Source organism: Equus przewalskii, chromosome 10, assembly GCF_037783145.1.
Source record: "Equus przewalskii isolate Varuska chromosome 10, EquPr2, whole genome shotgun sequence".
Taxonomy (NCBI): Eukaryota; Metazoa; Chordata; class Mammalia; order Perissodactyla; family Equidae; genus Equus; species Equus przewalskii.
In genome coordinates, this window is record NC_091840.1 from 10,858,116 (window position 1) to 11,002,294 (window position 144,179).

General features: G+C 38.0%; 3 protein-coding genes across 17 annotated transcripts; 1 reads left to right on the forward strand and 2 right to left on the reverse strand.

Moving 5' to 3' along the window:
• Window positions 1-8,216: 8,216 nt before the first annotated feature.
• On the reverse strand, window positions 8,217-19,414 carry KCNJ2 (potassium inwardly rectifying channel subfamily J member 2). 2 transcript variants are annotated; one of them, XM_070560121.1, is made up of 2 exons: window positions 19,218-19,414; window positions 8,217-13,408 (listed from the first exon to the last, which is right to left on the reverse strand). In XM_070560121.1, exon 2 carries the CDS (start codon window positions 13,188-13,190, stop codon window positions 11,907-11,909), a length of 1,284 nt encoding a protein of 427 aa, XP_070416222.1. In that variant the 5' UTR covers window positions 13,191-13,408; window positions 19,218-19,414; the 3' UTR covers window positions 8,217-11,906. The 2 variants fall into 2 exon arrangements, with proteins under 2 accessions (XP_070416222.1, XP_008520547.1); XM_008522325.2 differs by lacking the exon at window positions 19,218-19,414 and adding an exon at window positions 18,372-18,620.
• Window positions 17,486-72,935, forward strand: LOC103552375 (uncharacterized). Its single transcript, XM_070561223.1, has 6 exons — window positions 17,486-17,504; window positions 17,803-17,961; window positions 18,491-19,426; window positions 31,440-31,493; window positions 55,602-55,744; window positions 67,458-72,935. The coding sequence occupies exons 1-3, from the start codon at window positions 17,486-17,488 to the stop codon at window positions 19,144-19,146; spliced, it is 834 nt and encodes a 277-aa protein (XP_070417324.1). The 3' UTR covers window positions 19,147-19,426; window positions 31,440-31,493; window positions 55,602-55,744; window positions 67,458-72,935.
• Window positions 42,909-94,763, reverse strand: KCNJ16 (potassium inwardly rectifying channel subfamily J member 16). Of its 14 annotated transcripts, none has more exons than XM_070560124.1 (4): window positions 94,517-94,680; window positions 66,406-66,478; window positions 50,143-50,293; window positions 42,909-49,642 (listed from the first exon to the last, which is right to left on the reverse strand). In XM_070560124.1, the coding sequence occupies exon 4, from the start codon at window positions 49,546-49,548 to the stop codon at window positions 48,289-48,291; it is 1,260 nt and encodes a 419-aa protein (XP_070416225.1). In that variant the 5' UTR covers window positions 49,549-49,642; window positions 50,143-50,293; window positions 66,406-66,478; window positions 94,517-94,680; the 3' UTR covers window positions 42,909-48,288. The 14 variants fall into 14 exon arrangements, with proteins under 14 accessions (XP_070416225.1, XP_070416226.1, XP_070416232.1 ...); XM_070560125.1 differs by having other exon boundaries at window positions 66,406-66,475; window positions 94,517-94,620; XM_070560131.1 differs by having other exon boundaries at window positions 50,173-50,293; window positions 94,517-94,584.
• Between the last annotated feature and the right edge of the window lie 49,416 nt (window positions 94,764-144,179).

Genomic DNA, 144,179 nt, shown 5'->3' on the forward strand with positions numbered 1-144,179 from the left:
CAAAAATTGGCCTTTATGTTTTAAAGAAAATAATTTATTACATATTTTCTCATCACAGTTCAATAAAATTAGAAGTTAAAAACAAAAGGAAAGAGATATCCTCCACCCACAAAAACAAAACAATACAAAAAATAAACAAATATTCACCTGTGCATTTAAAAAGATTCTTTTTTATAACCTTGGGTTGTGATAAACTACTTAGATTTAAAAAAAAAAAAAAACACATGAGGATGATACATATCCAAAAACCTATGGATTGGGGCAAAAATGGTACTCAGATGGTATTTTATAGACTAATGCATTTATCATAAAACAAAGAAAAAAACAATGGGAAAAATGAACCATATGCTAAACTCAACAATCTTGACTAAGACCTTAAAAAGCAATATATTTTCACTGCAAAAAATGTGGAAATTGTAAATAAATTATAAAAGAAAAAAATGAGAATCACCCACAATCCTACCATTACTATTATTTCCTTTCCTGTTACCTTAACACATATAATGGAAAATAAATAATTCAAACTGAATTCCCAAAATTTGTGATGTTTGTACTGTTTCTGGGCTGAATTTCCTCTTTGATCTTACCAAATCACAAGCAAGATGTTAAAAATGAGGAGTCTGGAAGCCATCATGGAGTGCATTTAGTTTAATGCATGTATGTGCAAGTGGTACACGTGTGTGTGTGTGTGTGTGTGTGTGTACATGCATTAGGGTGAGGTGATGGGCAAAACGAGCCTCCTCATCATGCTTTGTCAAGAATACAGCTTTCTTTTTAAAAGAGTTTGTCAAAGGAAAATAAATGGTTCCTCTTAGCAGATTTTCCAGAAAGGTTTCAGTGACATGAAAATTTTGTGATTTGGCATGCAAAATGAAGTGATGAAAACAGTGAGGGAAAGAATATCTGTGAGCAAGTGATAGGGAAAGAATCACTTGGCCTCCAATGAGGGGACATGACCTTGGACACTGAGGTTAGGATAGAAAGTTTTCTTATACAACCAACCCTGAGAGAAGCATCACCAATCTTCTGTGAAAGAGCAAGGACACTTCCAGTTTGGCTAGAAGTTCTGAGAAGAGCCAACCTCTTGCACTTAGAAAGCAGTTGTCGTGTTTTTGGTCAATGAAGACTTTTGGTTCAGTAGAAGGCATCTGGGGCTCCTAATGTATTTCTTGTTTGGGCATTGACCTTACTAGAAGGTACACCAGAAAACTACACTTTTCTGTTGGAAAGAACGAGAACAAGAAATCACCAGCGTGTCCTAACAAGCTGTGAAATCCTATCCCTCTTGCCCCCTGAATAGAGTCCACTGCTCCAAGATAAAGGAAATCCACTCTGTAATCTGATAGGTTTGTTACCGAGCGTTTTGCCAAGAATAACACCTTCCTTTCACGTAGTGCCAGGCGCATAAACTCCAACCTTATAAACTCCAGTACAAAAAACAAAGCAAAAAAAAAAAAAAAATTCTTGGTATTTAATTCATATAGTATAACATGACAGGTAATGCTGTGGATTTTCTCAGCAAGGGCAGAGAAGAGTGTCCTTACATCTCTCACACAGACACTATTGGAGGTCTTTTGGCTTGATTGCTAAGGTCAGAGCACAAAGATAGAAATCTAAAATTAGCCTACTGTAATTGTTGTTCTCATGCTCCCTCACTCCACTGCAAGCTCTTTGAAAAGACCATCACCCATCATAGTTCTAGGTGCTTGATGCTTGGTGAATGATTCCAAGATGAGGAGAGTCCTTTTTCTTTTTCTTTTTGTTGGATAGACTTCAATGTTTTGACTTTGGAGTAAAGGCTATCTTTATCAGAAAATGAAAAATTGCTCCTACAAGTATAAAACTAATCTATATAGTACTTTATAATTTAGAAAGCACTTTTACGAAAATTATCTCCATTTAAATTTCACAAAATTTGGTTTTTATTTCTTATTTTTCCAGTGAGCAAACCAAGGCTCAAAAGTCTCAGGTAAAAATGGGAAAGGCAGCTTTTTTGCAGACATCTCTCTGAAGAAGATGACTCAGGTTACAAATGATATTTCACTGAGTGAGGTTAATTACATCTTATACAAAAGTAAAAAGATAGGGGAGAAATCAAATCTGTTGCGTAAAACTTATAGGAGTTCCTTTGAGAACTTCTTAGAATTGCAGATTTCTTTAGGGAAAATATATATACTAAATTATATATATGAGTTGTATATACGTAATTTTTTAAAAGTTCTGCTACCAAAAATTTCACAGAAAGAATGTCAGTGAGCCAGGGAGCTCAGGGAGCGGAACTTGATTAGCACGCATTGAGCGCTTACAAGTCCCCAAGATCTTGAAAATTAGCAAGTAAGATTTTCCTCTAAGGGTTAGAGGGTAAAATCAAGACAGGATGCATCAAAGCAGAGATATGTAGAACCTGCAAAAGATAGGATGGACTCTCTAGAAAAGGAGAGCTGGCAGCATGCAGGTAAAAAATATGGCTGGTTCAGTTAGCGCCATTTGTAAAACTAGATTGGCCATGTTGTTTAAATGCCTACTGAAACCAGCTACATGCTTGCAAAATAAACAAACAAAACAGAACTGAAGAACTTCCTTCAATATTTAAGGCTGGAAACTTTTACTTTAATGAATCTAGAATTCCTAGACCTTTGTACCTATAGGCACGTAACAGCCCCTCAGAGGAGATTCCTCAAACACAGCTTTAAATATCTGCTTGGCTCTGAGTTCAGAAGGATTGTTTCTGGGGGCTTTTTTGCTGTTGTTTTTTGTTTTTGTTTTCCCACGTCAATCCACAAGAACTCAACTCCTCTTTGAGTTTTTCCAAAATAATTTAAAAGTCCTTTATCGAGCAATGTTGGCTTTACAGAAAATTTTATATGGGAGAATGAGGAGGAGTTCCTAGTACACGCTCTACAGGAAACACTATCTAATTGATCTTGCAGGTCATGTTTCTATGGGGATTTCCTTCTCTTACCAACCCCCACTAGTAGTGCCCAGCCAGATTTACTCTTTACCTCCTGAAACCCATTAAGATGCTAAGCAAAACAAATGACCATGTGGTTAACAAGATCCTCCCTGTTAGAAATGGTTAGCTTTATAACCGCACAGATTTCTCCTTATTTTACATAATAACTATGCCACTAAGATAGACAGAATAGTATCCTCCTATGAGTGGTTGTGACATACCTCTAGGTACAAAGGTCTGGGAATTCTAGATGCATTAAAGGAAAAATTCCCAACCTCAGGCAGTCAACGAATTTCTTCACTTCCATTTCTTTGCAAGCATGTAGCTGGTTTCAGTAGGCATTTAAAGAACATGGCCAGTCTAGTTTCACAAATGGCACTAAGTGAACCAGCCACATTTTTTCACCTGCTGGCTGCCAGCTCTCCAAAAGGGGAAAATCTTTTCATATTTTATTCATATAAAGGACTTATTTTCCCTGCAGAAGGTCTTAGTGTAGGGCCCTCACACAATATAAAATGGTGAGAGTATTATGCACAGCCCTCCAAATCAAAAGAACAGACAAGGCACAGACAACAAATAGGATCGTATTCTTGCTCATCAGACACACCTTGTACCTTTGCATTTTCCCTTTTAAGTAAATTCTATATTGCACACAACTTCATGCAAATCACTAGCAGGAAATAGCAACCTAACGACTTTTCAAATCATGCCAACCTGCAGGTCCAGGATTGCCTGTTTCTCTAAAGCATACTAGAAAGAAGAGGTAACTTTTTTTTCCACAAAATTTAATCCATCAGCCCATCAGGTGTAAAGAACCAGGGCAGAGTCTAAATTCTGAACCCAGAGAATCCCAAGTGAATATTGCAATAGACCCACCATGGAGATACCCGTATCTCCCTCCCCCACCTCTCCATTGTGAAAGGAGCTGTTTATTGCAAGTAGCAACAGGATTTAAAAAAAAAAAAAAAGAATTTTGTTAGCCTTCTCCACTAATTGCTTTTTTTGGCATGCTCCTGTCCACTTCTTTTTATTATCCTACAAAATGTTCATAAACCTATACAATGTTTTAGACTAGTGAATGCCTGCAGACAGAGCAATTTCAGTAGGCCCTGCTGAGCCCAGATGGCCCAATATGAACAGACACTGGAAATGGACCTTGTTTTAAAAGACTCCACATTCAGATGTTGAGGATGAGCCTGGGAAAGGTAGAAATTCAGAAGAAAGCCTCACTCCCTTATCTTGGCAAATCTGGGCCTCACTTCAATTAAACCTTAAATGAAGACTTCTGCTTGAACACTAGTCCAAATGTTTCAAAATAGAAGGGAGAAGCAAGCTGTACACTGAGGCAAAAGTACATACTGTATTTATAATCGAACATGCTTTTTATATAATTACATCCTTGTGCACGTTTTATTTTTGGTTCTTGAATAAAGTCACTCAGATGAAATTAAAGAGTATGCAGGAGAAGGTGCTTCGATGCTTCTTTCAGTTGCTATGGCAACTCTGGGGCATCTTATTCAGCTGTCTCATTGACTGAGTGTACCCAAGTGATACAAACTGCAACTTTTAGCTGATCCTGGAAAAGGCAGAGAAGACTGCTTGATTGATCTCATGGCCACCAAAAGAGCTTATGACAGGACAGAAGAAAACCTCCAAAATGTGGACTGGACTCTCCCTCATTTTTGTATGAATGGTTGCCATCAGAAAGTGCTTTTGCCAAGAGTGTTTTTTTAGGGATGTGTACACACTTGGCCCTGAAATTGCCCTATTGGTAAATTAACTGTTTTTATGGGTCTGTATCTAAGTGCCTAATGTAGCTATTTACATATTTTAAAGGAAACTCGTATATACTGTTTAGTGAAACATTTTCTTTGCAGGATCAACTAAAAAGTTGCTTAACTGGGACTTTAGGAGTAGAAATATATTAGCAAAAATTTGAAAAACCAAAGCCAAATGAAACTATACAGTGTGAGACTTAATTCATTTGTTTGTTAAACAGTAGTGAACCCAGATACTCACCCAAAGGATGTCTTTTGGCTCATGTGTCAGGACTGGGGAGGTGCTGAGGCAAAGTTGATTTCACAAACCTCACCTAAGCAGTCTGGGGTCAGAGTAGTCATTTAGCATGAAGAAGTGAAGGAACAGAGTCCATGGGAGCAAAGTTTTTACAAAATCATCATAAAGGATTCCTAATAAGGTATTGCAAAAATATTTGAATCCATGGTGATATGCCTGAAAAAATATTTAGTCAAGTAAAAATTTCTGTCTATGGAGGGCTAGGACTGTATCTTTGCACTGTGGCCTGATACACCATAAGTATTAAATAGTTGGTAGTTATTATTATACACAAATTTTTTATATCTAACACTCAGTTACTTTTCTCAGTTGTAAGACAAAATTAATATACAACTGTAGCACCCATTTTCCAAACCGTGATCCATTGGAGACAAAGTCCACGTAGAAGAATTTGAATAACCAGCACCATGTAATAATTCCTCAATAAATTTTTTGCCAAATTGAATAGAATTTTCTAGAAGTCAAACTCCTTAACAGCGTCAATCTCTCAGAATATAAGCTCAAACCTGACATAAAAAAGATCTCTGAAAATGAATACCGTCACCACAAAACCCCTACATTCAGGCGAAGTCTTTTGTGTCTCACATGCACCTTTCTGGCCTGCTTGGCATTCTGATATTAGTCATAAAGTCCTTATAATAGATTATCTGATTTCGTCAACAAAGTGGATCAGAAGCAAAAACCTAAAGGATGCTAGGAGACTTCTGACAGTGGACAAAACAGCAGCTGATGGTTTAAGAGACAAATGTTTAAAAGCACATCCCACCAGGAAGAGATGCATCTATTCGCTTGTGTCACACAAGGAAACGTGAAATAATACAAATCACTTCTTGAATGAGGCAGAGAATTGTATAGGATTTTAGAAAACTGTTCCTACAAAATAATGAATGCCCTCGAGGCAACAAATTTCAGTTATTGGAGAGAACCATTTATGTGTAATTATTCATCATTATTATTCTAACTAGTTAGGAACACTCGTGCTGAATGCGCCTCACCTTTCTTAAACTGCCCCCCTTCCACATTCTTCTTAACTGTCTCTCTCCTCTCTTCCCCCAAGCTTTCTGCTTCTCTAGCTTCCAACGTAGATGACTGACTCATCACAGTTTGCCTAGAACTTTCTCAGTTTTAGTATCGCAAGTCCTGCAGCCTGGGAAATCCCTCTGTCCTGGTTGGTCACCTTACTCCAGAACCAGGTACTACAATAGTCTTATTGTACTCGTGCCTTGCAGGTATTACCTTGTAATTATGTATATATATTTTCTAAATGTCATTATAACAACCCTGATATATTGACTCAAATCATCAGATCGCTAGAATCCTTGATCTGAACCACTTTGAAAAAAAGGCTCTGGGGTCTTGAAATATGCTAACCATCGACTTGGTTCTTCACTTAAGGTGCATAGAGCTAGTCTTCATTTATTTATTTGTTGGTTTATTTAAAAATTTGAGAAAGTAAATCTGATTGATTTAATCAGTTTTGCTAGCTCTAAAATGGAAATTTCTAGAGGTAAATTTATTTTCTTCTTTGCAAGTATTTTCTGGGGAGCTGATGCTTAAGAAGGCTAGAGTTTATTCGACTGTCACTGGAAAGGGCTAAGCAGAAGGTCTTTGAAATTCCACTTCTGCCTTTTCTTTTTGCATATATATTTAATAAAAATTTTTTAAGAAGTAGAGGTGAGGCCCATATAGCATTCAGTGCACTGCCTGGAGTTACCAGTATATTTCTTGCGTAATAGGAACAGTCACCAAGAGGATCCTGTAACACCTTTGGCTGCCTACAGTGGGAAGCAAGCAGAAGTGTATGCTGTCGTAGGGTGCCTGCAGTTTGGTTAGTAACAGACTTTTTGGTTTTGCCTCAAGATAAGACTAAGCAATTCCTAGTTAACTGAAATTAATCTGAAGTTTGAAATCTACCCAAATCCCATAACCAACGCTTAAAATTGTAATTAGTCTACCCTTGTGAGTTGTTCTCTCTCTCCAAGAACTAGACAAGGAAATGTGGAGCAGGTTATGAAGGAGGCAAGAATCCTGTGCTCCTGTATTCTGCCTGGAGAAAAAGAATGCGTTTTCGTCACCGAGAAGAGTAAAAACCGAGAAGCAGAAAGATCTTAGATTAAATGGTGACACTTTTATCAACAATGTCTCCAAATGGAAAGCATAGAGGAGTGATAAAAAGCACAGCCCCGTGCTGAATGGCCTCAGTTTAAATCTCAGCTCTAATACTCACCAGCTGTGCGCTTGCACAAGGTGCTCAACCTCTCTGGGCAACATAATAAGTGCCATATGGGTGTTTATTAAAGAAAAAATATTAAGGAGCAACCTGGATTTCAGAATGCAGATTTTCTCAGTATTTCCAATCGTGAAAAACAGTTAAGTCATTCCAAATTTGCCAGAGGAAGTGGCATTTTCTCTGAGACTGCATATCCTTGGTAACTTTGCGCCCTGAAACAACATATATCTTAGTGGATTAAACTAGGTCTGGAAGCAGATAAAATCCAAATTCCAATACCATCTCGGGGATTCATTAGCTTGAAAATCCAGCCTGTTTCTTCATCTATGACAGAGGCCAATAAATGACAGGCCACAGGCCAAATCTGGCCTACTACCTGTAGTTATAAGTAAAATTTTGATGAAACACAGCCACATAATTTGTTTTCATATTATCTGTGATTGCTTTCACATTATAAGGGCAGAGTTAAAGACTATTCTGCAAGGCCAAAAATATTTATTATTTGGCTCTTTATGGAAGGCATTTACCAACTCCTGATCTATAATATGAGAATAATGATATCCTGATTTGTTTTCTGGGAATGAGATAAGATAATATATAAGGCAGAACTCTACACATAGTCTAGGCTCAATGCAGAGTAACTATTATCATTAAACAGAGAATCAAAATCTCAACTTTATAATATTATTTGTTAGTCTTGTTTGTTTACTTGTTTTTTTGGTCTTTTCTATCTTTTCTCTACCTAGGCCACTCTGTCCAAAAACAAAATATGAGCTTGACTTCCTCTAACTTGGATTAAACTAATCTAAGCACCCCTCCCCACCCCCCATAGCTGTCTGTTTAGGCAATTTCTATGGCTCTATTCATTCAAACTATCAGGGTTTATACCATATTGTTTGGAAACATTTGCTTTATATCTCAACGATTCTACAGGAAGCCCAAAGATTCTTGCACCAATTTCTTCTCAATTTTTTATTTTTTATTTAGAAATAATAAAATAAGACATAATATATAAAAATATGTACAATCCATGGTTTGTGCAGTACAATAGGAAGACTTTAGATACAAAAAGACGGCAAACGGGAAAATAATAACTATCATGATTGTCAAAAGCCGGGATTGTTCAACTCGTCCAGAGCCCAGAGCTGAAACCCAACAGAACTAGAAAAGAGATTCTAGTTGGGAGTGGGGAGGTGACGGTGCAACACTTGTTTTTTTTTTTCACTTTAACAGTATAGACACAGAGTGAAAAAGAACTCACTCTACTTCTCAGAACAAGCTTTTTACCTTTACTGAGTGGCTTATAATGAAATACGAACTGACATTTGTTATTTGAAAGGGTAACATGATTTGGGGGACAGAGCTCATCGGAACAAACATCAAGGTTTGGGATGGGAGTTTATAGAGAAGAAAGGAAGTGAAGGGAAGAAATAATGCATTAATAGAATAAAAACAAAGTAAAACAAACTTTCTCCAGGAATTTGGAAATGACTACAGTGCTATGGTGACATCCTTAGAATGTCTGATTCAAGTATACTCTTAGAGGGATAGAAAACTATTCCTTTCTCAATAATCAAAATAGAATTCACTTTGTCTACCTCTTGTTTAAAAATAGCATAACCAAGAATCTATGCCTCCTCCCAAAAATATAATGCCCATCTAGATATGGGCAAAAATTCTTTAAAAGGGAATAATTCCTAAGTAAATTCAGAAGGGGTTTGCTTGCAATAGAGAAGCAACACGTATCTGGAATAGACCCCAGATATTCACGATGAGTCTCTTCAGTCTGCATTCTAATGACGTGTACACTAATTAAGGAGACCCAGTCAACAAGGACAAACGTTTTGAAGGTAAAATGCAGCAAAAAATGTTGTGCATTACCTGTGTCTTGGCTCTTGACAAAGAAAAATTGCCATTTAAAGCTTGTAACTGTTAAAATACTAATAACTAGAAAAAGCTTTCAAATGATCAGTCCATGCTGAAATAAATAACAGAAGAACATAGCAATACGAACCTTATAAGGCTGGTAAATATTTGCTAAAACCATGCTAACCGGTAGCATATAGGTACTAGCTCTCAGAATTGCTGCACTGAAATTATACTTTCTATGGCAATTTTTTTCCTTTACAGACATCTATTTACATTTGGCTTTAAATATGAAAATATCTGATAAACTTTATAAAATGTACACTTTAAAAACATAGCTTCTGCAAAATTTTCTTGAAAAAAAAAAAACAAACCTGTGCACCAGAAATGTTAGATTTTTTTTTCTCTTTTTCAGAAAGAAGTTGAAAGATTTCCCTCCCTCATTCTTGCCCCCGTACCCACCCCCTCTCAAATATCTCAAGTCATTTGAAATGGCAGCACTGTGTGTTTGGGAGGAGCCTTCTCTCTGGTCACCCCCATTCTCCACCGTATCTTCATTTAATTTACTTATCACTGAATACTCTTTGGTTTGATTATTTTCCTTTGCAAAATATTGAAATAGCAGCAGCTGAAGCCCTCGATACCCTCTCACTGTCAACGGCCAAATGGTTGCCTCTTCTATAAATTCTCTTGTCTACTCAATCCCAATCCCTCCAACTCTCTACTCAACTTCCTAAACCTGCCTTTAAATTTGGATTTAACATAGCATCCACACATTTGACATCTCTATCTTGGATTCAATGAAAATAACACCATAGCTTTCAAACCCATTGACTTTGAAGGCTGAGAACAGCAGAAACTGTCATATTATTGCAGGCACCTCATTCAGATATGGCTGTTCGAAACCAGAGACCATCACAAACATCAAGTTACAAAACACAGGATTCTAGAACAAGCTGTTTTTTAATGGCATACAGGGATATAATACCATAAGAGAGTTGATTTTGAGACTCCAATTCAAAAGTCAGCAACACGAGAATTCACCAATAAAGAACTTTAAACCAAAAAAAGAGTTTCGCTATTGAGCCAGGCCGGAAAAAAAATAAAAAGTTTCTAGCAAGTCAGGCAGCCAGGCAGGAGAGGCTTCTGGAAAACAACATGTCCTTAGTAACCTGCCTTAGGGCTCCACAGGCGACAAGGATCAGCTCAGATTCAATCAGGAGTGTGGATTCATAAGAGGAAATAATGCTTTTAGGCCATTATCTCCCTTACTTGTGACTGTGTTATATGTTTTATGGCTCTTGTTGACCCTAAAATACTGAGACATTTTCGTTCCTACCCTCTACCATCAAAGAAAGCAACCTTCCTCTCCCTGCTGAATACTTGAGCTGACGTGCTAGATCAAAGTGTCTTGTCCTCATCTCACTGCCTCTTCATTTTGGCATCGGCAGCAAATACAGACACTGTAGGACTCACTCCAGACAGACTGATTGGAAGAACCAGCCTAGAGGCCAGGTGTGGCATCTTTTGAAGGCAATGTCAGGTTAGAAATGTCCTGACAGTCAGGGCAAGGAATTCAGCCGCAAGGGTTTAAACCTATTTGTCTTTCATGTTGGATGGCTCAGTTTTGAGGATGCCAATAACTTCAACCTAGGTCTTGTCTTATGGAATAAATTTTGGAATGTGCAAAAAGGGAAAACCCAGAAAAGTCTAAGAGCACATACCATCTCTCACCTTCTGTGTTAGCCTGGCTGGCACTACCTCACAGGAAAGAAAAGATGTTGATATTGTGTTATGTGTGTGTGTGACTTTTACTTTCCCTTTCCTCTTCCTCCTGTAATACGAAAGTTACATGAAAGAACACAATTTAAAAAGCACTACACTTACTAGACTCTGTGTATGATGTTCTATTTTCTGAATAAGGTGCAAAAGGAGAGGGCAGTTCAAGGTCTTGCTGAGGTTCAAAGTTATTGTCTCTTATTTCAAGGCAGCCGGAGGGCTTTCTTTCCTTTTTAGTATAAGCTCCACTGTGCAAAAATGTGCATTATCTTTGGTATTTATTTTAGGTAGTCTAACTTAAAATTTGAGATAACCCATTAACATCATGGAGGGAAAAAAAAACAACAAACCAACCCAGAGGCTACCATTTGGCTAGTGTTACATAATGCCCTTATGTAACCAAAGAGAAAGAGAGAGAGAGAGAAAATCAATTCTAGCAAACAAATTACTGGCCTCAAAAAATCAGGCTCTCGTTTTTGGCAGCTAATAGCCAAATACTTGCCACTTTGAAGCGCATGTCATGAGCTTTCAATAAAGTTCAACACTGACTTTTAAATTACACGAAACAAAAACTACACTGCAACAAAAAGACAATTTGTGTTCATGTAGTTAGCAGCTTTTCAAAAATTAAGGCAGAGTCTTGCCTTTGTTATGCCATTAAAAACATTCTTGTTCCCTAAAGAGAAGCATTCTGGATAAGTCAAACACCCAACCAAGGCTTGCCTGCAAGTTCAAGTTTTGTAAAAACACAAAACAAAACATAAAAACCCCATAACTTATTCTACAACACGTATGTGCCATCAGGTCATGGGGAAGCATGTTAAGTGCTTTACATGAATCTTCGAGCTTACAGTCTTTCTTTGAAACCACTGTGTTAGCCTCAGTCCCTTGTGGCCACTTGCCTTGACCCACCTCTTCGCCAGTACCGTCGTCTGAATAACTGGGGCCTTTGACCAACAGACTGTGTTTTAAAGTAAATATTCCAGAGAAGGAATCAGTCAGTCATATCTCCGATTCTCGCCGTAAGGGCCTGGGCTCTAGAGGTACACTTGCCTGGTTGTGAAGGTCTATGTCAGGGGGTGTGTCCGTACTAGTGCTTTCTGGAACTCCATTTTCACTGTCATCTTCCTCTTTGCTTGTGAGAGCAACTTCATTTTCATAGCAAAATGAATTAGCATTTGAGAGAATATATTTCTTTTCTGCTAAGTCTCTGGCGCTACAAAGGGGAGTGTTGGGTACTTCATAAGTCTTGTGGAACCTTGAATAGTCCACTTTGTAGTAATGCTTCTCTTCAAAGAGTACAGGCTCATAGCGGTGGCCCCAGAGGATTTCATTTGCCAGATATGAGCTACGGCACTGTGTGGTCATGGCGGTGGCTTCCACCATGCCTTCCAGTATCACAACAATTTCAAAGTCTGCATTGTCAATGTCCTGTTTACTCAAATCATATAAAGGACTGTCTTCATCTATTTCATGGACTATAGTGATTGGGGATACCAGAAATATACGGTCAATTCCACTGTCAAACCCGACATTGATATCTATTTGATCCAGGGGGATGTACTCCCCTTCAGAAGTAATTCTGGATTTGAGGAGCTGTGCGCGAACATGAGCTTCCACCAAGTGGCTTTTCCGAAGATTGCCCACTCGCCACATCAAACAGAGCTTGCCATCTCTCATGGCGATCACAGCATTGTGACTGAAGACAAGAGTCTCATTTCTCTTCTTTGGCTTTGCCATCTTTGCCATGACTGCACCAATGATAAAGGCATCAATGATGCAGCCCACGATTGACTGGAATACCACCATGAAAACAGCAATTGGGCATTCGTCCGTGACACACCTGAAGCCATAGCCTATGGTTGTCTGGGTCTCAATGGAGAAAAGGAAGGCGGCCGTGAAGCTGTTAACCTCAGACACACAAGCTTTGCTCTCTTTAGATGCATCCAGATCCCCATGGAGCAGAGCTATCAACCAAAACACACAGCCAAAAAACAGCCATGAGAGAATGAAAGCCAGGCAGAAGATGACCAGCATCCACCGCCAGCGAATGTCCACACATGTGGTAAAGATGTCTGCGAGGTACCGTTGTCCTTTCTCACCCACGTTAATGAACTGAACATTACAGTGGCCGTCTTTCTTCACAAAGCGACTCCTGCACTGTTGTCGAGTGTGGACTTTACTCTTGCCGTTCCCAAAGCCATTTGCAACCGCCATGGTGGCCAACTTCATGCCGTCTTCTTCCGAAGAGACAATGCTATAGCGGTTGGTTCGCACACTGCCCATCGCTTCTGCTGTGGACGCCAGTGCTTCTGCTTTGGAAAACAGTCTGAGTTTTTGCAAAACCCTTTGGAGAAACAGTTTTGAATGTTCAGTGAAGACACACACATGCAAAAAATGTAAGGAGAGATGGAGGTCTCCAGGAGCCTTGAGGTTCTACCAAGGTCTGTCTACTGACATGCAGAGTTACCTTAGCAACTCAGCTGACATCCAGAGAACATGTCCTGCAAAAAAAGAGAGATCATTTATTACAAAAGAAGTCATTATTAACGGGTTCTACTCTCTAAGCAACATTTGCTAGCAAGACACAGAGTCAGATATAGATAAAAATACTCAGCATTGAATTACAGGACTTTAATTTCTTTGTACTCTAAAAAATATTTTTTATTTTATTTAAAAGCATAAAGTCATTAAACTTAGAAGAGTTAGTTTTTTGTGTCAGTCTTTCAACCAAAAGTTCAGGTCATTTTTCTCTTATTTTTGGCCAGCCGTCTAGAAGATCCTATTTTAACAATTTACTTCTCCTCTCTTAGCCTCTTCTTTTGCCTTCTCTACTTTCTAGGGTCCCAAATTATTAAGCAGAAGAAAGACTTTCTAAGTCCAAGATTTGTCACGAAGCTTTAAGAACTCAGACATTTCTAGAGAACATTTCATATGAAAGCAGAATATTAATATTAATTGAGTTCCAGGTGCATTATGGGAGACTCTTAGAGCCCTTGATGACATGGTTGAAATCGGAAGGAACAGACTATTTTGTTTAAATGATAAAACTGAGTAGACAGCCCTTATAATCATCTGAAATGGATCCCAGTTTCTGGAAACTGTTTGGGCTTGCTCCATCACTTCGCACACTTTAAAGCAGGCGCTATGCAGAAATGCCTGATAACATCTCTGTTAGTGCAAATGATTCTGACTTGAAGATGCAGGTTAGCTCTGGGGGAAAGAGAGATTCTGTTGCCTAGCAATAAGAGTCCTGAAATTCCCTGGAGATGGGACTGCCATGTGTAATGAAAGGCTAGGAAGCAAGCACCTTTGTGCCAAAGGACCAGGTCTTTATCGGATTGAGATAAGGCAGGAACTCATTTCACGCGGGTCCAATCCTGTGTTTTCCCAAACAGAAACAACTTTGTAAGAATAGATCATAAATGTCAGTCAGCTTACTTTCACTTTGAGGGCTGCTGTTTGCTATATGCTCCCATGGAGAAGGCACACACCTTTACCTAATGTGAACAAATAGTAGTTTTCAGTTTTCTCCTCATGCCTCATTCTCCCCTGGATAAAAACCACCTATTTACTTTAATTTTCCATCTTCGTTCCAAAGAAACTATTTTTTCCTTGACCAAAAGAAAGTCTAAGGTGTTTTCTTTACCAAGTATAAACTAATGAACTAATATAGCATAGAACTAAAAAGTAAAAGTGATTCTCTCCTTTTCAAAGAACCCACTCTACCTCCTGTAATACGGGGGGACAATGAAAAACAGATGGAAAGGATCAGAAATTTGTTGAAGCCCTGATAACGAGACTCCACTTTTCCTTTCTCCCCTGAAACCACATTAAGATGAAGCAGTTAACAGAATCGATTTCAGCCCAGCCAAATACAAACAAATAAAGCAAATCATCAACCCTGTTCTGTGCACCCCCTTAAACAGAGGCAAGGTGCACTGTCTTTGAAAATGCCTTGTTAAAGTCTTTTTCACTTCTCCTTCTTTATCCAAGTTATTATGCAAGAATGTGCCCCAACACATTTTTCCTGAGATTAGTCATCTGTGAAAATTGCAATGTGTGTTACATTTTGGCAGCTTTTGACACCTAAGTGATGCCCGATTTCAAAGTGCCTTTGAATTACTTTATAAAAAGAAGTTACTGTGCCTTCCCAGTCTTCCACCTGCTTCAATGTTTTGTCTGCTTCCCTATGAAGTTTGTACTTGGACAAAAGAAACAAGACTCCTGTTCCTCAGGGTTCTAGATCCTGGACATGGAAAGAATTTTTTTAACAGTGATTTCAGCTTATTTGGCTCATATGAAATTGCCAAACATTTCTACACAAAAACAAAGATAATAATATAACATCTAATGCCAGTATACTTTCCAAAAAAGGGGAGAAACGAGCCTCATTTCAATAATGCTTGCATCCTTGAGTTCTGATTGACTTCAGAATCTTATATTATAAGCTGACACCAAGAAATTCCCTTTTCATGATTCAAAACAATCCTTGCATCTGAGTTACCATTAGGGACCATGTGTAGACAGTCTCAAATTTCTTTTGACTTATGTCTGCACTCTTTCCAGATTAAAGCATAACAACCATATGAAATCTAAAGACTGAATTACGACCTTCCAAAAATCTTGACCCCAGGACATTAGTCTGAATTCCACAAAACACACAATACCAGCTTCCTACGAATAGCTTTCCACATTTAGAACCTTGAAAATAGCCTGTATTGAGCGACTATTATCGTCTTATTTCCATTGCTAATGACAGAATCTGTTCCACATGCGGAGCATCATTTAGATATTTTACCATTTCTGCCTGGAAAGGGGAAAAAACAGCTTTTTGGCAAAATGGAAACTTTTGTCACTTCAAATAGATACGTTCCAAAACAGATTTATGTGTGTATATGTATGCACACACATTATGTATATTCAGACTTTTGTGGAGCTGATTTACATAGCAAAAATCTAGAACATGACACAGTTTGATAGGGTAATGGTCTCAATATTTCACCACAAAAAATGCTCTCCCTATCAACCTGCCTACACGCCCGAGTGGCTTTATGCATACAGAAAACTTCCTTGCCTGCTCTTTTCTCATTGAAAATCACCAATTCATGAGCATCTGGGAAAAACTTTCCTTAGGAATAGGGCTTTCGTGCAATTTTATTTTAGGCATATATTCATAATAATTCTCTGAGAAACATTTGATTAAGTGTAGATGAGAACAGTACGCGACCTGACTCCTTCATGGCTACTACTCAGGAGAATTGGTATCTGATTTGATGAACAATGCGTAAATTCTCCTTTCAGCCAAAATATCTAAGGGCCTGATGTAAATTTAATAGACACAAATAATCATTTTACCCAGGCCACAACCAATGAGGTAGAAAGTATTTCTGGGAAATGGAGAGGCTACATGTGGTGCTGTTCATGTTAAGACTATTTATAGGCTGAGCCAAAATTAAGCATAAGCGATGGAAAAAAATAGTCCAGTGTTTCAATCTTAGGTAGATGTTAAAGGAGAGAGAGCTATGGATAAATACAAGGTCAAGGAGATAACATGGTATTAATGAGTGACTGAAAATCAATTTTATCATATAGGAAATATTTCCAATATGGATTATAAAAACCAGAAAAATGTAATTATGAAGAATAAATGAAAATAGATGCCTCAATATATGCTCATGATGTGCAGTGAATAAGAAAGTTTCTAACTAAGGATAGGAAATAAGGATAGTAAGAGAAAGTGTACTGGGCTGACACAGAGGTCTGCTAATGAGTGTTTAGAGCGGCTATTCCCCAGCTGACGCCATATAGAGCAGCCTGAGTGTGCTCTGGGCACATGTTGCTATGTGCGCACAACTGCTAGCAGGCAACCTCTTAGAAGCTTAGTAAACAGAAGGGAGGGGGAGGGGAGAAGGGGGGGCATAAATAGATACCCATTTATCTATGTGAGCACCATAACATTTATACTCAACAGCGCATGTAGCATCCCTGAGCACTTGCAAAGGCTGAAAAATACACATATTTGGTGAACAAAAATATACACTAAAAATCACAAAGGTGAAATAATCCATCTGTTCAGGAAAAGATGTGGTCAATCTTTCAGGCTACTCAAAAGTCATACAAGGACGCTATAGCTGACCAGGGATTCCACAACGGGAGAGGCTGAAGGAAGGAGAAATACTGTGTGTTCTTAAAAGGAAAAGCCAAATTCGCAAGAGTTTAGAAGAAATATTCCTACGGATACTAATAACATAAGACAGTGCCACCAAAACATGAGGGGGAGGGGCTGAAAGCAAAATGAAATGACCTTGACCCCAACTCTCACCCCTCCCATCATCCTTGAAGTAACATCTCTATCTCCTGAGCATGGAGATTTTTCTGGATAATGGCAAATATAAATAAAATCCTTGGGGTGGGGGTGGAAGTGATCAGGAAAAAACTAAATGCACAGGTCATATTCAGCAGATATGCAAAGGTTAATGAGAGGAAATCTGACAGCCTATTGATTATTAATGTAAAAGGAAAACAAGAGGCAAAAGGCAATATGCGTTCTTTGCATACCCAAAACACGTTTTCAAATAATGCGTTATTTCCTAACAGGTAAATTCTGAGTTTATGAAAATCCCCAGGATTCACAGCCGTATCCTAGTTACCATCTTACTGATCCGCTTACCCAGACACAGACATTAAACTGCCCATTTCCTATCTCTATTTTTTTTCAGTTGTCATGATGAGTCCACGTTATGATGCAATCTTTTTTCAGAACCAAGTCGTTTTGACCACTGTGCTTCCCTGAAACCACGCTGTCTCCAACTTAAGTATTAATACTATTATTTCTAAGACTAACAAGTTGCTTAGGGGAGAGTGACATATGATGTGAAAGTTTTGCGATCTTCAGGCTCAAATCCAACTCGGGCTCCCGCTCTCTTCCCCAGCAACGCAACTTTGAGACGCTCGCTCTGTTTGGAACGCGAAGCTGCGCTTGAAGCAATGACAAAGGAAAGGGAAAAAAAAGAAGCCGAGGATCAACTAGCGCTGAGTCCCAAGGTTTGCCAAGGTTTGAGACCAGCGTTCTAGACGCGTGCCCCTCCTCGTTCCGCCCCCCCTTAGAGCGAGAACCGAATGCAGGCTCTCTCGCCCTTGTCTCCAAACTCAGTATCTCGCTACAGCTGGTGCATTGGAAGTTATGAGCACAAACAGATGCTGCAGAGAAATCTGTTTCTATTGCTCAACTGTTCCAAGCATGTCTCAGTATTTTTAGCTCTTGGGGATGTTCTGGTGCGCACACAAACTCTATAGGCATGATCTGGGACTCCGGAGCGTGAGTGAGTGCTACAACAGCGTGACAGCTGGGCACCTCTGGAGCAGCGGGAGAGGGTAGGGTCGGGGACGGCAGCCCGAGTCCATTCCCTAGGACACACAGGCAGCGAGAGAGAAGGAGGGAAGAAAACACACAGCAGCCCTTACCTGTTGCTGGCGCAGGAGCATGGGGACATGGAGTGGAAGTGGGGGGTACAGAGGCATGTAAGATCCAGTAGTTTGTAAAAGCGAGTGAGCCCAAGCAAACCAGAATTCTTAAGACCCAGCTTGCCGGCGCCGGGGAAGGCGGCGCGCTGGCCAGGACTCTAGTGCGCTCTGCAATATCCTGGGCTCTTTTGAGGCAGTCCACGAGATACCGGCCAGCCTGGCTCCACCCCCGGCCGCTGCCAGCCAATCGCAGGGCGCCTGGCCTCGCAGCCGGCCCCGGGAACGCCGGCGGGGAGGGGAGGATGCTACGGGCCGCCTGCGAGGAGAACCTGCCGCCGCTTCCTCCCCCTCCGCCCTCCAAGCCCGGTCGGGGAGTCCGGCCCCAGCTGGGGAGGAGGAAGCTGCGCCCCAGCTGGGACAGCAGCAGGTGGGAAGCTCCGCAGCCGGGCTTTTGCGGCCGCCTAATTGCAGCCTGGCCTTGGGCAAAGCTTCCTACTCCGCTCGGAGCCCCACACTTCCCTTTCTCTCTCCTCGGTGGCGGCTGTCCTATGCGTGCTCCTCGAAGGGCCTGCGAGGTGCCAATGCCGGGGCGAAACGTTTACAGCCGGGGAGGATTGCATTTCAGCCCGGGCGCGTCTCCCTTTCCCCTCCTTCCCACCCAGAGCTCACGTCCCCCGAATCCCCCGCAGAACCTGCGGTGGCGCGAAGGAGCCGCGAATTAAATGGGGAAAGGGACCGGGACCGGGACCGGCGCGCGGAACCCAGCTGGATTTAGAGGCACACCAGTGTTGCAACTGCACAGCCGCTTGGCTCTTTTCTTCTCCCGACTGTTCGTGAATTACTTACAAAGCGCCTAGACTTCTCTGAACGGTGAACGACTCCTTCCCTCTCGCATTGTCCGCCCTCAATCTCTTTCTCCACCACCGCCCGGCACGCTCTGCTGATCTAAAATCAGAGCAATTACAGAGTAGTGAATTCTCTGGAACAGCAACTCCTACAGCCACTCAGCTCTGCCCTCGCATCAGCGCCTCCCAGCCCTCATTCCCAGCAACCAGGCAAGAGCATGCAGACCCTTTAAAAACCCATGTCGAGTTCAGTGTTAACCCGGTCTGGATCCTGGAACGTTACAGGATTTGTTTGTGTGTGAGTGTGTGTAAATTGAAGAGTAAGTGCACAGGTCTCTGAGAACTTTGGTGTCATAATGAAGCTTTGCTGTTAGAGGACATAATATCTTTAGGAGTCTTTTCCTTACACCGAATTCGAAATCCCTGAGTGTGTGTTGAATGTTTATTTTCTCAAGCGACCAAATGCGCCTTTCGTGCAGTTTATTTAAACCTCTAAAAGACCTCCTAGAGTTGCCAAACTACTTCAACAAACTAGCTTGTACTCTGAGCGGCACAGCCTGAGTGTGTTTTTGTGCGTAGGAGAGGTGAAACCGACAATTCAAGGAAGGGTCTGCGCCGGTGCACCCTGGTGCCCACCTCCTAGCCTCATACCCACACATGGCCCCTAGGAGGTGCTGGTGAAATATGCTGAGGTTTTGCAGATACGTACTTCGTCCTCCGTTAGCAAGTGTGCCTCTTTCCCTAGCACTGAGCAAGATACTGAAATTACAAGCGTGTGGAATAGGTTGTGGACGACGTGTGACTGCTCTGATAGCCAAACGCATTGCTGTTTCATTCCGTTTGTTGAAATTACACAGTACTTCAAGCCCTGTAACCGGTTGTCTTGCCTTTTAAAGGCCCGTGCGTGGGAACAATGCCTCACACAAGGGAGGTCTACGTTAACATTTGTTAAGTCATGTATTGTTTATAAACAGCTTGAATTAACTCAGCAACATAGGGGGATGTATAGGAACCCAGGCTGTAACCCAAAGCTCAAAGAACCTGGAGATAGACAGACTAACGCTATACAGCCAAAGGACAGACGATGAGTAACAGCTCGCTCCACTGCTTCTGAAATGTGTTTCCTCATGGATTTCTGCTAAGAAACAGGCAGGAGAGGTCTAAATAATCCCTTACAACATATTAAGCCTAATTGGAAGGGGGCTATTAATCATTTATATATGTTCTTTTCTTTATTATGATTCAGTCTGTGCACTAGTAGATGGCTAAGAATTTTCCAAACCTTGTAAACTCAGAGAGGCAACACTTTTATTTCCAGGTAACGAGTCTTTTGGAGATCTGTCACTCAGAAAGAGATGCCATTTTTCTGAAATTTGGATTGGAATTGTTTTACTTTACTATTCGACTCCAAATAAACTGAATACAGAAAGTTTCATATGATAGGAAAATCTTTAAAGAAAAGAATACAAAGTTACAAGATTATGATTGGTTGTATAAATTTAGTTCTGGGAGGGGGCAAATAAATATATGTTTGCTAATCTTTACCATCAATATCACTCTCACCTCCCATATGCAGCAAGGCTTATTTCTTCAAGTAGAAAGTTAGAGAAAAACTGATTATTTTAATAAGCAGCTTCCCAATCTGAATAGAATTTTTATGTTAATTATTTAGCTAATAAGGAAACATGAATGGTTATATTTTGTAGGTAACTGAAACTTTGTAAATGCATGATAGCATTGATTAACTCCACTGCTTCATCTTATAAAGAGTAAATATAAATGTGCATTTTAACCAGTAAGTGACTTTTCACTGTGTTGCCCCTTAGGAAAATTCTAGTGTTCCGAAGCATTCAGTGCTTGGGTAAATACGCTTTTTGGAGCCCTGAGTGATACAGAGTTCTCTAGTCAGAGTCTGTCTTTTTTGGCTGAATCAGTCCTTATTTAGCAAAAATCCCCATGAATTTTGGACACAAATGCAGTTGGGTGTTGGGATCCATCTGTGGATTAAATTTTTCCAAGGAAATGACAATTATGGTCTTACTGATTCCCTCCACAGCAACCACCTATAGTATTAGAGCCAAATATTAGTCATATTCCAGATCTGCAGTCAGATTATGAATGCTCTTATGACGCAGAAGGTGATTGTTCCACTAGGAGCACAAATCTTTCCCTTGCGCTTATATGAAGATGTCCAGCAATTAGATATCTTTTCAGACTTCCATTAACCATGCATGCAGTCCAATTTCACAATGATAAGAGAGAACTCCTGTCATTTGCATCTACTAGGTATTAAGAACCACTTACTAATCTTCACAGTAATAATTAATAGTAATAAGTAATAAATAAATGTCAGATTAACTTGAAATGAAGACAGGGTGGTTTTGCAATCTGCTGCTATGAGGACAAGTCATCTACTAGGGTATTTTAAGGCACTGAATGTAATCTTACCTATTGGAAAACAGCTTTGGCAATTTCACTTACAGCATTGATAAGATGTAATCTTCATATTAAATTCAATAAATGTGTTTGTTGAGCAGCTACTTTGTACTTTAGCTATGTGCTAGGTGATATAGGAGACGTAAGAGCCCTGGGAGAAACAGTTCCTTCCCTCTAAGAACTCACAATCTAATTGAGAAGACAACTATGCACCAGTTAAATCTGATGACAAAATACAGTATGAAGCAGCCTAGGATTAAGGGCTAAAATGGATTCAGCAAAAATTTTTTTAAAAATTCTGGAGAGTTTCTGAGAAGTGGAATGAAATGGAGTAGGATTTATGAGGAAGTCTTTAGGATGGCTACTATATGTAGTTGTGTTGAGGAAGCTGAGAGCCTATGAGCAAACGGGATTGCCTCCTCATTCAGTTTATGTCCTGAAATGCCTATTATGCCCTCAGATCTTTCTATATACATGTAACTTTGTGTATAAATGACATGTTGCTTCTAAGAATGGCATGTTCTTGCTGCATGCTGCTGCCTACACAGACGTTATTTCCTCTAAAGCAACGGAATTTATTCCACAAGGCTTTATTTGCCATTTGTTAACACTAATAACACAGCAATGATGTTTTAATTGTCTGTCATACCGGGAATGCAGCATATCACATAATGGCTTTTCTAAATAACAGATTTGTTTGGGTGAAAATTATTTTCTCTGATATATTGTATGCATCCTCAAACTCTCTGATTGTCCCTATGGCACTCTACATATTTCTAGTATAGCATATTTGATTCCTCTCATGCAATTACGATTTTTTTCCCTATGTTTGTTTCCACTGACCAATAGTGAGCTTTTTGAAATTCATTACCATGTCTTTTTTATCTTTATATCTTCATTGCCTCGCACGTGGTCTAGTAAATAAGTTGGTCTCAATAAATGTCAGTTGAACGATGAAATGAGTGAAAGTAACAGTAATTTTGAGTATAACATGACTTCTGAATAATGACTCAGTATCATTGTAATAATCATAAGCTATGTCATTTTTACCTGAGATGGAATTGGCCTACTAGGGTCCAGTAAGATCACTGTCCTCTACATTAAATGACCCTAGACTAAGTGTATTTGAGTCTCTTGATTGTTTTTCCTCCTTTATCATCAATGACAGGCTTCATTTCTCATTTTTGCTTCTGCTAACGTGCCTTGAATCTAGACTGTCACCATGCTCTATCTAATTTGTTGATTCTAATCTGCACTGGGCTCAGAAATTATGTAACCAAGGTTGTTAAAAAATATATGTAAAGTAAAAGCAAATATGATCTAAAGGGCTTAAAGTGAAGGTACATATATATATATTTTTAAAGATTTTATTTTTTTTCCTTTTTCTCCCCAAAGCCCCCCGGTACATAGTTGTATATTCTTAGTTGTGGGTCCTTCTACTTGTGGCATGTGGGACACCGCCTCAGCGTGGTTCAATGAGCGGTGCCATGTCCGCGCCCAGGATTTGAATTAACGAAACACTGGGCCGCCTGCAGCGGAGCATGAGAACTTAACCACTCGGCCACGAGGCCGGCCCCCAAATGTATATTTTTGAAATAGATTGAGCAGATGCTAAATTTGGAGTTACCTTGTGTCGGTCAGTTTCCTTTTTGAGTAAAATGTTTCAGAATATGGACTTATGACATTTATTTTAGCTTCTCAGAGCACTTAAACGCTTTAGTCCTTGTATTTGCTGTGTTATGAATAGTTGAGGAAGACCTCTAGGTAAGTGAGGTACCTGTGTGTTTGCAAATATGCATATGTCGCTACATTTATGACAACAAAATTATATATTCATTTATTGAGAAATCATTTGAGTGCTTACTGTGTCTATTAACATGATCTTTATTTTTCCATCAAATATGTTAAGATGAACAGCAGTAAGTGGGATTGTTCTTTAGGAAGCTCACACTTCCAGAGCAGCCAAGTTATTATTTAGTCACTTACTCTTCTGTCGTGCTCGGGAAGACTTCGTTTATCTCATGTGGGTGAGACAATTACACTCTGAAAATCTCATATTCATCTTAGGGCCAGACCCTCCGTTACTATGGTTCTTCACACAGTGATGACAATGGTCCCTAATGTCCCAATGGCACATTAGCTCTCTTAAAGGTAATGAGCCTACAGCCTCAGTTCATCCTCTGTTGACATGCATGGCAGTTCCTTAGGCCAAGTAGCCTGCTGTAAGATGCATGCAACTTGGCTTTGTTCAGAACTAACAACAACAGAAAGATAACTTCAGACAGCCAAGGTTACTCGCTATTGTCAACATTTAGGGAATATGCCACAAACTACAAAGAAAATGCAAAACATATTTTGAGTAATGTCAACAATATTGTAATGATACTTTTGAAAGAAAGGGTATATACCTGAATATCTAGCTGTGGGGATATGGACCTTAACAGTTTGTGCATGTGGTTTTCAAAGTGTATGAGTATATTTAAGTCTTTTTTTTTTTGGTCAAAACAATACTTGCCCATTGTGGAAAATGTACAAGATAAACATTAAAAATAGAGAAGAATGTAGGAAAACATAGAAAATAAAATAAATCCATATTCCCACCATTATGAATACTTTGGTGTATCTCTTTCCCTTTTTCCTATATTTTTGTTTCTATTTTTATATCTTTATGTATATATTTTTTATAATTTTGAGACCAATTTTGTGATTTTTTTGATACATATGTATCATACCTTTTAGAATTATGTAGCATTTGTCATTCAATTAAAAATCATTTGAAAGCATATATTTTGTTTGCATATATTTTATGAACCATACTTTAATTAATCATCACCTATCCTTATTCCTTTATATTCATTTTTGTTTTATACTCATAGGAGGATGCATTAACTGTCCTTGTAGATTAATGTTTACATTAATCTTCATCTCTTACTATTTTCTTAGAATAGGTTTCCAAATGTGGAATTACTAGGTCAAAGGGTATGATCTCTTGAAACTTTTTTTTTTAATTGCAGTTCTTTCAAGTAAAATCCCAATGCATTGAATTCCAAGGATGTTCTAAATTATTTGACCTTTACACTGGTTACACGTGGCACAGTGGGGAGAGCCTGGGCTTTGGGTCAGCCTGATCGTGTTTGCAAGATTGATCAAACTAGCTAGTGAAAGAGTGTTATAGGGATTAGAAATAATATATATAAAATGCCTGACACACTGATCACTTAGATAATGGGAGTTATTTACGTTACCACTGCTGCTACTACTACTAATGAGTAAAATGATACGATTAATAAATAAAGTAACTTAGTTGAGGGAATAAGATATTTTTAAAGAGATATTTCTATGTGATGTCTTTAAATAACATAGCAATCTAGTGCGGTGCCTAAGTGCTAAAATCATAAATGAAGAGGTAAATATCCAAGGAGTTTGGGAACACAGTGTAGCTATATCTGGAAATATAGGTGGCCTTAGACAAAGGTTGGAAAGTAAATTTTCCAATTGATGGTCAGCATTTGAATAAATTGCTGAATAAAGGGATATTAGGGTTGAACGTTAAATTGGGGCCAGATTTTAGACCCTTAAGACAAGCATGAGGAGTTGACACTTTATTCTTTAGACAGGGAGGGATTTACAGATGAGTGAGTAGAAGAATAAGAGATGTAAGCAGGTCTGTTGGAACGTTAATCTAACTGTCATTTCTTTATCCATTGCCTCTGGCTGTGGCTGTACCATGTGATCTTTTCTTCTGTTTTATTCTTCCTGTGATTTCCAAAATCCCAATTTTAATTTGTAAGAAAATAGAGATATAGAAATTATGTTCCAAGAAAGCTCCTCATGTGAGTGGAAGCTGTACATATGGATTCTAAGCCTGCTGATTTCAAATCTAGTGTTTCTCCCTCCATTTTCTGCAGAATATAACTTTTCATAGCATCTCTGTGCAGACAAATCTAGAAATCATAGAATGTGACCTATATTTTTCACACTTACTAATTCCTCCCAAATTATTTGTACCCTGACTATAGTATATAAAGTGTGGCTTTTTACTCCTTATGCAAGAGCTAATTCCAAATATTTGGCTCAATTTTTGTGCTTCTCTGTGGGAGAGTTTCTTCCTTTTTAAAAATAAATTTAATCAGTATCTGAGGATTTCAATGAATCTTTTCCTCCTTCATTGACGAGTTTGCATTCTGCAGGCATATATCCTCAATTGATATTTATCCAGGCTTTCGATAAATTTATGTTTTAATATTCAAAGCCCTTGTATATAAGTTACAAATAAAACTTGTATTACAACCATGCAAAAATAAAATGCTGCACCCTACTGCCACCAATGACATTAATGACTAATGATAGAACAAATAACATTAATATCATTAAATGATTATTAAAAGAAAACCCAAGTTATGTCATTACTCATTTCATAGGTGCTTATGTAGATAGTTTAATGTACTAAGTAGGATGAAATTCAGACATTTCTTCTCCTGCATTTGGATTTGAACTACATCCAGTATGTTTCAAATGTTAAAGAAATTCAAATGAATTATCACTGTGAACAAGTGTTTTAGAAAATTGCTTCTGTGGTTAGCAATAGAGAAACTCTAAACTTATAACACAGACTTAAATTCTGTTGCCAGTGTTTCAGCTTCTGATCTTCATATCAGCAAAGAGGGTCTCATTTCAAAACTTGTATTTATACCAAAATCTATTCTTTTATATGGTTTGCATAACTGAGTCACCAAGTTTTGGCAGGGCAGGAACTGACATTATAAATAATGCTTTTTTGTAACCTGACTGTCATTTCCCTGCAGGTAAACTGGAGTACGTGAAGACTCATACTGTACCTGTTAAGTCAACTTGGGGGAAAAAATGAATTAGGAGAGCCAGTTTTCCTGTTTACTGAGATTAAACCTCTTACGCGTGTTAACACATGCAATAGTGCTTTCAAAAACAAATCCTTGAAAAATAATGATATATTTCCCTCTTGGGCAAAGTCAAACCCTAAAGCCATTGCTCTTAATGTCTCTTATTTTTATATAAAAATGTTGTGCCTCAGTACACGATTAAATGAAGGAAGGAATGTACTTAATAAATTAGTCGGCAGAAAGCAAATTCAAAGTATGTATAAATATGCAGACACACATACACACACACAGAGTTATATCTGTTGACCTAATAATGATGACACATCTGAAAACCTCATAAGAGGTTGAAGATGGCTAAATTTTGATTTGTAGTTACTTAGTTCTACAGAAGAGCTATAGCCAGCTTTGAGACTCCATTTCTCAGTAACTGGCATTCATGATTCTGATTTTATGGTGTTCAGAGTTCAGTTATATTTTACAACTTGCAATTTAAAAAAATCATCTACTCACCCATTTCACACATATTTCTTATGCATTTAAATATGAAAAATTCAAAGTAGGTAGTGGCAACTCTCTCAGTATTTTCCAAAAATAGAGTAATCTATCAAGATCCAAGGCTAAATAGCTTCAATAGTTCCAGAGAACACTAGCTAAGTACACATCACATAAGCAGTTCTCTTAGAGTAGCAGACAATTAAAATGTTATTTTTATTTCCTTGTAGAGTTTCTCTGAACATCTACCTGACCAAAGCATCATTTAGCACAAAAGACTTAGTCACCAATGCCATATCCATAGTTTCAAAATCCAGACAGAATAATGGAAATTTATGCGTCTCCTTAATCCAGGGCTCAAAATGAATCAGTGCCCTTCCCTAAGTGAATTAAGCACAGAAATCAGTTCCCTCCTCTCTACGTTCTGTCTTCTTTCCTCATGCACTGCTTGCCTTGGTTCATTTTTCTTCTCCATGGTCCACATATTGTTTCAAATCCTACAAAAAGGGGATTGGAACCCAAACATAGCCAGTGATCCAGGCAGAGTGCTCAGAACTATATGACTACCATAAGCATTTGGTTCATCTCTAGAAATGTAGCTCAGGATCTGCTTGATTCCAGCTCCACAGGCTCCATTGAAAAGCATAACCTCTCAAAGCCACATGTGGGAAAAGCACCAAGCACACTTAATAATAAAAAACTAACCCATACCCTGCAGGTGAGACAATCCAGTCAGCACAAAAAAAAAAAAAAAAAAAAAAAAAAATTGAAATTATTTCTCCATAAGTGAAAGCATTCTCTGTGAATTGACTTACAGGCCATGACATAAAACCAAAGAAAAGGAGGAAAGAATAGAAAAAAAGAAAGAACTCTAGGCACCCACAGATGTTCTGTTCTTTCTCTTGTCTCCTGAAACCTCTTCGGAGTCTCCATCGGAAGGCAGCCTGATCTGCAGCCCATTGCAAGCAACATGGGACCTGGAGATCTCTCTTACAAACGGTTTCACCCCTAACTCCACTGAAGACCCCCTCAGACCAAGAAAAATTTTTCTCACGAGAGAGTTTGAGAGAGTCTATGAATTCATGCTCGAAGTGAATTTCATAATTTCCTCTCTGTGCCAATCCCAGGGTATTTATTTCTCTTACGTAATTTCCAGGGAGTCCGTTCCATGACCCCACTTCTATTCTGTTGGTCTACTGAGGGACCTTACCGTCAAACAGTTACCCTTGGTGAGAACATACCCGAGGACTGATATATGACTGCAAAGGAACTTAACAATTCCTGGAAGGAAAAGGGTTAAGAGCCAGTAAAAACAGCATAAATTTACACATGACCTAGTATGATTGTACTTTTATTCTCTTCCTTGCAAGGAACAACAACAATGGCAACCTCCAAAACTTACACTTCTGGTCTCAAAAGCCTTCTCCCGAAAGGAGATATTTTCACCCACTAAAGATGATCTCAACAACTTTCTGGTTAGAAAGGATCTCTAGACAGAGACATGAACTTGCTGGCGAGTTTTCTTTCAAAAGAACCTAAAAGGTTCATTACATCATGGAAAAATCATCTCAACTATTGGGCTGAAGGGAGCAGCTTGTGTGAATGGTTTGTGATGGCTTGATTCTGGCTGACAAGTTCTAGAATTATAACTGCTTTGTCCCAATCCTAACTTGCTAGGAAGGGAGATGGCTTGAATAGCCAGAGGACTTGGCTTCAAAAAGAATTATGAGCAGATAAAAGCCACTGCAGTGGTTTAAGCAAAAAAAAGAACTGGCCCTGAGGAGAAATAGAGAACATGCTTTTCTTTTCCTTTATAGATGGGATCAAATGCTCCAAAGAGTGAATGAGACAGATGCCTCAGTCCTCTGTCCTAACCCTGCAGTGGAGGCTTCCCTAGATGAGCAAGGTAGCTCATTGCAAACTGAGCTCTCAGGAGGGGAATCACATGGCCCAGTAGAAAGCAGACAGAGCTGGGCTGCAGCCACTGAGAGGTAGGAGACCCTTTCTCCAACTCAGATTCCTTAACAGCCCAATAGTCCTCTTTTCCCTTTCTCCTCGAGGAATTTTCCATCAGTTGAGAGCAAGGACATCAGTTATCATACTGATGGGGGACATTGTACTTTCACCCTTGGCCACGGATGCATCTGGGTGGCTGTGTATTTGCCTGCAAAGCCTACTAATGCTAGAGTGGCGTGCAGCAGCTGGCCCGGCCATGTCCTGCCAATGTCGCTCTGTTCTCTTCCTTCTTTCTCCTCCTTCTTCCTGCTATCTACACGCAAATTCCTCAAGGAGAATCTCTATGATGCTTCCTGGCAACAGAGCTCAAATATCTAGATTAGCAGACATCTAGAAGAGCTGGTCTTGGGAACTTTTGAATACTAATGATCGTATTAGAAGTACTGATGAAGAGTGGAATTAAAATGGAAAAGGTAGCAACTCAGGAAAACATAAAAACAATATTTAGAGATAGCATGGTTAGGAGATTTTTCTTTAGAAATCTATTCTTCAAAGAACTCAGTCCTTTATGTGGAGTAACTTTCCTGGCACCAGATGTGGCCAAGTCTGAAGTGAGTTCTCCCAAACAGATCCCTTCTTTTGTTCATGAAAAACAATAGAGGATTGAGCGTTTTTGATGGAAAAGTGTCTGCACGAGAAAATTACCCAGAACAGAGATATATGCTGCATGGGTGAACATCCTTATAAGACTTACAGACTTATAAGACTTATAGAAAATAAAACCTTTTTCTGAAAACTGGGCCTTTCTGATATTTTAAATCAAGGTCATTATATTTTCCATGATCCTGCAGCTGGGGTCTGCAAACTACAGCCCCCAGGCCAAATGTGGCTCACCATATAGAAAGTCCATAAGCTAAGAATGTTTTCACATTTTTAAATGGTATTGAAAAAAAAATTTAAGAAATAGTAATATTGTGACACTGAATAGTTTATAAAATTTTATAAAATTCAAATTTCTATATTCGTAAGTAATGCTTTATTAGCACACAGCCATGCTCATTTACTTACAGGTTGTCTCTGACTGTTTTTGGAAGAGTTGAGTGGTTGAGACAGAGACCATGTGTGGCCCACAAAACCTAAAATATTTACTAGCTGGCCCTTTACAGAAAAAGTTTGCTTACCACTGGCCCAGAATAACGCTATGGAGCATAAGGCCGAATTGAGTAAGAAGGGTGTGAATGCTATGGCTCATCTCTGATTCTAGTCAGCTGAATAAATTTAATTGTAGGATTTATTTAACTGTTGGTGCCTCCTTGTTAAAGTGGAGATAAAATGCTCATAGATTTATTTTAGGATTAACTCCATAGTGCTTATAAAATATGTATTTAAACAATATTTTCTGTTCAAACTAATTATAGTTGACATATTTTGATCAAATTCACCTACATGTTAAAATTAAGTGGCTTCCAAGTGGGTTCATAAAATAGAATTAAGGTTACTATTCATATCTATCCTTAAAAATCAAGGAATGTCGAAACATTCTATGGAGATTGATTTTTGAAAATCTATAGCTAGGCTGTTTCAAGCTTGCTTGTTTCAAGATCCCCATAGAGGGATCTGAGAGTCTGTTGAACTCTCAGGCAAGTATTTCACTTTGGGTTGCTTCAACTCAACAAATCTTGAGTTTGATCTCATTAGCGATCGTTAAATGTTGCCTTTAAGAGTGTTTAGTGATTGGAAGACAACAGAGAAAACAACAAATAATTGAATAGATTGGAGTTTTTTGCAACAAAAAAATTATTTCTTGAAAAATGTTTAAGAATTTCTTTTAATTTTGAATGCAGACTATATCATATAATGCCATTTCTTTGAGAAAAAAATGTATCTGTTTATATCAACTTCTGTATCTGCACCTCCTTCTGTAATTGTCTTCAGTGCTAGGATTAGGGTGTGGTAAGTAAAGCACTGAGCACCTCAAGTGTGAACTTTAAGAGGCACTCAAAACCCTCCAGTAATCAAGATAAGTAATAGTTCAATGCACTATTTTTTTAAATAATAAATAATGCAAAATAACCCATAATAAACAAAATATGTCATCGTGGTATGTGTGTGTGTGTGTGTGTGTGTGTGTGTCTGTATCTTGTGTAGAAACATCTGGAGGTAGGTACTCCACAGAAGTTATGGTGGTGGCCCCATGGCATTTTTGATGGATCTGGCTCTCATGTCTCAGCTCTAGTATCATATATATATTATATAACCTCATATATATATATATAATATAATATATAACTTAAAAACAATGACCTAGTTAGTGTGATTATAATTTATTTTTATTTTCTTATGTTTGTTTTTTGGCATTTTCTTATTTTTCTCTAAATATCTATTTCATAATATAAAGAACAAAACCTAATACACTATATAACTTTAAGACTACAAAGAAGATATTCCTTTTTTATTAAAAGTTTGTCTTCTTTATTAAGGCCAAGATGCAATTATGATCTTTCATTTGCTGAGGTGGCTACAAAGAACACTGGGTAAGTGCTCTTCCAGTGCACGTAGACTTTGCAATCTTGTTTCTCTATTCATTAGAGGAAAAAAATATTTTATCTGTCTAGAAACACAACTAAATCATTCATATAATAGCTTGTTCTTCAGCTGTTAAATGAGTGAATGCAGAAATAGTTCTAAATCAACATAAGTTCACTGGTGGAAGAGGCTAAGGGAAATTCCCTCACTGGGTTTAATTAGAAAAAACAAAAAGTAGAAAGCACATTTTCACCATAATTCAGTGTGCAGTTTTTACCACGGTGCCCATAGAGGGCAAATCCTGGTAAATTTCCTCTAGAAACCAAAGTAGAAAATCATCAAAGATTTGTTCCTGCTAGAAATTTCTAAGAATTACTAGAAGTTTGGTCTTTTCTCCTTGAGCCCCGTTAGATGTGCCTATAAACCTAATTTAATCCTATTCTGTAAGAGTTAAGTTGTCTGTTTGTTTTAATATCAAAATTTCAGTATTACACAAATGGAGCTCTTAGACCTGCTCATTTGAATATTCTTTTTTTTTTTAAAGATTGGCACCTGAGCTAACAACTGTTGCCAATCTTCTTTTTTTTTCCTGCTTTTTCTCCCCAAATCCCCCAGTACATAGTTGTATATCTTAGCTGTGGGTCCTTCTAGTTGTGGCATGTGGGATGCCACCTCAACATGGCCTAACGAGCCGTGCCATGTCTGAGCTCAGGATCCAAACCCTGGGCCGCCAAAGCAGAGCACACAGACTTAACCACTCGGCCACGGGGCCGGCCCCGTTGAATACTTTCTTTAAGAGGAAGAGAATTGAGAGCACATCCCATCGTTAACTCTCTCTTGCCCCTGGTTTGTCGTTGCGTTATTATACTATGAAACGCTAAACCCACAGACAGACCCTGTAAATCAGATTCTAACGTGAAAATATTGATTTTCAGTGAGCTTATTACTGATAGATTTGTCACCTGACATTAATTTTTTCTTAACACAATTAGGTGGTAGCATAATGGTTGTGCTTCCAGAGAGAACAGTTAGCCACTCAAATCACGTGACATACGTGGGTAGAAATTTCAGAATTGCCTCTGGGAGTCAAGTAAAGAGAACTACAACAGAGAGGGAAAAATCAAATACGAACATGGATGGGATTTAAACAGTAATAAATTATTACATTTCATGAGAAATTGTAGGAAGAAAATTCATCAAACACTAAAAAGAAATAAAGCCAGCCCATTCGTTTCAATGGAATTTTGAATGTCAGAGTCTACTCTAATGACATGGAAATGATGATATTAATTACCTCAAACAATATAGGATTCTCCCAAGTCCTTTATGTTTAGCATTACAAATTTTATTTTAGAAACAGATTTTAGTGATCTTTGGAGCTAAATATTCATCATAAATCCATGGACAAATCAATTCTCTTCTCTTGTCCTGTTTTTTATTCTGCAAACATAGAAGAGAGAGTTGAACAAGATCTCCCTTAAGATTCTTTCCAGATTTATTTTTCTGTGATCTCTTTGGCCAAACTAAAATGGCAGGTTTACCTTATGCTTTATTGACCCTCTTGACAATTTGATCTACTAGAAATAAAATTGTTAGAATCAATTTTCAAAACTCCTGCATGAATGTAAGTCCTTTGACAGTCATATAATTTAAATGATTATGATATGAACACAGTTAAATATGAATTATTTCCTTAGTGCTCCATGACCTGAGTGGTTTCAGTTGTATGACATGACTATATGTCTTTTCTGTTTGTTTTTGCACAGTTACTTTAATCTGATGATCTCTGAAGGTTGATATAAGGGTATTGTTACCAGTATTGCCATTATTATCATCATTATCATTTTAGTTTTCAGTTCAGAGGATGCTGAGCTAAAGACAACTACTTTCTTTCTTCATGGCCAACACTGCATATGAGTCTAAAAACAAAGATGTTCTGTCTTTTCAACATAATGTTTTTTCAGGATTGTGGATTTCCTTTATACAGGCTTCTGGAGAAACTAAGTAAACATCCAGCAGCTATCATTGAAAATAATCAAAAAATAAGATAGTGCATTTGATACTTTCAAGAGTGTTTCCTTTGTAAATATTTGTTAATAAGCATACAAACAAGTTTTCTAAGCTCTCTCTTGTTTATCTGTTATGATAGTCAATAAAAATCAACGATTTACTGTAGGTATCTGATAAAGAGCAACTTTACTATAAATTAAATGTAAACACATCTCTCATTCAAATATTACAATTGAATTTACAATGACAACCACGAAATATACATTAAATTAGAGTTTTGTTTATATCATAAATCATAATATGCTATATATCATATATGTGAATACTTTTAAGAATGTACATTGACTATTTTTTATTAAACAATACAGTAATGCATGCCCGAGTATACACCCAAACACAGCTTTACAAATACTTAATTTCTATACTGAAAAACCCATTAGCACACTTGAATCCATCAGTCACACTTGAATCCATGTCTCTCTCTCTTTACACTTTCAGTAAGTGAACTTCTCTAGTTTTTATGTTATGATAGATTGATTGAAAATAGCCCTATTGGATTTTAGCATTAATTAACTGGATACATTGTAACAAAAAATTTTAAAGGCATGAAAAGCAAATTTAAAAATAAAATTTAAAAAGACTTTCTTCTAAAAGGATCGAAGACTATATCCCAAACCAAAGCAGCACCAAATCCATTAAGGTCTGTCCCCTCTTCCTCCCAAAAAAGTGGAAACACAAAGGATCCATTGGGGAGGAAATCATAGCAGGGGAGGGTATATAGATGAGATGGGACTAGCTTTAACCAGTCCAGTTTTGATATTATACACAGATTGACATTATACACAAATGTGTAAGAATAAAAATCAAATCTATGGATGGGAAAAAATAAGTTAAACTATCATGAGAACAAACAACTGTTTGATTGAAATTTTTGTTTCTCAGTTGATTGCGATTTAGCTCCAGCATCAACCCACAGTAGCCAAGTGGCCACTGTTCCAGAACAATGTCAGTTTAAAACAGATTCATGGTTCTTTTGCTCATGCACTCAGCACTTAGTAGCCCTTTTATTATGCTTTCATATGATATACTAAAAAGCTTATGAAACAGTATCTAGACCCATGGCCTAGGAGAGAGTCCCGACAAACTTGACACATTTCCCTCAACGCTTGGTTGTATTGTATGACCAAATAGAGAAAACGATGGAAATCCGTCACGTTGTGAAGAGTCATAGGTTTTTTCTCTTTGGCCTACTTATGTAGTAAGATGTTCTTGAGCCAAAATGGTGATCTGGTCATTTATTTCTAGATTCTCACAATTAATGTTTCAAGAGCAGATTAAATTAGTTATCTCTTTTTATTGAATTGTGTGTGCATGTGCTGCTCACAAAAATGAAATGTGTTCATTTGAAAAGCCGAATTTTTGTTAGCTGGTAAATTCCTGGGAACTAAACTTTATGACAAATGTTATAGATGAAGAAAGACACACAGCCATGCTGGCAGCTGTTACTTTAAATGTAGGATCACAAACTTCAAAGGGGACTTTGGGACTGCCTGGCCATCCTGTTATAATTCTCTAGTTCATTCACACTCCTGGTCTCTGAGATGAGTCTGCGAATCTTTTCTATCTTCACTCGAACCTCTAATATCCTTCACTCTCATCTGATGCCTTTGCTTCTCATTACACTGAAAAAATGGAAGCAGAGAGAAGAAAACCTCTTCAACTTTCAGTCACCTCCATCCCAACATGAAATCCACCTCGCCATCTCTACCTACTGTAAATGCTGTTTTCCCTCCCAGGTCTGTGGCTATGTCATCCCTCCCTCCACTCATAGACTAGATGCCATCCCTTCTCTTCTATTCAAGGACTCTACTTCTTTAATTATCCCCTCTCTCCTACATCGTCTATTTTTTCCTCTCTATGGGATCATTCCCATCTGTTCATAAACATGTTGAACTACCTCCCACTAACAAAAGAAAGAAAAATACAAAGAAAGAAATAAAAAAAGGAAAACTTCCCTTGACCCTATATCTCCCTCCAGCTATTACTTCATTTATCTTCTCCCCTTTGTATCAAAATTTTTCAAAAATTATCCTTACTTTCTCACCTGTTCTTCTCCATTGAATCTCCTTGAGTCAGGCATTGACCTTGGGCACCCTTTCCAAAGTCTCTGATGCTGAGTCCCAGGGTCAATCTCTTCTCTCATGTGTGATCTGTAAGCAGCATCCAGTGGTCAGTCACTTTGTGGGTCACTTTTCTTACTCGGCTGTTAAGCAACCACTCTTCTCTCATACCTCACTGACTGTGCCTTCTTATCTTCCTCTAATGAGTTTCCTGTTTGTCTCAACCTCCTGATGTTGCAGTGCCCATGGTTCCCCTATCTACATTCAGTTCCTGGGAGATCTTGTGCAAGCCTATACTTTTAAATACATATCTATGCAGAGGGCTTCCAAATTTACATCCCCAGGTCTGATCTTCTCCCACAACTCCAAACTCACATATACAACTTCTTACTGTTTGTTCCCACTTGGTATCTAATAAGTATTTAAAACACACCCTGGCCAAAATCTAACTCCTAATTTTTGCTACTCCTCCAGACTCTCAAAATTGTTTCTTCTTTAGGGCCTTTGCACAGGCTTGGTATCTACATGGCTTACTTTCCTATTCTAGGTTTCTGAGTAAATATTACCTCAACTGAGAGGCCTTCCTGACCACCTACCTAAAATGGCACCCATCACTTTCTGCATGGGTATATGCCTTTGTTTTTCATACCACTTAACTGTTCCTGGCATTAACTTATGTATTTGTTTCTTTATTTTCTGTATCTCCTATTAGATCATAAGTTCCAAGAGGGCAAGATCCTTTTTCTGTTTAATTCATCACTGCCTTCACAATGTCTATGAATGACCAGACGCAAGGTAGATGCTCAATACATGAATGCATGAATTAAGTAATTTTAGAAAAATTGAGTGCTGTGACTGAAAATTCATTTCACTGACTGCCTTAATTCTAATCCTGGAAAATAAATAGATAGATAGAAAGATAGATAGATAGATAGATAGATAGATAGATAGATAGATAGATAAGGAAGGAAGAAAGGAAAGCAGGAAGGAAGGAGCGAGGGAGGGAGGGAGGGAGGGAGGGAAGGGGGGAAGGAAGGAAGAAAGGAAGGAGGAAGGGAGGGAATGGAGGGAGGAAGGAAGGAAGAAAGGAAGTGAGGAAGGAAGGAAGAGTAGTGAAAAATTAAAACCATGGTTTAGAATGAGAATTATTGTTCATTGCAACAATCTCTGGGTAAGGATGTACAAGTAGAAGATATTGATTCATGGATAGGTTCTGCTACTTATGTGAATTTAGGGAAGATGTTTTCTGATTCGTAGCATTTCATTGATAAAGTGGTTAGAAGAGGTATGTGGGAGATTTTTCTGTTTTGAAATTCTGTGAACTATTTCTCTAACTTATGGCGACATCGTACCTCTAAATGAGGCAGTATTGGAACATCTCATGAGGACAGGGATTTTGAATATTCAGAATGGGTACTTTCTTTAGACAATAAAAATAAAGACAAACACCATGTATTGGCCATTAACTCTGTGCTCAGTATTGTCTTAAGTACTTTTACATGCAATGTGTCATTTAATTGTCACAATAATTTTGTGATGTGAGTGCTTTCACCCTCATTTAACAAATAAGGAAACAGGCTTAGCAGCTTGGGTAGTTCGCCCAAACGCACACCACTAGCAATCCACAGAGCTAGGATTCAAGTGTAGATCAGTCGAACTCCTAGATTTCTGTCTAAATTAAATTAGAGAGTGTAACAAAGCAAAACACAGAGAAACAGAGAAAGAGACAGAGAGACTAAGAGATAGAGAATGAGAACAAGAGACAGAAAGATAAAGAAATTGGTAGATATAAAGACAAACAAAAAGAGACCAAGAAACAGACTGACTTAAGACCAATACTAGGTGCTGGCCCTTTGGCCGAGTGGTTGAGTTCATGCGCTCTGCATTGGCGGCCCAGGGTTTCGCCGGTTTAGATCCTGGGCACAGATCTAGCACCGTTCATGAAGCCATGCTGAGGCGGCATCCCACATAGCACCACCAAAAGGACCTACAACTAGAATATACAACTATGTACTGGGAGGCTTTGGGGAGAAAAAGGAAAAAAAAAAAAACAATACTAGTATGGCAATACATCTATGAGAATTTATTAAATTCTCTCTTCCTTGTTCTCTACACACATACATTACTTATGATGAGAGAATTGTTGGAACTTCAGTTTTTCCTAATACTTTCCTCCTTGATAAAAACCATAGCCTTGATCAAACAAGCAATGATAATATAAAACAGTGGCCATTAAATTTCTGAATTTGTTACAAGATATATTATTTAGTCTCTAGCAGCCAGTACTCCATGGAAAGATGGCCAATCCTATCTTTCTCTGCTCTTCACATCTGGAAGCTGACATAAGTGGAGTTTAGAAAACAAAAAAATCCTTTAGATAAATATCACAAACTCTTTGAAATTTATAAAAATTATGAGATTATAATACACATATTTACAAAGCAAATCTTTACTCATGTTATTAAAATTGTGTTCATTATGCTGTTTTTATATATGCATTGATGTGATTATTCTAACACAATATTGGTAATTGATACGTAAATTCTGGCTGCTTTTTCGTACTATAAATAGATTGCTGAATTATTTATTAGATTCTCAATGGAAACAATCCAGACTTCTATGTCTATATTTGTAGATCGAGAATGGTAACCTAAATGAACTCCAATTTCATCTTCTAAATATATAATCCACGTTGAGGTGGCAGAGGGAAAATTTAGTATGTGAAATCCATACTTAGATCAATTCCATTTGTTGCTTTTCAGTGTATGCTATTTTCTGACTTGAGTGGTGCCCATCATATTTTGTTTATAGGCAATATTGGCAACATGCTTCCCAAGTTCTTCTTCCAAATAATATCCCATAGCAGTTGGGTAAGGGGTGGGGGGGTTGGGGGGGATAAAAACTTAATGGATTTACTTCATGGGAAAAACATGTGTTCTTTTGTGACCACAAGGTGGCACAATGGTGACCAATAATACTCAACCTCCTAATAGAATTGCAATTACCAGAGGCTTTTACATAATTGCTATTATTAATACTCTTATTATTATCGTTGTGATATTTCAAAACACCAACACATCACCTTAGGCTTTGGTGAAAAGATACAGTGCTTTTATTCATGTTTTTGTCTTCTTTTGTCTGCCTACAAAATCATTACTATTTTGCTTTCCCCTGGTGCCCAATTCCAGAAAGGACAATTAGGTGTGCAGATGCTTCATTTCATTTATCATCCAAAGCTTTCAAATAAAGAGTAATAACTTAGACAATAAGTTATATTTCTGGAGAAGGATAAACAAACTTTATACTGCTTGATGGATCTGACATTGCTCTCAATTAAAAGTTTGAGTCATAAGAAGAAAAGAAGTCATTCTGGAAACTGGTTTTACAGTAAGGTGCAGATTTGTTATTTACAAGTTGCTATTTCTTAGATGTTGGGAAGAACACCCAGAGTATTCCAATGTGATCTTCATTTATTTTATGATTGTTTGGTATTGAGGTTAGTCATCTCTCCTCATGCTCAGGGAACTAGGAGACCACTGGTGTCTGGGAATCTAGGTGCTGCAACCATAGTCAGTTATACTTATCGGGAGGATATGAAAGAGCAGCCACTTTTTCCCAAATTGTAATGAAACACAGGCTGGCCAGCTACAGTTGTTCATGTCATTCACTGCACAAGTTACCAATCTGAAGATGCACCTCTTAATAATAACACAAAGGATTGGTAGCACCCTTGACTGAGCGCTTTTCCCCAACTCCCATAGATTAAGCATTCTGGCATTTCACAAAATTTAATAGCGTATTTGACGCCCTCTGTTAGTTTGTCATAAATTTAGATTGCCCTTATCAGAATCTCAGTGCTCTACTTTAGTTACTACATTTTTTCTGCCACTACTTGCTTCCTGCCATTGTAATTGCAAAAGCAATATTTCATTTTTGTAAAAACTCAGACGTGTTGACTTTAAGTGCCTTAAATTTTGCTGTTTAAAATAGGTCCAATTTTAGAAAAGGACAGTAACATTAGATCTGAAAACTAAAGCCACCAAATACTATTATTGTAACTGAATTGTCGATTTATTATCATGGGAAGTATAAAATGTACATCACAGTCAGTTGTACATGACAGAAGGATTTAAAAAGAAGCAGAAAGTAGCGTGAAATTAGAACTTCCCTGTTAAATTCAGACAGCACAGCAAGCATGAGAACAGGAAAGATTGCAGTAAATTATATATGCTAATAAAAAAAAACATAAAAAGCCAACAAAGAACAAAAAAAGAATCAGGGCTAGGAGTCAAGTGAGGCAAAATCATCACATTTTTGGCTGCAGGGAATCATGAAGTAATTTAAAGCAACACTCATGCCATAAGTGTTTGGAAACTGTCAACCAGAGAGGGTAAGTAAGTCCCCCAAATCCCACAGCTCATTCGTGGCAGTGCTAGGACTAAAATCAATTCCTCTTGGGAGCAGGACGAGAATACGTTCAGCAAACTGACCTCCGACATCAAGACAAAAGCCTGATATTTAGAAAGAAACAATTTTGTGATAATTAGTAGATCACTGTTATCCTACAACTAATAATGCTTTTGCTGTCAAATTCCTTTGAAATATGCTACTATTACTGATATATATGAAGGAAAACAGGAAATATTAGTTTATTGAGCAACTCCTATATGCCAGATAGTTATGTGTATATGTGTGTGTATACATGCGTGTGTGTGTGAGTATCCTGATGTACTCTTCGCAATTAGCCCACAAGGTAAACACTATTATTTCCATTTATATTCATGAAGAAACTGAGGCTCAGGGACAATTAGGAAATTGCCCAAGTTCACACAGCTTGCAAGGGGACACGTGGAATTTGAACCCACTTCTGTCTGACTAGGTCCGTGATCCTCCTACCATCATATGTCATACATCAGAGAAAAAGAAGAATTTTTATTCCTCCATCCCAGACAAGGTCAACAACACACTTCTTTTCTGGCACTTGCAGTGTGGCTCTGAGTCTTCTGGGTGGTTTGCAGGTCCTCGGGGCCCAGCAGCACACCACAGGCCAGCAAGTTGTTCCAGGTTCAATCAGCAGCAGCTTGTTTGGGTGGTATTGGGTCATTTTTGGGCCATGAGCCTGTTCCTCCCAGGACCCCTTTAATTTGCTGGAACGTGTTGAGAAATTTGAATATTATGCAAAGTATTGTGATATAAAGTACTTAAATGCTTTTTGAAACAGCTTAAATGTGATGCCCAGTAGGTAGTTTTCACAGCGGGGAGTATCCTGTATGATATGGAGTCTGACTTTTCCTTGGTTTGGTACTATTCACTAAACCTTCTGTGTATCTGAGTAGAACAATATTTTTGTTCTCAAAGCACCATTTTACTGAATCCTGATGCCTCACACAACGGAGAGGAAATTGTGTTTACATAATCCAAAGTGGTTTTGGTAAGACAGTACACAAATCATTTACATTTGGTTGGGAATAATTTATATTCCTTCTACCAAATAATCGCTGCTTTTAATTATTTTTTCTTTTTCTTTCTTTTTTGGCTTAGTCAATGTTGAAAGTTAAGGAATGTAAATTAATTGATGAAATTAATTGATGAAAAGAGATGAAGAGTTTACTGCTGGCCGTGATAATAGCTGGTGATTTATTAGCACTCATTATATGCCAAGTACTGTTCTAAGCAGTTTAAAAATATTATCTCATTTAATCCTTACAACAACTGTGAGGTGAACACTATTATTTTCCTCACTTCACAGTTGAGAAAACTGGGGCACAGAGAGATTAACTAAATTGCCCAAAGTCACACAGGAAGCAAATAGTAGAAACAGGATCCAAAGCCAGGCAGTTCGATCCTTAAGACTGTACTCTTAATCACAGCTTAAAACTGAAAGAAAAACAATAGATAAGAGAACTAGGAATTGGAAATGCCAACGAAGTTGCTCTAGGCTGCACAATAAATAAGATAAACACCTGTTGTCAGCCCATGGCTACATGACTCTCAGGTGGGGCTCCTTCCCTGTAGGTCCTTCCTCAAAAAATTTAACGGTCCATTACCAGAAGAAAAACCTCACTACTCAATGTGTTTGCTTATTCCCTAAGGCTGGCCCTGCCAGAGGACTGGATGTTCCTGCTTCCAAGGTGACAGGCTTGGCGTGGCCCTCTGTGCATTAGCATTGCCCTGAAAAGGGGAGAAACTTTTTTAAAAAATTCAATCATTTTTGTTTACATTTTGAAGGAGATTATCCTCATTCATCATTGCTCTTACCAGCTGTTTCTCACATTTCTTTTTCCTTCCCCACACTCCAACCTCTTTAAATAATTCATAACCAATTAACAGTTCAGTTCAGAAGCACTTCTAGAAAATAACAGGCTTCTATTTAACAAAGGGTCTTGAAAGGATCACTTTCCCCTTTTAATGATTACAGAATAAAAATATCTCCAGCTCGGGCAGCAATAAGGACTGCTTACTGCCTTTGGTGATTCAAAAGGGCCCTGGCCGTTGGTAGTTGGGCTTTCTTCCTCTGCTGTCCCTCCATGGCTGTGTCTCTTTGGGCAGACAACTTCTCCAAGTTGGAGGTTCTCTCATATGTAAAATGGAATCTGATTAAATGAGTCAAGGTCCTGATTAAATGAGTCAATGTCCTAAAAACCTTTGGTTCTGGAATTGGCAGCTGGCCGAGGCTATTCTGTCTTTACCCTGGTCCCGGTGGCTAGCCTCCCTTCCCCAGGCAAACTGATATCAGATAGAATCAACAGGCAGCACAATACATAATTGATTTCTAACATGTGCTTCTAATTCAAATAAAGAGCCTTTAACCACAGTTTGTAGCACATGTGACTGAAGTATTTTATGTGGAAATTTGAAGGTTTCTGATAACTTTCTGTAAAGAACTTTTCACAGGGACTAAACCTCTTGGGACTCTTTCTTTCTCAAGTTCAAGTTACTTAGCTAGTGATTAAGGATGTTTTATAGGCCCCTGTGGTAAGTGATAGCATGGAGAAAAAGCATTCTTTGGCTATGTAATTTAGCAAGACTTAATCTATCTGTTTGGGTTTTCATCCACTGGGCTTGCTGAAAACTTCAAATGAGTAACCTGTTTCTCTGCAGCCCGTGGCGGCTCCAAAGTTTCCATCGAGAGCCCGAGTTCAGTGATTACCCAGCTCAGGTTGCCTGCTTTATTCAGAAGGTGCTCACTCTGAGTCCAGCTGCTTTTTTGTGGGATGACAGATAGACTCAAGATCCAGGATTCTTTTACTTTGCAGTATTTATAAAACAGAATAAATCAACGAGACCAATGGCAAAAGGCAATAGTTCATTTATTTTATTGTAAAATTTTTCCTGCTAGGTACTCAGCAACTAAGAGTCTATTCAGCTTTGAAATATTTAGCCCTGAAGACTTAAGTCTCCAAACTCTGCACAAGAGATCTCAAACCACAGGCATGGATATTCCCGAGGAAAGGAGCATGGGATGACATGATGAGGCAAGATGCTGCTTGCCCCCAGCCAAATCTCATGACCCAACCACACAGTCTAAAAGGTTCGTGTTAAGTTGCTTTAGTAAACTAAGAACAGTGAAAGAAGAAATTGCAAATTCACTTGGACGTAAGGTTTTTCTTACTGAAGAAAAGCTCAAAGGCTATGCAGACCGGTGATGATTTCCCGGCAACATTATGATTTCACCTCTTCAGGAAAATGCCCCTGTGAGGAGGCCTTGCTTTCTCTCTGACCACCGATGGATCTGAACTGAGTCTCAGTTACTAGCTTCCATTTTCAAAGACCTCATATCTAGAAGAATCTTTGCAGAGAATTTGTCAAGTGCCTCCCTGTCCTTAATTGGTCTGTTGTGTTATCCCTACTTGCACGCTAGTGTCCAAAGCTATTCTTTCCAGAGTGTGGGTCACAATGCTCCTTTAAAGACAGAAGTGAGAGAGACAGGTCACACCAAATTTAGAACTGAGGCAGAGCCCTGTGATTTAGAGAGTACCAAGGGTGTGTAGGGGTGGTTTCTAGAAGTCCAAAGGTGAAGCTCACCTTAAAAAAACACAGGGCCTTGCAGGACATTCAGAACAGAAGAATCAATGCTTGTAATGAGTAGAATGAATAGAATATTCTAAACTGAGTAGAATTTGGAGCCCAGTCATTGAAATGGAAGTGGTCTGTAGAACCCACTTTGCACATATCCTGGCCAACTCAGAAGTAATAAAATGCAAATATTTAAAGTAAGGATCTAGGTTTCTTGGTGTACTGTTAGAGTCCACTTGAATAAATTGATGCAGTTTGTTCTCCCTGGGGTCTGAAACACAGTACAGGGCAGATCTTCCTCGATTTACGATGAGATTACACCCAGATAAACCCTCAGAAATTGAAAATAATTTAAGTTGAAAATGCACTTAACACACCTAACCAAGTGAACATCCTAGCTTAGCCTAGCTGACCTTAAACGTGCTCAGAACACTTAGATGAGCCTACAGTTGGGCAAAATCATCTAACACAAAGCCTGTTTTATAATAAAGCCTGTTTTATAATAAAGTGGTGACTATCTCGTGTAATTTATCAAATGCTGTACTGAAAGTGAAAAATAGAACTGTTGGAGGGGTACAGAGTGGTTGTAAGCATATAAGTGTTTACCCTCGTAATCACGTGGTGACTGGAAGCTGAGGCTGCCACTGCCCAGCGCCAGAGAGAGGGTCATACAGCATATCGCCAGCCCAGGAAAAGATCAAAATTCAAAATTCCAAGTTTGGTTTCTACTGAATGCATTGCTTTCGTACCATGATAAAGTTGAACCATCCTAAGTTGGGGCTGTCTGTATTAGCAGAGTTTTGCATTTTTGCCCAAGCTGTACGGTGCTGGCTTGCCTGAGTCTCCATGGATTTCAGGTCACTAGGCTTAGTCAAAGTCCCATTAAAATATAGAATGTAATTCTGCGTGAGGGAAGGAAGAAAATAAAGGGCAGCCTGACAGCACGCCTAGTCAATCCTCTTATCAAGGTCACACAGCTATCAGTGTCTCAGAGGGATTTCCAGGCCAAAAGTAATTCTTTTGTGTTTGTTTTACAATAATAGCGGCATTTCCTCAACTCCCCAGTTTCCACAGAGACCAACTCCATCAAATGTCGTGTACAAGTACAAGTAGGACCCACCTTGTCCTCACTTTTTCCTGACCAGCCTTTTTCTCCTGGATAATGCCCTCTAGATAGATTGCTCACTATGTCAGTCGGAAATCATAATTTATTTTCACTCATGCAGAAGAAGTCTGGAGACATGCAATTAAGACTTGCACTCTTTCCTACTTTTCTAGTTTTCCTTGGAAGGGGTGTCCTTGATTCTCATTCTCACAAGATGGCTGTAGGAACTTCAACTACCAAGTTTAAGGTCTGGGTAAGGAGAAGAATGAAGACAGGGAGTAAACGGATATATGATAGCTAAGGCAGCCCCAAGAGAAGAACTTTCTTTTTTTTTCCCTTGCTTTCTTTCTGGGTTTGTTTTTTTTTTTTTTTTTTTGAGGAAGATTAGCCCTGAGCTAACATCTGCTGCCAATCCTCCTCTTTTTGCTGAGGAAGACTGGCCCTGAGCTAACATCCATGCCCATCTTCCTCTACTTTATATGTGGGACGCCCACCATAGCATGGCTTGCCAAGTGGTGCCATGTCTGCATCTGGCATCTGAGCTGGCAAACCCTGGGCCGCCTAAGCGGAACATGAGCACTTAACCGCTGTGGAACTGGGCTGGTCCCAGAAGAGCTTTCTTAAAGCTCACATCCAGAGAGTTCTGCTGCCATCTCATAGGCCAGAACCACGCCACTTAAGCGCCCCCCCTCTGCCTAGCTGGTAGGGAGACTGAGAAGCATCGCCGTAATTTTCTTTTTCTCTTTTAACCTGGGCAAATTGTTGTCCCAAATGGGAATTCTTTAGTCAGGAAGAAGCAAAGAATGAGATATTTGATGACATGGTAATTAAAAATCTCTACCTTGCTGTTTTGTTGTGGGAAGAAAGTGTATCTGTATAACACACCCATTAGCACTTGATGAACTGGTGGTCCATGAAAACAGCATTCCCTTCTCTCTCCCTCACTCCTCGAGGGCCCGGTTCACAGGCTTTTTCACACCATAGAGCAGTGCCTTGATGCCTCAATCTGTTTTCCATCTAATTAAGTCCACTGAATAATTCCATCTTTAGGGAGAAAATAGATGCCACAAGAAACAAGATTTAACTTACTTCTCATCAGTAACAGAACATTTGAAACTAGAAATGTCATTTTGCACAGAGCCTTCTTGCAATGCTCACAGAAGCACTTAGTTATTAATTCAGATATAGCTGTTCTACAAGCTGTTAAAAACCCATAAAAATGGTTTGTAATTCTGCCTATGTTCTAATTCTATGAGGCGGCAATCTTATTTTTGGTGCACCGTACCTACAGCTGACCATATCTGCAAATAGAATTTATGCTACCTGGAATATAGGCATATGCACACACTTTTTGCACTATTTTAAGATCTTTATTATCAAGTAACTCATTGGCGTGTCAAGGTATGTTATAAATCTAAACAGAAAATTATAAATATTACATGGGAATGTCAATTTTACATTCTATTCTGGGCAAGAGAATTTGATGATGGAATCACATGGTACAACAGAATGTACTTACTGGGCATTGATGTCTCTATTCTGAACTGACAAAGCAAGATCACGGACAGGCAGAGTCCAGGAAGTAAAGCAAAGTGCAATGAGACTAGGTGGATGCGAAACAAGCTAACAAAAGGAAAAAATAAAGACATTTTTGTTTATTGTGGTGGTAGTTGTTTCTACGTAGTGGATTGTTGGTCTCTAATTTAGCTGAGTAATTGCTGCTACAAAATCCAAATCTATAGGGCAGGTGCAATTTAAAAAATGAGTTCTGCTTTCGTGAAGCAAGACAGAAAAAAAATATGCACTATTTAGATCTCCGATAGTAAGCTTCAGGACAGTTTTACAACTTGTGACCTGAACAAATCTCTTGTCCATAAAATAATAAGAATAAAAGATTTGTACATGTGCATTTAAAAAGGAACTTTACTGCTCATAGGCAAAAGAAAGGAAGGAAAGGAGGAAGGAAGGAAGAAGTAAAAAGAAGAAAAACTTTATATACCTCCATATTTTACTTTTATCGGTAATTGTGGACTATGTGATTCAATTTGCTTGTGTGCTTTAACGTAAATGAAAAGGGAGAAAGGGAGAGAGATTTTCCAGAAAAAACAAAAACTATATGTGCACATATATATATATTTAAATAAAGTAAACAAATAAAAAGCTGTGGCATATACATATTGCCAGCTTAGCAATAATGTAAAACAAAACAAAACAGATAATTCTGAATGTAGCTAATAACTCTTCAATTTATAATGCTTAAAGTGACTGACTCTTCACTCATAAGTGATTGGATTTGCAGTTCAAATAATCATGATTAACATCTTTTAACATGGAAATAGAGTATACAAATTTATCTCATATCCTAAAATTTAAGCAATTCTCTGGTGCTCAGCATATCCACTTAATATTGTGCATTTAAATCACCTTAATTAGATTTCACAAAATCTTCAGTTTAAATGATTGTTCCAAGTTCAATGGATGAGTTTCTTAAAATCCACAATTCAAGTCATTTATGTCTTATAAAATGACCAAGACAGGAATCATACACAACTGCTTCTGGGCGCAAATAAATACCTTTCCCCTTGCCCACCTCCCTTCCAAATAAAGGTCCCAGCCCAAGCTTCAGTCATTCAGACACATGCACAGGTTTTTTCCTAAATAGCTGAGAATGTTTATACTTCCACCTATTCCCTCACCCCATCTCTATGATCCTGTTCCTTCCTGTTGTCCTTGGAGAAGATGGGAGGTGGGCATAGGAAGCCCCCTTGTCAGAGAACCTAGAAAGGTTCTAGTCGCCTTATTTCTGCTCTTGCATGTAAAGCCATTTGTTGGAGTCAACCAGGGCATTTAAGAGAGAAATACTGCTCCGAATAATAGTGTCAACTTTTCTTCTGCCTAAAGGGTTAGAGGAAAAATAGTTTCTAGCACTCATTGATCATTATCCAGGCAAGTGGCAGTGGAAGAACTGTCTGAATTGGGGGCATTGCCTATTTCTTACAGCCACTACCTCTGCCTGCTGATACCAAGACACTATGAGCGACAAACATCGAACCAGCTTAAATATCTCAACATTACCATCTACTGAATGCATATCTTGCATATCTCAGTTAGATGACATGACACTTTTATAGGAAATCACTCATTATACCATCAATTTTGACACACTTAAAAATTTGTTATTCATGCTGCCTGCCTATCTTCCTATTTTTATTTATTCCAATACCCTACCTTTGATCCCCATTACTGAATATTACACCTCCAATTGAAGATACAAGTATATGGGACAATAAAAGAGATGAAATTTAAAATCAATTAGGTTCTTAATAGCTTTTGTAATACAAAATCTGCTAGCCAAAAAAAAAGTTCAAATGATTGGAAACTATGTAATTTTTAGATTATCTTTTATCGATTTTAACCTGCTCTTACCCCCCCATCACTATCAAACATACTATATAACATTCTTGAGAAACCCTGATTATAACTACTTGCCTTAAGGTGATTGGCTAGAGAGTTTAACGATTGAGTGGAAGCCCTTGTAATTATAATTTAGGACTACATTTGGGATTCTACAGAGATTCTATTTAAAGTCAGGAGAGCTTTCTGATAAGGTGCTTCTTTACACTCATCTGTGGCAGAGGTGGTGGTCTCCTCTGGGTTTTCACAGCTGCTGACAATGGCAACTGCACTAAATGACCTTCTTCTGACCTTGGTATCTGATGTGCTGGAGCTTCGGACTGGTGGGGCTTTCTCCATGTTGTGGAGCTGCTGGTCTTTCCAGTCCAATTGTTTGGCACTGCAAAAGGGAGCATAGACTTCAACACTTCCCTCAAACTGCAAACAGTTCACTTTGTAATACTTTCTCTTAACTTCCAAGACATCATTAAACCTATGCCCCCAGAGAATTTCTCGGGGAACATAGGAACTTCTGGATTGGTGGGATGTCCCAGTGGAATCACCAGTATAGATAAATGTCACCAAAATCTCAAAGTTATCTTTGGCCACTGCTTTTCGGTCAAGGGCATACAGAGGGCTCTCTTGGTCAATTTCATGGACAATAGTTACTGGTGTGACAAGGATGATCTGGTCATTGACTAACTTTAGGTCTTTAAATGCCATTGTCATCCGCCCTTCGCTGTCTTCTGTGTAGCGGAGAAGTTGGGCTCTAACTGTGCCTTCTACCACATGGTTTGGTCGGAAATCACCAATGCGCCACATGAGGCAAAGCTTCCCATCTCTCATGCCAATGAGTGCAAAATAGCTGAACCGAATGGTTTGTGCTCTCTTTCGAGCGGTTGCCATTTTGGCCAAGGCAGCTCCAATAATGAAGGTATTTATGATGCTGCTTAAAATGGACTGAAGAATCACCATGAGCACTGCCACAGAGCATTCTTCAGTGACACAGCGGTAACCATAACCTATGGTAGTTTGGGTCTCAAGGGAGAATAAAAACGCGCCTGTAAAAGAATGGACGTTGTCAACACAGGGTGTAATGTCCGGATCATTTAACAGATCTCCATGATGAAAGGCTATTAACCAAAAGATAGAGCCAAATATCAACCAGGAGAGAATATAAGATAAAGAAAATATCACAAACATATGGCGCCACTTGGTGTCTACAAGAGTGGTGAAAATGTCGACCACATAGCTTCCCCATTCTCCAAAAATGTGCTTGAAGTACACGTTGCAACTGCCATCTTTGTGGAGCAGGCGTCTTCTCGCTCTTCTCTTCTCAGCTATAACATGCTCTGGGGGGTAGCCTGGGTATTTGGGGTCCACATTTACAATCGGATAGCTGCTGCCGTAATAGCTCATTCTTTCCTGTACCCTTGGGGCATCCAGCTGAGTTTCGTAGTAGTAATAGTTCTAGGTGTGTTGGTGTTTGTTGGTTTAGGTTTTCAGTTAAGACCTGAAAAAAAAAAAAAAAAAAAAGAAAATTAAACACACTTTAGCTTTAGCTTTTAATTTCCAACTTTATAGCAACTTGCGAAACTTGAAGCAATTTTATGCCATCTGAAATAGCTAAGACTTCGTTTGAACGATAGACATTCAGTATTGATTACTCTAAATTATTTCAGTTTAGAATTCCACTCAGTCATTATAGGAACAAAATATGCAATTAGAGAAAATGATATTTTTATATATGCATAAGGCTTGAGTAAACACTATGATTATCCCAGATGAAGCCTCGGTACCTTTTCTGACCTGAGATAAAAAAATTTTGTCTTATTTTTGTAGACTCTTCTGGCATGAGGGCATTTAGAGAACAAAATAATCTACCATATAAAAAGACAAAGTATAATTCAGATATTCGTCCAGCAGTCTTAGAAGCTTTCTGTTTAAGTCAGATGGTTTTCCTTAGAAGAAGGCAATTAACAGTTTCGACCTTCATGTTAAAATGTAACTTACATTCTGGTTGCCGTAATAGGTAGTCCTCACCTTCCGCCGTCCTCTCTCTTCCACAGGAGATTGTTCTTCCTTGTGTGTTTCCCAGGCTAGCACAGAACTGACAGGGACGCTATTTCAGATTCAACTCCTTTATTTTAGCTCCACCTTTAGTCTCGAGAGAAAAAAAAAATCTTTCTTAAACCCAGAGGAGTTAAAACCACTCCCAGGTAAGCTTTCAATAAGGTATAAAATTGCTTCTGCCTTTGTCTCAAAACATCCATCTTTTCTTTTCTTTTTTTTGATACTGTTCACTCTTCTCCATCTCTGTTAATGGAAGCTGAAAATTTGCCAACGTTGCTAATCTTGTTTCCCTCTTAAAGGGAGCATAATACAATTGGACCTTTCTCTCTAGTTCTTCAGTGTATTCCTGATGCTTTCACAGCCATCCCTAGGCAAAATCATTTTTTTCCTTCCAAATTCAGTGTTTAAAAGATCAAAGCAGAACATACAGTTCTTATCACTTTCAGCATCTGTGGTATAGGCCAATGGATTTCCCAGCTCAAGTCTGAAAGGAAATTTTAAAAATGCATTGCTAAATAGCCTTTAGTTACTTCTACGCGAAAAAAGAAGTCACTGCAGCCCAGTTTTAATGGTTTAGCAAGTATTAAGATATGTTTTCCATGTAGTCTACCTGTGCTAGTGGGGAAAGAGTGTGTAAGGGGGAAGGGAGACCTGAGACTAGAGGATCCTGACACTCTGCGGCATAGAAAATGCAGTAGGGTAAATACTCCTGACACTGAGACTCCCCTTGAAACCAACGAGGGAAATTAATCACTAAATACTTATCCAGCACCTTCCCTGCTGCAAAAGGGCAGAAAGAGTTAATTTCCCTCCAGTCAAAAGGAATCATTTTTCTTCTTCTCCAGGGATCCGGCCTACTTTACAATAAACACTTTGTTTGGTGGACCACTGTGAGGATGGACTCTGCTTAACAGCCAAAAGATCCTGTAAGGCTTGTTTGAGCTTCTCTCTATCCATCCACCCATCCCCAGCCACTTCACCTACCCGTCCTTCAGATCTGCTTTGAGTAGTTACATCCTGTCCTTTGTCAGTACTTCAACCGTGTTTTGGGTGGACAATTGTATAATTTCAGGATATGACCGTGGCTGACAAAATGCTTACTGGAATGTTGAAGGTAAAGTATGTTCATAAATTTTGTCCACAACATATATCTTTCATTGTAGGTTCCTGTCTGATGTGTCATCAGACACTTTACAAACAGGAGAAGCCGCTCAAGAGTTCTCAGTCTCCATTCTCTCACCTGAGCCTTCGAGCCATGAGAATGGAACCACTTATGGTCAACAGCCCACATGATTTCAAATTAAAAAGCAGATTTGGAGATGGGATTATTTTCTTGTTAAATGCTTCCAACCCAGTTCCTTAAAGGGAACAGTACACATCGTGGGAGTCTGAGAATAAGAAAGCACAGTTCATAAATCAAGAGCTACTGTGTGACTCTGCTCTTTTCTGCTGCCAAAAGAAGAAAGAAAGGTTTCTATTTGAAATGGCATTTGGTTGGCATCATTTTGAACTCCAGTGGTGCCAACAACTGTTATAAACAAGACATTTTTAAAACACCTTCAACAGTACGCTAATTGGGGAATGAATTTTCAATTAATACAAGCTACAAGTGAGCAAATTTGAGGATGTGGAAAATTTATCTGTGAATAGTGTAACAATTTCAGGGATACAAGTTACAGCTGTGAGAATTTTTGCCCCAAACCCACCATGTCCTCTGCTGCGGTTCATTATTGTGATCATTCATTTCAACTTATTTAAAGAAAAGCTTTCAGATTCTGTTTAGGTCCATATACTTTGTTTATTCTTTAATTCTCCGACCAAGAAAATGATGCAATTTTCTAAAAGACGTTTGTCTTTAAGTTAAATGATAGATTATGACCAAACTAATTTTATTGTCTTATCCATTTCTGAGCCAAGAAGTTTATGGAAGCCCTTTAATCAAAATAGCTAGACAAAATAAATAGTTATTAATCTCTTGTTTCTTATATTGTGTTAATTTGAGCACTTTGCCAATTGTTTGCCATTAAATAATAGAGGATAAAACTTGTTGATTGATTGGATAGTCTATATTTAACAATCGTATTTCTCAGGATTAAGACCCAGCTTTACAAATGCCTTAATGCTTTTCTAATCATCTTGTCACCGTCTATTCCATCATGAAAAAGAATTCGCCGTGTTCCTACTTCTGTTTTTCTTTTTGCCTGCTGACCTCCTAGCTCTCTAGAAACTTATGGTGGCTACTTCCTTGGTTGCAAAATTCCTTTTCTTTACTAAAAATGGAAATTTGATCACTGTAATTACAAAATTGTGGAGTATAAAGTTCAAAAGTAAATACTAAATCAGGTAAGGTCCCCCTCCTGCACCACTTTCAAAGTCTTTTGCCGGGTGATTCATGACAAAGGCAGGAAAAGACCTGCACTTTCTTTGCCATGACAGGGAGCTCTTTTATAGACGTGGCTACGGTAAGGAGCAATGCACGGTGAGGAGGTGGATGGTTTCCTGAGAATGCCATTGAAGTTTATTACAATTTGCAAAAACGCTTAGGAAAACACCACGAGACGCCCCGATTTACTTCATCCCACAGAGACAACTGAGAAAGAAAAAATTGCTCAGCAGACCCAATACTGACAGTGACTTCTCTTAAACCTTGCTGACTGCATGAAGTTCAGACATAAAAAAGTGTTTCTTAATCAACTTTAACTAGTGAGATCTGTTTTCAGTCCTCAGTTTTCTAGATCTTTGCATGAATTCGGGGAGAAAGCTTTACCGACTTAGTAGTTGTCATTTTCAACAAAACAAATGAGCATCCTGCATATCTGTTGCCATTTCTTGATTTGCTCAAGTGCCTCAGTCAGACTCGAAAATTTTGAAACAATTCCTCTGCCATTTTACCGTATCCTCTCAAATTCAGCTATTTACCAAGCAGATTACTCTTGTAGATAGTTCTTCAAATTTAAGCTGTTCCTTAGCATGTTGAGGGTACAATACAATGGTTGTGACTTTACAATCCTGTATCACTTTGATAATAAAATTCAATCTTGTCTCTAGCACCTCCTTAATATAGATAAATTAATAGTAATAGTAATTGTCTTTGTATAATTTGAGCTGCATCATGAAAAATGGTCAAAATATCTTTGGTAAAATTCTCTTATTAATGCTCTTGGCCGTTGAGATTAACAAGAACCTTCTTTAACATGCAAATTGCTTACATGAAGTCGTCAGTGATCAAGTTACTTTCCTGGCAACTATTAGATGAGAAAAATTTTAGTGGAAACATGAGAGTTGATGGGATAAAGAGTAGAAAAGATGGCCTCAATTCTGCATGCAGGTCATTGCCTGTAAAGATTGGCTTGGGTGGAGGTCTGTGGTGTAGGAAGAGGGAGGGGGAGGGGCGGCAGGAAGGTCAGGGAGACAAAGTGTCTTCAGATGGCACTTGTTGGGGGCCTCTGCTTTCTGAGGAGGAAGGAAAGAGTGGTGTTAATGAATTAGGACAGAACCCAAACAAGGTAGGCTATTTTGCTCAAAACCTGTCCCACAACTTCTTGCCCTGGAATTATGCCTGAGCCTTATCTTGCCTGGAATCCTCATGAGACATTTAGACACACTTAAGCAGAGCTCTTCATTCAGCCATTGAACAACTGCTTCGCCCAGTGCCTGCCGGATATTGTCTGTACTTCTCCAAACACTCCCTGTCTCCTAATTTCAAACAGTTCCTCCTTTGTTGACAAATCCACAGCATTCTCACGTTTCCTTCTCAGCTGCTGTCATTTCCAGAGCAGGCCTTGCGTTGACCTACAGCTTTTGTTCCTTCTCTCTTCTATTCTGCCTCCCAACCCTACCCTCCAACCCTGGTCCAACTTCTCAGAGACCATGGGTTTTACTTCTTTCCTGATTTAACCTTACAGTTTCTCCTTCTGAGTCAATTTAAGAAAGTTTTGTGCCAGTTTATGATGGAAAGAGGTTATAATATGTTATGAGCAAATGACTAAACTGAAAGTTGGTGCTGGGAAGGAGAAGCAGAAATCCAGCATTATAACATTGCTAGTAACTTCATCTGGAAATCCTCTTTCTCGCCCACTTTTTCTTTGAGTAATATCTACAACCTCATCGTAAATTCTGCCTCACCCAAAATGATGCTGTATTTTATATAGAAGCAAAAGAAGTGTGAAGTATGAGATCATGTTTCTCCATTTTCTAGATGTCCAGATAGTACCAAAATAATATGAATTATAATACCAAATTTTCTGGCTTAAAAATCAAATTACCTAATAAAGAATAGTCTGAAATAAATTTTTTTTTTTTTTTTGGTATTATAGAGAAAGCATGCACTGGGAGGCAGACTCCAGTTCCAGCTCTGTCCTCAACACCCTGATTGGCTTGTAAAAGCAACATTTCTCTGAACCTCAGTGTCTTCTTCTGTGATATGGGGATGATACCTATGTCACCAAATTGCTGTGATGTTGGAATGAGATGATGAATAGGAATCCATCTCTCACTGTGCTGGGCTCACAGTATTTATTCAATAATCACTGCTTAAATCTGAATCCCATGAGGACTCAGTTTCCCCATCTGTAAAATATAGAAACATCTGCTTTAACCTTCTCAAAGAAATGAATAAATTATGTTAATGAGACAGAAAATAATGGTGTAGACCAAGGTTTCAGTTTATATACTCATCAAACAAGGTGTCTCTGAAGAGCTGACGTTAAAAAAGAGACTTGCATGACAGCAGGGCAGACAATATGTGGTTCCCAATAGATATTTCTATTTAAGTTCAGGGATGTCACCACTGTTTCCTACCACTAAGCCACCTTGGCCACTTCTCTGTCCTTCTACTATTTCCCCCAAACCCCAGGAACCAGGTCATTTTCCATTCTTTTTCACAACTGTTACCAAATGGGAGATGCCTTATTTCTTGTTCTTAACACACACACACACGTACACACATTCATATATACACACATACACATACTCCAACTCTGTTTAAGAATTGTATTGCTATTTACTCTGAGCAACCAACCTAAAGGAAACAAGACTGACAAGCTTGGCAAATTTAACAGGTTCAAGAAATTCACAAGGTGATTATCATGGTTATTCTTTGTCTTAAATGGTATGTACATGTTTTACTAATATGGTTCTAAAGGCTTCTCTTGTTCTTATCTTGAATATCAGTCTACCCATCCCTGTCTTGGTTGGATGCCAGCCCAAGTTGCCTAGAGTTTACCTTGAGCTGCATCTGCGTTGCTGAAGAAGTTGAATATAATGAGATTTTACGTCTTACGATCACAGTTCAATTTCTCCTTGATGTGTAAGGAAAGTATTTCCCCAGTGGCCTCTAAAATTCTCCAATGGATAATTTGTTACTAATAATTTCCATTCTTATTTTGTTTTTTATTCAGTTTTTAAATTGAGCTCCTACTGTGTGCCAGACCCACCTATTTTTAAGAATGAGTGAACAGAGTCCCACCATTGTGGAATTTGCATTTGAGAGCTGGGCATCAATAAACATGAAAACAATAAACTGAGGTCACCGCCGATGCTGGTAAGTACCAAGGAGAAAGTAAAATGAATTATGAATTGGAGAACAACGGTCGGAGCAAGGAGGGAGGGTGTCGCTTAACAGGGGTAATCAGAGAAAGTTTGGTCCAGGACCCCACATTCAAGCTGATAGCATGCTCTGCACCTCTCCTGGCTCTCGCCTTAGGTAAAAATGTTCTCAGCTCAGGCCTGCTCTCTGTCCTATTTTGTTTGTTTGTGGCACAGTCATTGTCTAGTTGTTAAGACTCTCACTATTTACAGGTGTAGTATGGCTGCTGCTTCTTTTGTTCTAAGAGAATTTGAAGGCCTGGTTCTCACAAGAACCTATCATTACAGGAACGTATCTGCATTTTATCACTGAATTCAGGTTTTCCTGATCAGATAAAAACCTGGTTTTACCTGATTTACATAACAGCCTTCTAACTCATCTGCCACTTTCATCCAGAGTGATTGTTCTAACTTGAAATGTAAATATCCCTTCTCCTGCTACCTATGGTAGCGCAGTTCAAGGGTAGGTATGTTTAGATCAAAGACTTGGATTCTAACTATGGTTCCACCACACCTTAGCTGTATGATATCAGCATCTTACAAATATCTTTAAGTTTCCTTGTATTTATTTAAAACAGGGCCAATAGTTGACTTATCTCAAAATGTTTTTGTAAGGATTAAATGATGTAATCTAAAAGAGCACAATGCCTAGCACCTTGGAAACTGTGCTTATCTATAGTCCTCCTTTAACCTTTCATTTGAATTAATTTCTCTCCCCTCCTTCTTGAAATAGCTTATAATACTAGGTCCTTATCTAGTCTAGGAGAGATGGATGTCTGAGCTGCAATCTGAAAGACGAATACAAGTTAACTAAATTAGAAGAAAGAGAAAAAGAGTTTCCCAAGTAGAAGTACAGCATTTACAAAGGCTCTGAGACTCAAAGACGCATAGGGCATGCTTTCCATAGAACTAAATTCAAAGCAAAGGGTGAGAGTAGGGGGGGGAATTGAAGCTGGAAAGAGAGATAGGGACAGAGAGTATCAGTGGCCAAGGAGGGAGAATCAAAGATTTGGGTCTTTTCCCAAGAACAGTGAAAGTGATTGGAGTATATTAACCAAGGGCACAGCGTGATACATTTTCCGTGTTAAAAAGATTACTCTGGCTGTCCAGTGAAAAATTGGTTGGAGAAATTTAAAGGCAGATGTGGGCAGGTAAACCAGGAAGGTGAGAGATGGTCAGGTGAGAGATGATGGTGGCTGGGATTAGGATGATGCAAGAGGAGGTGACAGAAGCCACCTCTCACTTGGGTGTTTCATCACCCTGCCCCTGGAGAAGGGTCACATGACTTTGGAGTGGCTATTTAGAATAGCAAGAACAAGACTTTGAATCTTAAGGAAGTGACAAGGTGCTGAATCCCATTATTCCAGGCAAAGACCAGGAGTCAAGAGGCCAGCGTTGTGATGGTGCATTTAAGCCTCCCCGGAGAAGGGCCCAAGTTGCAGCTCCTGAGAAGGCGGTCCCTGAGATAAGATTTCCATTTTGCCTTGCCTCTTGCTTCTGCTTGAAACAGGTTCTCTCTCTTCATACCTCCTTTGATGCTATAAGCTACCTGATATCTTTTCAATAATATTTTCTTTTGCTTGCGCTAACCAAAGATAGTTTTTATTGCTTGAAGCAGGGAAAATTCAGTTTAATTTACATTTTAAAAATATCTCCTATATGCGAGACTATGGTCTAATCACTCTCCTTCATTCCCATCACGTAAACTAGCAGCAGGTCCTATCGGTTCACCTTCACAGCAGATCTGAAATCCAGCCACTTTCTCCTAGTAGTCAAAACCACCATGTCTTAAGTCTTTATGGACCACAATAGCTTCCTAAGAGATCTCTTTCTGTCTTTGCTGTGCTTTAATCTACTCTTTTGAAAAATGAAATCAAAACATATCACTCCCCTCTTTCAAACCCTCCAGTGTCTTCCCATGGCAATTAGAGTAATTTGCATAATCTGTATTGTATACAGATTGTACACGTCTGTCTGCCCATCTCTGGAAGTTTTCTCCTACGAATCTGCTTCTCACTGTGCACTCTCTATCATCACTGAGTCTCCCTTTCTCAGTAACACTGGGGTCAGAAAACTATCGTCTAAGTGCCAAGTCTGGCTAACTGGTTGTTTTTGTAAATAAAGTTTAGTTGGAACACATTCAGACCATTGTTTATATATTGTCTATGGCTACTTAACTGTCAGGCTACTGCTGCAGACTTGAGTAGTTGCAACAGAGACCATGTGGTCCACGAAGCCAAAAATATTTACTATCTGGCTCATTATGGAAAAAGTTTGCTAAGCTCCGCTCTAACACAGAAGGATGTTCCTGCCCAGGGCCTTTCCACTTCCTTTTCTGCCTGTGTGGCTTCTTATCATCACTGAAGTCTCATCCTTTTTTTTTTTTTCTTTAAAGATTGGCACCTGAGCTAACATCTGTTGCCAATCTTTCCTCTTCTTCTTCTTCTTCTTCTTCCCCCCAAAGCACCCCAGTACAAAGTTATATATTCTAGTTGTAGGTCCTTCTGTTTGTGCTATGTGGGATGCCGCCTCAGCATGGCCTGATGAGCGGTACTAGGTCCCTGCCCAGAATCCAAACCGGTGAAACCCTGGGCCACCAAAGCAGAGCCCACAACTTAACCACTCAGCCACGGGGCCAGCCCCTGAAGTCTCATCTTTAATGTCACGTTTTCAGAGAGGACTCATTTGATGAGTATGTAAACTAAAATCCTCCCCACACCATTATTTTCTGTCTCATTAACGTGATTTACTCATTTCAAAACACCACTACTGATTGATTTATTTGTTTATTGGCTGGATTGTCCCATGAAATAGATTATAAGCTCCATGAGAAAAAGGTCTCCTTGTCTTATTTACCACTGTGTCTCCAGCAGGTAGAGCAATATATGTCACGTAGGCATTCACTAATTATACTTTGAAGGAACGAATTAGTAAATAATGGAACAATATAATATCCTCAAGGAGATTTCGGTCCTAATAAGAGAATCAGCATTCCTAGAACTCTAAAAACATCAGAGTTGACAGTCTTCCAAAGGTCAGCTCTCAATTCCTTCCATTTACTTTGCCTCTCCCTTGTCCTAGCTGCCAGTTTATACATAGTTACAAAAAACAGTCATATTATTTACTTTTACTTAGCAGCTTCCCTAGAACTGTGGATTTCAGTATAATAACTGCATGTAACTATGTTGCAGAACTCTCTGGAAGTCTAGAGTTGAAAAAAATTGTGCCTGGCATGAAAAAGTGTTTAATAAGATTTGTTAAACCAATGAATGAATTATTAGAGATATGGTGCTCCGAGCACAAATGCACCTTATTATACTGTCATTGTAAAGAAATATTCAAATAGAATATATACGTATTTAATTTGAACTATTCCTGGAGGTTAGTTGGCTATATGTGACAATAGTCTATGAATTTGGTGCAGCCTCTGTTCCATTAATTCCACTTGTAGCAATTTATCCTAAAGAAATTATCATGAAGGAGCACAGACGCATAATTTGTATCACTTTTGTAGTAGCAAATTTTGTCTATGGCCTAGCCATCTAATAAATGTGGGACTGTTTCACAGGGAATGATATAATTGATGTGGATCAAGGCTGCCCCAGGTAGAGAGGCCCAAGGTATCCTGGCCTACATGCTGATCTATATGACCTGATGGATTTTATGGTGTGGATTAGGGCTGCCCCAGGGAGAGAAGCCCAGGGCATCCTGGCCTACATGCTGATCTATATGACCCAATACATATCTAAAGTTATATGACCACACAATAACCAGACCCCACCTGCACTAATACCATTTAATGACTTTTTACATGATCTTTCCTTTGTCTTGTAAAGAAATAACTCACATACCTATACCTTATAAATTTAGCCCTAACCCTCCACACATTGCAGCTCTTCACTGCCCATGGGTCCTGTCCCCATGCCGGCAGTTCTAACTGCCCATGGGTCCTGTCCCCATGCCTGCACCTCCTTACTGTCCATGGGTCCTGTCCCCATGCTACTCCATGCTATTCTCTGAATAAAAGAGCACTACTGCCAGGCCTTGAGAGTCCAAGAAATCTTTCTTTCGACTTCTTGACTCACCGAGCCTGCATCACAATCATATTATTACTCATTACTTTTGATGTAGCCATTAAAAGCAATGGAATAGAAGAATGACAGGAAAAATGTAAAACATAGTGTTTGGTAGAAAAAATAAAGTAGGACTATAAAACAGCTTGTATAATATAATTTTTTCAAGTTTAAATACATTTAAACATGCAGAAAAGACAAAATGATATGCAATAAAATGTTAATTGTGGCCCTCTCTGTTTGGTATGATTACTTTTTCTCCTCCTTTTTCTTCTGTTTGCTTATTTATACTTTCTAAAATCTTACAATGAACATGCATTACTTTTGAAAAAAAGAAAAACAGGTATTTTCAGCTGGTACTTCGAAGTGTACCAATTTTGAGGCTCCATAAAGGGAAAGCAAACCAATGGCAATCTAAAAGCATTTATTAGAGCCTTTAAAAGGCAACTATAAATAGCCCAGAAAGGCAGACAGTCTTACAGACGTTTAAAGTCAGACATTGATGCTGTAATTTTTGCTGGAACAATTCACAGAAACAAATATAGTGACATTTAATTCATCTAAGTAAAACCAGATCTCATTTAAAACAAGGAAGGGGTGGGGAGAGGGAGCTGGGTCAGATTTGGCCACTGGATACCAATTGGAGAAATCATGAAAGCAGTTGGTAACAAATCAGAGATACATAAAGCAGAATTAAAATCAAACAGTCATCAAATGCAATTCTTCCCTCCCAGCACCCCCTTTTCTCCCTTCCCCATTCCAAAACATATTAAACTGCTAATACCTTCATTTCTTGGCTTGGTATACCAAAGTCTGTTTTAAGAATCTTTCTTTTATCTTAATATCTTCAATAACTTTGGAAAGAAATGTTAAAAATTGTGCTATTTTGCAACGTTACTACTTTAAGCTTTGTGTTAATAGACTTTTAAGATCCAAGGAAATGGTCCTTTGAAATGGATAAATTTGAGGAGGGCCGTTAGATATTTATGACATAGATTTTGCTAAATAGCTGGCCCTAGCCAGTTCTGAATAATTCACATTCATGAACTCTGAAACCTCGTTCAGATAACCCTATAGGCAGTATAGCAGGGCAGTGTTTTTCAAAGTGTTGTCCACTAACAAGCTGCTTCTGAAATCCTAGGGGAACATGATACACCTGCAGATCCTTGGGTTCCACCCCAATCGTTCTGATTTCCTTGCCCCCTGGTTGATTTGTATACATCCTCAAGATGGAGATCTACTACCTTAAAGTTTTAAGAATTGAGACGCTGGGTTCTGAAAGACTGAGATTGGGTTCAGATCACCAGTAAGACAAACCGTGCACTGCTGCATAATTTACTGGACCTCTTTGAGTTTCTGTTTGCCCATCTGAAAAAGGCTGGTTGTAGGATTGCTGGGAGGATTAAATGAAGCTGTGTTCCCAAACCTCCTTTCACAGTACCTGGTAATTAATAAGTGTTTAATCGCAATGCTTTTAGCTCTGACTATAGCTCATTCAAGCATAGATCCAAATGAGGAGAGAGAGAGGTTGAGAGTTATCTGCCATTTTTTTCCACCAAGCATTATTGGATTGACAATTTCCCAGACTTGCTTGAAAGTTCCCTTCTAGCAGCTAATTGCCTTGACATAACCTTCATGGAGACATGACAGAGCTGCCCAGAAGAACCACAAATATCACTAAGAATAGAAATCATTTTGTACTAGTCACCCACTTTGCTTTCTAAATGTCAGGTTACCTACTACTGTCCTTTAATATCTCCCATATAGTTTGTTTTGGGAGCTGCTTTGATTAAACCTAACCATTCATCCCCAAACAAATGTAATATAGGGAAAGCATATGTGCCCTGGCTTTTGACCTTTTATGGTATTCAAAAGAAAAGCAAGTCCTATCTCTCTGTTGCTATTTTCCCATTTTGTGAAAACTGCCTGTAAATTGTCCTCTCTGGCAATTTACAGAGAGTCTATTTATTAGTCTATTCAATCCGCTGGGATTCATTGAACTCACAGATGTGATTTGCTAGAGACCAGGAGCTCCCTGGATAGCGTCTACAACTTCTTTGACCTTTAAATGATTGAGTTTCTGTTTTAAGCTGTCAAAATGAAAACCCAGGATATCTCTATTGGGGAGGAAAATAAAGCAACTGTTATTGGCTGTTATCTCAATTCCTATTTTCCCTTGTGGATACAGATAAATTGTGAAGTCTTTAAAATACAAGACAAAAGATCTCACTAGGAAGATTCAGATAGAGAGCCTATTGAGACAATACCTTAAGCAGCGTATTGCCTATTATGCAAGATTAGCTTTCTATTAGCCTGCACCTTTTCAAGAACACTTGGCAAAAAGACATTGCCACTTACTACAGATAATAGAAGATTTAGGTACCTGACAGAAGTTAGCGCATTTGATAGATTCTTGAACTTCCATGTGTTCCCTTTTCTGCACTTTCTCCACTAGTTATACTTCTATTTCCACTAGAGTGTAGTAGAAGAAGAATGAATTGTCCTACCTCAGTTGGAAGGTGTGATTTCATCATTTATGAATGGCTAGACAATCAGAAGTGACCCAAGTTAGTAAAAGAGAATTGACACTGTCCCCAGCATGTCTTAGGCTGGAATATTCACTGTGGTGGACACCGGGGAGTTCAGTGTAGGGCAGATGGGAGCACTTTTCCCTTAAACCTCATGGTAAGATATTTAAACCTTCATTGTAATTGACTATATCATTTAGCCAAACATACCAATGCCTGTAATGAGTTGGAAAAGATCACAGAAACAGCCTCTGTGTATTCTTCAATTCAATCAACATTTAGCTATAGCCAAGGCATTGTGAGGACTATTACTGATGATTATGGGGACTATTACTGCCTTTGAGCTGTTTAATCTTGCCAAGTATATCACAGACATTCTGTGAAGAAAGCTCACTGAAAGCGAAGGCTTCTATGATAGAATAATATCAAACGTGGGCATGATGTTGTAGACCCAAAAGAAAGATGGTCAGGTTTGAGACCTTTCCCAGGACTTAAGGTGCAAAGGTGCTTCCCCAGGATTCTGCTTTTGTGGTTAATTCTTGATTTTCTATGCTACTGAAGGAAGATGGTGACACAGATAAGCCACAGAAGGGAAGTAAAGAAAAATCAATTTGTATTTGGCTTGGAATAAATCACACACTTTGGAAAGAATGCCCCATTTCTACATATTGCAGACTATTAAAATGATTTTCTGTTCCCTGAATTCAAGCTATCAGACAGGCAGGATGTAATCAAGAGGAATATTCTGGGTAGTTGAGCAAAAGGCAATTTAGGAATTTTTATTTTTATTCCTTGGGCTAATTCATCCAGCAGATAATCTGCCGATGGAAATTTGAGTGGTACTTGGCTTGAACAAATAGATTTCCCACATCCAAATCGAAATTCATTCTTAGTCAAGAATGTACACAGTGTAGCAACATGGAGAAAGATTTCCAATATGGTTTTAAAATTCAACAATTTTTAGCTACTGATTTTATTAAAAATTACTTGTAACAATTATAACTCTAGCCTGCATGGCCTCCCTTTATTTGAGGGTGATTGGAGGAAGGGTTGGGGAGGAATATTTTCTCTGGTGATAAAATTACTTTTTGCTTCAACTTAATCAAAATGCCACTTTGCACCCATGTAGAGCAGATAACATTTATGAAAAATTCATTCAACTGATGAGCCTTGGCAATACTGCAGAAATTTAAAATCTTAATGGAAAGAATATGCTATGAACTAAAATAGCTTTTGCCATTCATAGTGTTTAGGACCAGAGGGAGAAATAATGGCTTTTTAACTGAGAAACGTAAACATCATTGGTATTTGAATTGCCAAATCTCATGTAACTTTCCTGTAGGAAGACAGATTGGATGCCCTCATTGAAAAAAATTAGAAACCAATCCTCAAAGACAGATTTTCAACAATTTGTGAATATGCCCATGCCAGCTTCCATATCCACAAACATTTAAGAGAGGAGATATAATAAGCTGAGGGAATATTTGCCCTGTTAGTCATTCGTTTTTGGCTAAATGGAACTAAAACCTTGTGAAAACCAAAGAAAGATAAGACCCTGCCCCTGATCCCCAGCACCACCAACCCAGAGTTTCCACATGATTCTTGGGTTCTTGATGCCTCTATGCCTAGGAACCACAATATCTATGCCTGTGCCATCAAGCAAAGCTGGTCTCCACTTTCTCTCCCCAGCAGGGCCATTTATGACCTCTGCCATTGTCATTTGAATCAAAGAACACTATCTGTATGGAAGCAACATAGTGAGATTTGTGACCTTGCCCATCTGTGAGCATATTTCCCAGTGCCTTTCCCCAAGGAGATTTTACTATCAGTTCAATAGAACAACAGTAATCAAAATCTCAGCTACCTAAACAGTGATGGCCTGGAAGTCGAAAAGTGCCATCAAGGAGTTCAGTGTTGTGCAACCTTGAAGGTCCAGCTCATAGGCAATTTGTGATGCTAATTACGATTTCTCTATGTGATCCCAGCTTCTACTTTTAGCTACATCTGCCCCTAGTCCAGCTAGATTTCTTCTTTCACAGCCTCAGTGCTGTGTCACTCTCCTCTAATCCTAAAAACAATCTTGAAACGCAGGTTTTATTTTATCTTTTATCTTTTGCAAATTCATAAACTAAGGCTTAGAGAAATGAAGTCTTGTCACAGAGCTGCAAACTGAAAGAGCTAGGATTGCAACCCAGGTCTCTAACTAGATTATAAAAGGTGCATAAAGGTTAATGTCATGCTCTTGGATATGTATATCTTTTGTACGTAAGGCTAGAACCAGGTTTTCTAGAATTAAAGAAATTGTACACTATTCCTGTAACTCCAAACAACAGCGTTGCAGGGAATGTTTCAGCATCTGTGGTTATTTTCAAGCTTTCTTAAGATATATCCACTCACTCTGCTGATAAGATCAGCCCTTGATGTGCATACGGATATACATAAGCACAAGGGACTGTTAACCAGCAAAACCCACCTGATCGAACCATTAAGAATCTAAAGAAGTGTCAGTAAGGAAAGGGGCCAAAGGAAGCCCAGACATGGGTTGGGGGCGGGGATACTATCAATGAGAACTAATTGGGTGATGCCTTTTCTCTCTGAGAAAAATGGTTTTAATTGTGAGATTATGCTGCCAATGGGTGGGCTGGAGGGAAGGCTTGTTGCCTTTGGACGCCCTTTGGAATTAAGCCAAAGCGTTTGAACACAAAGGGAAAAACAATCGAGTGTGGATGATGTCACAAAGCATCCTGAGGAAAGCAGCAAGGATAAAGCTTCCTACTGCTTGGATCCAAAGTACACAGACTTATTTTGGCATTAATTCCTTCTGCAGCCAGAAGCTTGACTCTTCTGAAGGGATTAGTCTTAATCAAAAAGACTCAGTGTTGAAGAGGAGGGTGTGTGGGTGCGTGCGTGTGTGCAAGTCTGATTCCTGCTCTGTGAGCTGGAGAATCAACATTCCCATCTCTCCTCCACACATGCTCTCTGTTGTGTGTGAATTCATTGTAACTAGGCAAAGCCCATTTTCACTGGGGTAGACAGAAAATTGGCTTGCTCTCCCCATGGACACTCTCAAACTGTGACCAGAAATCTGCCTTCTCTTATGATAATGGAGATTTCGGTCGCTCTTCTGGCTGGGAGAGACTCCCCTTCAAGGGCTAGCCAATTCTTAGAGATAGCAAAGGAGCCAGCTTGCAGCATGCTTTTGATATATAAACGAACTAACCCAGAGCCATACCTCCTCTATCTGGCCCCTACAACCAAGGAGGCAGTATTCTTCTGCCTTACGCATCCCAGAGCCAGGTACCAAGCAACTAGGGACCACCCATATAGCCCAAAGCCCACCAAAATTAGTCAAACTAGGCCATCTTAAGCTGTTCATCTTGCTTTTCCCATGCAAACTCCAATAGATGACATGGCCTAGGACTTGCCCTTCCTCCTATTTTCCGCCTCTTTTCCACCGTGGTGTCTTTCCCATGTGGCCCTGTATGGCGTGCTGTGCCTTCTGTCTCGAGGATCTGTGAGTATAATAAACTTTGTTTTTTCCTGAGCCTTGACTCTGGCAAGGCCACACTTGACTGACCATCTCATAAAAGAATACAAAAAAACATAAGTTTCGGATGGGAAAAAAATATATTTCCATCTTCATTTTAAAAGAAACTGCACAAGGGTAAAGAATGTATTATTGCTACAGATTAGAATTTTCTAGGTGGGAAGTAGTGCATTCCACTCTGGAGAGGTATCTTACAACGTTGTAGACAGAGGACAGCCAGTATTACGAGACTTGGGAGATTGTTGCTAAGGCTGACCTAGCAGCTAGTTGTGGAATAGAGACTCACAACTTCTTGCTGTCTAACATTTGGGCCTGGGGAGCTGAGAGGCTCACCCCAATGGCTGGGAACACTGATTTGGCAAGAATATAGTAATGCCTTTCTAAGTGTCAAATCTGATATATGTGGATTAATAGGCAGTATAATGGCCAGATTCCTAAGGTCAAAGACCAAGAATTTGGGATTACTTACTGGAGTGGGGCATTTGCCGTGCTCAGAGGCAGGTTCAGCTACATTGTGGAAGGGCAGAAGTTCAGTTGAGCTGCTAGAAGACAGTATAGGGAGAAAAGAGTGACAGGGATTTAGTTAATCAGCTTACTGGTCACCTCATAAGAAGACAAGGGACAAGAAAGAAGGGAAACATAGAGCTGGGGAATTTAAGAGAAGTGAGAGCAGGCAGCATACAGATATTCAAGTAGCAAACATTCCACATCAAAGGGGTATGGCCAGAAGTAATTGGGCCCGAGATATGGTGCTGGGGTTCAGGATCTGGGCTCCAGACTAAGATAAGCATCAGATGTAATCTTCAGTCTGAAAAGAAACACTTATTAAGTGCCAGGCATTTTACATCCACGAATTTACTGAGAACCATGTACCAAGATCATCCTTGTTTTAAGAATGAAAAATTGAAACTTAACTGGTTTGGCAGATTTGCCCAGGGTCTCACAGGTGGTAAATGTTGGGAAAAAAGGACTACAAGAAATGCATCTCACTCCATAACTAAAGTTTTAATGAGTAAGAGAGCTAGCTATTGGAAGCAGAATGAGGGTGAAGGTAGGTCTTTGGACTTGATCTCAGGGAAAAAGAGGAAATCCAGTCACTAGGACTGCGGCCCAAGTTCAGAGAAGAACTAACTGCAAGAGATGCTGGCTGAGTCTCCTGACATGTGTTTTGGAGCCACCTGGGGTCTCCACAGATTGACCCATCTCAAAGTTGAGAGCAGAGGGGCCTGCACGTGGGGCCAAAATTCCTTAACTCTGGGGATTGGAGAAATTCACAGCAGGGAAATCTAGACAGCTGATTACACTAACCAGTCTCAAACACAGAATACTAGCAAAGATGAGCAGTGATAAAGGGAGGAGTGACCATGAGCTTAAAAATATATCTTTCCCAGAGAGCAAGTCAACAAACATGTTTTTTCATCCACACAGAATTTCATGTGAAAGTAATAAAAGTTTTTTTAATTGGTGATATTTCATATCTAAAGAGTAATGTTCAATTCTGGGTATCTTGCTTTTTAATAGAAATCACTATAATAGTGAAGGACTGAAGAAGGAGACAGCACCGGAAGAAGAAATGAAGGAGAAGAAAATATGCACTCATGCATTCAAAATCTTCATTAAGCACCAACTGTGTTCCCCGTACTGTGCTCTAGATGTGCTGAGGTCATTGCAACATAACCCTGCTCCAAGTAGTTCACATCCTTGAATGCAGAGAAGGGACATCTTTATTCATGCAGTAGAGAACGGGGCTCTGCTTTGTGAGCTACGGCAGGACTAAGATCTATGTATGGAATTTATAGGGAAGTAGACTTCACATCTGTATCAAGAAGAAGTTTTTCACTGTGCATATCTCCAACCATCCAGTGCAGATTGGAATAATCTACTGAGAATTTGGATGATCAACTTGAAGAACATATAGAAGAGTTTCCTGAATTCGTTAGGAGGTTGAATTAAATAACTCTGAAGTTCTCTTTTTAAACAAAGATTTAAAGGTTTTATGTTATGCTATTCTTAACTAGTAAATAGCATTTTCTCCAGTTTTATAAGATGAACAGTGGTGAAAGACTGTCCAAGAGGATTAAAAGTAAACAATGTCAGAAAGATCTCATCTTCTCATTAAAGTAAAAACACTTGAATCTTCTAATTTCTTCAAATAATTATGAGCCATCTTGTCATGCCAGTAGGAAAGATCATCCTGACTCATCTTTTGGTACAATTTGTGCACTTGTTCATGCATTGACTTTTTATCTGATCTGATCTGTTTTTATTTTTTATTTTTGTGTGTGTGCTAAAGTTAAAAAAAACTCAGGCTTGATCATGGATTTTCTTAGCAAAAAATTAGGGAAAACCCAGGATAATGACTGACAGGGAAATTTCCAAGGGCAGGAGATGCTTCTGGATCAGTTATTTTTGTGTTCCAGGTGCCCCTAAATCCCACTGTGAGGGTGGGCATTCCATCTCTTGAAAGTTAACCAAATTCAAGTTTTGATGGTGTGGGTCCCAGGAGGGCCTTATCAGCTTCTTTCCATAGCCTATCATCCCAGATATTTAGGTAATGCAAACAAAATAGTGCCTTTACCTTAAAGACAGGATGTTTGGAGTCAGACTAATTTCTGTTTGAATCTCATCTCTACCACTTACCCATGTGAATTCAGACCAGTTATTTGACCTCTTTCATCCTCATCCCTTTAAAAAGGGTGATTATGAGAATTAAATCAGATAGCACTGTAAAATAGTAGGTGTCCCATAAATGCCAGTAGTTCGCACCTGAAGCTTATCACTTGAACAAAACTGGAACTTTGCTTGGCTGATTTGAAGCAGCCACTATGACAATGAGAGATGCAGATACTTTGATTTTAAAAGATCGAAATGTGAAATGACTGATTATCTTTATTAAACTATATAGACACAAGGGAGTCCCTGGCCCTAACTCTCTTCTGGAGCCTCAGTACCCCTCATGCCAGCCCACCCCAACATATCTTCCCTGACCTCAGCTGCCTGCATTGCCGGTGTGCAGAGATAGGGCTCCTCAGAGGGGCGAGGCCCAGGGATGGAATGCGGATGTCTGAGTGAAAGTTGAATATCATTGGTCAGAAAACTATGTCAGAAGCAGGTCAGAGCTGGTATAAATTGCCAGAACTACTTTTGGTATAGCAACAGTATTCCACCTTCCTTGTTACAAAATTGCAATTGGCTTCTGTTTTCTCAAAGCTGAGAACAAGACTGTGTTCCCTGGAACTGAGCCATTTGAGATATTACTCTGACCTTAGCTATTAACCCACTATCACTCTCTATATCAGAGTTTCCTTCGTCTCTAAAACAGAGCTAATAATAATTGTCTCCATTTAGTTTGTGCTCACTATGTGCCAGGTACCATATCGAATGAGATTAAATAATATCTAAGAGATAGATAATTATTAAAGGCTTTTGAAAAGGAGGCAGAGAGAAGCTAAGTAACTCAGGAAGGTCACACAGCTAATAAGTCGCCAATTTGAGCTCTACCTTCAAGATTATGGGCTTTCAGAACCTCTGGTATATTGCCCCCCGCTCTCTCTGAATTCTCAGGATTATTTCAAGGCTCATAGGAAATGAAAGAAGAAAAAGAAGGGCTTTTAAAAAGAAAAGCTTACAATTTCCATAAATAAGACATATTTATGGTTAAACCCATGGTCGTGCATCTATACAGTCTTGGACAACCTGCATTATCTCAACCTCTACTCCTTCCACGAGTGAAATGGAAACCTGAAGGTATGGAATGGAACAGATGCTATTTACTCCGTAGCAACAGTTCAGATTGCAAATCGAAAGACAACAATAAATAAAAAATAAACATTAAAAGTTAGAAAGCCCAGTGCTTTTATACACAATCAGATTTCAGTGCTTGAGGAGTTTATTATTTATTGAAGTTACCTTTGGGCAGTTTTTTTTTTTCCTAAAGCCTCTTTACAGTATTTCTGTCTATATTTTTAGTTGTAAAGATGTAATTAATTACAAATCAATGACAGCATATTTCTTCACACAGTTTCAAATTCTTAATGCCGCTTTGTTGTCACTTTGGAACAATGGAAGAGTGACAAAGACATACAAAAAGACGGTTTTATGAATGACTATTTCCACAGGAAATTAAAGACTCATCCTTTTTCCACAGTGTCCCACGTCAATAAGTAATGTTCAGCTGGTTAAGTCATCAAGCTTTTAGTCTCTTTCTCCCTGAATGTTACTTCCCTTAACTGATCTATAAATGGCACTCACATTCTTAATCTGTTCAGTTCAGCACTCCCCAGAGATTGTATGACAAAAAAGAAAGACTATTCCCAGCCAGACCATAGAGCAATAAAGCATGACAACTGAGCCAAAGGAAGCATCATAAAGGTGCCTATTAGAAGGCGTACACACAAAAATGAATGAGCTTAAGAGAGCCAGCGAGCAATTAGTTCAGGCTTGGATTGCTTCGTAACCCACTAAATGGTCTTACCTTAGTTACAGATAATGAAGTTCTGATCAAAACCCCATGTCCTTTTCATCTTCTAAGAGCACTGTAGCTAGACATCTCAGGGTTCTTTTCTTTCTGCTCCTTCGTGCTTTCTCTAAAGCTGTCGGCACCTACCGCCATGGAGATGAGAAACTCCACAGGAGAATCTTGCTCTTCTTTGCTTTTCCGGACACATTCACCACACACAAAGGCCACTGAATTCTCAGCTTCACTCCAGTGAATCAACACTTTCTTTAACTGGTTCCCATGCCTACACGTAGGTAGTCTTGCCAATGGTGGCTTACAGAAAACAAGAATGAAGACGAAATCTCCTTCCTCCCTGCCCATCTACATCTTTGTTTTTTGATCAAACCTTTGTGAGCTTATTCAAGAACAAGAATCTCCCCAAATCATAAAGTGGCCAAAAACTGCCCCTAAACTTCCTCCTGTCCCAGAAGACTAGATTTTCTCCTGCTGACACCTCCAGGCTGCATAGCTTCCTTCAAGTGTGTTCTTCTTAAGTGTAGGTGCTCTGATTGTCACAGTAAAGATTTTTCTGTGCAAACACACACCCTGTCTATGTAACCTTACACCTAAGGCAAACAGCCTCTTGACCAGTATCATTTCATTTGGATTCCAAGGAAATGTGTGCCCCTGGAAGATCATTGACAACCTCAGTAGTGGTCCCAAGGACAAAGTTTAGATGTTTTTCTGAGAAGTTGGTTTTGTTTTGTGGCTTGCTTGTTTGCTTCTTCTAAGTTTGGGATAAAGAAGGGAATATGTTTCTTACTCAATGTCCATTTTTCATCTATAAGGAAGTCTTATAATTTGGAATAAGCTAGTCATGAAAACGTGGACATTTATAAGACATCACGTAAATGCTAGTGCCATTTACTGAAATGATAGAACTGGGAGAGAAGCAAAGACAAGGATTCCAGTGACTAAGCTCTGGGGCAACTCAGTTGGAAGTTGGGAAGATGAGGAGCATCCAATGCAGGAGACTGAGAACGAGAATTGCCTGAAGTAGTAAGAAAACCATGAGATGTGGTATGAAGTGAAGAAAGTGTGACAAGAAAAAAGGAGTGATCATCTGTGTCAGAGATTAATGATAGGTCAGGATAAGGACTAAGAACTGATTATTGAATGCGACAATGTGATGTAACTTCGATGAAAGATATCTCAGTAGAGTTTTGGAGAAAAATGTCTGATTAGATGAGAAACAAGTGGGAACAGGAAGTAGAGACAATATGCATCCCATTTGTAGGGAGTTCTGCTATCAAATGGAGTAGAAAAATGCAGTGATGGATGGGAAGAAACATGGGGGTCAAGAAAGGTTTATTTTTCAGGGAGAGAGTTTTTTGTTTTGTTTTAATATGGGTGATGTTACAATTTGTCACATAGGATATTGTCAACTTATTAATTTATTAATTAAGGAAATGTTCTACAATTACTCATGTGTCATTTCTATTAAAAACAAGTACTTTTTGGGGCCTGGCTGGTGGTGTAGTGGTTGAGTTCGTGCACTCCACTTTGGCAGCAGCCCAGGGTTTGCTGGTTCGGATCGTGGGTGCTGACCTACACATCGCTTATCGAGCCATGCTGTGGCAGGCATCCCACATACAAAGTAGAGGAGGATGGGCACAGATGTTAGCTCAGGGCCAATCTTCTTCAGCAAAAAAGAGGATTGGTGGTAGATGTTAGCTCAGGGCTAATCTTCCTCAAAAAAAATATATTTTATTTACTATCTCAGTGTTGTTAAATAGCAGTCAGAATGGGAGAATATGAGGAGAGATGCACATAGGTTGGTAGATGAGAGCCAAGGTTTCTGCGTGGCAAAAAGTCAAACAAAAAATGGAAAGCATTGGAGGAACTTACAAGGCTGAAGGAATGGGCAGAGGAACGTTAGAGAAGATTAAAGGTGTGCAAATGAAAGGTATTGGTCTTGGAGAAAAACTATACAAACTATTCTTATGAAAAGGCATAAGAAAATCAAACTGACTAATTCAGCAAGTAATTTGAAATAGGGGAAAAGAAGTCTGTCTTTTATGTGGTACACTGTAGATAGTAGGTAACAGACAAAATTGTTTATTTTAACTTGATTTTCCATACCCAATGAAAACTTTTAAGTTGTTTCCCACGGGCTCAGCCCCTGCTGAAACCACGCCTTCAGATAGACCCAAACAAACTTCACAGATGCCGTTTTTTGCTGGCCTGAGGGCTTCCTGTTATTCTAACTGCCTGGCCATCATAGGATACAGAGGAAGTGTCTGAAGTCCTCACTACTAAACAGCACGTTCCTGTCCCACTACTTATGAAAGTCTCTCCCACCACTTCTGATCCTAAAGTTATTTGAAACTTGCTAACTTATTTTCCTCTCTTTAGCCAAACTGTACTAGAGTAGATCATCCTTAAAGACGTCAAAATCTGGAATCAGAAATAAATCAGTAATAAGTTGGTTTGCCTGTACTTCCTCTGAAATTAATGATAATTATTTAACTTTAAAATTAAATAATGAGGCTTAATAAGAATTTCTGTTTGGGTCATTTTTTTGTCTAAATTTGAATGAATTATTTTTCCCGCTGGTTGTTGTACCAACTCCTAAATACACACATTACCAAGAAAAAACCCTCTGAGAATTGCTAAAACGTCTGAGTCAGGTACTGTCAGGGGAGAATTCAACTCAAAATAGAAATCCTCAGAAGGGCACTAGCAAAACAAGAAATCATTGCCTGAGAACCTCTACAATACACCCTTGAGTTGGGCCCCAGTCTCTGCTTGAGCATTTTCATTGACAAGGATCTCATTGACCCCTCACGTGCTCTGTTCCTATTTTATGATGACTCAACTCTACCAATGAGGAAGTCCTTCCTTAAACTCAGATAAAAACGTGTCACTCCATAGCTTTCACAAGACTTTCCTGTCCTCATGCTGTCCCTCTGCAAAACAAGTCTTGTACTGCTTCCAAGAGCCAGTTCTTCATACAAAAAAAGAAGGAATCTTATAGCTGCTGCTTAGTTTCTGACTCAGTCTTCACTTCTTCCATTGGAAAATCCCCAAAGCCTCTTATTATTCCGGATATGCATAGTGATTATTTAATTTGTCACTTTTGAAAATGAAAAGAGTAAAATGATAAGTCACTAAGACAACAGGCATCAACGAGGACTGCTAGGAAATTTAGTCAACTTATTTATATGCAGTGTTGTGCTGGCAAAATTTAATAATGGCCTCTCTAAGGAAAAAATGACTGACGGGTAGAGTATGCCAATTTCAGTGGTGTAAATACTCCAACCATGGCCGATTTCAAGTTACTGATCTGGTGTCTCAGAATGTAGAGTTGATAAGAGGTGTGCACATTGGCTCTTGTGGGCTGCTATGAGCCTGCTCCAGCACAGCACTGTATGATAAGCTGTGTTTTAGAATTTGTTCAATGTCCTGGCTGTCCTCTGAATGTCTCTTTCCACATGTGATATGTTTTAATCGATAATTGCTGAGGTGTTGTTTGGCCAGCCCAGGATCAGTTCAGATTCCACTCGAAATTCCACTTCAAGGGTCCAATTCCATCAAAATTCAACTTCAAAGGATCTATGAATGGAGAGGTATGCAGTCACAGAGGAAGCCTTCAACTTCTAATATTTGGGTCAGAAAAAGAAAATTTCCCTAGAGCGTCTGTACTGGAAATAAAATGGGCAAAGTTGATACATTAGGGTACATTTTCATTAAATTATTTATACCACTAAGCAACGATTATATACCACTAGGCCTTGATTAAGTCGTCATCGTTTTTCTTAATGGAACAGAAAAGAAACTGGGTTTAAAACTGCTGGCTTGTTAAGAGAGAGACTGCAAAAAATTATTTAAAGTTTTAAACGTTTCCATATAATTCAGGAAGCATTTATTAAGTCCTGATCATGCATTGAGGAAACCCTATAAATATTCAACGTAAAACTCTACTAATGAATAAACTTGTTTTCACGATTAGCCTTTTTCACTCTTGGGTAGGTTCCTACTTTCTTAAAAGCCATGGATATGTTTGTTTTTGTTCTTCAGTGAATCCATTCTGCATAGTCACTTGTGAGTCACATTTCCCCAAGGGTGTAATTTACACCCTTACTCTTTTCATACTGAATGCAACTGGTGGCGACAAACTGTGTTAGCACTGCATAAGAGTTAGCAGGACAAATAAAAATGTTGATTTGGCCTGATCACGGCATCTACAATGGGGAAAAGTAGGAGATAGAGCTGGAGTGTCAGCAGCATCTGGTAAATCAGATTAAAGAATTTTGATTATTCTAAAGCAGATTAAACGGCTTTGATCAAGGGAGTAAAACAATCTGATTAACATTTAAGAGAATGAATTCTGGCAGTGATGGTGAGAATGGATTGGCCAGACAACAGATAGGGAGGGCAGTAAGGGAGATATCGCATAACCTAGGGGAATAAAGCAAAGGGAACAGATTCAAGAGATATTTGGGAGTCGGAATCCACAACAATCAGAAATCCATCAGGGAGGGAGGAGAGAAAGGAGAAGAGGAGTTGTGTAGTGAAGGGATGGGGAAGAGTCAAGGATGATTCCGCGGAAAGGATACACCTGCACAGCTTCAATCAAGTCTACGGGTTGGGTGGCAAGGAGTTTGTGACTTTATCTCCTGGTGGTAGAGGAGACAGGACTAGAGATTTAAAGAGAATGGAAAACATTTGAAATAGTCACTGCAGGGAAATTGAAAAATATGTTATGTGGAGCTGCATTAAGGGCCTGTTCTTGGTAACATTTCCTCAAGAATCTAATTGAATACGTATATTTTGAAAGAGTGTTCCAGATACTCTGCATAGGTCTTTCCACTTCCCTGTAATGACCCGTTCCTCTAATTTCTAATGAAACCCACCAAATGAAACAAACACTTTTTGATTTAAGAATTTTAACAACGTAACTCATTCCATTCTTGGTTTCCAGATTGACCACTAAATGGACTTTATGACAAAAATAGTGAAAATCCCACAAATACTTGTTCCAAAAACATTTGTGGGAACTCACCCCCCTTTTCCCCCCAAACAAATCCCTGACATCAGCGAGGGGACAGGAGTGCAGAAGCAGGGCAGTTGACGCTGTCCTTGCATGGAACTCCGGAATTTAGGGAAGGAACAAACCCAGTGAGGTCATGTCTAGTTTGGGATTAAATGGCTAACTCTGATTCCGTGATCCTATTAAGAAAAATGCACATAAAATGCCCAAGAATTTTTCCTTTGTTTGATTCAGAAATTAAACTTGCACACGTCATGTCTGCAAAACAAGCATTTCACCGTGTCAGATGCTCTCTTTGATGGAAATAGGATGTAAAAGAGAAGAGAGAACATGCTACCTTCCTCAGCTGGCTGTGTCATGTTCCTTACCGCACCTCTGGAGTTACATATTTTAAATGTAGATTTGTCTGCACTCTAAAAAGTAAACTTTATATCCAAAAACTTTAACCAAGTCTCTAGCTATAACCTGCTCAACCAGTGGAGGCTATTGAGAGTGCTAAGATCGAAACATATTCCTGACTGTCTAATACCAAATCACCCCAGTTCTGAGAGACCTGGTTTTCAGCATAGCAGAAGGTGGACATCACCCACATTATGAAGACAATTGCCTTCATTCTCCATATGATATAATACATATATTTTCTTATAATAGTGCTTCCCTGGCACCTAATACCTAATCTGAAAAACTAGCATGTTCATCAGGGAAATGCAAATCAAAACTACACTAAGATACCGCTTTACATTTGTTAAAATGGTTATAATCACTAAGACTAAAAAAAGCAAATGTTGGAGAGGGTGTGGAGAAAAGGGAGCCCTCATACACTGCTGGTGGGAAGGCAAACTGGTTCAGCTACTATGGAAAACAGTATGGAGGTTCCTCAAAAAACTAAAATTAGAACTACCATATGACTCAGCTATCCCACTACTGGGCATCTACACAAACAACTTGAAATCAACAATCCAAAGTAATATATGTACCCCTATGTTCATTGCAGCACTATTCACAATAGCCAAGACATGGAAACAATCCAAGTACCCATCGACCGATGATTGGATAAAGACGATGTGGTATACATATACAATGGAATACTACCCAGCCAGAAAAAAGACAAAATCATCCCATTTGCAACTACTTGGATGGACCTGGAGGGAATTATGCTAAGCAAAATAAGCCAGACTAGAAAGACAGACACCATAAGATTTCACTCATATGTGGAATATAAACAAATACATGGACAAAGAAAACAGTTCAGTGGTCACCAGGGGAAGGGGGGTGGGGATGGGCACAGGGGGTGAAGGGAAGCACTTATGTGGTGACAGACAAGAAATAATGTACAACTGACATTTCACAATAATGTAAACTATTATGAATTTAATTAAAAAAAATTCTAGCATGTTACCAGCAATTTCCAAATCTTTGCTCCAAATGTTCTGTTGTCACATCAGATACAAAAAAATATTGTTCATTTAAAAATACAAGCACCTATTTTGATGTAATAACCATAGCTATTACTTATTGAATACATATGTATTACATACCAGGACTTTGGTAACCGTTTTACAGAAATTATCTGTTTTAATTATTAAGCAACCCATAAAATAAGTACTAGTGTCACTAGTAATTTTTAAATAAGAGTTGAAAATGTTGATAGACTCTCCCAAAGTTTCACCATGAATAAAATTTATTGACAGGGTTAGAACTGAAACCTCTACTATCAAAGATCACACACTTCTCAGTTAATAAAGGCAAAATAGACCTTCTCAAAGAAATAGAGCCAATTTGAACTAACCACGGGTGAATGTCCCATTTCTCCTCCGTAGTTCCACAAAGAAAACAATGAAGCACACCAGATTGTGTGCAGAAGACTCGCAAGCAGTGAGGCCTTTGCTGTGATGACTTAGAAAGAGGACTGAGTAATACATATGCCAAATTATCACAGATCAGGGCTAAGTCAAAGGAATCTTGACCCAAGTTTGAACCAATTTGAAGTTTTTTTGGCTTTCAAAGTTATTGGCACTAAATTTAATATCTAGTTGACCCCAACTGATTTTCTTAACTCCGGCAGGGCTCGTCTTGCCATTTAAAGGTTTCTATATTGAAATTACAATAAACAGCATATTGTTGGAAATAAACAAAGACCCTCCAAATGAAAACAAGCAGGAGCTATCATTCAGAATTTGCTACAACAAGGGAGTCAGCCACCATCACTTGCATTTGGCAGAGACTTAAAGGTGGGCAGAGGAGTGAGAAAATGCTACAGTGAAAAAAGAGAAGGCTTTAGGTATGGTCTGATCAGAGGCTGTTGGCATGAGGAAGCTGGAGGTGGCCTGACTAGAAGCGGGGCCTACTGTGTGACTGGTTTGGGAAGCACATTTTGCTTTCTCTGGTTGGTTCTAAGAAGCAGAGGAAAAAAATAGGGAAGTTGGAAGTTAGTGACCAGTTCTTGACAATTTGGGGCCCATTACTACAAAGATTGTGGTTTATCGTCCCTATTTTCTATAAAGGTTATGGATGAGAATTGTATTGTCATATATGGTCTTGGACATCGTTTATTTGTATGTTCAACCTCCCAACATAAGCAACACAATATGGTGGTAAATGAAATGTGGGACATCAACCTTACAAAAACATGCTTCTTGAACCTATAGCTTCCACGTTGATACTTACAAATTGAATCACTTGTGAATAAACTCCCCCCCAAATAAATTATTCACTTTCTTCTATTATATGAGCCAAATATGCATTTAATCATTCTTTTTTTTTTCTCTTTCAGGGCATCTTGGCTTTCTTAGAAATCTAATTATCTATTAGCCAATATATTAAAGCTAGATTGTTTTAATTGTAATTGAATCGTTCTGATCTCAGTGAAAACTATCATAACAAATACTCAATGATAATGGTTTTTCTGTGGGGAAATTGCATGGCCTTGCAATATAAGATCTTGAGAACAACAGCTCCTGCCACCTTTCACAACTGGTAAACCATAGCAAGTTGGATGCATCATGTTCTTGGAAACATGGCATTTTGCCCACTTTGCATTTACTTTCAAGCATGAATCTATTTTAACGACCCAAAATTATTTTAAACCTGGGGGGGTAGTGTATAATAAATTTCAGCCTTGTCAAATCTACCAATTCAAACTTGATTTAGTCATAAAAAATAAGGTAAATGTATTTTACCATTTTCCCCACCTTTTCTGCTGGCTATATTTCTCTGGCTTATTACCTCATTGGCTAATAAAGTACAGTGGATGCGTGTAGTGATTTAAATATTTTGCCAACCCATTCTTTCAATCTAGATGGTGTCTGTTTATACAATAGTTACTTTCACTAACTGTTAGCAGCTCAAGTCCTTTCAACTTCCGCAACTTTCTCAAATTCACAAATGCAACACTGACTCATCAATACTATGCAGATGTTTCAGCACGTCAATGTTTTCTTTCATGGAAAGATCCATTTGATATTCTCACCTTTCCACCTTCCACCCCCCACTGCTTGAAAATATTGCTATCGCTGCCGTGAAAATAAGGACCAAAAGACAGTCTTGGCAAAAAGGGTTGAGTCAGTTATTCCATGCAGACACTCCTTGAAGTTTACTTTTATTTTCACTTTGATTTTTTTCTGAAGCCTTAAGTAGATGCAAATGTTACTATTGTTATTTCTCTTTAGGCTAGGAAGTCTGGAAAATATAGAGGAAGCTTCAGAACACACAGTTATCTGGGGCACAAGAAAGTTATGGAAGAAAATCTGAGTCATGAGCTGTTCTGTCAATACTCAAATCCTTATTTTCTCCATGTTTATAGGATAACTATTTGTGAGAATACTTCACATCTTTTACCTTTCCTCAATCTACAGTTAATTTTTCTTTTTATTTTCCCTTTTTATTTGGCCTTTCCCTTCCTCTTTGTGAAACATCTTCTTCCATTTTGTTTATTATCAGCATTAAAGTTGCCTGTTTACTGACAGCTCATCAAATTCCAACAGTTATGGCAAATTACAAAAGAATAGTCAAGCCATGACTCTTCAAAGGGATGAAAGAGTCAAAATAATAAGTAGAAAAATAAATGCTTTCACCTAATATTAACTTACCATTCCATAATTGCCAACATAAACTAAAAACTCAATAATAGAAAGAATTATTAAGAAAAGGAAAGTGAGGTAATCTTCATTTCATTGTGTTTCTCTACTCTTTTGTGAGGAACGTCTAGGGACTCTCATTTCTTTGTCATCATCTTCTGTTATGGGTTGAATAGTTTTCTCCCCAAAAGATATTTTGAAGTCTTAACCTCTGGTACCTGTGAATGTGACCTTATTTGGAATTAGGGTCTTGGCAGATGTAATCAAGTTAAAATGAGGTCATTAGGGTAGGCCCTAATCCCATTTGACTGGTGTCATAAGAAGATGGAACATATACAGAGAGAAGAAGCCATGTGAAGATGGAGGCAGAGATGAGATCTATGCTGCTACAAGCCAAGGAATGTCTGGGGCCACCAGGAGCTGGAAGAGGCAGGGGAGGAGCCCCCCTGGAGGCTTTGGAGGAGGGAGGCCAGCCTTGATTTCAGGCTTCCAGCCTCTGGAACTGTGAGATAATATATTTCTGTTTTAAGCCACTCAGTTACGGCAGCCTTGGGAAACTAATACAACATCCATATTTGCATTTGAGAGGCTATTTTATATCTTTTAGAAATTTCTTCCTCTCTGAGCAATCTTCTACTACCTTTCAACTAAATGTATAGACTCGTAAGTAATTGATTTATTTCCAACTATAAAATCACCTGCCCGGCAGAGGTCAGGTTCTGAGTTTGTTCTTCCAAAATGCCATTCTAGATGTTAAGCTTACTCTTAGGTTGTAGCATATCACATTATCAAGAGGTGATGGAAACCTTAAAAAGTTTGCTCTTCAATTTTTCATGGTATCCACAGATCACTAGATATACATTTCCTGGGGGTAAATCTGCATATATAGTTTATTCCATAATTCTGAATATATAGGCTAACTAGAGCAAACATATATTTAGAACATGTTGTTTAAGTTATTTTGATCCTATACAGAAGCTGAGACTCATAAAACCATAAAAAATAAATTTAAAAAAAATTAAGAGCCTGCTTTGGTTCATTCAAATGTGCTTTTAAATAGATACTTCAGGATTCTGTGATTGACGGTGCAGTCCCAATTTTAGACTTTTTGGTATTGTGTAACATCTGTTTTCCTGGTCTGTGAATGAGGGTCTGCTTAAACAGTGCAAGTAACCACCCCTCCCATCTGCCCCAAATTAAAACTCTCCCCTCCCCAGACCCTCATAACACTTGACCTATTGACATTATTCATTGTGTAGTTCAATGCTCTGGAGGCTCAAATTAAATGGAAATATTACATGAGAGGGTAAAATAAGAGAGTGGTGACACTTCATGGAGTAGGAGATGAGGATGATTCGAGAGTATAGGCTACAATCAAGCAAAGCAGCCCCAAAGCAGTATCTCCCAAAGCCCCAGTTGGGTAATAGCAGGAAACTGAAGCCGTACCTCGGACATAGCAAAGAACTCAGCCTGCAACCAATAGAACAGATGAAAACAAAAGCATCAGAAGGAGCATGTGAACATGCTAAATGCACCCAATGAATTAGCAGCTCAAACTGTAAGTAGGGCTGTGTGCCTAAATTAGGTCCATAATTCAGCCCCCACAAAAAGTACTTGGCAGAATAAAGTCCAAGTGTTTTCATTGACCTCAATTACACAAATAACGCGTGCAATTTTATCCAGACAAAGTATAACAAAGATGATCTGTTTTCTCCTAGCTAAAGGTTTATGAGAAGACACACAGTGTTTCCAGGTAGACTTTTCCCCTTATCTGAGAGCTTTCAGGCCTGTAGAATTTTCTTTCAAGGGAAAAACAAAAAACCAGGAACAATTGCCCCATTCAAATACCAAATCACTGCAATCAGTCTTTCTACCACGGACTCTTTGGACAGAAGCAGAAACAGCAGGTTCTGCCTAGATTGAGTTGCCCTGTTTTACCAGCACACATACTTTGGCAGGAAAAAAAGTTGTGATTGAATCTGAGGTGGAGCCTAAAAAAATAAATGCTTAAGCAAATGATTGAACAGCTTTCTTGAGGTGCAATGAGACAGCTGGGGCTGGACAGAGGTGGAACCCACCAGTTACCTGGGCTAGATCTGCGGGCTCAAAGCAACCATGTGGCAGGGCGAGACCTGGGGTGAGAGAAGCAGTTATTGCTAGAGTTATGAAGTGTTAGCATATCACATTCTGCCTTTTTCTTGAGTCTGATGCAACTAGAGATTCTAAACAGTTAGTCAGAGCTGTGTGTTCTCTGTAAATAATGGAGTAACTAGCTTTTAATCTTTTTATCTACATATAGATTTGATAAACAGAGATATGGGAGCATTTTGGAAACATGTTACGTGCAGTTGTAAGTCTGGTTTATGGCTAAATATTTTCCCTTCTTCCTAGAGAGTTAAGCTTATTTATTAATGTGCTCTCTGGTTACAGACAACCACAATTATGGAAACCCTGTAGTTTTATACTTTATACTATAAGGTGTTTTTTTTCTCACTGTCCCCAGCAAGTCAGGAATCCCACCTTTGGGAAATATTGAAACAAATAAACAAGAAAAAGCATGGCTTTAGGTGGTTGTTTCTCTTCAAACTTCAGGAATCTGGGCATGCTGAGACAGAAATAAAAGCAGGCATCCTTCTGTTCTCTTTCCTGGTAGTTAACACTCGTATACAAATTATGCACCACTCTTAATTCGATCTAAAACCGAAAACTGAGGTGGCCAACTGATGTGGTTTAAATCCCCCACTTCTTGTTGTAGAGCATCTCCCCCCCACCACCATAAAAAAAGCCAAATAAATGAGGATAGGATGATCCCAAGCACACAGCACAGAGCCTGGCACATGGTAAGTATTTATCAAGAGTTCTTGACTTTTGTAGGTCCAGGAAGAGGGCAAACAGGGGGTTCAGAAGGAGAAATGGGCTTTCTGTGCCTGGTCATACCACCATATAGCTACCTAAGACCAACTTTCATATATTTTGGTGGACATAGGCTGAAAAACTTTTTTCATTGAGTTTTTAAATTGAATTTATAGATTTTTGAAAACTGAGGACTTTTGAACTACTGAGGCATATTTAGATAGACCAATTTTAAATAATTCAAGCCATGGTACTAAAATTGACCATTGGGCAAAGCTATTGTGACACAACTGCCAGAATCACATAAACAAACAGCAAATAAACTGGTAGTGACAAAGACAGAGGTCATGTCCCCTCTCTGATTTTTTACTAAAGTTCCCACCAGAAGAAATCACTGGGCCTACTTTGATTTCTTTTCAATGGCAGCCACTAACTACTTCAAATATAGCCAGCGTGTACCATCCAGTTTACCCACAAGTTAGAACAGTCATCTCTTCCAGCTTTAGGAATAGTGCCGCATCCAAGAAAGGTGACCACTTCACTTCTCTTCTCTTGGAGGACCAAGTTGATTGAAGGAGTTGGAATTAACCCTTGCAACAAAATTCAATCCCCTGGCAATGTCAGCATTCCTAAAGCACCTATCTACTCCGTATGAGTTTCACATTCAGTGCCCCAATCTTCATAAGAGCTCTATGGCATAGCTATCATTGACCCAACTGAAAGAGAAAATGGAACTTCTATAGTGGTAAACTGCCTTGGTCTAGACCACTGGTTTTCAAACCTTAATGTCTGTTAGAATCACCTGGTACATTGGACCCCAGGCCCAGAGTTGCTTTTATTCAGTAGGTCTGAGGTGGAGCCTGAGAATCTGCATTTTTTAGAACTTCTCAGGTGATTCTAATGCTGCTAGTGTTGGATCATACTTTGAGAACCACAAGCCTAAATCACATAAATCATAAGTGGCAGAGCCTAGATTAAAATCCAGGCCTGTATGATTCTAAAATGCAAGCCGATGCTACACTAAGAAGGCACTTGTTACCCTCTTAAGATTTCTTGACTGCAAAGATAGAAGAGGAGAGAACACACTGTAGTAGCTGGGTGGTATGTGAAAGAGGAATGGGTCTGGCGTTGAAACCCTGGAGCCTGAGTTCCCTTGTCTGCCATGCACCAGCATGTCACTTAATTTACCTGGTCCTTCTAGTGTTTCCATCACCATAATAAGAATTCTGCTGGTATTACTCTCACTACTCTCACAGAGTTGTTTTGAAGATATAATTGATGTAAAATAATTTTCTAAGCTTTGAAGTGTTACCACAAATGTTGTTTGTTATTTTCATTAGGAATCAAATCAAAAAAAGAGTAAAGATGAACAAAACAAGAAAAATAAAAATAGACCAGTAGATGGTCTGGTCTTTAGTTTAAAAGCTGACACTACGTAAAAGGAAATACCAAACACAACACAGAAGTTTATTAGAACCTTCAGGAGTTCAGCGATCTTTAAGATGAATGCACCAACAGTCTTAAGGGTAGGGCAGCTGCCAAATTTTTTCCAATATTATTTTTTTCAACTTAAAAAGTAAACATCTTATTTCTTTCTTTAACCGACATTCTTTTGATGAATGTTGAAAAATGATTAATAATAGTAAAAATTTAATGTTAACAGCTTTCTTTCTTAGAAGTGTAGTTTTCTTTCATAAAATACTGAAAATATTTTACTTTCAAAAATACAATTTTATTATGCTCATCATTGGCTTTTGTTTGATGATCTTTCTGAAAATATAAATTTGACTTCATTTGTAATACGTGGCAGAACCAGTGAAATACAGGATTTGCTATGCAATGAATGGCAAACACAGGCAATTCACATCACTGTTACTCTTAATTAAGTAACTTTAATACAAGAATGAAAACTGAAACTGCCTCGACTTTCTCCATTAAAATTCTCACTGTAAATATTGGCATATCAAGAGCAGTCATTTCTAACTAATGAAGTTAATATTCACTGGCACAACGAGGTTACTTTATGTTGGATTAATTAAGGAGAAACTTTCTACTCTAAACAAAGAAATCTGTCGAGGCCCATAGGGCTCTGCTTTTATCTACATTTTTTTTCCTCAAACGAATGGCTCATTTGATATTAGTTCAATATTTGGTATTAAAGTCAACAGACTCCTATATATCATCAGGACCATAAAAAAGAATGGCATTTTCTCCCATCAATGAGATTTGCTTTCCTTAGATTGGATATTATACTTCCTCAATGAAGTGAAATCCTTATTGATTTATGTTGTTAGAATTCTGTTTGTATTTATTAGTTCGTGATGAAAATGACAAATCCCCATGCTGGTGCAGCTGGGGTTCTGCCCATTAAATAGAGTGCAGACATCTCCTTTTCTGTTTCTGATTTGCTTGTTTTTATTCTTTAAATGCCTTGATAGAGAAAATGCAATTTAATGCTTGCCATGCAAAATAGAATACTTCAAAGAAATCAATAATCAGAGAGCAGAGAGCAGGGTTCAGGTGGTAAGATTTTATTCTACTTTATAATTTCAATGCCTGAGCATGTCTCAGGCTATCACTTTGACTTGTGTACAAAGGTTTGTTGACCGCTGGGTGTATAATCTAAATCAAGTATTAATACAATTATCATCTCTAATAATCACACCGACATGAATTTATGGGGAATTGAGTTTCTTTAGATTAATAGTTAAAGACACATATTATAGAGAAAGACTGTCCAAAATCAGCCATTTACTAGCTGTGTGACTTTACATGGTCTCTCTGTGCCCCTCTTTCCTTATCTGAAAAACGAACTTCCGTTATGAAGATGGAAGGACTAATATTTGTAAAACACTTAGAATAATGCACAGCATGTAGTTAGCACTGTGTGTTTGTAAAGAAAAATCAATTGGTACATTGAAAATATTATTTCTGCTGTGAAATGAGACATGTTTCCTTGTTATTGGTAGGTGAAATGCTTCATAAGTTTCTCCACGTAGTTTCCTATCATTCATAGAGGATTCGGCAAAAACAGCTTCTTTTCATGACTTTGGTAATGGAATATTTGGGATGTGGAAACAAACCTCTCAAAGAAACAATGAAACCATCCATCATTGTAACACTATTGTTGTGACACACAGAGAAAACACGAAGTCTTTGAAATATACAACATCTACCCAACTAGTCAGCATCATAGGAAGAGAAACTGAGGCAGAAGACTAATGTGAATGAGTTAGTTTAAAATAATCTAATAAAGAAGTAGTAGGGAAAATCTGGAGAAGATGGTGCTGATAAAGGAGTAGTTTTCATAATAAGTTCTGGCATAACAGTTTGAGGCTATTTCCTGTCTTCAATGCTTTTTTTCAAAATCAGTGGTCAAGGAATTTTGGTACTTTCTTAACACATCTCTGTTATTTTTATCACCTTAAAAGAGAGGTAAGTTATACTCTAGTGGGACAAACATCATCTCTGTGGAAAAATGGTTGGTGATTTGAGTAAGTACGTACGTGAAGGGAAGGATCTGGGTTAGCGTAGAGATTTGGTTGCTATCCATTCAGCACCACTACTCTACGAAGTGAAATAAGACCAGAGGCTCTTAGGGAATGCAAACTTATTAAAATATCTAGAATACATTTATTTTTCAGTGTTTACTTTTAAAAATAGAGGTAACCTAATGCCAAAGAACCAAAATGAGATCCTGAAAAACCATTTAAAATTTAACACTTTCAAAGCTTATTTGTGTGCATTAATCTCACTTTACGCTTGTAAAAGAGGCAAAGCAGTTCTATTGTAACACATACCAGAGTGAATCAAGATTCTCTCCCACCACATGGTTAGCTATTTGGAGGCCAGAACTATGCCTTAATCATTTGTTTTATATTCTGAACGGCAGGTGGTATATTTGGATTGTATTTATTTAGCTAAACTAGGAGTACATGCCCTAGAATTCCCTTCCCTTCATAGTTCCGGATTAGCCTGGGCCATGAGAGACATTTTGCATGACATTTTTAAGGTGGAAGGGAACAAATAGCCACATTCTTTTTACATCAGAAGGTTGGCGTAGGGCATGAGGCACTGTGGCAAGTCATGAAAATCGTTAGTGATCTGCTGGCTCATGTTGTTGGCCTGGGGCAGCAGGCGAACCCACAGTTTCTGCAGTTCCCACTGGGACGACTCCTCCTTCAGTTTCTATGGCTCCTGGGTTATATGAGGGACGGCACCAGATTCCCTTGCTGGCCACTCCCATTTTCTAAGTGACAGACATGGGCTCCATTTCATCCTGGTGGCTTTCAGCTAATCTTCACTGGTTCGCATTTGTTGTCTTCCTCCACTTCACATCCATCTGCCTTTCCCACTACCTGCCTCACAGTTTCAGGCTCCAGAACCAGATGTAGAAACAACAGCTTCACATAGATTGTGTGAGCCATTATATATGTTCAAATCTGATCAGAATATTATGATAATTATATATGTAACAGGCTCAATCATCAAGGCTTAATCAGAGAATCAGAACCACTAGGGAAATTCATATTTATTTTATATATGAGGAAAATGATGATAAAGAGTTATTTACTGTCAAATAGTAATAAGTGTATAATGATGGTAAGACAGAAGACTTCTGGGGCCGGCTCCATGGCCGAGTGGTTAAGTTCGCACGCTCCACTGTAGTGGCCCAGGGTTCGGATCCTGGGCGCGGACATGGCACCGCTCAGGCCACGTCGAGGCGGCGTCCCACATCCCACAACTACAAGGACCTGCAACTAAGATATACAACTATGTACCAGGGGGGGGTTGGGGAAAAAAAATATTGGCAACAGTTGTTAGCCTAGGTGCCAATCTTTAAAAAAAAACAGAAGACTTCTGACTTTGAGCCCAATGTTGTTTCCACTGCACTATGGTCCCTCTTTTAGTCTATCTACTCATCCCTTGGTTCATAGAGGAACTGAGTCTGTGTAGATGTACTCTTAAAACCATCTTAAGCACTCTGTCCAACTGTGAAAAGATATTCTGACCACCTACTCCATACAGAGTGGCATTAAGTTAACACTAACGTTTAACTTAATTAACCATTAACTAACCTAGCAATTTAGGACAATAAAAGACAGGGAATGGTCAGCTTCAGAAGAAAATAGAACCATGATAAGCAATTACCAAATTCTTTGAGTTAGAAATAGTTTTATTTATTGGAAAAAACTACCTTGCATCAGAACCAAAGAGTTATCTATAAAGTAGGAAAAACTCACTAATTCGCTTCTTTGATCTGTTCTCTGTTCTCCCCATTTCTTACTAAATCCTCCATTTGTAGAATCAGTCCCAGGTAATGGGAAACTAGCTCAGTTTTAGAACTATGGTCCCGAGTAATTTTGCAAAGAAGGGTGCACACTACAGGCATCCTTCCCTTGTACCTGGCTTGTACCTACTTCTTTATCTCACTTATTATCACTCTGCCTCCATCCTCACACCAAGAACCCTACATACTGGTCACAGGGAACTTCTCACATTTTCCCAAACCTGTTAAATTCTTTATAAATTAGGCTGAGATCTCTCTTTATTCAAGCTAAAACCCAAGTATTATTTACACTGTAAAGCTTCCCTCAATTCTCCAGGCACAGTTGGTTTTTCTGCCTGTGTTCTCCTTTGCTAGGCTTTGGCTTTTCCAATGGGAAGGAACTGATGGATTTATCTTTATATACCTAGTACCCAATGGAATGAGTGTTGTACACCTACTTAGAAGAAAAGAGGTTCCATTGTTCAATTCATGAAACCACAGTGTAAAAGATGACAACATTCTGTTTACTGGCAATGAGGTTACTGAATGTTAGTATTTTGATGCCTAAAATAACCAGGTTTCACAATACTGTACTAACGGAATAGCAATTATCATGGTATTACTCTGTGAACAATGAATACAGTCACATATTTTCCACACCAAAAGAAGCATGGGGACTCTGAAGAGCTAATGTCTACAAGACACAATTTTAGGCTTCTCTGCCTCGCCTCCTGTCTTTGCTCACTCTGTACTCCTGCGCTTCTGTTGCACAAGCTGCTCCAACAGATCACAATCAAATTCCATGCAGAACTGGAGAAACAGTGTCTACTCTTTACACCAGCAAAGAACGGGAATGAACTGATACAATTGTGCAGGAGAAGCATGCAAAAAATATTCTGCCTATTGCAATAGAATGCATTGAAGCATTATTCTGATTTCTACTGGTCTTAATTCCTGTAAGCGTAAAGTACCGCATAGTTATCTTCTGTTTGACTTTTTTTGAGTCTGCTTGTTTGTGATTTTGCTTTATTCAGTTTCATTTCTCTGAATATTTCTTTAGCTTTTAAACTCCTAATGCAAATGGTGTAATCTTATCTTCAGCTCAATATTGTTATCTGATACTGTTAAATAAATCTCTAGTCACAAGGAAATGAAACCGCCTTCTATTCCCACAAAGCCTAAATTTAAATATGTGTAACTCATAAGTCTTAGATAATTTGCTCAAATTAGCCATACTACTTTCTCCTAGAGTTTTATCTAACCACCCACAAGTTGACTCAATTCTGACCCAAATGAAAGGCAAGCTAAACATACAAAAGGGCAGGCTTCTTGATGTAACAATCCTGGTGTACAGCTCATAGTCTCTGATATTCTGGCAGCTTCTCAAATTTTAGCTGCAAATCCAGGGAAGGACTGTACTGGACCGCCTATAAACAGAACTCAGTAGTACATATGAGAACACTGAAAGGTCAGTTAATGACCTCATAGCTCATCGGGAATGGCTGAGTGCGTCTTCCAGTTAGTTGGGGAGAGCTAGTAAGCTCTTGTTCAGCAGACTCAATGTTTTCGCTTCTGTATAGGAGAACCTTGAAGCAGAGATCTAGTGAACAATTTTTGTGGTTCAGCCATTAAGCCAGGTGCCTGTTTTGTGAGGTTACCTTGGAATTCTTTTCCCAAATTAGAGACAGAATGTCCTGAATTACCCATTGTTTGGAATAGTCTTACTTGAGATGAGAAGAGTACATAGTTGTGAAAAGATTGGCCAAGTTTGTGGGTGAGTAGATATTTGTCTGGGGCAAAGCCAACTAACTAATCAAGTAGTAACCTAACCCAAGAATTTAGTCTCGCAAAAATCATCCTTTAATGGTGCTTCTCAAAATTTTCCATTAAAAAAATCCTGAAGAAACAGAAGAGAAATGAGCACATTATCCTTCTTCCTACCCCAAATCCTGGAGAATCTGAGATCATAACACAAAGGACTGGGCCCAAGCTCAAAATATTCCAGTCTTATGATTTTTCTTTACAATATATGCAATATACAATATATACTAGCACAATATATGATATATACAGTATAAGCTAGTTTTGAATTCTGATGTACATATATATATGTCACAATATCTACATTACAAAAATAATGATTTAAACTGCTTATCAGTTAAATTATTTAATTCCTCCTACTCTCCATCTAAATTGTTGGGTTAAACGAATTCTTCTAAAAGGTACACCATGCTTATCTTGTGGCTTCTCGTAGCTCCTGGCATGTTGCTACTACTGTGAACACAGTTATTTGGAGTCAGGACTCGTACACATGAAAAATAAACCACATGAAAACATAGGAGAGAATATATAATAGCTGTGAGATATGGCACAGAAAGTGAAGTTAAGGGAAGCGGGGACAATGCAATTAGAAGGTTGGACTGTGAGAGTCTTTTAAAATAACTTGCTTTTTGTCTCAATTAAAAGAAATCATTTTCTCTTTGACCAAATAGCATTAATCAAAAGCTGTAGCACTAAAAATGCTACATTCTATGGAATTTAAAATGTATATAACTAGTAAAGTACAGTTCTTAATTTCTTTTACAGAAACTGAAGTTTCAAACTTATAATGTTTAATAACTGTACCGCAAAATACAATCAGGGTGAAAAATGCCCTATGTTACTGTGATGGTTAATATCATGTATCAACTTGGCAAGGTTATGATGCCAGTTGTTTGGTCAGCCACCATTTTGAATGTTGTTGTGAAGATATTTGTTAGATGTGACTTACATTTACAATTTGTAAACTTTGCTAAAGCTGATGACCCTCCCTAATGTGGGTGGGCTTCATCCAATCAAAGACTGAGATTTCCCAAAGAAGAAGCAAGGAGAAGCAATTCTGCCTCAAGACCGCCACATAGAAACTCTGCCTGAATTTCCTGCCTGCTGGTCAATCCTGAAAATTTTAGACTCAAGACTGCAATATCAACTCTGACCTTAATTTTCAGGTCTACTCTACAGATTTCAGACTTACCAGCCCCACGATCATGTGAACCATTCCTTAGAATAAATCTTTCTCTATATATGTATCTCACTGGCTCTGTTTCTCTGGAGAACCTGACTAATACAATTCCTTAGAATAAATCCCTTTCTCTCTATATATATCTTATTGGTTCTGTTTCTCTGGAGAACCCTGACTAATACAGTTACTAAGCTGTAGAGGAAAGAAAACAATAATTGGAAGAGAACTGTCAGAGTGAGCTTCTGGCAAAGGAAAATCTTGTAAAAAATGTTCACAGTAAAAACAATATCTCAGTATCTAAAGGTTCTGAATACCAAAAGAACACCCAGGACCACCCCCACCATGCCATAAACTTGGCCACCGCCCTACTGTTTTCCTGAAAAAAAGAGGTTCAATTGGTTGATATGCTAATCATATCTTATGCTATCAAGGTACTAGGCCATTGAATTTCCCTTAATTATTTATAGATTTGCCTTTTCCTGTCAGTTGGAGGGCAGGGACCAGGTCTTTGTCATCTTTGTATCCAGACTTAATAAATGATTATTGACTGCATGGGAACAGGATTCACATTTAAAATGGAATATGATGAAAAATTAAAATTTGCCGTAATGAAGTAGACTTTTGGTCAGGTTTCTAGAACATGCTTTTTTCTTTTTTAAAAAAATAAGGAGGAGTAAATGAATGTTTGTTTTTAAGTTAAAAGAATAAATCTTACGGAATATAATCTAACACCGTGTAACCATTCGAAGTCTTACTACTATACTCATATATAAGTAAAATAAAATTTGGAATTGAGGTGATATTTCTGGAACATGTTAAGGTAAAAATCACACTCTTTATGCAGAATTGTTGGATAAATCTAATTTGGGGCTGTTTCTTACTCAGATGATTTACTTTTTTCAATCGTTCTTTACATCTGAGAACAGTTTCAGGTCTATTTTTGGAAGAGAGTGAATACGGAACCAAGGTAACTAGAATAAGTTGGATTTAAAAGTGAAAAGCCAGGGCCGGCCCAGTGGTGCAGTGGTAAAGTTTGCACGTTCCGCTTCAATGTCCCAGGGTTTGCCGGTTCAGATCCTGGGTGTGGATATAGCGCCACTTATCAAGCCATGCTGTGGTAGGCGTCCCACATATAAAGTGGAGGCAGATAGGCACGGATGTTAGCTCAGAGCCAGTCTTCCTCAGCAAAAAGAGGAGGATTGGCGACAGATGTTAGCTCAGGGCTAATCTTCCTCAGAACAATAAAATAAAATGAAAAATAAAAGTGAAAAGCCTCTTTAAAATGCTATATACATTTCGCATCTGAATCTTTGATTTCAGAGTAGAAAATAAACTCTGGAGTGACAGGAGGAAAAAACCTGATCCCATCTTTTTCACTTAAGAGCAACTATAAGAAAAATAAAGTCATCTACCCCTTATGTTTAAATAGTTGCAGAGGCCAGGATACACAAGGCCTGAAGAATGATGATAAAAAGAATTCTCTTCCAAGTCTGCTGAGGCTGGCCAGCTAAGAAAGCAAGAAGCAACAGTTTACTAATCTCTGCATAGGAATCCTTTGATGCAATGCATTTCAGAGTATAGATAAGCCATTTTTATCCCAAAGGGGAGCTCTCAGGCCTGGAAATTTTAACTGAAAACAACCTGTCTGAGTTGATTTCAACCTTCTGCATTTATTTTCAACAGATGCTGTGGACTAAATGTTTGTGTCCTCCTAAAATTCATCTGTTGAATCCTAACCCCCTCTGTGATGGTATTAGGAGGTGGGGTTTTGGGCAGGTGATTAGCTCATCAGGGTGGAGCTCTCATGAATGGCATGAGCTCTCTCGTCCCTGCTGCCATGTGAGGACACAGTGACAAGACATCCCTCTATGAACCAGGAAGTAGGTTTCACCAGACACTGAATGTACTGACACCCTCATCTTGGACATCCAGCTTCCAAATCTGTGAGAAACAAATGTTTGTTGTTTAAATCCCCCAGTCTGTGGTATTTTTGATACAGCAGCCTGAAAGGACTAAGACAATATGCATCTCAGTAGGGCTGCTTGTTTAGAGCCCTATTCGCTGGTTTCCAACCCTAAGAAGTTACATGACTTTCCCAAGATTTCACAGCCAGAAACTGGAAACTCTAAGCTTCATCTATAAAATGAATTTAATAGCTCCTTTCAAATTTGAGACAAAGATCCAATGAATATAGAGTTTAAGCATCCAGGACATAGTAAGCACTAAAATGCTTATTTCCCCACCCCATCATAGAAATATTTATAGTCTATGTGATGCCTGAAATAATGAAATTTTCCATCCGCTATTCCTAAAGTCAGATTTGAGGCCACTTTTCCTAGTACAAGGAAGAAACATAGAATACTCGAGGATGAATTCATAGGGGACAAAAGTTGAACAGTTTCTCCAAATGAAGAGTTTTACAAATTCAAAAAAGAAAAGGTTCCACTAAATATATGGGTGTTTTGGTACCAAACATTTACTTTAAATATCCTTTATATATCAATCATTTTCTGCAAAACTACACTTTTTGTCAATTCATAATTTTCAACTGATTTATGTCCAAGTCTTAACTTGGACTTACCACTAACATGTATAATGGAATAAAATATTTTTTTAATAACCTTGAAAACTCTTATTCTCTCGAAAGTCAAAATATACTTATTTAGGAAAATGCATCAAAATAGCATATTGAGTGCTCCTCCCACTCCAGTCTTTTCTCCCAGTTTTAAATGTTGTCATGGTCTTGTTTAGTATGAGATGATGTCTTGGATTTACCACAATTCTCATGTTCTAAAAATAAACTTAAACAGGAATTACATCTATTAGTTGCTCTATTTCTCTCCTGTCTGTCGCTTTCTCTTTCTCTGTCTCTGTCTCTCTGTCTCTCTCCCTCTTTTTCTCTCTCTGTTGATTTGAATTGAATTGAACTCTGGACCCTATGCACTTTTAAACTTCTTGTCAGCTTAATTTCAGGAAGTTTTTAAATGGTATTCTACAAAACGTTTGTGGTTTAAGCCCTAGAGAGAGGTTTGCCTACATTTTCCAAGGTAAAGTGGCAAAGATACATTAATATATATTTTTCTCCTTGAGGATCTGACTCTTGTAAGAGTAATACGCAGAAGAATTACTCCAGTCTTATTTTCCCAAAGACCTTTCAGTTCATATAACTATATGAGTATAATGCACATGATCAAAATCCATCTGGTTTGTAGAAAAGTTTTAGTTTACCACCTACATCCACCAACAAGGGAAATAATTCAACTAGATATGTGAGAGAATTCATGGTATCCAGCAAGCAAAGATCAAAAAGTCCACACTTTTCTGCATAAAAAATCAACGACAAAAGTTCTAAGATTTTAATGGACAAGAAAAAAGTTCTCTACTTCTAATTATGTTAAAATCAGTCTAGAAAAATGGATTCTTTTATTTTCTCTCATTATATACAATTTTCAGAAAAAAATAACCTGTTTTTCTTGAAGTTTTTTTTACGGGGGTTGTAAATGCATATTTCAATGCTTGAAGCTATGTATTCATAAATGGATACATACACACAAGATGTAATAATTTGCTTTTGAAAGAAATTGTGGAATAAGGTCACTTTTAGAAATCTACAGGTCTAGTGGCACATAAGATCTGTTTAATAGACTCTGCAAAGACCAATTTGAAACTACTTTTGACCAAAGCTTCAAAAGAACTCAAGGAATATAACACACTGACCCCTACTTAAAGCACTTGGATAGGAAATTAAATTATCTTAATTGCATTTAATTCAACATTGATACTTACATTGCTGGATACAGAGCATGGCTGCTCTCTAAACAAAGAGGCCAACATGAGCAAAATATAGGCTGAGTGACTTTGTAGAATAACAAAAATAGAGCGAAGCTTACCTTTATTCACTCTCCCCATAGAAGACACATGAACTAGGTGCTCACAGCTGGGTAATGGTAACATTTTTGCTTGGTTAATAATAAAGAGAAGAAAAGCTCCAGACACCAGGAATCTGGGTTAACCATTGACACTGGTTTGTTCCTACTGTTCCACCCTGGGAATCTACATAGGTAGCCCTTGGCATCTTATAAAGCAGGTGATAGCCGGTCAGCTGAGACTGAGGTTACCTCACCGCCTCTCTGCCTCTGGAGGAGGTACAGCGTGAAGGTCATTCAGGCATACCATGACTAAGTTTTCGTTCCGCCAGCAGTACAAAGAAGGAAGATTTCCTGGACCAGAAATATGCTCAACAATGCCAGTAAGTGACTCAAATATTTACAAACAGGTGTGTTGGAAGCTAATCTACAGAAATGCTCATGTCACTTTCAGACTTTCTCTGGGCAATGCAAAGAAACTCTTTTCACCAGAACTCTTTATCTACATTTTAGCGGGTGAGGATTGAGATTGCGTGACAATGAAAACTGAGACAGGACAACTGGAAACAGCTAAGCATCCATTCATTCCTTTGTTCAACATGCCTTTAATGGTTACTAATCTTGGGCAGCACAGTTCCAAAGAACCAGCATCCACAGTTGAGGCCCTGATAAATGGAAGAGAGAGATAGAGGCTGGAGGGTCCTCCCTCCCCGAACCCCAAGAATCAGAGCTTAAGACAGAGATGACAAATAAAACACAGACTGTGGTCCAGGTCCAAAATGTAAAGTCTGATTGTTCCTCTGCCCCAGCAATAGGTTCCAAGGGATTAAATGAAATGTTAAGGTGGTCGTGTGGTCAAGCTAGCTGATCAGAAGTCAGAGAATTGAATGATAAGCAAAGAGGTGATTTTATAACGGTATAGTCAAGAGAAAGGTCCAGAAAATGTGAAAAGCAGTCACAAGGAACTAAAGAAATAACAATCCTAAGCACTTCAGAACCTGGGGGAGCTGTATCCAGGAGAGCTCAAAAGGAGTATCATGCTGGCAAGGAATTAGTAGTTTTCTTTACTCTAAAGAGCATTGGTAATCGGGGGTCAAGGAGGCTGCATCCAGTTTGGTTAACTTTCCAAATTTAGGGGGGCCATTTCTGGTTCTGACCATAGTTGCTGTTTGAGGGTTGTGTGGTTTTTGTTTCCATTTTAAAAGCATGAACATTTGAAGGACAAGACTGGATTTCAGTGTTGGTGCCTTCACTTACAGGCTTTGTGACATTGGGAGCTGCTTAACCTCTCTGCACACCTATTTTCTCATCAGTAAAATGGGATAATAATAATAAATACAACAACAACACTGACCTCAGGCAGACACTTAGACACTGTTAACTGTCACTCAGGTTTTGACATTCTGATAGGAGTACATGGTTTGCGATCTGTTACACAATAACAGGTAGAAGAGTTTGAACCCTCCAAGGGAGCTATCTTTTCAATCACCCATAAATGCCAGGGAAGCAGCAGACCAAGAGGTTAACTCTTCTGCCAAGAAATTTGAAGGCTTGAGAAATGTTTCCATTTCCATGTTAATCAAGGCAATTTTCATTGTGGTTTATCCATAGTAAGACTGAGTTGGTTGTTTGAGTATTATCAATTACTCTGCTCAATTACTGGCTTGGTTGAAAGCTGAGCTCCCTTCAGTAGTGTTTCATCTGAAGGGACTTTTAAAAGAACGCAACCACCACAGTACACATAACTCCTCTGCTCTCCAAGGACAATTTCAGGAAAGGTGGCTTTGTTGAGTGTTTGGATTGATCTGAGAAGATGAGACGTCAAAACACAGCATAGAAAATACCACAGAGAAGAGCAGGACAGGAGGCAAGTTGGGGAGATTGGACGGCTTCCCAACTCCAACTGAGTCACATCATCACAGCATGGCTTCATTCCTTTGTTTGAAGTAAATTCCCAGAACATCAGACACACCCATACTCACATGTAAGTAGAAAAACACTTTCTAAAGCCAAATAAAAATGATTATCTGGATTGGCTTCTCTGTTGTGTGTCTATGCCTCCTAAATCTACCTTAACTGAAAATTAACTTTCTTGAAGTTCTGCTTTGGTGAACTGGAATCTCCTCCGAAACACAGAGAGAAACTGAGGCAAAATTGGAGGAGCATATTTGTTTTAAGATGTATCAGATAACAAGATGATGAGAGAATTCATTAAGTGAAGGTAAAAACTTTTTGATAAATAATTCTCTTTTTCAATAATCTGTACTTCCTTGCTATTCAATGACTTTAGCAATGGTCTAAAAAGAAGTTTGACTATACAAAGGGGCTCCCTGTTGTATGGAATTGAGGTATCACTACTCGAGCTCTGTCCTTCGCAAACTGTTTTTGTTTGGTCCTCCTGACTTGTGTTTCTTATGACTCGTTTTACATTTTCAAATGGTGGGGAAAAAATTAAAAGAAGAATAATATTTTGTGATGTGAAAATTATATGAAATTCAAATTTCAGTGTCCATAAATAGTTTTATTGAAACACAGCCACGCTCATTCATTCATTTACGTATTGTCCATGGCCTGTTTCACTTTACAAGAGAAGAGTTCAATGACCCTCAGAATCGCAACAGAGATCATGCAGCCCTCAAAACCTAAAATATTTAGTATCTGGCCCTCTACAGACAAATGCTTGCCAATCCTTGAGCCAGCTAAACCATACAATTGACTCTTCTCCAAAGACAGTGTTCCTCTTTTCTGATTAATGATTAACATAGTTTAACTCCAGGTCAACTGAATTTCTATAATCTAAAATCCTGTCTTTCTACATACCATCCAGTCACACCATAACATATCATGATTATGCCTCTTTGTTTTTACCCAAAGGATTTAAAAACTTATGTCCACATAAAAACCTGCACACAGATATTTATAGCAGCTTTAATTATAATTGCCAAAACTTGAAAGGAGCCAACACGTCCTTCAATAGGTGAATAAACTGTGGTACACCCAGACAATGGAATATTATTCAGCCCAAAAAAGAAATGAACTATCAAGCCATGAAAAGACATGGAGAAATCTTCAATGCATATTACTAAATGAAAGCAGCCAATCTGAAAAGGCTACATAATATGTGACTCCAACTATATGATGTTCTGAAAAAAGTAAAATTATGGAGACAGTAAAAAGATCACGTGTTGGTGGATGGGAAGGCAGAGGGAGGGAGAAATTAATAGGCAGAGTACAGAGGAGTTTTACAGCAGGGAAAATACTCTGTATGATATTACAATGATGGATATATATCATCATACATTTGTCCAAACCCATTGAACATACGGCAGGAAAAGTGAACTCTCAGGTAAACTATGGACTTTAGGTGATTACAATGTATCAACGTAGGTTCATCTTTGGTAAAAAAAAAAAAGTACCACTCTGGTGAGTGATGTTAGTAATAGAGGAGGCTATGCATATATAAGAGCAGTGGGCATGTAGGAAATCTTTGTACTTTCCCCAATTTTCTTGTAAACCTAAAACCCAAAAAAAATAAAATCTTAAAAAAGAATCTTCACTTTCCTTCAAGGTTCCTTTTACTAACTCCTTCCCTGCCTACTATAAACACCAATTCATAGTTTATTTTAAAAATAATTTTTAAAAACAATAAACTTTTTCCAGGCACCAACCCTCTCAAAGTATGTATTATGGTTCTTTGTTGAATGTCTCATTTCCTTCACCAAATTTTAAACAGTACTTGGGTCAGGGTTGACTGAACCTCAACCATCTTTGAATCTAACAAAGTGTCTACCAGAAAGCTGTAATGCAAGTGATGCTGAGGAATGAATGCTTTTCTTAATTAAGTAAGCATACCATATTTGGGAGCCAAAATACTTAATTTTTTTACTTTTCTGAACTCTTTTCTTCAGTCATTGTCTTAAGGAGCTTCCCTGGCATTCCTTGTCCAATTCTCACCTCTTAGGTCTCCAACCAAGACCCTTTTGCTGCCTAAATCCTCCACTCAACATTATGATTACTAGGTCATGCCTGGGTTTTCTCTCTTTTCATCTTCCTAGCTCCCCAAATTTTCTTTCATTGTGTCTCATTTACATTTGAAGGATTGTGTGATTTACTATGTTTCAAGTTCTCCCAAATGTATGTCATAGGAGGCCAAGGAAAAAGGGGAAAAAAAGAGTTAACCTGAATTTCCTTCCTCAAGAGAGCATCCTGCAGCATTTTTGTAAGATGATGCACAATATTCCAACAAATGATTTACATAAAAATGGTGAAATGGACTGACTGTATCATCATTTGAAAGATCTTGATACTGTTGAATCATGCTAACAGGTTAAAAGCTGCATTATCCTTTCCAGAGGGGAAAAAATGGGAAGAGTACCTTTAAAAATCTCTGTCAGATGTTAAAGTTATGCATGTTTATTATAGATAATATGAAAGTGTACAAAAAAAGGAAATAAAAATTAATCACAAACCTCAATTTCCTAAGGCAGAATTATTGCCAGTCTTTTTCCCTATTGTTTTAAGATAAAATTGAGATTCAATTATATTTACGATTTTGAATCTTGCTTTTTAACCTTTGTCAAGGAGCTCTTGTCTCAATGCAAAAGGATGCATTTACTAATCATGGAATTCCCAACATTCAGGAGATGCAAGTTGTGCAGATCTTTTGGAGCACGTGCGCTGGCTAGCTAGTCCTCCCCAATCATGCCCACATTTACTGCTATGATTTACCCTATGCTATGGGCTAGCTGAAACCATGCCTTGAGAGAGTTCATAAACTGTCAATCATGCCACAAATGTACGGAAACATTTGAAGGTGTGCCCAAACATTAGGTAAATCCTATTCCTCTGCAAGAAACAATTGTAAATTGAAAAGTTGTTACTCCCCTCATGGAAATGAGAATTGCGTCAAAGGTGACTGATTGGATCTCAAAAGATGCCCTCATTTTCAAGACTATTTGCTTTTATTAATTCTGTCTTTGTTGCCTCAAACCCCTAACTAACTTCGTTATCACATAGATTACTTCATTAGGAAATATTTGAGGGAGATTTGTTTACCTGAATAATTTCCTCAATTCTTTTTCAATTTTTCATGTGGAGGCATAATCCTTCCCTCCTCTCCTCGGCCCCTGTACTCTTTCAAAATTGCAGGAATGAATTGTAAAAAGGAAGGTCCTTGTTGCTTCACACTCTTCCAAGACATTTTTTTCTAATGCTTTCCTTCCCCCCAAATAAGAATTAAAAGTGGTTTTTCTTTTGACAGCCGGTTACTAATCCCACCTTAGCAGGAAGGAGAACAGGAAGCCAGCAAAGGAATTTTCCATTCCTATGTCTCTCTTAATTTCTTTCCACATCAGGTACTTTTCAAAATCTAGACATTTCCAGTGAGTCTGTATATCTTCTTGTTTGGTCTACCAGTCACGTGTTCTTTAACTTCTCTTGTGCCACTGAGAAAACTGACTCGGCTGGTGTTCCCACTTGGAGGAGAGAGAACTTGAGACCTTTTGAGTCTCCAAAGGGAATATAACCGAAACATGATGCCTTTGCTTATGCAAACGGGATTTTTTCCTTTTGTAAAGATAAAGTTCACACAGCTAGTCCCTCAAACCACAAATCAAAATGCCTCATGTTGTATTGAGAACTACAATTTTGACTCTTAAAATAAGTTTCTACTTAACTATCTTTTGCCTGCCAAGCTGCCTTCGTCTATTCTTTCCTTCTTCCTCCATCCCCCTCCTGCCTCCTCCCTCCCTTCTTTCCTTCTTGTCTCTCCCTCCTTACTCCCTCTCTTCCTCCCTTCCTCCCTCCCTGCTCCCTTCTTTCATTTCTTCCTTTTTCTTCTGTTTAAATACTAAAGGGCTCTGTGTTTTTCACGATGTTCCAAGTCTTCCAAAATATACATAATAAGAAGCAGAGGAAAAGGAAACAATAATCAACTTGAATTTGTTTCCTCAAGTATCAATCCAGTTTAGCATTTTCATAAGATAATGAACAATAGTTCAATGAATGATTCTTTTTTTTGAATGATGAAATTATAGTTTCCCAAACCTGGTGATTTGTATAAAATGTGAACGAAATGTGTTTATGTAAGTTGATGTCATTTCAAATGAAACAATGTAATTAAGATATCTACTGTAATATGTTAAATCCTGTATAAGTAACAAACAGCATTGCTCTAAAACTGAAGTAGCCTTTTTCTGAAACTTTCCAACAGCATATTTCTACTTTGGCAATAATAATTAAGATCTAAATAAAAGTAAGAAACATTTATTGAGTGTATACTAGTAGCAGTATACTGTTTTAGATACTTTTTATGTATTATCTCATTTATTTTTCTCATTTAATCAATTCGGAAACTGAGGCAGGCATAGATATCTTGTAATATCTGCTCGAGGCCCCCCACCCAACAAGTAATGGTCCACGGATATGAACCCAGGCAGTCTGGCTGCAAAATCAGAGCTCTTAACCAATTATTTTTGCCCAAGTACCAACCAAACAAATCTTTCCTTGGTCTGAAAAATATAGGGGCTGGCCCAGTGGCGCAGTGGTTAAGTTCACATGTTCCGCTTTGGTGTCCTGGGGTTCCCAGTTCAGATCCTGGGTGCGGACATGGCACTTCTTGGCAAGCCATGCTGTGGTAGGCGTCCCACATATAAAGTAGAGGAAGATGGGCATGGATATTAGCTCAGGGCCAGTCTTCCTGAGCAAAAAGAGGAGGATTGGCAGTAGTTAGCTCAGGTCTAATCTTCCTCAAAAAAAATAAATAAATAAAAAGTAAAAAATAAATAAATAATATATTGTCTTGATTAGATATCAACAAACAGCCCCAGAGTGAATTTCATTGGCCCCTAAATGAAAGCAAAATCAAGTTATGGTAACTATAGGTCAATGTTTGCATCTCTTGTTCCAAATAATATCAACTAATGAGGAAGCTAAAAACAACCAAATTGTAATGAAAATCTCAAAATCTGAAGTTTAGATGATGTCTTTTTTTGTGACAGACTTAAAGCTCAATGTAAAGCAAGTATATCAAGTAAATTTATTTCTTGGTGTAATATTTTGTATGATTATTTAGTATGTGTTTAAGGTGTTTGCCCAACTTAGAATGATTTCTAATTTTTAATAACCCCCCTCCCTGCCTCAAGTACTCAGGGATCCACAGTGTCCCCATGAGAGCTCAAGACTTGATGAGAGATCTGATGTGCAGACCACTGCCATCTCCTTCTTCCAGGTCCTTTCAGACCCTGACTGTAGTTCATCCCTGTTTCACATAATACATCTTAGTCCTATAATAAAGTCCTCTTTCCACCTATTTTATTTACTTGTTTAAATAAACTCAATTTCCTAGGACTTTTGGATACTCTCATAGCAAAAAATGAACACCACTAAATTACAGCAATTCCTTGAATTTTTTCACTGAATCTTACACCTGTTGTATAGTAAAGCAGGTACAGAATTAGAATTTCTGCTTTTTTTATGAAAGAGATAGAAAGGCAGGGAAGGATGGAGGGAGGAGGTAGGAAAAAGGGCAGGGCAGAAGGGAAAGAGGTAGGAAAGGATCCTCATCTTTTAGAATAAAATCTAGGCCTAGATATTTATATATTTTTTTGGAATTTAATTTCACACATGGTGCCTGAGCACCTGTCACATTCCAAGGATGTGTTGAACACCACAGTTAAAACTTGAATAAGACATGGTCCTCTGCCTGCCATTGAGGACTTATTAGCTTAGTAGGACAATACAATAAGTATAAAAAACAACAATAACTACAAAACTGCTGGATTTTAGGTAGCGTGAATGCTTAAAATAAGCATAAACCAATTGTTATGGGATCAAAGTAAAGACAATTCCACCCATTGGTGGAGATCAGCGAAAGTTTTAGGCAGGTGGTGATTTCACAATGAGCTAATGAACTTTCAAAAGGTAGAGAAGGTTATGAATGTATTCTGAGCCTAACGAAAAGCGCAAACAAAGACAGAACAGAGAAATTTTGGGGGACACAATGGTGATACAGGTTGACTGTAGTTTGGGAGCATTTGGCCTGAATCAAAGACTGAAAAAAATGTTTGGGGTCAGATCCTGGAAGAACTTCATTGTCAGATGAGAATATTGTACTTGATCTGGTAGGCAATGGAGAGCTAGGCCTCCAAAGGCCAGGTTCAGAAATGTGTATCTGCCCATATGGAGCACAAACTTGAGTGGATAAAGACAGAGTGGAGGGGTAAAAAGAAAAAAACAGAGGAATAAGTTAAAAGGAGTAAGTTATTAATGAATGTTGAAGTTAGCGGGTAGAGGAAGAATTAGGCAGATGTAAATGGAATAGAATGCCTTCATGTTTTTCAGCAGCTGATAAAACTAAGCAATAGGGGAGAAAGAGCGAAAGATAATTCTGAGTTTTCATTATCTGAGTATGTGGGAGAGATGTTTCTGAAGATGCTTCACTTCCTAAATGAGAAGAGTATTTTTCAATGACATCAACTAAGTACAAGCAGTTAATTGTAGAGGGAATATCACTGGAGAATAAGTCAGGAAACTGGATTCTACTTCTGGACTGACAACTAACCAGAGGGATGACCCCTGTCAAAACACTTTCTTTCTTGGATCTTAATTTTCTAGTATGGAAAAAAAAAAAAAAAAACCTCTGGATGATTCTACAGTCTCTTCTAGGTATATAATTTTATTATTTGAACTGGTCATATTATAATGAAATGAAGCTACATAAATAAAAACGGGGATTATGTATTATTTTTGTTCTACAGTGCATACTCAGTGCCTAACACAGTACCTGGCTCATAATATGTGCTCGATAAACACATATTTAATGATTGCATGAACAAATGAATGAATCAACAGAAGATTGTGTGCTTGTATCAAGGCAAAAGGATTGATCAATTTAAATCTTTTTTCAATGGAAATAACCATTTGAAGTTTTAGCATAAGTGGTTGTGTTAGATTCGTGTAGACACAGTCTATTTGACACCAAAAAATTATAGTCACACTTATATGGTCTTATAATCTTAAAAGTTATTTGCTATTGCTCTTATGTAAACGTTCCCAACAATTATTAACCTTCAAAATGGAAGATTTCCATACATTTTTGTACATCTCTTATTCCCATTGTCTTATTTATAGTGGCTAATACTGCACTGTATAAATTAAAGATCTAGTTAAAGCTGAAATGGAAGTACTTGCTCTGAGATTTCACAGGCTCAGAAATCTTTCATTTGGTCATGGATTTGTATAGTGTTGTTTGAAGATACAATACATCTTGAAATTTTTTTCCTGCAATAAATTGACTGACTATATTTATAATGCCCAGTTGTTTCACTACCTTGTAAAATGCAATTCAGCTTAGAAAGCAACATACTTCACATTTCAACTATTGCTTTGATTAGCACAAGGACAAAGAATGATGGAAGTAAAACTTAGCAGAATTGTGTAGACAACTCTCTGCATACAATTATTCTAGAAAGTTTATTTTGGATTCACAATTTCTCATATCCTGACAAATGTATTTCAAAACCAAATTGCTATGTACCAGTATCTACTCTCTCTTTCTCTGTCACTTTCTCTCACTCTCTCTCTCACACACACACACACACACACGCGCGCGCGTTACCAAATATCTGAATATGTAGTGCTATGTAAACAAAATACTTGGGGTTGGCCCGGTGGCACAGTGGTTAAGCTCACACGTTTCACTTCAACAGCCCAGGGTTGGCCATTTTGGATCCCGGATGCGAAGATGGGCACAGATATTAGCTCAGGGCCAGTCTTCCTCAGCAAAAAGAGGAAGATTGGTGGCAGATGTTAGCTCAGGGCTAATCTTCCTCAAACAAAACAAAACAAAACAAAAACAAAATACTTGGATGATAGATTGTTTATTTCTAATAAAGATGCTTGAACATTATATTTAGTGGGGTATATACTATTTCATTCCAATCCTAATTCACTACCATTCTTGTTTCTTCTTTAAAAATTAATAAAATAATGAATTGGATATGCAAAAAGTTCCATATATGTTATAAACTGAAACTATATTAAGATAAAATAGTACCTTAATAAGATAAATCATATCTTCAAAGATTATGTTTAATATTATCTCAAATAAGTAAATGCAGTGTATTCATTAAAATAATTTATAAATCACAGAGAGTTTTTTTCTGTAAATTTAGCTCAAATTAAAGCAAAGATGTAATTGCATTGTTTATCCACAAAGTAGTTTAATAGGTTCAGTGTTAGAGATCATTATGTTCCTAACAATGAATTTAGAATGTGGTTTAAATGAATCCATTCTCCCCTCTTACGCAAATTGATATCTCTATGAAGTGGGGCTTTGTAGAAGAAGGAAATGTCACCGTGCGTGCATGTGTGTGTCCCCGCTTTAATTGAAAAGCTAAGGAAGTAATGAAATAACACTCCTGTTGGTTATAGGAATAGAATGTTCTTGATAGAGTGGGATGGTTGGGTTCTCTTGAAAGTAGGAAATAGGAACATTAGCACCATGTTTCTGATTACTGAGACCGTCTATTTTTCTTTGCCTGCCCACAGAGCAGAAAGGCATACTTTGTTCTAACAGGACAGAATATGCAAGATTGATTTTCTTCTTCCCTTTGAACCAATTTTCACAAACTAGAACCCAGTGAAAGAAAACACAGGGCTCCCCAAATGCATATTGAAAAGTAATCCATTTTTCACTCATCAGATAACAACACTTAATGGCTTGGGTAACCCAACTTCGCTTTCCTATGGCTTTAATGAAAAGACCCGTTCATTCCATTAGGAAATCAGTGAGATGAATTGTAATGAAAAAGCAAGATGCTTTGCCAGGATTTAGCAAAGGCCATGAATAGCCCAGCTTAAAAGTTGAACTTCTTGTTTTCCTTCCTGTGTGGCTCTCTTTGAAAAGGCAAGAAAATGGTCCATTTGGTCTTTGGAAAAGCCATCTCAGAATATGAAGCACTGCCAACTGGTTAGGTTCATCCTAGGTAAATGAAGCCATGGGGGCATTAGGGATAAAATGACCAGAGGACAAATTTGAAAATGATGACAAAATAACTTGTATAGATTTTCTTGCTAATGTAGTGAGGGTAGTGTAGAGATCCTATTTCACAGGAAATAGCACCTCCAGGGTACAGAGTCCCGGCACATTAAAATGTTTGGTGCCCCACATTCCCAGGGTTCTCCGCTGCAGCATAGTAATTAGTTCTACTGTAACAGGATATATGTGTTCCTAAAAATCATTACATACTATGCATGATTTACAAAACAAAAAGAAACTTATGACTTATGTAAAAAACAGGATTGGAGAATAATTCTCAACAATTTCATCAGCAAACTGTTAGAACTAATAAATCAATTCAGTAAAGTAGCAGGAGACAAAATCAATACACAGAAATGTGTGGCATTTCTATAGACTAATAACCAACTATCAGAAAAAGAAATTAAGAAAATAATCCCGTTTATAATGGCATCAAAAATAATAAAATATCTAGGCATAAATTTAACGAAGGAGGTGAAAGACCTGTACACTAAAAACGATAAAACACAGATGAAAAAAATTGAAGAAGACACAAATAAATGGAAAGATATTCTGTGCTGATGGACTGGAATAATTAATATTGTTAAAATGCCCACAGCATACTCTGCCCCATGGCCAAGTGGTTAAGTTCACACACTCCACTTCGGTGGCCCAGGGTTTCGCTGATTAGGATCCTGGGTGTGGACATGGCACAGCTCATCAGGCCACGCTGAGATAGTGTCCCACATGCCACAACTAGGAGGACTCACAACTAAAACATACAACTATGTACTGGGGGGGTTTGGGGATAAAAAGCATTAAAAAAAAGAATAAGATTGGCAATAGCTGTTAGCTCTGGTGCCAATCTTTAAAAAAAACAAAATGTCTGTACTAGCCAAAGCAATCTACAGATTCAATGCAATCCCTATAAAAATTCCAATGGAATTTTTCACAGACCTAGAACAAATAATTCTAAAGTTTGTATGCAACCAGAAAAGATCCCAAATAGCCAAAGCAATCTTAAGAATGAAGAACAAAGCTGGAGCTATCACATTTCCTGATTTCAAACTATACTACAAAGCTATAGTAATCAGAACAGTATGGTATTGGCATAAAAACAGATACACAGATCAGTGGCACAGAATTGATAGCACAGAAATAAACCCCCATGTTAATGGACAATTAATTTGGAAAAAAGAAATTACAATAGTGAAAGAACAGTATATTCAATAAATGCTGTTGGGAAAATTGTACATCCACATTCAAAAGAATGAAGACCACTGTCTTACACCATACACAAATATTAACTCAAAATGGACTCAAGACTTGAATGTTAGATCTGAAACCATAAAATTCCTAGAAGAAAACTCAGGCAGTATGCTCATTGACATCAATCTTAGCAACATCTTTGGGGATCTTACTCCAAAGGCAAAGGAAACAAAGCAAAAATAAACAAACGGGACTAAATCAAACTAAAAGCCTCTGCAGAGTGAAGGAAATCATCATCAAAGTGAAAGGAAACCTACTGAATGGGAGAAGATATTTGCAAATCATATATCCAGCGAGGGGTTAATATTGAAAATATGTAAAGAACTCATACAACTCAACAACAAAAACGCAAACAAACCCAGCTGAAAAACGGGCAGAGGATCTGAACAGACGTTTTCCAAAGAAGATATAAGATGGCCAACAGGTAAATGCAAAAAATGTTCAACATCACCAATTATTAGGGAAAGGAAAATCAAAACATCATTGAGATACCACCTCACACCTGTTAGAATGGCTATTATCATAAAAATAAGAAATAAGTGTTGGAGAGGATGTGGAGAAAAGGGAACTCTTGAACACTGTTGGTGGGAATGTAAGTTGGTGCAGCCACTATGGAAAACAGTGTGAACATTCCTCAAATAATTAAGAATAGAACAACCATATGATCCAACTATTCCACTTTTGTATTCTTATCCAAAGAATACAAAAACACTAATTTGAAAAGATATATGCAGCCCTATGGTCATTGTAGCATTATTTACAATAGCCAAGATATGGAAACAACCTAAGTGCCCTCAATGGACGAACAGATAAAGACAGATAAAGAAGATGTGTATATATATATATGCATGTGTATATATATGTATGTATATGAAGATATGTATATATATATATATATACGCACAAAGAAGAGGTACACAAACACACACACACGCACACGCACACACACACACACACACACATACACAATGGAATATTACTCAGCCATAAAAAAGAATGAACTCTTGCCACTTGCAACAACATGGATGAACCTTGAGGGTATTTTGCTAAGTGAAATAAGTCTGATGGAGAATACAATTTCAGTCATATATGGAACCAAAAAAAAAACAAGACAAATGAACAAATGAAACAAAAACAAAGTCATAGATACAGAGAACAGATTGGTGGTTACAACAGGCGAAAGAAGTCAGGGGGTAGGCGAAATGGGTGAAGGGGGTCAATTGGTATGGTGATGGATGTTTAGACTTTTGGTGGTGATCACTTTGTAGTGTATACAGACGTCAAATTATAATGTTTTATACCTGAAACTTAAAAAGAAAAAATTTAGTCAGCAACAAGTTAAAACAAATGAGAACCTGATAAAGCGTGGCACAGTTTTACATATGGTCAATATTAAGGAATGCATAAATGCGATACAAAACATGGTACTTTGCCATGCAAAAGGCCTGAGGTTTACTTGTGGAAGTGGGCATTGGAAGAAAGGTTTGCAGCTTGTGAGTTATTGTGAGATCGTGGAAGGAGGATCATCTGAAATCTGATGGCAAGTTGTAACGCCAGGTGTAAGTGGATGAGCTCATAACACATGAGGTGAACTGAGATGGCTGGTAGATGTTAGAAGTTAGAGCATGTGTGTTTTGTGTATTCCTTTAACAGTTGAGTTAGGTGCAGTTTTTTTCATTCACCTAGTGTTTCTTGAGGACAAAATCACATACAGGCAAATAAGAATCTTGCTCAAACTGCTTTATGCTCAATCAAACACATGTTGTGTTCAAATGTTTCTCAGTATATCAAGTCCACTGGAACTAATTTGCATTTTAAAAACAAGTGTTATAGCAGAACTGACTGTATATTCTCAGATTCTACTTATTTAAGACCTAAACAGTCAAATGAAGAGTTAAATCTTTTCTTAAACCCGTGGAGATTTCCAGATAACTGTTCAGTGTTGTGTTGATGTATTAAATCATTCTACCTCTATATTTTTCACCTGTCCCCAATAATACCATTTATCTCCTCATACTAGAGGACCTTAAATATGGTAGTAGAGTTGAAGAAATTGTTCAAGAACTTCTTTTCTTCTTACATGATGGAATGCTTTATTGATTAGATTATGTTATCCTTCCAGCTCATCTTCCATCTTTTATCCTAGCTCTGGTTATTTAATTCTTCTATTTGTTTCAGATCTTAATCACAGTATTCTATAGCATATCAACTTACTACTGTTAGAGTCTGAAAATTTATCCAGCAATTTCTTACCTTTGAAATGTTCTGTTCTTTTTTCATTTAAAGTTGGATTTTATTGTTCTTGTTTTGTGTTTTGTCCCCCAATTCTATGACCTTAGTCCACTTACATAAAACACCAAAGCAAATGCTTTTTAATATATCTCATCTGGTTTTTCAATAACGTTCAGAGTTCAGAATCTTCTCTGTCTAAGAATCTTATTCACTCTTTGGAAAGAATTTTACAAGGATCCAACGTAAATATAAAATGACAGGAACACCCATACCAGGCTTGGCCTCTTTTTCATCATGTTTTTAGCTCTCATCCAAGAAAACAAGCTATAAAGCATACACACATATGTACATTGCATATCTTCTTGTAAACATCCCTTCTATGATTAAATTGATTCCTGAGGAATTGGCTGAGACAATCAGTACCAAAGGTCACCTTCAAAACTTCCTGTGCCCCTGAGAATGTTTTGTGTTGATAATATGTATTAATTTTATAGCCACTTAAGAAAACCTCTTTTATGTCAAACCAGAAACAGAGAGCCAAGATTAAAACAGGGGGAAAATCCCACCACCTGTATAGAATCAAGTGAATGCTGATTTCGGGACATAAAATAAAGCTGAGTTTCGAAAGATCCACTGAAAGTCTCAATCTCTTGATAGTTTATCCCAAAGCCTACAAACAGAAAGCTGTGCCATCCAGGGACAGGCCATGTATTGATCTGGACAGGATGATAGATGAGGAACAAGGGAAAAGAGCCAGGTCTGGAATCACACACAAAACAATACAGAGGAAATGGATTCTCATTGCTAATAAACCTGCTAAACAGAATTCATTTGCCATTTTAAAAAAAGGAAATAGAAATTTTAGAGAACTTTTTAAATTCTTCACATTTAGGGAAAGATGTTTCTTAAGTTTCTTGATTATAAATAAGTAAATCTCTATCAATTAATCAATCTCAGGCCCTTCCTGGGGAACTTTGCTTGAATCCCCAAATGAGGATAACATGTGAGAACAATATTTGCTTTCAAGAGTTAAAAGGAAATCAGCAGATGTTTCATACAGGGAACATGATTTTATTGAAGGTATTAAACCCTCTTACCTATACTTCTTTGAAGCCAAATATTTCATTTCCTTGATGGAATTAATATATTTTGCTTCCTCAGAGGAGCACAAGACAACTCCATAAACCAGAGATGGCTGGTGAGTCACTTTTCTTTTTTTCCCCTCTAGACATCAGAGATTATCAAAGGCTGAAGTTTGAATGTTGTGTAACTGTCCCAACCCTCCCAACATTGCTCACTAGATTTTTGAAGTTTTAAGCCGAGAAGGGAAACATGTAAAAAAAAAATCAGATTCTTTTTCAAGTGGTAACTCAAATTACCAATGCTCTACCCTTATTGAGTTACTGTTGTCATATTCTACATGGGCTACTTCTCTCATGTGATTGTAATTACCAATATAACCAAGCTATTAGAGTATGGCATCATGGCCTGCCTATAATAGTGCCTAAGGTGATTTATTTTTTTCAAAAAGAGAGCTACAGATGAATGAACCGTAGGGATTCAAGAGGCAGAAACTGAATTGTGCAGTGTACTCGATTTGGCAGCACAGTCTCAAATCCACTCATTTGGCCCAGCTCAGATATCGGTAACTGGAGGAGAGTAGAGAACAGTAATCAGCTGAAAATACTTCTGTCTGATCAGTTCTAAGCTTGTGACAGGTGATGTGCTGTATAGATTCTTCGGGGAAAGGAGGCAAGAAATGAGAAGAGCCCAGTGTTAGGAATAGCCAATTGAAACTCCCAAATATAAGTGTAAGTTATTTGAGTATAAAGGAAAAAGGAAAAGAAATAGCATACAACTGGTGAAAATACATATCCCCAGGGGTTATCATTTCTACTCCAGTAGATTTTTTTGTTTGTTTAATTCGACATGCATGTTGTTTTTAATTGCTAATTTCCCCACTCATACTCAGCTTCAAGTACCGGTACCTCTAAAAAGCAAGCTGTACTGAGTTCTGCCTTAGAATACTGTGATCTTGAATGATTTGCTTGTTGCCGCTACCTGAAATCTGCTGACGTTCCACCTACTGACTGGTCTTCTGGTACTTTAAAACTTGTCCAGATAGAGGGTGAACTTTCTATTCTTTTCTGGTTACTATATTTTGGTCAGTGCCTCCCTTTCAAATAGGTTAGTTCCATAGACAGGTTAATTCCTCAACACAAGCCCAGTCCATCATTGGTTTCCTGTACTTTCATTTGGGCTTAGAAAAGGAAAATCAAATGTGATTGCAGAATATAGATCGGGTGCCTGATGTATAGCCAGCACTTCGAAAAATCAGTGAAACAACACATTAATGAATTAATTTGGCAAAGTCAAACTGTTGAGTCATCTGAACATGCAGACATAGCTTGGGCTACGACAGCACCAATTTCCATGTATCATGATATAATAGGAAGCAAACTGCTACCATTTCCCTCAAATTAGTCAGGAATGGACAAAACAGCTTTTACTAATAACCATGTCTGTGGCATGCCTCTGCAAAGAAGAAAGTGCATAAAGGGAACCAGGGGAACCAGGCATTTCGCCTCTGGGGTACATGATTATGATATGTGGTTATGATTCATTCTGCGTGATACATGGGATGAGCTTTCCCAGGATCCAATCAATTGTCCCAGAAAAACATTAAAAATACCATATACATATATATACAGTTATGCACTGCATAATGACATTTTGGTCAACGACAGACCACATACATGACAGTGGTCCAATAAGATTAATACCATATACCCTAGGTGTGTAGTAGGCTATACCATCTAGGTTTTCGTAAGTATACTCCATGACATTCACACAATGACAAATTCACCTAACGATGCATTTCTGAGAACATATCCCCGTTGTTAAGCCATGCATGACTGTGTGTATATGTATAGTTATTTTTTTGTAAAATATAACTCTTGGGGGAAATGCTTTCCAAAACAAAATATAAGGTAAATTCTGGATCATTTCACTAAATCTCATCAACCAGTTGACATTTCTGTGTTTTAGAGGGTATCCATATAGTTAGTAGGAACTAACTTGGTGTGGGAAAATAGGAGGTGCTTATTAAATGAAATAAAATTGAATTTTACACTGCTGAGGAGAAGACAATTTGATTACATATTTTGAAAAACATTCATCTTAAAATTGAGAGATTTACCCTGTGGTCTCAATTTTGCCGCTTACTAATCTGTGACCTTGAGATATCATTTAACTTTCCTTAGCCTCAATTTTTCATATGTAAAATTAAGATGAGCAAAGTCAAACCTAAGATTCTCTCCAGCCTAGAAATTCCATGATTCTTGAAGAAGTCTTTGTTACGTTCCTATAATTTATTTATAGTTTATTGTTCCATGAGATCAAACTAGAACTTTAAATAGACACCTCTTTCTCCTTTGCTTTCTTTTTAATGTACAACCCAATTATCATACCATTTTTAATTTAATGGATTTGAATGAAATAAGCCAAGTTATTTCACCTTGAAGGTCACTGTATAATATATAATCCTGATATTCAGTAATATTGCTGGCCTGTGATATACTAATCAGTCCTATCTCTGAACATAGAGTTACAAATCTGTACATTGCAATTCAGGCATAGAATTTTTCTCTACAGTAAGTAATATAGTGTCTCGATGAGGTGAGTTAGAAATGTTTTGGGTTTGAGTACAAACGGTTTTAGGTAAAGTATATAATCTATACATGGAGCCTGCTCCCTTAGTTTGTCCCAAGTTGGAATGGGATGGTGATGGTGGTATTTGGAGCTATGGAAATATGTGTGCTCTTATTAAAAATGAAGCAGGGTTCTGTCATAGAAACACATCTATCTTGCACCTAGATCCTGGTCATTTTTGTTCCTGACCCTTTACTATTTGTTAGGGTGGTCAGTGGGCAAAAGGAAGTTGTTCCAAAACAACTAGATGGAAAAATCATAAGCTTAGTGAAACCTGAGAATTGTTTGAACAAGTGCCACATGCAGCAAGTTAACGGTGCCCAAACCAGATTGAAATGAAGTGTCATCTGTGTGTTACAGGGGATTTAAGTATATATATTATGTTAATTGTCATCCATCCAACTTCCAAAAAGCAGCACCTGCTCTGTATGTAGAAGAAATTAGTGCCTCTTACTTCAAGCCAGTCTTGCAGGCATCAAAGATGAATAGAGTAGAATCGCTAAGCTGCAGAATCACCAAAACTGCATCTTCATCTCCTTTATTGTTACGGCACTGTAGCTCACTCACTCTGTAGGGAGCACAGTTCTCTTCTTCAGAGCTAATTCTAATAACTACACTAACACTGTGCTAATAATACTAATTCCAACAATGTGAATTTACCGTTCAGCCCAGTACACCAAGGAAAACAATAACACATCCTGTCACAGTTCTTTTGGTCTTCACCTTAGTTAAATAACCATTCATAAATAATGAACCCTCTCATGATGCATTTGAATTTCCTCGTTCTAGGTATTTTCTGAGGAAAAGCTTATATCACGACAAAAGAATAGAAATGAGGTTTGTTCTGTATGTCCTTATTTTTCTTCCCAAATAGATACAAGTACATTATTGCCGTCTAGTTAAAAGAGAATCCGTGGGGGCAAAATCCACAAGGGAACAACCATCTTGAGCTATTAATAGCAGCTACCTCCTCTGTAGCGTTTGCTAAAGGTCAGGCAGTATGTTAAGCACTTTAAGTGTGTTATCTTATTTAATCCTTATAACCTCATGAGTCAATACAAAATTACCACTCCCATTTTACAAATAAAAATATAAGCCTCAAAGAAGTTGACCTCAATGTCATACAGCTGGTAAGAGTCCCAGGTTCTCTTTATCATTGGCCTTCCTCCCGCCCATATGATTTGCATGTGGTACTTGGGGCAGACTAGAATTGAACTTGCTGGTCTCTTCAACCTAAATGAGAGATTTCCTCTCAAAATCGATTTATTCTAGGTGTTCTACAAGGAAGAAAATGCACACTGGTAGAGCCCAAGTATTGGCTGAACATTATTTGTCCTAGATGTTGGAATTATCCTGAGAGTAAATAGGAAATAGAATATGCCAAACTTCTTATCAGGTCTCATCTTCATCATGAGTAGGCCAATATGTTGTATTAGTTATTTTTCTTCTTTGAATTCTACCATTTCCTTAAAAACACTTCTTTTCCTCTGAGTATTAGAATAGAGCTTACATTGTCACACGAGTGATTTGCATGATTATCATAAGAAGACACCAAGTTCTCTTCAACTTGGCAGTCTTACTGGAGGTCAGATGGGCACTTCATTCATTTCCTGAAATTACTCCGAGCCCTTGAAACTGATACTGATCTGGAGTTCCTGGATGTTCTGAACACCCAAACCACAATGAGATTGTGGAAAGAGAAAGTCACAAACTGGTTCTACGGTATTACCCTAACGGGAGTTTCATCTGATATTATAATGAACAAGTTGAAATTCAAAAACTTGACAAAATCTCCGTAAAGACTAAGAATTATAAGCCTTCTAGAAAGGTTATGATCACCCTCACTTCAAAATCTACAGAAGTTACCCAGCTTCATTCTTTCCTTAACTATATTTTAATATTTAACAATCCTTTTTGGTGACTCCTCCAGAGGCTCACTTCCATTAAAAAAAAATCGATTCCACATTTTAAATCTCACTAGAACGTTTCCTTTAACATTCTATTTTCCAAGCTAAGCCACTTTGTGTTATTGTAATCATGGGTAAAATGACCAAATTTTGTGGGGAAAAAAATCAGGATATGTTGTCCAACAGAATGTGTTTCTGATTTATGAGTTTACTTCTGAATAAACAAAATTTGATTATCCTTATAATGAATTGCCTTTATTGAAAAGCATACGAAGGCACATAGGCAGACTGCCATAGAAAACCTGATTTGCATGGTCATGGGCCATCTTTCCTAATCATTAAACAAAAATAATAATCTCTACTATGAAAAATCCATAAAGACTCAGCAACCTCAATATCCTAACTTCTTAATGATACTTTGAACAATGACATTCCAGGAAGATGGGTTCCACAAATCATTGAGAGCAATAAAAAACTGGGGAGGGAGAAAGAGCATGGAGGACCAAGAAAACAGAATCTGCTCCACACTAGAAAAACTGTCCTCTTTCTCCCTTTCCTTTTCAAAACAATTTTTCCCTCTTGTCTTTCTCTTTCCTCTGCCCAGTGCTCCCTCCTAAACTTCCCAAACTCCTGGCTGAGGTCTAGATATAATTATAAAACACACACACACAGCAGTGGCCAGTGAGGTGGGAATGTCCACACCTTAAACCTCACAAGAAACATTTATAACAAAAGGAACTTATGGACGCAAATGAAAGTTTGTTTGTTAAAACTGTGCTCATTCCAAAGGACAAGCTTTTGAAGCTTCTTACTCTCCTTTACACTACCGAGTTGACTTAGACCACCAGAGACCAGAACTCAGGAGACCCTTGAAAATTAAAGGTCGTTAGCCCCACACCACCTACTGTTCCCTGTTTTTACATCTCCAAGTCTTAGCAACTCCGTCCTACTCCTGACTCAATTAAAGGGCCAGTCATAAGGGACAGAACATACTTGTAGTATGAAAATGGATTAGTTTTGTCTAATTGAGAAAGTTTAAAGTCTAGAACAGGTAGGTACACTGACCCATTGACTCACTAGAGGCCCCTACAGCCTCTATAAACCCTCCCTTCTTCCCAGGCAAAATGTGTCCTTTCATAGCACATTGTTCGAGGCTCAATGATCACACTTGTAACTACAAATTATGATTATTTGTACGCACAGCTCTCTTCCCCATCACACTGTGAACTTCTCAAGGCCCTGTCTCTATCATTTTGCAATCCACTGTCCACTTTCCTCTGTCTCTCTAACCCTTCATGGTAACTGAGAGATAGTAGGCATTCCATATTAGTTTTTTAAATAAATATAAAAATGAATGAATAAATGACTTTTGGTTGCCCTTCATACAAATTAACGCCTTGTCCCTAAGGAAAAATATGGCGTATGTTATTTTGCAACTATATTTTATCTGAAAGTAAGTAGGCACCGTAAGATATGAATTACTTCCTCAGACTGATCTTATTTACTCTTTCTACTATACTATGAAGGAAAGGCTCCAGGCTTCCTGTTTGCTACAAGCCAACCTGCTTGCCTTCTGTTGCCTTTCCTAGCTTGCCCTCAGGTCCTCAATGACTCCCTTCACACAGAAATACAGGTTCCTACTTTGGTGTAGTTGCATTGCTATGAGAAAATCCACATTTTCTAGCCTGTTAAAAATGACCTTGATTCTTTATCAACCCTATTCAAAACTAATGTGCTTCAAAGACATATGAAGTTGATCTTGGGACTCAGACACAAAAATAAAATGACATCTAAATCAATGGTTGTTCCTGGTGATTAGATACCTCTTAAGAATTTTTTTAAATTAAATGCCTAAATTTTCTTTAAAATCTAGGCTGACATATCTTAAATAACATTTCCTATTGTACCCACGATTTGTGGTAGGATTAAAATGATGAAATTGGATAGTCTAGATTTTCAAGGTCAGTCATTCTCATTTTTGCAGAAATTTCCAGGAAAGAAAAATGCAGCAGAGGTCAGAGGGCTCAGGGTAAGAGGGAAAAGCCCACCGATAAAGTTTCAAAGTTCCCCCCGATGAATGTGATATCCAGCAGCAAGAGATTTCCTTCTGGAGAAGAAACAGGCTTCCAGAGAGTCAGTTGGAAAAGAGAAACAAAACCCCTAAGTGAAATTGCCTTTACACCTCTGAGGCTTAAGTAATAATTGTTTCTAAGTCTTTGGCAACATTGGATGGGGAGAGATTATGAAGCTACATTTAAAATTCTCTCCAACTGCAAAAGAAATTTAATTGCTGAATTGTAAGTCAAGGCTACAATACTGTCACAAGGCTGGGCGAGTAATATAAAAAGGGTTTCTTTAGCTTCTGCACATGCATGGCCTGGCGACTCCAGCATTGAAAACTTAGAACACATCAGTAAATCTCCTAATAGCGCAAGAAAGATGCCCCTGGCAAGGTAAAGGCAACACCTGACTGATGCACTGCCTTCCTACTGACCGTGCTGCTTTTAAGGGACAAGTTTTAAGTATTTGCCTCGGGTTAGTGAGTCTCAATGACTGAGAAAGAACCATGAATCTCAGGGCTTATAACTCCAGGAATCTTTTGCAAAGTAAGAAATACTTTTAGTGGTTTAAGAGAGGTGAACTCTCTGAGCTCTGTTTCTTACCAGGCCAGCATCACCAGGTCTTCTGCAATATCAGGATGAAAATACAGCACGACACAAGAAATTATTGTCTGAGAAATTTTGGGAAAATCACAGATTCCATCACCTGGAGGCTAGGAATGGTAAATTTACCAAAAGCAAACAAATGGCTCCACAGACCTCAGTTACTTGAGTTGGTGTATTATCCTCTGAGTCCTTAAATGCAGCTCCATTCATTTGCTTTTAATCCCTCTTGCAAAGATCATCTGCAATTGAGAAGATTAAAATCTAACATTGTGGGCATTCCACATTCATAGTAAGCACTGAGAATTGATACATCATCAGAACTTACCAAAAATCATAGGAAGGGTCTCTTGATGAGATAGAATCTGAACTTTAATTCAAATAAATGTAGGTTGTTAATTAAGAATGACTTGGGTTTGGTTTGGGGTTTTTAGGTAGAATGTTCAGGCTGTTTCTGTGACTTAAGAAATTATCTAGAAACTTTTATTTCCCAAAAACATTTTTATTCATATGTCTTTAGCCATTGTCTTTAGGAATTAAAAATTTTAAAATATCTACTCTGCATAGATGTATATTAAAAACTCAGCTCTAATAACATGATTAATTAACTTCTTTCTTTCCTCCTTTCTTCCTTTTTTAATTGCAGTAACTTTAGGTTATAGCATTATATAAATTTCAGGTGTATATGAAAATGATTAGAATCAGGGAATGAGCTCCAAAGTCCAGTAATTTAAAAATATTAGACATATACTATAAGTAATAGCCCTGTATTTCTAGAAGAATGTATCTCTCATTTTAAAACATAATGAAATTTTTAGTCTAAAAAAACTGATGGGTCTCGTCTGACATATAAGATGGTTGGGAACTTGTCACACCATCCCAAAAACAAATTAAAAAAACCGAACAAGCTGAAAAATCAACAGTTCTTCTTCGATCCGTCAGAGAAGTGAGGTCATAGGGCAAATCACTGCCCCCAAAAGTAGATACATAGACAGAGGAATACGAAGAATCACAATTTACCAGGGCAGAAATCTTGGTGGAAACCAGTGTCAGGGTAGGGAAATCTGAACCACAATTGACAATTGTTGGAGGCTCAGTGTGGACAATTCTGAGAGCTCCAGGAGCGTATAGATACCTCTTTGAGATTCTGATTTCAATTCCTTTGGATCTATACCCAGAAGTAGCTTTGCTGGATCACATGATAGTTCAAGTTTTAATTTTTTGAGGGACCACCACACTGTTTTTCATGTTAGCTATACCAGTTTACGTTCCCACCAACAGTTTACAAGTGTTCCTACATCTTTCATATCCTCACTACATTTTTGCCAACACTTGTTACCTTTTGGTTTTTTTGGTAACTGCCATCCTAACAGGTGTGAAATAGTATTTCATTGTGGTTTTAATTTGTAATGGTTTCAAAGGTATATCTTACTCTCTTAGAGATTGTGAAGCTCAATACATGTTATCACTCTTTGATTGATAATCTACTACAGAGGGAAGAAGTATTCACTAGTTTTTGAAAAACACTTACTGTCTTCCTTACCATTCAAGAGACAAGGGGACACGAATGTTTATGTCAAAACCATCAAGTTGTAAATTCAGCTGACATTCACTTAGAGCATTCCCACTTATGGTCATAGAATCCGAAATGCAGTTTTGCAATACGAGGCTATATCTTTGCAGCAAAACCCAACCTGTGATTTGAGGTATTAATAACATTAGCTTTCATTTACGTACTGCCCAGCCTGAGAAAGGCTCTGGGCTGGAGACCTCATAAATATGATCTCTTTTATCTCACTATCCTTTAACACCCATTTCACAGATGAGAAAACAGAGGCTCAGGAATTTGAAGTAACTTATCTAAATTCACACAGATAAGAAGCACTAGACTTGAAATTCAAACTCACCTACATGTAATTTGAAAATTCATATCCTCTCCCTCAGAACAGTTCAAACTTTGAACATGATTTATATGTATTCTAGGAGGGAAACTGAATTAGAAGTCAGGAGACTTGTTCCCATCCCAAACCTTGACCAACTGGGTTACTTGAATAAATCATTTCCCCTCTCTGAACCTCAGTTTCCTCATGTGTAAAATCAAATGATCCAAAATGATCCTTAATCATCCTATAGCTCAACATTAAATAAATTATTATAAAAATGAATTATCATTAACAATCCTTATTAATATTTGTTCTAAGGACAACATTGCAATATACTTATGACAGAAGCGTCTAGACCCAAGCTGACAGCACTAACTTAATACAATAGATAGAAAAAAAAATCTTCTTTACTATTATTACAAATTATTGAAGTTTAAAGTTTTGACTTACCTATTAACAGGCTTACAACTTCTTGCATTAGCTCCTTCTTTAAGTTTCTCTCGTTACTTCTGACTTACAATAAACAAAATGCGTTTCCTGCTTTGGCCACTCTCTCTGTTATCTCTTTTTATCAGAATCTCGGTCTGATGTCCAGCCTAGTCAGCCCCTTAGGATCCAGATATCTGTGAAATTCCGATGCCAATATTATGCTGACACAGTGTTCATAAACTCTTTTTTCCTTTTGGACAAACTGCATGATCACCAGATATTTGAGGAGAAAATCACATTAGATGGAAGCATTGGAGAAAAACCTTCGGTCATCTTATCCCTTCATCATTGACTGGCTCTGGAGTCTCAGCCTCCTTTTGCCAGCACAGGCTGGGGGCAGCTGTATAACCTGTAAGGAGCCTGTGACTTACTTTAGGCAGCCTCTGAGTCTCAGGTTGACTTACAAATTAATGTGTGTGTACTTTCCAGAGTCCCGGATTCATGAAGAATCACACACTATGTTTTTCACAAAATCATACCTTTTACATTCAAATCTCATAATGTCCTCTGCCATTTTATAATCCTAGAAGACTCTTATCCATCTTTCTGTGCTTGGTTTAAACATTACCTCTTCTGAAAGGCTTACCCCTATACCATGGCTGCTAATCATATGCCAACTATTGGTTCCTAAAGTAGTTTTGTTTTAACACCCACGTTTTTACAGATTTCTCTTTCCTCATTGACTAGAAGAACCTCAATGACGAGACACATGGCTTGATCATTCTCTAAATCTTTCAGAGAACCTAACAGAGTGGCTGGTACATAAGAGGCCCAAATAAAATATTTTTGGGATTAATAAGTGCATCAAAATACTAATTAAGCAACAGGTCCCTCTACTTCAAAAAACCTTCAAAGACAAATAGGGAATTTGCCCTTAACCTCCCGTCAATCCATCCAACAGTTATTTATTGAGCACCTACTATGTGCTTCATCCTCTTTTAGGCTTTGGGGATATACCGGAAAATGCATGCAGCACCCTATTCTGTGGAGGATTACATTTTACTGGGAAGAGACAAGCAGCACAAAAAATAGAGTATAGTAGAAGGTGAGAAATCCTATGAAAGAAGCAGGGAAGGAAAGTGCCAGATGTAGAGGGAAAGGTAGCATTTCATATAGGGTAGTTAGGTGGACTTCAGTGAAAATAATAGTAGTAATAGAAGACAAAGATGAGAATGACGACAAGGACAACAATGATGACAGCAGAGAAGAAGGAGAACGAAAAGCAGGAGGAGGAGGAGGAGGAGGTGGAAGGGGAGAAGGAGGAGAAAGAGGAGGAGGAGGAGGAAGAGGAAGAGGAGGATAGAGGAAGCAACTACAAATAGCAAGTACTATTTGATTTGTCTGGTACATTTATAATTAACAAAGCAATCACACATAAATTTTCTGGAGTCCAAAGAAGGTGTTTTATCAGATTTGCCCACATCACGTCTTTCTCATTTTAGCTCCTGGATATAACATAATCCACTTCATTCTGAATCTATAAGAGTAGCAGCCAAGACTGCAGAAAGAAATCTTGCCCTGTTAATGAGATTGATGGGCCAAGGGATTACCTTGCATTTTGGAGAACCACATGTTCTTAGGCTTATTTGGTTGCATAGGGATCTTTATCCTGTGAAGCTCTAATCTCAAATCAGAAATTATCTCCCTTCCCTGATAGTGACATAAGAGTAGCAATAGCAAACTGTCAGGAAATTTTCTGGCTACATTATTTCCAAGTGAATGATGTTTTAATTGTTCTGCATAACCTAGTATTTGATTGACAACAATTGATTACACTGACTTGCACCTGCATAAGCTGCATGTGCGTATGTATGTGTGTTGGGTGGGGGGGGGGAGGCATGCACCTGCAGATTTTGTTTGTAAGGTTGTACAGACAGATATAACATTCAGCAAGGACAACAGGTAATGAGAGAATGAAGAACTCTAGGAGGTATAGTGAAATACTTAGAAGTCAGTACTACATTATTAATTTCTTCTTGTGGGGAATAAAGTGGAAAACCTTGAGGAAGCTGCTGCAGAGACTACTAACATGTAGGACAACTCAGATTCTTCTTCTAGGTATCCATGGGCCTTTCCATGACACAGAGAATTAACACTGTTTGTGTGTTTCACACTCTGTTCTGAAGACAGAGTTTTTTTCCTCAAGCTAAGCCAAGGTTTTTCTGTGGCAACACGCAAGTTCGTCTTTTCCCAATTTTCAAGAAAATCACACAACAAAACTAAGTTTGTTAGTGGAAATATCTCAATTTTAGTTATATTTCTTTTTTTTCCTTGAAATAGAATCTGCACTCAATTTTCTGTTTTTCTTTTTAATCTCTCAAAGTAGGTTTTTACTTACAAATTATAAATGTTCATTAACAATAGACAATCACTTTTCCTCTGTATCTTAGTAGTAACCAATTAAAAGCAGTATTTAAGGAGGAGGACTATCTCATTCACACACAATGATATAATATATCTAAGAATTTTATTAACATCTGATGTATGTGATGAGTACATCACAGTAATTAAGAACATGGGTTTTGGAGATAGACTCCGGTTCTGACTTTGTTCCGAGGGTGATTAGGGATAAATTATCTAACCTCTGTGTTCCTCAGTTTCAAACCTCCCTCCTATAGTCTTAGGAGTTAAAAGTATTTATACGTGTAAATTCCTTAGAGTAATGCCTTGTACAGAATTAATTTTCAACATTATCTATGTTTTACATAGTAAAACTCCACTGAAAACTATAAAAGAAGAATTGAATAGATGAAGATATACATTGAGTTCCAGGATGGTAAGAAGGCTTGTTAAGGAGATGTTGATTCTCAAGTTATTCTGTAAGTATCCTTTACTTTTGACCCAAATTCAAATAACACAATTCCTTTTGGAAATTGACAAAATGACTATAAAATGCAACTGGGAGAATAAATTTATGAGAATGTCTAAGAAAAAAAGGGAAATTAGAGTGATATAAGTTAGCTGTATTCTTGGGTGTTAAAATGCTATAAAGTCACAGTAATTAAGTCAGTGATGAAGAAGCCAGAATAAACCAGCAAATAAATTTAAGACGCTAGGTTTCCCAGAGGCAGATCCTAAAATGCGTAAAAGAAAATATTTGATAAAGGTCACAGCACAAGCTAATGAGAAACGAATGTATGATTCAATAAAAAATATTGGAATAATTGGCTAGCTATTTGGAAAATAAATCAATTTAGAGTCTGTCTTCACACCTCACACTAAAATAACATCCAGGGAAATTTTTAAAAGTTAAGCCTTAGGCCAGCCGCATGGCCTAGTGGTTAAGGTCAGCATGCTCCACTTCAGCAGCTCAGGTTCAGTTCCTGGGTGCAGACCTACACCACTTGTAAGCAGCCATGCTGTGGCAGGGACCCACATACATAATAGAGGAAGACTGGCACAGATATTAGCTCAGGGTGAATGATCCTCACAAAAAAAACTTTAAGCCTTAATAAAATTAAGTAAAATAGAGGTAAAATTGTCTTTAATAACCAAATAGATAATGAACATTTAAGTAATGAAGGAATTGTGCCTTCATTATCATTATCATAGGTATGCTTATTGAACTATTGCATTAGGCAATGCTTTAAATGCTTTACCCACTTTTCTCAAAGCAACAATATGGTGTAGATAGTCTTACTGAGTCCATTTTAGAAATGTGGAACTTGAAGCACAGGCAGCTTCAGTAAAGTCACATGGCCCAGAAGTGGCAGAATTAGGGTATGAACTTGGGGCAGTCTGATTCCAGAACCTGTGCACTTAAATTTTTACTACCTAAAATATATATAATGGAAATAAAATTGAGGAGAAAAAGATAAAATGGTAAAAAAAAATAAAGCGGGGGAGGAGGGTGGAGGAGCTGGCCATATGGTGTAGTGGTTAAGTTCGGTGTGCTCTGCTTCAGCAGTCGGGGTCTGCAGGTTCAGATCCTGGGTGCGGACCTACACCACTCATCAGCCACGCTGTGGTGGCAACCCACATATGATGTAGAGGAAGATTAGTACAGATGTTAACTTTGGGCGAATCTTCCTCAAGCGAAAAAAGAGAAAGATTGGCAACAGATGTTAGCTCAGGGCAAATCTTCCTCAGAAAAGGAAAAGAAAAGAAAACAAACAAATGAACCAATATATAAACAAAAACTTTGAAACAGAAGAAATGCAAATGAATAATAAACTTGAAAAAAAGTTGAACTTCCGTAATCCATCGCACACACAGGAAATAAATACGCTGAGACAATTTTTTTAAACATAAAATCCACACAGCTTTCTTTGTTTTTGTTTACAAATGATCATACTTAAAACTAGTAAGATCTTGGGGAGGCATCAATTCGGCATTGTCAAATTGCTTTCCAGAAATGACACCAATTTACACTCCCCACAAATGGCAAAAGAATAAGAGGCCTTAAAAGTATCTGTAGCTTTTGACCTAGAAATTCTACTTCTAGGAATCTATTCCAAGGGCAATTTTGGAAAGTCAAAGTTTTAATCATAGAGATGTTTGTTTAAAATTTTTTTTTATAATAAGGAAATTTTTGAAATAATCTAAATGCCCAGCAATAAGAAAATGGTTGAGTAAATTAAGGAATATCTATAAGATATTATACTGTAGCTCAGGGGTCAGCAAACTATGGCCGGGGCTTAGCCCACTGCATGTATATTTTTTTCCTGCTTTTGTCAATAAAGTTTTATTGGAACACAGCCACGTTCTTTCATTTACATATCGTTCATGATTTCTTTCACCATGCAAAGGCAAAGTAGAGTAGTTCCCACAGAGATCATAGGGGCTGCAAAGCCTAAAATATTTGTTATCTGGCCCTTCACAGAAAAAGTTTGCTGATGGCTATTGTAGCCAATCAATTAACTTATGTCTATAAAAAATTTTTAATGATAGGGTTAAATGTGAAATCTGTAATCTTAAATGAAAAATAAACAAATTATATTTATTCTGATCTCTTAACACAATAATTACTTACTACTAATAATAAAGGTATGGTATAACAACAGTGCCTTGGTATTTCACAATAGTCCATTTTGAAATGGAGTGGGTCTATATTATGATTTTAGACTCCTTTAAACTGAAATATCATTTTTGGTAAATTTTCTTCCAGTACTAGTAATTTCTACAAAATGCATCGTATCTTTCTGCCTCTACACAATCAGTGCTGCACAAACATTAATCTGTGGTAATTTATGAAACTGTAGTCCCCCAAGGCAAGCAAGCCCGCAGCCAATGATGATGTCATCTGTCATCTATCTTACCCGTAAAGGGCAATTTTTCCACCCAGCTGACTTCTTGATCCAATGACCATACTTTTTCACAGTACATCAAATTCTGGAATTAGCTGACTGACCTATTGGGTAACCCTCGCCTGGAAAATTAGGTCAGTATACTACTATATCTGTTTTTAGGATCTTAAGAAATTGCAAAGATGAGGGTAGACCTTTCCTAACTTCTCCGCCTTTGAAAACAAACAGTGCCTTCCAGTTAATAAATCACCAGGAAGGAGATGACAGCACAGAAATCTGTGTTCGTGTCTCTCAGTTGTTTTTGTCTGGTTCAGAAATCATTAGCACCTGATAGTGGTTTCAATGCTCTCCCAATGGGGAAGAACAATTCCCAGGCCAGGTTTCTGTCAGATAGAAGACAATCTATGGAGACAATACCTCGGAAGCAAAGAGACTTGCAAACTTTCACAGTGGCCTCGTGGATCTTAACAGACAGAATTACTTCTGTGAGTTTCATAGTAGGAGTTATATAATAACAGGACTCCCAATAAAGATAATTAATTACTTTTTTTTTAATTTAGAGAACATAGGATCATACCCAAGAAAAGTAATCATGTTCTAAAGTTTCTATTAAAGAATTGCCTATTACAAGAGGTGTGTATGTTATTTACAATTGCTTTCATTAGCTGAACTAGGAAACAGAAAATCAAAATTGGCTGTAAATTCAAATACCACTTCTGATACAAAATGCAGCTATCACAGTTGGAAATAGATGTTACATTATATTTTCTTAGACAACTGATGCATCTCAGATATGGTTCTTTCTTCAAATACAATATGGACAATATTGAATGTTTTTATGTTGTTTTATGGTTTGCTTACTTGTTTATTTTTTTAAATAAGCCTTCAATCTATCTTTCCTTCCTTTAATATTTTTGTATATTTAATTTTACAAATACTCTGATATGTATGGTGAATACAGAGAATAATAAATTGCAATCCCAGCAGCCAGCATGGTGGTGTAGTGGTTAAGTTGATGCACTCCATTTCAGCAGCCCAGGGTGCACAGGTTCGGATCCTGGGTGTGGACCTACACACTGTTCATCAATGCCATGCTGTGGCAGCATCCCACATACAAAATAGAGGAAGATTGGCACAGATGTTAGCTCAGCGACAATTTTCCTCACCAAAAATTAAATAAATAAATAAATTGCATTCCCGGTTCTTAGGAAACTCAAAGTCCAAAAAGAGAGATAACATGTCACAGAGAAGGACAATGAGGATGATAAGTGAAAGCTTGTTATAAAAACAAAACTAAATGGAGAGGCGGGGAAATCTTCACTCAGTTAACACGGTGGTTCTTGAGGGTGAAGGAAGAATTATTTGGGTAGAGAGGGTGCAAGATTTCATTTCAGGTAAAGGGAAACCATGTACGAAAGCACAGAAGTATGAATAACTTTGAGTAGCCAGATTCTGTGGGAACTGTGAGGAAGAGAATTCAAGGAAAGCCTAGAGACATAGAAACATACAATCACAAACAGCTCTATGTGCCAAGATAAGGAGACCGAATTTATCCTCCAGGTAGTGGAAAAAGTCTTTTCTAACAGTTTAGAAGTGTCAATCAGGCATCAGTGTAGAAGATGGATTTGAAAGTTCAGAAGGAGAAGACTTACGGACAGAGACTTGTAGGATACTACTGTGATAATAGAGAAGAGAAAATGGTGAGCACCATGGATGTATAGAGCAGAAGAACAATAATCAGAAATGTTTACAACAAAACTGTCCATTAGAAATGTAGTGACAGCCACACATGTAAGTTTAAATTTTCCAGTAGCCATATTAAAAGAGTAAGACAAAACATATGAAATTAATTTTGATAATACAATCTATTTAGCCCAATATATCAAAAATATTATCATTTTAAGGTATAATCAATATAAAGTTTTTTATGAGATATTTTACATTCTTTTTTGGTACTGTTTTTGAAATCCAGTGTGTGTTTTGAATTTATAGCACATCTCGATTTTGGCTAACCACATTTCAAGCACTCAGTTGCCAAATGCATTAGTGGCTGCCATTTTGGACAGTGAAGGTTTGGGAAATAGAATCTGCAAGACTCAATTGCCAGCTGGACAAATCACAATAATAAAAGAACAATAGCTTCCATTTAATGAGTACTAAATATGAGGCAGGGATAATAGCTATATATTATTTCACTCACACTTAAACAATCCTGTGAGTTGGAATTTTTTTGATACAACAAGCTTAGAGAGGTTAAGTAACTTGACCAAAGTCACACAGCTAGTAAGTGACAAATTTGAACCAAGGTCTGTAGGATGGTATAACCCAGACTCTTAACCATTAGGCTATACTGCCTTGCAAAGCAAAGTGGAAGAGGAATTGAGGTTGATTCTGATGATTCTAACATGAAAAAGCTGATGGATAATTATACCGTTCATGGCTATAGCATTTAAAGGAGGAATGATAGGTATAGAAAGGAAGATAATGAGCTTAGTTTTAGAGTTGTTGATTGAAAAATGCCATTCTCCCCTATTGTTCTTTATTGTTTTTCCCATCAAGCTAAAGTGTAAAGTGTTTGAGAACAGATATTTTTGTCTCTTTTTTTATGCTGTATCACAAATGCCTAGACCAGTATCTGACAGGCATTCAGTTGGCACCCAATAAATATTAAATGAATGAATGAATGGATGGATGAATTAATATCCATAAGAAGATATCATTAATGAAGGAATCTAGTGAAAATTTCAAATAGGAGATAAAGATTTAGGAGTGACCATATTTAGGAGATAGTTAAAGATGTGACACTGACAGGAAACAAAATGGAAACCGAGAAGAGGGAAACAAGGAGGAACATAAAAAGCATCAACATTTAAGTGGATTTTGGTGGAAGAAGAGATGGAGAAGCAAACTAAGAAAGAAAAGTCGGAGAAGTAGAAAATAAACAAAAGAGTTCTATTGAGACATTCAAGACAGGTGAGAGTTTCAGAAGAACGGAATATGTATCAACAGTGAATGGGGAATTGATGTCAAATATATAGAGATTAAGGTAAGTTCATTGTGTTTGACAAGATGGAGTTCATTGGTTACCTCCACAAGAGTAGTTTTGTTAGAATAGAGAACAAGAAATAGGTTGCACCAGGTTGAAAAATTAAGAAGGGCCAGCAATGGAGAGAAGGAAAGAAGATGCTTGGCTGTGCATTTCTTATAATAATGACCTATTGGAAGCAAAAAAGTTTCCCAAAGTAGGAGATTGGTTAAATAAATTACAGTATACCCTTATCAGTAAAGTAGGCACAACTCTTGTAAGCCATTGCTCAGGTCTGCAAAGAAATCACTTTATTTCTTCAACTCAGTTTTTTTCCTCTTTCCAGAAGAAAGTAATCCGTTCAGGACATTCTCCACCTTCTCCTTGCAGTGTCTTCTAAGTTATAGAGTATTTCAGTAAAATGGGTGAGAGAGGAGGGGATGGATAGAGGGTAAGGCATAGCTGACCATTGGTTGGCATCTGTCTATAGCATAATCCCTATGTTCTTCATTCAGCCTGACTCTTGGCTGTGCTTGCCCCTTCACCCTGCATCTACTGAGATGTCTACATGCCTATCAGGTCTTGGGTGTTGCCACCCATGCAGTTTTCCCATGTGGTGTGCCCTTGGCTCAAGTCTCTTTCAGTTTCTAGCTCATCTAATACCCATAGCCTTTATAAAAGCATGGGTAAATTTGACGCTTCTCCCAAACCAGACTGGGGCTACTTTCAGAAAGCTTTCTGGGCCACATTAGGTCCTTTCTGCCTCACTTCTATTCTGCTCAACTCTTGATGTCATGGTGGTGCTTAGAATTTGGAGACACAGAATATTCTTAGATCATAGAATCTAGGGATTCTCTGCCTCTTCTATCCCTGGGTTTAGTTCAAAAGGGACAGAACACAAGCCTGATCATTTTCAACTCCCCTCTCAAACTTGTCCATGGAAACCCTACTCATGGTGACCACGGACGCTGCCCACAGTTGTGGCATAAACTTCAAAACCAGATTCCTGAAAGACTCCTGAATACAACATTTTTCTTTCTATTATCTCTAGTGCCTCTACCACGAGTTGTGAAAGTCTGCTTTTAAAATTTTGTTCTCATTTCTGCAGTAAAAACCCCAGGTTAGGCATAACTAAGGCTGGTATGCATAGTATCCCTTTGGGGGAAGCACTGGACAAAGGAGGCTGTGATAACCAGGTGCAAGAATATGAGAGGGTGTCAAGGAGGGCATGCATGGAGAGAAACACACTAGTTACTACTTCAAAATATTATCCAGCTACACCATTCAGCCACTATGGATGGCATTGTAAATTAAAATGCAATGTCATCGAATGTTCTTCAAGACATACAATAATAAAAATGTAGCATTTGGATTATAAGAGTATGAACAGTGAAGATCCATTGTTATGCTTTTAAAGTACTTTTATGAATAGAAATACACTAGTAATATATACAAGTTGATAATTATCATCTCTAGCTATTGATACTATGATTATGCCTTCTCTTTTCCTCTCTCTCTATGACTATTTTACTACCTAATTTTACAGAATGAGTATGTACCTCTTTTGCAAAAAAAACCAACCACCTTAGTGTTCATTTTCTCAAAGCTTTGGAGGATAGGAGAGTGATAGGCAGTAGCTGGAGGGATATGTAAGGTCAAAGGAGAGTTTTGTTTGGAATGGCAGAAATTTGCTGGAGTTTGTAACTGAGGGGAAGGAGCCCATTGAGAAGGAAAGGCTGAAGATATGAAGAGAAGGGGGTCGCTGTTGGGGCGATGTCTTAGAGGAAAGCAGAGAGAAAGGAATCTAGGATCGAGGGTGCAATTGGAAGGATCGCCATAATCCAGAACAAGAACTCATCTTCTTTTAAGAAAAAAGATGTGAGTGTGTCTAAATGTACAGGAGAGCATAAACAGGCTATGGAGAGAAAGGGGAGGCCATATGAGAGTTCATTTTCCTGGGCACAAGCAGTGCTGCCCCAATACTTTGCCGAATTACTCTTCACCACCCACTCTCCACTTACCCTCCAGACCTGTCTCAAGCCCACCCATTGTGTAAGGCCTCTGCAGTTTCCTGTCTTCAGTGATCAACTGACTTCTTTGGATGATTATAACACAGAACCCTCTGGGGAGCCTGTCAAAAAAAACACATTCTCAGGATCCCACACCTGGTGTGTCTAATTTCCATAGTCCAGACTAGTGCTTCCTCAACTTTGATGTGTATATGAATGGCCCAGGGAACTTATTAAAAATGCAGATTCTGATTCAGTGGGTCTAGGATGGGGTTGGAGGTCCTACGTTTCTAGCAAGTTTCCATGTAATGCGTGAGACCATCCTGAGAAGCAAGGGGCTAGAGTAGGACAAGGAATCTGTATTTTAATTTATTTTCCAAACAATTTTAATGCAACCAATTTAGCAACATTTAATTGATAGCTATTCAGGAATTACCACTCACTACTCTTCTGGCATTAGCATTTGCTCTCCTGTTTTATTGGCGGTTATTTATCTATAGATGTGCTTGGTTTGTACCTTCCACTAAGCTGCAAATCAGTGAAAAACAATGATATTTAATAGCCCATTGCATCCCTCCATCTAGCCAAGTGTCCTGCAGAGCCAACACACAAGCAATGTATATAATGAAAGAAAATGAACGACAACGCTGCTTTAACAAAAATGTATCATCGAGAAAGCAGGTCCAAAGTTGATGCTGTAATAAATGTGGAGTGAAAAGGAAGGATGATTTTAATTTTTGAGATTTCATTTGAATGTTAACGTATGTAGTTTCCATTAAGTATGACGGGATACACATTGAAATCCACTGCTCAGCCTCTCTGGTGACACTTCCCCCTGTTTCTCTGCCGTATTTATTATTCCTCTGGGCTTGGATTTGCTTTAATTACCAGGTGTCTTGTTTCTTTCTGCCCACACCTGATTTCAGATGCTGAGGGCAGATGCTCTCCTTTTCAAGTCCCCTGCACCACACGGTACCCTGTTTTGAACACCTGAAGTGTATAAAAATCTAAGGTTAACGTGGGTTTTATGTTGTCCTCTGGGACAGGAAAATATAAAACCTGAGCTCCAGCAATGGCCTATTTCCTGGTTTTATTGGTCATAAGATTTCATAGTGGGAGCAGGTGTCACAGACAGAGACACAGAATCGCCTAACTCCTAACAAGTCTCTTTCCTACATGAGGACTCGCCTCCCTTTCCATACTGAAACCATGCTAGAGCACCTGCACGGAAAACCCACTGCAGTGCTCAACCCCATTTTAAGTGTACAATTTAATGATTTTTAGTAAATGTACCTAGTTGTGCATCTGTCACTATAATCCTAATTTAGAACATTTCTATCAGCCCAATAAGATCCCTCATGCTCCTTTATAGTTAATCCTCATTTCTGCCCCAGCCCCAAGGAACCACTAATCTTTTTTCTGTCTCTATATATTTGTATTTTCTGGACACTCCATATAAGTGGAATCATACTATATGTGGTCTTTTGTGCCTGGCTTACTTTACTTAGCATAATGCTTCCAAGGTTCATCCATCTTGTAGCATGCATTAGTACTTTATCTTATTACTGCCAAGTAGCATTCCATTGTGTAGAAATATCATGTTTTATTTAGTCCTTCATTAGTTAATGGACATTTGAATGTTTCCATGTTTTGCCTATTATGAATAATGCTGCTATGAACATCCTTATATGTGTTTTTGTTTGGTCATAAGTTTTCATTTCTCTTGGGTTGATACCTAGGAGTAGAATTTCTGGGTTATGAGGTAAATTTATGTTTAACTTGTTAAGAAACTGCCCAACTGTTTTCCAAAGTGTTGAACCATCTTACATTTCCACCGGAGATGTATGAGAGTACCCATTTCTCTATATCCTCAACAATTATTATTGTCTATTTTTTTTTTTTACTATCACCCTCCTGGGATGTAAAATAGTATCTCACTGTGGCTTAAATTTGCATTTCCCCAGTGAATAATGATATTGAGAATCTTTTCATGTATCTTTTTGGTGAAATGTTTCAATTGAGTTGGTTTCTTTTTAATGTAAAATGGTCTTAATGCTGCTTTTTCTAGACTGATCTCACTAATGCAGGTGACGTCAACGTAAAACTCTCAAAGACCAAGCACTCTGTAAAGAGAAAAAGACTTAATAATATTAATAGTAGATATAGCAACAAATACATTTTTAGGAAATTCAAGCTTCATTTTACAGTGTGTAATAAAAATGCTTTGCTAACTTGAGAATTTTCCATTAGTTAACTTGAATTTCATTTGGCATAGTTCATTTTTTTTTCTTTTTCTTTACTTTCTTTGCCACCTCCCCCCAACCCCCCCGGAAAATTTGTGAGTATTGCTGTAAACCTAAACCCCATGGCAGGCTGTTATGGCATTGGGAACAGGTGGCAACGTTTTCTATAAAACAGAAAGGGCAACAGACCTGTCTAAGCGAAGCAGGTAAACACAGAGCACATGAATGGTGAGAACTGAAATGGAGTGTTAAATACAAATTAAAAATAGAAAGCATGACTACTAAACTTGTTTTGGAAAAAAAATCTTCTTAGAATATGGCTAATAAAAAGCATGCATAAGCCGAATATTATTTTTATTTCCTTTGGAACATAGCCATACACAATTATTGGGGATAATAGGTAAAACATTCATCAATAGCAAAGTAGAGTAGAAGAGATTATCTGATAATTTAGTAACAATCCCAAGTTTTCTGCAATAATGCCTTTTGTTTTGTAGTGTCTTTATGAAAATAAAAAATGACTGTTTACCTGAACCAAATAAGGAGATAATTATTCTCTTCTCCAATTCTCTTTTTATAGACGGCCACAATAGCTAAAGGGAAGCCAGTGGATGTCCACTTCTTCCTCTTTGCATTTCTTCTATTAATAGAAAGAGTATATATGGAATAATTACCATTGTTACCTATCATACAGGTTACTGCGTTGGATTGAACCAGAAGACTCCTCGTTTTTTTTGTTGCTGTTGCGTTGCTGTGGCTTTTGTTCTTTGCTTCTTGTTTGGTTTCTGATTTAATATCCATATTTTGGAGAAAAAAAAAACCTTAAGATTCACTCAAGTCCTCATTTCCTTTTCACAAAATAGAATGTAGAGGAAAATGTGAACTCTTTGTGATGGAAGGAAGTTATTTTTTTCATCTTTAGGGTCATGTGTTGTTTTTGTGCAGAACTTCAAAGTGGCTCCCCCATATGGATGTTCGTAATTACTCACAATGAGTATGACGTAGAAGAAAAGACAGGAGGAAGCAGACATGTCAAATTTGCTCACAAGTGTCTCCAGTATGGAATAGTGTCTTGTAAATAGTCAGCAATCTATAAATATTTGTCGATGGATTATATGACGAAATGAGAGATAGATGAAGATAAGTTAGGTTCTTGAAAATTTTAAATAAGTTAGTTCTTGTTTTATTGGAAGGACACTGTTTAATATTAAAAATTAAATTATTAGGGCAAAAAAGAAAAATAATACATCCCAAATTTGAAACATTTAACTAGAACACATAGAAAATCTCTTCAATGTAATCAATCTCTGTGCTGTGATTCAAGGCCCCTCATGTTGTGAGACAATTGTCCATTAGACAGTAGTCTGCAAAAGTCTTGCACCTCTTCCCTCCAATCCCCAGCCTTACCTTACCTCTACACGCGCAGTGTAGCACACAGTCAATGTGGAACGCAGAGTAGAGAACATATGGAGGTCAATCAACTGGCAAGTTGCAATTTTTCTGTCTCCCAAGAATAATATTCCCTCTCCAAAATCCATCCTGGTCTGCAAAGCAAATTATTGGTATATATAGTAAAAGATAGTTATAAAAGTTTATATATTACTTTGGCCCACTGTCAAATAATAGCTAACAATGATATATACTAATCGTTTAAATAATTCAGTGCTTACAATACACCCAATATTCTGCTAAATTAGATTTCTAAAGCTCTGATTATCTAGTAAGCTACTATTATGCATCTGATATCCATTCATAGAGGATCAATATGTAATTGCACTAAGAGTGGGAAGAAGAATTAATTAGTGGGAATTAGAATTAATTCTAACTCTGAAAGAAAATAATTTTTTAAAATGTCAATTTGGCTTTGAATTCATATCAAGATGTTTCTTTTGTACTTGGCAAGGCTCCCTAATTATTTAATTAGGCCAATGTCAAGAACAAATTGACAGTATGTCATGTATGAACAGCATTACAATGATGGTTATTATTAACAATACTTTACACTTGTGAGCTTTCCAATGTACAATGTACTTTCCTATACATTATCTCATGTAATAATATACACCTCATAGCATAATGATGAGAATTATTATACCCATTTACAGATTAGAAAATGGAGACTTGGCTAACTAGCCAAGGAAATATCACTAGTAAGCAAGGAAGCAAAGGCTTAAACCTTGCTTTATTTGATTCTAAATGCTACACACTTTTGAGATATATCTTTTGGTTCACAGGAGAGTTCTTAAGAAGTCTTTAGATTAATAAATCGATATTAATTAGTCATGTTATGGAAAACATTTACATGAAACAAATAATTGCATCTCTAAGAGGTGCAAATGAAGAAACATTTCTTACAGATGTTTCTCCCCGTTAAAATTCCTTAGCTGTTAACAGAATATTTTGAGACTGAAATCTAAGAGAGGAAGAGAGAGTGAGATTTAATATTTTCATGTCCCAAGACCCAACGTGCCTTACTCCAATTCCTTTTTTTATATCAGCATAGTTTTTCCTCTAATAATATGTAAATGAAAAGTGATTAGTGGACACACAGGAAACAGCGATTAATCGTTTTACCTTGAACCTCAGACATGGTATAAATGCCTTGAAATTCCATGGTTTGGCTTATTTATTTTTGTCTTATTGAAGGCAGATTTCTCAATTCCATTCATGGCCACATTACTTCCAGCTATCAATAGGAACCACATGAATGGAGAGACCACAGGATAAGTTAACTTTCTTGGGTGGATGCTTTCTTCTCCAGTACCTAGAAGGTCCAACTCTCACAAATCACTTTAGATTTTCCCCTGTGGCAGTCAACAAAGAAAGTGAGGATCCCATAGCAAAGACTGGAAATGACTAGCAGATAGTCCTGCTGGCTTTATTACATGAGTTTGAGTTCAACCTTTCAGACAGCTTGGAATATAAGGTGAAGTCCACCACACAGTTTTCAGATAAGAGGAAGGAGGGTACACTTCATCCTTGAGTCAGGGAGCATCTAGCTGGCAATGTGGCAGAGTAGAATGGGCACAGAATTTTTGGCCAAACAGCCCTAAATTGGAATCAGCTCTCCCACTTACTGTGTGACAAGTTAATTAACCTGAGCTCAATCTCAGAAGATAGCTGTAAAGATCAAATGGCAATATTCTTTGTGCAGTGGCTGGCACATTATCAATGAATGTTGGGTCTTTTTCCTTTCTCTGTAAAAAGAAGGTGTAAAAGAGACCTCAAGCATGGTGCCTTTGAAAAAGGAAGGGAAAGGAGAAAAAGAAAGGAGATAGAAGTAGTTGCTACAACATAGAAGTTGGTGACTCAGAGATCTCACGCTTGCATACAGAGTATAAACATTTAGAATAAAATCCAGAGATCTAATCAAGGCCAACAGAAGCACATGATCTGGTCCTTGGTAACTTTCTTACCTCATCTTCTACCACTCACTCTCACTGTCTGAGCCCCTTCCCTTCTCTTCAAAGATGATATTCCTTAGGACAGCAAATTCAAAGACTTCTCTGTGTGGAAAATCCTACTCTCACTTACCCACATGGCCTCTGTCTCACCAAATCTACATCTGACTTCTGATCACATAATATCTCTTCAAAACAATTACCTTGTCACCCATTTCACGTTAAAATCCCTGACCTCACTGGCAGTGTCTTATTCCTCTCCCTGATTCAGGTTTTTCAATGCTTTCATAATGATCTGATATTATATATTTATATTATAACATTTTAGTATTATATATGTATTTGTTCATCTTATTATCCATCTTCTTCTCCATCCTCTCAACATTATCCTAATATCCCGGGACTGAAAAACAACACTGTTTTGTTCAATTTTATATCTCTAGACCCTAGAACAACATTTTTCACAGAGTAAACACCCAATACATACTTGCTGAATGAATGAACAAATACCCACATCTTCATTTCAAACTCCACACTAGGAAAAGTGTGCATTTCATCACGTGTGCATTTCATCACTATAATGACATATCAGTGAATTTCATACAGGTAGTGCATATTGAAATTCTTACTTGAAAGTGATTTCATGAAGTCATATAAATTTAAGGGAGTCCAGTGCCTTTTAATTGGTTGTGGAATCCTGGCACAAAACTGACATTGTGTTTCCATGTTGAAGGCCTTCCTGTGTGGTCACCAGCTTCTATGTTATCAGCTCACAAGAGTCTACACCTTTTTCCTTTGAGTCACTTCCTATGAGCTGCAAACTTGATTACGGTAATTAAAGAAAATGTCTTCCTATGTGAAATAAGGTGTGAAAAAATAATCAAAAAAAGTAAAATGGTGAGAACATTTCTCCAAGCAAAAACAATTTCCCCTTTGAAAAAGCTCGCCTAGTATGATCTCTTTGGAGGCATCTATTTTCAGTCTATTACTTCTCCATGATGAAGAACCCAAACTCATCTCAGGGAACTAAAATACCAGGATAAATCATAATGACCACAATTTCTAGCCCTTGATAATCAAATTCATAAGATCTAATGTCAGTAAAGTAAATTTAGAACAGCAACTTCTAGGTGGCTAGTAATGCTCTTTGGGAAGAAGACTGTTCTCCTCCCTCTGCATTGCGTTATATTGGCAGCGTAACGTGTGAATAAATCTCCCAAGTTTCTTAATCTATTTCTTGGTGGAACTTAGCTTATAAGATCCTGAGGACCCTACATTCAGAAACTTATGTAATTTCCAAACGGTTCTTTATCCTCAGAATCATGCTCATTCAACACACATTCTGAGGTTTTTTTATCTGTATGGCACTCCATGTTGTTAAATTTTAATTATAGTGTTATATATGATTTTTGAAAGCCTGCTGCATACAAAGCACTACATCAACTACAACTGGAGAAACAAAGATGATCAGGGCATGGTCTCCTTCTGCAAAGCATACCCAACATATGTGGTCTGGACCATCAGAGAATCTGTCATCTAGAAAGAACAAGTGGGTGACAATAGTCAGTGAATGCCCCAGATAGAAGGCTAGAAAAATCAGGAAAAGAGAAAGAGATGTCACTATAGACTGTGATGGTAAGTGGTTTATCTTGGTTATCATTACAATTGTAGGTGGAGGGAAAGAAATTCCTTTTACCTTTTGACCCTATTAGGCTCACATTAGCATAAATCGTCAATGATTCTAGCTACTGTCTCCAGCAATTTTTCATATCTGACCACATCTTGCTTTGGGCACACAAATAAATGTTGTTACTTAACAGTAGACACATGTGTGATTAATTTATCTTATAAGACTTTGTATGGGAGGATTTAGTGGTCCATATGTTCTCTACTTTTGTGGCCCATTAATAACAAAATTGCCTATAAATGAGATGAATTGCTTGACTGTGAAGAGAGCCAATCTTTGTACTTAGTTACATTGACATTTTGCTCTCCTCAAAGGGATGAAACTTGAAAGTACCTCAAGAGGTAGTGACACTAAAAAGCATGTCTCCATCCCTGTTGGCTTGGAAAAAATAATAGAGGAACATGGATTTCATTTGGTATCTTGGTGAAAGACAGGGAATATAAAATCTGATTTCCTAGCATCTAATTACCCTTTTAATAGGGGAGAAAATCCTTGGATAGGTAGGGCAAGCATATGGTTTTTCCTCTGTCTTAGTCCATTCAGGCTGCTATCCACAAAATATCATAGAGTGGGTGGCTTAAACAACATTTATTTCTCACAGTTCTAGAGGCTAGAAGTCCAAGATCAAGGTGCTGGTACAACTGGTGTCTGTTGAGAACCCACTTCCCAGTTCATTGAGGGCTGTCTTCTAACTGTGTCCTTACATGGCAGAAGAAAAGAGAAGAGCTCTCTAAGATCTTTTTCAATGGTACTAATCCCATTCATGAGGGCTCCACCCTCATGACCTAATCACCTCCCAAAGACCCCACCTCCTAATACTAACACATTGAGGGTTAGAATTTATATGTATGAATTTTGGGGAGACACAAACATTTATTCTATAACGTCATCCAAACCTGGCTACACTTTAGAATGAGAGGAGCACTATTAATCATTATATCTGAATAACAGGCTTAAATCTTGATTATTCTGGCAAACCAGGACTGTGGTCACCCAAAGATAGGCAGGAGATGGAATTCCACTTTCTACAATGAAGCAAATGGAGCATCAAATATGTCCTGTTCTTTGCCTCTTGGAAGCTAAACTCTAGAAATATTACTTAGCTCAGTCAGTCAAATGCTGTGACCTACATTTGACCTGTGAGTGAAAAAAAAGGAAGAATGGGTAGAAAGTCAGAAAATTTTCAATGTAATATGGGGAATCCAGTGGCATAGCAGTGAATGCCAGAGGCAGCACAGTCCGCAGAGCATCAGCCAGTGTCCAGTGATATCCCGAAATCCATTGGAGAGATTTTGGAGGCACATTTTCTTCCTTCTTTTCTGCCTGAGCCTGGTTCTCTGGCTTGAATCTGAGAGCTGTTACAGATCCCATAAACTGCTATTTTTCTGCTTAAGTTACCCAGAGTTGGTGTGTTGGTTTCCATTTCAAACAAGAACTTGGACTAGAACTAGTATATCAGATTCCTTAGATGATGACGATAATGATGATGATGATGATGATTTTACTTGATGACGGTGGTGATGATGATTTTACCCTGAGTGCCTCAGTTATTAACTAGGGATCTCATTGACAACATAATAGCATTCCCTTTTTCAAAAAAGAATTTCAAAATACATCTTTTGATTTTTAAATACTTTTCTAAAAAATAGCCAAGAATTCTGTAATCCAAATCTTTTTTCTTTCTAGTCTCATGAAAAATCAATAAGGGCATTCACATAAGTTCTATGAAAGAAAGAGCCTGAGATATTTTAAGAAGTCATACACTTCTCAGTTGAAAGAACACATTCAAGGCTTTTGAGGTCCTTGTCAAATTATTTACCTTCATTTTTAGACGTTGCAGCTGAAGTATTGAAATAAACAAATATTCATTTAGAAGATTACAGATGGTGAATATTAATTGCTGTGTGTACCAAATTGTGATGGAGCTTTGTAATTATAGTTAATGGATTTCATAATTGCTAGAGGCATAAGGAAGGGGATAAATATAAAAGATGCTAGAAAACTGAGGAAGATAAATATTTATTGGGATGGAGATGTATAAAGCATTTATTAAAGTTTTCTAATTTAGGAGAACATGAAAGAAAAGCACATGGTACCTATATACGAATTACAGATACTGTGATAATAAAGCAAAAGTGACAACCTTATACCAAAAGACAATTGCCAGAATGCCTCAGTTGAACCAGTAATCAGAACTTACTTCTATCAATTTGGTTTAGCAGTAAATAAATTATTGGGAATCACCTGATACTACTGCAACAAACATGAGGGAAGCTCTAGCAGTATGAGCAGGCTCTGTTTTTGAGGAGGATAACACTAAAGACCCTGGACTTGGATTTGAACCACCTTAAGATACCTCTTGCTTATTCAGATGACAGCTTAGGACCCAAATCAACCATTTGGCTTCTGCCTTGCAAATACCTACTGAAGACTAGGAATGAAGCAGCTGCCAAACCATGGTCCAAGATAAATGACCAAACATTCCTCCCATCACATATCAAGTCCAGCTCAAGGGAGAAAGCTGAACTATAAGACAATACTGTCCTGAGATCAAGGGTGAAAAACTAGAATGTAGTGAGCATTTGGAACCACTTGTGCTTTCCCAATCCACCAAAGCTACATAAATAGGAATTCTTTTTCTTCTTCTTTATTTTTAAGAGACTGATGTTAAGAGTGCTGAATTTGACCCATAAGGGTCAGTTAAGAAGTGGAGAAAATTATTTCCTCGCCACTTATTCCTCTAGTTAACTTAAACTTCATTTGAAATAAAAAATCATTGGTCACTACCTTATCACATACATTTCTGGACATAATTAATAGCCATAAGACTTAAATAGTTCACTTCTCTTATATCTTTCCAATGAATAAGAGATACTGTGATATAGTATCTCTGTGATATGGTATACTGTGATATGCTATACTGTGATATGGTGTGGTAGGAAGAAAACTGGATTAGAATATAAAGTCTTGCATTCCTGTCCCTGCTCTGCCCCACGCTAGTCAGGCAGCCTCTGTCAGCTGTAGTGTCCACATTTATAAAATGAGGGGTTCATTTGTTTTACAATGACTCCTAATACCCTGCTTTCCTTTGTTTTCCTTATTGAAGATATCAAAAACTCTTCCCATATCTTTATTTTTATTTGCATGTTGCCACTAGACTACAACCCCCTTGAAGTTAGAAATTATGTCTATTTTCTTCATCCCAGATATTCAGTAACTCTCATCTAGTATATAGGAAGCACTCAAATTTTATTAAATGAATGAATGGATTAAAGAATGAAGGAGTATTTTCTAAAAAGAAATATATATTCTTTTCTTTATCTTTAAAAGATACTTTATTGATTTTTTCCCCTCTTATTGGGTCCTTCCAGAAGGTGATTTTAAGATATGGATTAGAGTTCAAGTAGTTTATTTGGAATGTGATCCCAGGAAACACAGAGAGTGCCAAAGTGAGATAGGGAGGACAAGAAGCTAACTGAGTGTTATCACTGTGGGAAACTGGTTGATCCAAATGGGAAAGTATGGAAAACAGTATGGGGCATGCACCTAGAGTCACCCATCTGAGGAGCAAGGGAGCTGGGGTATTTGTACAGTAACGCTTACCTGTCCTTGGTCAAGGGATGAATAGCCTGGATGACCAAAGAAAGCCCTTTTAGGTAAAGAGATAAAGGTACTGGTTGTTGAAAGATAGAACAGCATGCACTGATATGGTAAAGGCCAAGTGGTTTACATCAGCAGTGCCTCCTGGGTCTCAAAACATTGTTATCTCTCTTATGCTTTCCCATGGAGCCCTGTTATAGCAGTTATTTCCCTATAATACAATTGCTCATTTACGTATCTTTATTCTTCACTGGCCTATAATCTCCTTGAAGGCAGAGAACATCACTTCTTCAAAACTGTGTCCTCAATATCTAGCTTAGCATGGCTCACTTCTGTTTGGTGGATAAATGATGAATCTACAATAAGAGCATATTACACCAAGTTTGTACAAGAATCAAATTAGATAATGTAGATGAGATTGTATTGAGAAGTGTAAAATCCCAGCTATATCTAAGATAAGAATTACATGGAGAAGACTGAATACCATCCCCAAGCTAACCATGCAAGATAGGATACTTCCATCCTTGAACACCCACACATCTTATTTAGTTGGCATAGACCAAGATGTAACCAAGCATGCTTGAGAAAAGATCGAGTCCAGCAGTGAAGGGTCAATGGGGAGCCTCTGCCTGGTGAGGCCTTACTGGTTGAGAAGTATGTGAAAAACTGGGACCAGTAAAACCACATCTTCTAGATAGCACTTGAGGGTAAACTGGGCTAGAGTTGACCTGGGAAGAGAGAAAAGAACATTTTTATGTAGAGATTCTTCTCTTAAACACCAACTCCTTCAATTTTAAAGTAGTGAGAATAAAGTAAAACACAATGCTAAGGGAATTTGTGGCTCTGATGCTGTTTTGATCCTTAACAAGCTTATTTATGAAACCAAAGGCCAAAGAACAAGGCGAGTGTTTTTCTCAGTGATATGAAAAGATCATTTCCCAGTTTTCTTTGACCACCAAGAATTGAATTCTTTCCATTTCCCACACCAGATTTAAGAAACCTCTCAATTTCTCATACCACTCCAAACAAGCTAGAAGCTGGTTACAAATGGTTCAGGAGCTGAGAACATTCTGACAGATAGTAAGATTTATAAGTAACAGTGTGTTTTACTAAGAGAGAATGGGCTTTGGGAAATCAGGACTGGAATTTTACATAATTTGTGTAGAATCCATGAAGACTGGCTCTCTGAGACCAAGAACCAGGATCAGCTGGTTCTCAGTACGCCTGAGACAACACTGTAGAAATACTAAGTCATGGATGGCCTTCTCATGAATATGCCTGAGCTTCCAGTGTTACAGATCCCAGAGCCACTTCACCCTTCCTTGACATGCAGCATTAATCAAGGCCATCCATCTTGGTCCAACCTAGCTAGTTTCACTACCAGGGAATTTCAGAGAAGAGATAAGTCCTTAATCCCTTTGACTCTAGGATACCTCTGTGTTTCTCACGTAAATTTTCTACATAGCCCTACCCAACCAGCAGAATTTTATTACACCTATGGTTATGAAAAGGTCATATCTCCAGAGAACTTGGATCCTAATTTAATCAAAATTCAATTGTTTCTTCTCACCAAGAACAGTAGATTGATACCTGTGTGTATCTTAAGCAACTTTCTAGGGAATCTCTCAGATCAATAGGTATCATCCCTAAGGATGGAAACCTGTATAAATTCCAAAAATGATGGTTACCTCACATAAAAATTCCAATCTTCACTCAGTACATCGCCATACATGCTACACTATTTAAATCTTCATGATAATATATCTCATAATTATTATCAACTTCAATTAACGAGAAGTTTGGGGGGAGTAGGGAGGCAGGTACTTAAGTTTGACAAGATACATAATTGTCCAAGATTATACAGCCTATAAACGCAGAAGATAGAATTCAGATATAGGTATGAGCTAAGGCCACAGTCTTTCTACTAGAACATACTGCTCAATCGATTTTTTTCCTTGGAAGCTTTAAAATAAAGAAGGTTTTAATTTCTCTAAGAGGGTTTAGATGCATATAACCTTGCTCAGGGTGAGGGGATGGATCAGAGAGGCCTTAACCATTCTCTTACTACTGTAATTTCATTACTCAGCTAGGCTGATTAAAAAATGGGAAGTTCTATAAACTCGCATCCTGGGTATTTCCAAGCAAGTCACGCAATTTCATTTGTAATGTACAGGTTTTAGCAGTCCTTGCAATTTTTTTCCTATGGAAAATGCCACATAATGAAGCCTTAACTTGATAAAGGGGAACCTACTGAAAGCAAGAACCATTTAAAATGACATGACATTAACAGAATTGTAAACAGACCTATCGGTATGATAACTTTAGTTTAAAGAATGACAAGATATGAATGGAGCAAACCCTATTTTTGTATCAGTGATAGTACACCATACGAGAATGAACCTCATTCTGCTTCCAATCTCTTGTATCTGTCCCGCAAAGGGAGAGGTTGTTTTGTGTGACTCGTTTAGCTTTGGAATTAGTACAGTTTTTGGTTTCTTTTGTTTTTTGAGAAAAGGAAATATATCCGTATTTCTCCCTATGTTATTGTTCTTATTTTCCCCAACTCTAGATAGACAAAGCATACATTATAGAAAAGACAATTGGAACCACCAACATGCCCTAGATAAGAAATGATAATGTCTCTTCGAGATCAAAGCAATTGCACAAGACTGAAAATTAGACTTAGCTAACATATTAGGAAACCCCAATCCAAAATTACTGTTTATCTTATTCTAAAACAAGTCCTATTTGTTATTTTTGTAGTGAATAGAAATAAAAAGTAGCCATTTTGAACATATAGCTTCTCTCTGACAGATTTCTTATCTCACTAGGCTAAGGGTATTACAAGAGTGGTGTATTGTGAGAAATCAGCATGACTGCCCACTGATGTTCAGCAACCTGGGAAAGAAGCACATACTTAACTTAGAAAATAAAGTTTGCCTGGACTCTGCCGAGACCTGCCAGCTCTCTTCCATCACAGATTGTGACAGGGCACTGGAGGCCTGTACTGATGCATGGGACAGTAGAGTTGTTTGAATATCCAACATTGCCTTTGTCATTCTGTGTGCAACATTTGTGCATCTCTCACTCCTTCTCCAGTGTTCTAAAATTGCATATTTCGAGCTGCATTATGAAATCAGATTTGCTACAGATATACCTTCCCAATTATGCAAAAAAACTAATGTTGCAGATAACCCAGGAGATCCCAAGTTTTAAATTGCTGTCTTATATGGACTCTCAATGTTTCTTTATAAATTTATAAGATGTACTTTATAGATGTAAACTTAAAAAGATGATTTTTTTCT

Bases quoted from the DNA above. Each gene is read 5' to 3' on its own strand.
- KCNJ2 (XM_070560121.1), bottom strand. From the start codon at position 13,190: ATGGGCAGTGTGCGAACCAACCGCTATAGCATTGTCTCTTCGGAAGAA.
- LOC103552375 (XM_070561223.1), top strand. The intron at 17,962-18,490 runs GTTTGAGACCAG...CTTAAGACCCAG, and splicing joins GAGTCCCAAGGTTTGCCAAG to CTTGCCGGCGCCGGGGAAGG.
- KCNJ16 (XM_008522322.2), bottom strand. From the start codon at position 49,548: ATGAGCTATTACGGCAGCAGCTATCCGATTGTAAATGTGGACCCCAAA.